This window comes from Scomber scombrus, chromosome 20 (genome assembly GCF_963691925.1).
Source record: "Scomber scombrus chromosome 20, fScoSco1.1, whole genome shotgun sequence".
In the NCBI taxonomy this organism is placed as follows: Eukaryota; Metazoa; Chordata; class Actinopteri; order Scombriformes; family Scombridae; genus Scomber; species Scomber scombrus.
The window spans coordinates 11996256-12140434 of record NC_084989.1 but is presented as its reverse complement, the minus strand read 5'-3'; the positions used below and the strand labels follow the sequence as shown (position 1 = coordinate 12140434).

At 40.4% G+C, this 144179-nt stretch overlaps 2 protein-coding genes across 2 annotated transcripts in view; both read left to right on the top strand.

Annotated features, from left to right (window-relative positions):
* Positions 1 to 6269, top strand: part of si:dkey-118j18.2 (uncharacterized) — an 8655-nt gene extending 2386 nt beyond the window's left edge. Inside the window, exons 4-5 of the mRNA XM_062441708.1 lie at positions 1900 to 2032; positions 3971 to 6269. Coding sequence (XP_062297692.1) covers positions 1900 to 2032; positions 3971 to 4191 — 354 coding nt within the window. The 3' untranslated portion in view covers positions 4192 to 6269. The remainder of the gene's footprint in view (positions 1 to 1899; positions 2033 to 3970) is intronic.
* Positions 6270 to 55028: 48759 nt separating this feature from the next.
* Positions 55029 to 143679, top strand: sema5a (sema domain, seven thrombospondin repeats (type 1 and type 1-like), transmembrane domain (TM) and short cytoplasmic domain, (semaphorin) 5A). Its single transcript, XM_062441578.1, has 21 exons — positions 55029 to 55176; positions 69152 to 69251; positions 72696 to 72741; positions 81189 to 81251; positions 84543 to 84641; positions 89659 to 89872; positions 91223 to 91508; positions 93292 to 93427; positions 97446 to 97650; positions 99942 to 100149; positions 103280 to 103397; positions 106028 to 106209; positions 107208 to 107351; positions 111526 to 111673; positions 120042 to 120267; positions 133660 to 133869; positions 136160 to 136330; positions 136644 to 136799; positions 138651 to 138695; positions 139655 to 139866; positions 143560 to 143679. The coding sequence occupies exons 1-21, from the start codon at positions 55029 to 55031 to the stop codon at positions 143677 to 143679; spliced, it is 3237 nt and encodes a 1078-aa protein (XP_062297562.1).
* The last annotated feature ends 500 nt before the right edge of the window (positions 143680 to 144179 follow it).

Below are 144179 nucleotides of genomic sequence, written 5' to 3'. Positions count from 1 at the left end.
AGGAAATGCCCAAGTGTGTGTTTTTTTTAATTTTTTTAAAATGTAAATGATGCAGTTGAAACAGAGGTGCCTGGGCTTTTGGCCTTGGGTTTCCTTTTGACCAGTTCTAACATCCTGTGTGCTATCTGAAATGTTTGCATGGTTTGAGAGAGAGTTCAGCCCAGCTTAAGTTTTCCAGTTGTCATTCCACATCAGATGTTTATTGGCTACTGGTCCAGGAAATTTTTTTTAATGACACATTGCTCATAATGACGACAATCACAGATTTATCTGAGGCCCTCCCACCGACTTCTTAAGCTCATCTTTTCTCCCTCACACTCTACTTCCTGATATATTCGAGTCTTGTAACTCCTCTGTTTGCTCACACCTTTACTGCATCCCTGTCCTCTCTCCTTTTCCCTTTTTTTCCCTGCTCTGCTTACCTCTTCCCTTTGTTCCCTCTGCCGTCTCTGGTGTATAATGTTCCCAGTTTAGATTTTAATGGAATGTGCAGCAGGGAGGCCCCATGGTCATCCATAACCCAGCACCCTGAAAGTTTTCTGTACAGACGCCAAGACGACTCGAGTCCCAGGTTTAAATGAATCAAATATAGTTTGGGGGGGGGGGGGGGGGGGGGGTCTTGATGTAGTATCACTCACTAAACCTCTCAGATAATCTTATCCACGGTTACCTGAAAAGACAAAGTGTACCCAGAAGAGCTTTAAGGAAAAACCTTTGATGCATGTAGGCCCTCGAGTGTGAAATGGAAGAGATGAATAGTTTATAGATTATTAGATTTCATCGTAATTGCTTTTGGACCATTTCTTTAAAACATAGTAATAGGCTTTTTTTTCCTATTTTGGAAAGAGTGCAAGGACATAATTTGAGCTGTCATAAACATCTAACAATAATAATGTAACTTTATAAACTGCTGTAGGCTTGGTGCATTAAACAGATTGAGTTGGTCTATCTGAAATGTGTCTTTCCTCTTCCCTCAACATCACGCCCACAACAGGATGCGGATTTTATATTAATTAAGTCATCAGACTGCAAGGTCATTAGTCTATCATCACTGACTTCCCTACTCAATGACTTCAGCTGCCTTTTTCCTGTTACTTTGGCAGTTAGCTTGCTGAGAGTTTAAGAGCTTTTTGAGGTAGAAGAGGTTGGTGGGATCAGAGGCCTAACTAGCCGTTTATAGCAACCAAAACATCAGATCTATTCAGGTGATTAAACACTTTTTTTGTGTGTGATATTAGTCATGTAGGCTCTGTATTTATTTAAAGAGATTATAGAAATTATAGTAATACTGCATGCGTCATGACCCGGTGTAACATGTTCAGCAGCAGCAGCCTGTTTATGTGATGCACCGGCTGACGTCTCACTCCTGCATTTTGTGTGAATGGCTTTATGGGGAACTTACATGGTTCATCAGGTTTTGGATGAAAGGGTCCATGCTGGTCAGTAGTAGGCCATGCTGGCCAATGTAGTAAAAACACTTGTTTAAACACAGAAGTAGTTTAGGAAGGGCAGCCCTCATCACCACGCATAATCTTACTCCCTTCCAAGAATAGCATCTTACTGTTTGTTTAGTGATGTTTGCACTTCAGCGTATTTAGGGGTGTGTTTGTCAATCAAGGCCTGAAGCAAAGAGTTTAAGGGAAGGCTCATTGGAGGAGCAGACACAGAAATTCAATATTATAACCAGCAGTAATGTCTTCCCCAGAGATGTGTGCAGTAAAACCAGCCCAGTTAGTATTAGTGTTGACATTTATGCAATTGGCTTTACATCATTGATCTCTGACTGTTTCAACTGCCTCTTTTTGCTGCAAGCATGAGTGTATATGCATGTGTGATTATGTATGCTTCTGCTTTTCTGTGTGTGTCATTGACTATATCCGTGTTTCTGTCCCGCTGCAGCAAACCTCTGTCTGGCCAAGTTGGTATGGTGTCCAGGATGACCTCTCGATAGAGGAGCCCTCCACAGCCCTGCCACCAGCTGCATCCTTCTCCAACCTGGACATGCCACCACCATATGAGGCAGTCTCTGGAGGTAGCACTTTCACACACTTCCACTCAGTAATATATCTGGTGTCCTCTGCTTCCTTGTTCATCAAACTGATCACGTCTACTTCTTCATTCATAACTTCCTGCAAGTCACAGCTCTTGGCTGCAAAACATTTATGTGTTGTCTCACAGTTGAAATATAAAAGACATTTTTTTCGTGGTTTACAACATCCAGTAAAGTACACCTAAAGTTACGACTGGTTCACTCTTACCCACACAGGAACCAAACACTGATTTGCATACACCTGACTAATCCAGTTTGCTTCACTTAAAGCACACAGGTCAGGTGATTTTTGGGCCAGCGGTTAAGCTTATGGTTAAGGTTAAGTTTCTAGGAAATGAATGTAATTCCCCAAAGGTGACCTAAGAGTGTAATGCACAATGTGTTTGGTGAGATGTAAGAAATGAAGTGCAAGAAAGCCACAGCCTATATACCACTATGCAGCTGAGGGACAGGAGATGTGTATGTGTTTCTGTGTGGGTGTGTGAATGAAAAAGTAGGAGAGGTATGCATGGGGTTATATTTGCTGCATGCCACTCTACAATTGAATTCTAGTCAATATGCTTTCTATTACAATATTAGTAAACTGTTTATTACAAGATTGTATTACTATTAATTGCGTTTTTTTTAAATTCATGATGGTTTAGCAACATTTACTATTTCTCTGCATAAAAAAACAATAATTACTATCAGGTTAAATATGACCCCATAACACAATGATGTAACCTTTTTTTTAAATAGTCATTTAAAAAAAAAAAAAGATCACACTGTTTATTGTATTCAATTTCACACATCTAAACTAAACAGGTCAAGATCTTTAGACCTGAACACAACAGGAGGGGTAAACTAGTCTCACATGTATGCAAACATAATACTCCTTTTGTTTTATAAAGCAAAATACCTCAATCATAATAATAATTTTTCATATAATATGTGTCTGTAAAGGTCGAGAGTTAGCTACGTCCTCTTCCTTCTTCTTGGCTGTGAAGGCAGAAGCAAAGCTAGTAAGAGGAAACTGTAGTCTAACTCTCTTAACCGAGAAAAGCCCACATCCCCCAACAGACTACTGATACTGTGGGGAGCTGTCACATTTTGTCTACTTTTTAATTTTTTTTATTCCATGTTTCCCCTACATCACCCCAATCCATTTTTAGAATTGTATATCTATTCCTAATAGCTCCGCTGCTCTCCCTTCTTCACAGTAATATTTAAACGAGAACAGCGATGGGCATAGTGCTCACATTACACTCACCTTCTGTGTCTCTCACATGATTCTCAACATGGCATTGTGAGTTGCAAGCTAACCGACTCCAGTCATAGAATCTTTCAGTCGGAGTTTCAGTCTGCTCTTTTTTGCATTTGTTATCATATTTTATCTGTATTGCCTGTTCAGTCTGACAGCAGTATGTGGTTATAGGGGGGGTGAAATGGTGACATGTCACCACAAATTGTATTACACTATATTACATAGCCTAATTTTCACCATCACATCAGATCTTTTTTCACATCACAAATACTACGTACATGTTCGGGCTGGAATGCGATCCAAAATATGTAAGTGGACCACACGCATAACCTGAGGATCAACCGTAGCAACAAAAGCTATGGAACGGACAGCCATTTGTGAGCATGCACTAACAGACTGATGTGATCAAGCAGAGGAAGTAGAGGTAACTTTGCAAACAAAGTATTCAGAGCAGGCTGAAGCTGTTCACCTCAAGTTTTAGAAACTTTGTCTATGTTTAATATAGACATTTGAAACTATAACAGTAAAAAAAACAACAGAAAATGTTATAAATATATATCCCCTTTTTAAAAAAACAACAGTTTTCTTTATGTTGAAGCTTTTATTTGAACTCTCATGTGTATTGATTTGAAGGAAGTTGATGGGACTGGTTGACCTGTCTTCTCCTTTCCTTTCAGAGGACGATCTGAAGCCCCCTCCATACAGCGAGTGTGCCCATGGCGATGAGGCCGACGCTCCTCGTCCTTCATATCACACTCCTCTCATTTCTGAGGGAGGAGACTCGATTAGTGTAAACGAAGCCCCACCTCCTTACACACCGTCCCCCCCAACACAAGTTGGTCAACAAGAAGGCCCTGTGAGCCACAGCGAGTCCCAGTCAGAGAACAGGCCCACCTAATCAATCCCTGATGCCAGTTTGCCTTTTCCATGCACTGCCTTCCTACATTCAACCTCAGTGATCGTTGCCAGCCTAACTCTTATCACATGAGAGCAGATGTTTATTTTGATGCAAGCGTGTATGTGTGTATGTGTGTGTATGTGTGTGTATGCGTGTGTGTGTGTGTGTGTGTTCAGTGGTTTTTAGAACCAAGTTGTTTTTCTACTTTGTATTGTTTAAAACGTGGTCATCTGATGAGTTTGGCAATAACAGATGACATCCGCAAGCCTGTGTGCCTCAGCCAGGACCGCAGAACCCCCCAGCTATGATGAGGCTAACACCCCTGACCTCTAAGCTCAAAGGGATTTAGTGAAATGGAGATAAGCGGAGAGGAAAATGTTTTCAAGAGTGCTATTTATTAAGTTTTTTCCCTGCTGTATGTCCTTCCACTCACAGATCTAAAACAGTGGACTTGTTCTACATGACTAAATGTTGTTTTCAGTTCCTGCTGCTGTGATGCAAAGTATGTGGAAAATCACTTTGTCACTGTGGCTTCTTTGTATGTCAGTTATAGACATTGTTATGAACGCAGTGACTAATAGAGAATTCAAAGAGTAGACAATCTAATTAGATTTCAGAACACCTTGCTGCATAGAAGTGCATATTGAATAAATTGTGTTTCAACTTCCTCAAACTGTTATTACTAAGTAATACTGCACGTGTTATGTGAAGAGAGTGTGTTGACAAATAGGTATTTGATAATGTGGTAATTGTCTTAAGTAATGAACTCATTAGTGTAACTAGGTGTGCTTAATATATCATGGTGATTACAGTGGGACATTAGGCAGTTCAAGTGCCTATTAGATCTGTGAATGGAAGTGACTGAGGATCAGAGGAAAAAAAGGGGAAGAAGTTGATGAAATAAACACTTAATGGCAGCAGTCAAATTGTTCTCTGTAGATTATCATCTTAACTGCTGGACTCTGTCTATTGCTGCTCTACATTAGCACCTCTATGCCAGATTGCAAGGTCCTGTGCTAACATGAATTGAAAAAAAAAAGTTCAAAATTGGACAAATGGTATCCAGAAGTATGGGGGAAATTGTTCCGTCCTTGAACACATGACAACCCATTTGATGTAGTTGTTGACCCTGCTGTAAGATAATCAGATAATTGATGTTTTGATTTTTAATGTTGAGCTGAAGGGTGAAATGAAAAATGTGGAAGAATCCTGGAGTAAAAATAGTCACAGCTAAAGCTCAAAACATGTTTGGAGCTGATTGCTGCAGTTTATGCAGTTGATGAATTCATTGTCAAAACTCTTTTTGTTTTTCATAATGATTATTGCAAAATGAAGACTAACCAAAAAAACATTTTTAACAACAGCTTCTTTTTCTTGTAATCTTCATTTTAATCTGCCACAGGCTGGTGGAAATCAGCCAATTTTTGTTGTATTTTCTGGAATAGTATTGCTTGGGAAAGAATATTACTGTGCTGTGTGCTTTTTGTGTCACTGCATTTCAGATAATCCAGAAATAGCCTTGTAAGAAGATGCTCCCAAACAATCCGCCTTCCATGTTTGTTTCAGCAACTATATAATCAGTGTACAGTTTCTGAATTTATGAAGGAGAAAAAAAGAGTAAGAAAAAAAAAATCAAAATTAATGCTGTATAAATGTATTTTGGGCCTTTGTGGAAGTGTATAAACAGGGTCTTGATGGAGAATCAGAGGTTAAAATGGCATGTGTTTTAATGATAATCCTTTGTATTGTGATGATAAATTGTGGAGCATCTGACACTGATGCCTTTTACAAAATTGTTCCTGTGGTTTCACATTCAGAAGGATGCAACCGAGAGTGAGGTACAAATGTAGCTTTGAACTCTGATGACATCTCTAACATAGCAGCAGCATGACGATTGACTATCTAGACCACAGTGTCACAGGCCTCTGCTGAGATGTATGTCTTGTTTGTTAACTTCATGTTCATTCCCACGGTGGTTGACATATCAGATCTCTCCAGTTAGCAGCTTTGTGGGTTAAGGGGAATTATTATTTTTTTCCTGATTTGGGGGAAATCCGTCTTCTGTATTAAACTGTTGTTCATAATCTTGCAAGTGTTATTTCTTTTGCCTTGCTTGTGTATGAAGTGTATTTAAAACCACAGAAATATATAAACAGCAAAAAAGTATCAACAGTACAGTCAGTTGACCCCTTTCAGAGTGTACATGGTTACATATAGTGTATTATGTGGTTATTAAAGCTGAAGCTGGTCTAGATAGACCAGATCTTAACTACTTAATAGAATTTATCTTATCTCAACTATCATATTTTTGGACAAACTGATCAGAAATCACACATTTGCTTCTGAAATGCATTGAAGTTGAATTATTAAGTAGCATTAAATACAGATACTCAAACTAAAGTAGAAGTACCTCATGAAATAATCAAAATTGTACTTTAAAGATAAGTCTGGTGATGTTTTTTTAATCGTCAACAAATCTCATGAAAAACAAGTGTGTAATGAAAGCTTGATTGAGCTGGTTCCTTCCTCTATTAAGTGTCGTCCAAAAATGTAAAAAGAGCATCAGTTAGCCACACTGCTGTGTGTATTGCTGTGGTTGACATGATACTTCAGTACTGTGAATGTGGGCAGTAATTTATTTTTGATTCAACACACACACTCATCCTGCAATTAAAAATACATCTCTAATCCACTGCTAAAAATAGTTTCCCCCCCCCCCCCCCCCCCCAATAAAATGCACTTTTTACTGCTTTTTTGGTAACATTTTCTGAACACAGCGCCCAGCTGGTCAAAGAAATGATTTAGACGTACAAAAACATTTTATAATGAGTGACCTTTTTTTAAAGATGTCATGATGACCTCAGTGACATTTCATTGGAGCCAATGGGAAGGTAGGGAAATCAAAGCATTGACTGGTTTTGCTAGCAGCAAAATAAAGAATAATGCCAGCTTTATCCTAAGATCAGTCCTTGAGTCAATAGTTTATTTCCACCACTGCATATTTCCGAATGTTATCAGGTCATTCTATATAATTATTGTCTCTTGATGTTTTGGGGGAATACTAATTCAGTCAAAACATGCAATTATATTTGCTGAGCTTTGGCGGTGGCTGGAGTGCCTTTGCCAAATGAACTGGGTAAAAAGTCATGCACTCTGCAGATCATTCAGGTGGTGCAGTATATGAACACTAGAGAGCAGTGTTGCACCATTGAAGATTTCAGCCACATTTTTGGGCAGCCTACACCTGTTGCTGAGCTGACATGCTGAGTGTGAATTATTAGTGCTGTTGGTTGAATTCCTCTCAGTATAGATTGATGTTTTTGATTACATATTCCACGTCACAACTAAAGAAAATGTCACTGACTTTTGTGCCAAAGTTTTATACTTTAGATGGAAAAAATAATTGGGCCTGATCAAGATCAATTGAACAGCCCTCTTGTGGAATGTATAGCAGTCTCGATACTCAAGGACATTCATTTTTCATATCTTCACTTCTCAGCCGCTGCTTCACTAAGCTGCATACAAATAAGCTTAGGTTGGAAAATTCACAATTGATTATAAAGATTTTTTGGTAAGCAAAATATTGCATGTGAGACGCAAATCTGATGAATGGTTATTTGTCTGACAACTAAAAAGCAAGCCATAAAAGGAGAAATAAATGAATGGGAAACAACCTGGGTTAAATGCATACTCATTATATAAAGCCTGTTGTTTATGGTGGAAATGGTTACGTCAATTAGAAATCACATATGTTGCTAAAGTACACACATCTGTGGTTAATCAAATAAAATCAGTTTTCATAAGTATTCATGTATTCATGATATTCAAAATGTCTTGTGTCGGTATTAAATATAGTTAAATCAGCAGGCTGTTTTTATCAGTCCTGCACTGGTTTTGCTTTGAGTTATTGATGGATTCAGGGGAAATATTTGCATTTTGGGAAACAGGCAGCAATCCATCTTGTAAACCACTTTACTAATCATTACATCTTGGTATAAACAGCTGTATAATGGATACAGCACAGAACAGGCTCCTCAAGGATATTCACTGAACCCCTTTTCAAGATTGCTGAGGTCTTCAACTGAAGGCTCAATTACCCCATGTTGTCCACCAAAGGTGCATGCGCTTCCAGGCCTTGCGCATAGGTGCAGTACCTATCAAATGGCAAGTATTTTGAGGGTGGTATGCAGGGGCCATGGAAAACACCACACCTTTTGAATTCAGCAAGAAAGCACATTCCATGCGTGGGTGAGGATGGATACAATGTCAAAAAAACTTCTGTTATTGATTTCCTCATCTCAAAGTCATTTCCGATGAGGATACCCATCACTTGCTGGACCAACAGTGTTATTTTACTATGTTTAAATTTTTTTCTTGCTTGAGATTCATATCTTATCCTTTTGCAACGACAGTTTAATACTGAAACACACAACAGAAGGAGCCTTAATGAGTTTTGCAGGTCATTTAACTGCTAACAGATTTCTTCCTCTTGCTGTCTGCCCACCTTTATCACTTTTTTGTACTGTCTTACTTTGCTTGTTAGGTTCAGTTTAATCCAGCCAAATATACAATGAATTGTGATTCTGAATATATATTCAGAGTACATGAATCAATAATGAATATGAACCATGTCCATCATAATTACATATGGAGAACTGAGCCTGACTGATAAGCTTTAGTTCTTTAGCAGCCCCTCTGGCAAGTGGCCGTCTTTTGCAGATTATATTTGTTTCAAAAAGCTAGTTGGTGAGTATAAGTTTGTACACTTATCAGCCACTGTGGCCTGTTTACAGACAGGGGGATTTCCTGTCCTGCATGTGTCCCAGAGTGCAAAGTGTCTACATATTAACATCTGCTCAAATATTGGATATAAGGATCAGAGACAGCAGAGTGGGCAAATCATGTCATCGCAGCAGAATGACAGCTATATCCACTTCCTCTGTTAGTGGGTGCATGGTGTAGAAAGCAGATAGATCTCACGTCAGTAGTAATGACTTAATTGACATTACATACTGAAGTGACCCAAATCAGATTTGTTTTGCCTCCAAGTGACTCCGATCATTTTTTTACTTTTACAAATCAGTTTTTGGGCCACTTGTAAATGTGGTCCTAGATCTGATTCATACATGGTTATGCGACCGCCGTCATAAAGGTCAGATCGGAATTTATGTGTCTTTTCTTAACATCTCACTTCTCTGTGTATACACATCTCGCCTGTTGTCATCAATCAGTGTTAGCAACTCACAGCCCAGTAAAAAAAGGGATGTCGCCTTTTCATTCTCATTCTCATCATCTGTATTGTCTGCTGACCTCCATAACACATAATCCTGAACACAAATTGTTATTGTTGTTATTCTTGTACGTGTATAGCTCACATTTCAGTTAAATGTGTGCATGTGTTTAGGACACTAGAGCCTGATACATGTCGCTTACAAACATGAATGTTAACCATCAACACAAAAACTGTGAAGGACTGTGATGTGAACATAGCCAATATGCCACATATGTCCATGTTTTGAACTGCTTTTCTAAAAAAAAAAGTTTGATATTTCAGTACAAACTTTTTTAGTATGTGATGTAATTAAAGAAGAAAAAAAGAAAACAAATAAGTAAAGTTTATTTATACAGCACTTTTATGAATCAGAAGTGTTTTACAATCCAAGAAAAAAGAGAAATACAAAGTAATACATATTCAAATATATAAAGTAAAATAAAATATAAAAAGAAATGGATGAAAAGAAAAGAGCAACATAAAGCAAAAGTTATTTTTTTATGGGATAAAATCATTTTTATTCAGAGGGCATTGATTACTTTGGGGGATATTCCGTGATTGACAAAAATTGATAAAAGATATAAACATATACATATATATACACACACACACACACACACACACACACACACACACACACACACACACACACACATATATATATATATAGTTTTCATCAACATCAAATGTTGAAAGCATGATAAGCAGGTTCATTGTTTGTACTTGACCTGCCACTATAGATATAATCTAGGGGGCAGGGGCATGCCTGCTCCTGACTCTATGTGAGGATAAGTGAGTATGTGTGAATGTCAGGAGGAAAGGATGAGCACCTGGCTCAGACAAGTATGTGTTTGAGAATAATGATGCAGCAGTCAAGATAACAGGTTACTTAATTTTAAGAATGTATAATTATCTGCAGATTATTATCATCATTAATTTTCCTCAGGTTTTATTCATGATGGCTACAGTATCTAGTCCCACCAAATGACGGTGTTGTGCAAGCAGTTGCACTCTCTCCAGAGGTAATTATTGGTCGCAGGGGTCAATATGTTTAGCACATTCCCCACAAAATTAGTCCAAATGGAAAGTTGTCATCTAGGCATGTGAGTTTGTGACTTATATCCACCACTGGCATTATCTGAATGAAGAAATGTGAAAATTAGGAACTCTCTCTCCTCCTAGAGGACCTGCAGCTCATCTCAGCATCGGCCTGTGAATCAAACCATTCATATATCCCACTGCTGTTCTTTCCGCACTGTCAAAAATAAGCTCAGAGTTGGTGCAGAAACAGTTTGGGAATATGTATATAAATGAATATATATATATATATGTATATATATATATATATATATATATATATATATATATATATATATATATATATATATATATATATATATATATATATACATATTTATATATATGACTTGCAGAAATGTAGTAATTCTTATCGGGATTCAGTGTTCCAAAGTGTTGCATTTGCCCTTCAGCGTATTGAGTGTAACGTGATGTGCATTGCTGACTGCTGCAACACACAAGTGTGTCAGCTCATTGCAAACAGTGTCTCTCCGCTTACAGTTTGTAGAAAAGCTTCAAAGGTGCAGACCAGATTGAGTATGTCTGGGAGTTGTTAATAGAATAGACACAAACCTGCCATACTCAGAAGATGCATGTTGTGCAAGAAGCAAAAGAAGCAGTCAGGGAAACAGCAGAGACTAGGCCAGTCTGTAAATCCTTTTGACTGGCATCACACCTGAATCCTGCTGACCTCTGACCTTATGTTAATTTGTGTCTTTGCCTGCTGGGCTTCATCGCTCACCTGCTGTCCCAAAGAAAAACTTCCAAGTCTCTTTGTAAAAGATGCCTCCTGTCTTGTGCCTGGGGAACTGAGAGAACTGTTGTTCCCGTTTATCAGCTTAGTGAGAATTTACATTTTAATTGAATTTGGATGTTTGAGCCAAACTATACTTGCTGAGTAATTGGAGCCCCTTCAGAGGAAGAACTTACAGACTTGAAGTGTGAGTCCACTGAATATGACAGCCAGTCAGACCCATTCACATTGACTATGGAGAATTCAACTTCATGTGCCAAGATTGCTCATGCTGCCATGACCAGGAATATCTTTGGATTGTGTGTGTAGGAATATCACAAAACTGCAGCTGGGCTTATGTGTGTGTGTTTGCATGTCTGCATATTTACACATCAGCTTGTATGTATTTTAATGAGTTTGAAGGCGCCAAGATTTTTCATGCTTCTATTGCCAGAGATACATTTGGAATGTGTGTGTAAAGACAGCAGGGAATTAGACTTCGAATCAAGGTGGCTGTGTGTGTGTGTGTATGTGTGTGTGTGTTGGCGTGTGTGTTGTCTGTGTTCTCAGATCACTCACAGATCAACGCTATATCATACTAATTAGGATGGAAGCGTCCACTCCTACACTCGCTTTGATGTGGCATGTTGGCCAACTCTGCTGATGTGAGAGATTCTGTCTAATAAGACACAAGATAAAAAGATGTGATTCGTCAGCACCTGTCTTTGTTTGGTCGACCTCTCACATCTATTTACAATATCCCATCAGACAATACGTGGGTGCAAGCAACGGGGCCATAGTTGATATTACAGCATCTGGTGGGTTGGTGGGGTTTACATTATTATACTTGTTCTGTATTAACAAGAGATTTGGTAAGTTTCAGTTTATTTGAAGTTACTTCAAGTTTGTTTGATGTTGGAAACAGCATTGTTGTATGTCTTCAGCATCAGTGTAGAGCTACAACTAATGATTTTCACAGTGTTTGCAATCTTCATTTCTTGATTAATCAGTAAATTGTTTTGTTTTGTGCTTGAAGATATTTTGGTATATATTGTTAAATAAATGCACAATATGTAAAATGTCTAAAATATCACAACTTTAAGCTTTGAGCATGCTAACATCGGCATGCTACCATGCAGATATCTAGCAGGTGTAATTTTTCCGATGTTCATCTTAGTTATGTTTACCATATTCATCTTAGCAAATGTAGCATAGCATTAAACCCAATTAAACACGGCTGCTAAAAAAGGCATTTGTTTTGCAGGTATATGGCCATAAAGAATTGGACAATTGACATTTTGACCTGATGATGACGATGGGGGAAAAATCAAGGAATGAGCAAAGTTATTACATTTTATCCTGAGGGAAACATTAATATGTTTACCAGCTCTCATGGCAATGCATCTAATAATGACAGATCACTCAGTCTGGACCAAAGTGGGGGAACGACTGAAGGATCAACATTGAGATATGCCACTAGCATGGCTAAGATGATTTGAATTATCAAAAATTCTTGCTGATTATTTTTCTGTGGATTATTGATTAAATTGGCTAGCCTTAATAAAATAATCATCTTTTACTGCAGGTCCGATTACAAAAACACAAGTCTTACCTTTCTCTACTGCCTCCTCTGTTGCCTTCTGCTCTTGCAAGACATACACTGATTTTGCAGTCTGGAAACAAGTTAAACGCTGAAATAAAGCTTCAGGAAACTCCATTTAATATTAAGATTTACTCAAGCCAGAGCCTTCTCAAATGTCAGCTTGTCATTAGATTAGTCCTAGTTTTACCTAGAGGTATTGTTCTGTATTTTTGGAACACAGAGACGCAGGTGAGGGACTTTTCTTGGTGTCTCATTGACATTGGTATGGGACTACAGTCAATGCAATTAAAATGCTAATTCAAATTGCATTATTATATTATTTCCAGACTTTGGCACCTGCAGCTTTAATCCAAGTGGTGTATATTGTACCAAGATAGTCATTAACTTCTGCATTATCACACTGATAAAGAGCAACTGAAAAGTCAAGAGCATAAATTGAGTGACGGACTGCCAGAGATGAGTTTCCGAAATAAGTCATTAGGATTCTGACTAATTACTTCTAGTTTGACCTTCCATTCTTATTGCTTCAAGCTGAACAAATAGATGTTCAGCTCTCTGCTTTTACTCGGTGCATATGGAAATGAAAATAAAGTTGTGGTACCGTAATAGAGCGACATTGTAACTTAAGCAGATTATGCTTCGGTGTCACACTGGAAAGTGTTATCATTTTAACAGTAAAGCAGATAAGAGTTAATTAACTGATAATGGCACTCTTTTCACTGAGATGAAAGTCAGTGAGTAGAAATAAAAGGGTGAGAATGAAAGAGAAAAATGGACATTCTGTAAATTGCAAAGAAAAGCAGATAATTTCACTCCTTTTGATTAATTTTCACATTGGGATGGCACGAATGCCAAGAATGCTGAGTAATCTTCATCACAGCTGCCACAACAATGACTTAAACCAAGAAGTATTCACTTCAACATGTCTATTTCTATACAAATTGCATGACAAGGTTCTGGAGAAAACACTATACCTGTCACATCAGAGCCTTTGATCTCTTGATGATGACCTCTTTTATTCACTCCCACTCTTCTTCCAAAACCCAGCATAAGACAGCAGAGCAAATCGATAGTAACAGCACCAAGGAAGCTGAAGATGTTCTGGTTTGGAGAAAGTAAACTTAACAAGAGGGCAAGAAAAACACAATTCTTCCTTCCTGTATGCGAAGCTTTTGATCAACTTTCCAGCTGGGCAGGTCGGGGTTTTATCGGCTCTATCCTCCTCTCTCACAGATGAGAAACAATGTGCTTTATTCCATTACACTGTAAATCCAATCTCATGCTTCACGGTCTGTAGAAGAGCGGCAGAAGGAGGGAATGAATGAGATGACATGGGGAAATGTTGACACAAATCCAACAATCCCTAAGGAGACACCAGTCGGTCATTGGGGTACAGTTTAGGGATTCTGAGCAATTAATCAATCAATTAAGGGTTTTGATGGGGCCCCATGTAGCTATTATGGTAATACACATGTTGCTGAAATGAGAAATGTGCACTTGGCTCTACAATACACCAAAATCAGGCTGTTTATTTATTGTGTTGCCTATTCCAACCAAGTAGTCACACTTGGGAAATCAGTGCCCTTCCTGAGGGAAAGCTTTTAAGTATACAATTAAGAAATAATTAGCATTTTCCAACTTAAAGTGTAGACTTGCAGCAATGAATTCCATAATGTTATCACCATAGAGGGCAATAGAGGATGTTCTGGTCTTGTGAAAGTGGATGAACATTTTTGAACATGATCAGTTTGAGAATGAGTCTCTCTAGGAGTCCTTCATTACTGCAGTTGACTCACCCAGACAACTGATGAACCCCTAAATTAATAATGGACTGGGAGGAAATAAATAATTAATTCTTTAAATCTGTTGCAAACAGCTTGTAATATTCACTGATCTATCTCCTGTAGGATTCACTCAGTAATAAAATACCTTTAAAAAGCACATAAGCTACATGCAGCTACCACTTATGAAGACCAGAACGGTGTTCATCTTCTGGCTTCAATCAAAAAATGTCTCCCACATGAAACAGTTACCGTTACGTATTGAACAGTGCTGGATGCTGAGGAAGCTGATGACTTACTAATTGCTGAAGAGGCTGTTATTGCCAAAAATACAATTTGCTCAAAATGTAATGTTTTATATTGCAACATAAAACTAGATATATTCATCACAAGCTGAGACACCTTCACTGACTGATGTAGCAGACTTAAAACTAGTTTACATTTTTGTATAAAGTGTGGACTGAAATCTCTCTTCCGTGGTGAATGGTGTTTTCTATTTACTCTGTAGATATCCACCTGGTGGATTGTCATCAATTCATGGTCCCCAGAGGATGAGTCCTGCTGGCTTTGTTGATGCCAAGCATGTCAAATATTTCATTGTTTCTGAAGTGTCACAATATCTACTGGATGGATTTGTGCAAAATTTTGAGGTTAACAACTTTTGACTGAAATGTCAATACAGCTATCGGATGGGTGGATTGCCTTAAAATTTAAGATATGCATGTCCTCCTCAGGATGAAATGCAATAACTTAACTTTTCTTCTATCACCACCGTCAGGTCAAATTTGTCCAATACTATGGCTTATAACCAAATACCTTCAAAAATAATGACATTCCCATCAGATTCAGCTATACTCTGTGTTTGCTAATCAGCAAATGTTAGCATGCTAAGAGGCTAACCATAATGGTGGGCATGGTTGATATTACACCTACTTAAAACCAGGTTGAGGTGCTAACATTGTGAGTACAGTTCCCACATGTGTATAACGTTGTATCATGTCAATTAGAAAGGACAGCTTACAAATGGTAATTTAAATAATGAATGAAATAATGAACCTTTGAATTCTGTTACCAATTACAAGAACTGATTAATTATGTGACTTCATTACTAAGCAGTGCGTTTTCTTTTTAACATAGTTACACCCCTCTACTCACCCATCTTGAGAATGTTGCTTTTAAAAATCTTCCAGCATATATTAATGCTTTTTCAATGTGTAAAAGCATGTGGTTTGCCCAATACCATTAAAGCATTATAAACTGTGGGTAGTCTCTTGTTTCCCTTTGAATTCTTGCTTTTAGAGCCACTTTACTTCACATGAGTTGTCTCCATATAGTTTGTCTAGCGTACCCTGACTGAAGTGTTCAGACATTTCCTTTCATCTTGTCCAAAGGCATGCCTCAAAGATGGGAAAAGGTGAAAGTGACTCCAGGAGGGAAGGGAGGAATAGGCATGTTCAAAGCCGGAGAAAAAGAGTTTCTTCCTTTTACACGAGCTGGCCTAAATTTCCTGAAAACAAGCAGGTGCTTCCATCTTATAATGCCATTTTGACGGTTCCACATCCACTGTGTGAAGACAGCTAGACTCTCCAGAGCTTACACTCTCGATCAGTAGGCAGAGCAACTCTTAAGACAACTTCAGAGAGGAGTCTGCCTGAATATATTCACAGGAAAGTCATCACCCCCAATGTACAGTTATGTCTACTTTGATGAATAGAAAAATAAATATCAGACTCTACCTCCTACACACAGCCTGGTCCAGTGATGACTTCTAACCTCAGACTGGAGAGCTGCCAGTAATTGAAATTAATTAACTTGTCCAAAGTGAGGCAAAAACAATTACCCAAGTGCCCCTTGCTTGTCAACAAAGCTCGTTTCTCATGAGAAGAACGGGTGGTGTGTAACAGTCCTTTGCAGTTGGCCCCTACAGGAGTCGTGCAGAGATGATGGATGTCTGTATTTCCAATGGTGCCTTCTTTCTAATGAGTTCCTCTGCCATATTGCAGGTTCATTATAAAAAAACAGGATCTGCATTACTGAGAATAATAAGAAATGACAATATCCCGGTAATGAGTATGATTATTATCAGTTAATGCAAGTTTTGCTTGCTGTTGTCAGCCTTGCTGGTTATTTCCCTCTCTTTAATGGGGCAGTTTATGAAAGTCAATGTTATCTTAAGGATACAAAAATCTCTGTAAAATACAAAGACAGTGTTGTGGTTAATTTACCAAGACCCTACATATCTTATAGCAAGTTAAACATTTCTTCCAAAGCTGTTCAATTTCTTCAAGTCTGTACATGCCCGTTAGACTGGCAAACTGTGAAAAGCCCCTCAAATTTTTTGACATTTTGGGTTTCCTCTGCAGACCTAAGAAGCACACATAAATCAAGGTTTCCGAATCTCTGGAGACAGAAATTCAGCGTACCGAGAAGACCAATCTTGAATTCCTGTGTACACCTGCTTAGAGTGCATCACGGTTCACGCAAATACGAACTCCCCTTGATTTGGTGATTCTGTGGGTGTAGGTGTGTTTTGTGTTTGTGTGTGAGTATGAGAAAGACAGAGACAAAGGCACATCTGACATTGTGTGCATGGCTGGGCATTCATAAATCTAGTGTTTATGCTTGTAATATGAGTGTTTATGATGTCTGTGCCCTCAGTTAGTGAGGACCATAGTCTATGAAGAGGACATAGACTTGTGCGTGTGTGAAATAAGGCCCTGCTATGCAATAAGACTCATTGTGAGCGCAGAAAGTGTCATAGGGCGAGAGGCCAGTGAAGTCACCCTGAAACACAAGATGGTGTTGAAAGAAACAAATTGCCTTCTGCCGAGTTAGAAATTGCAGGATTTATTCTAGTTTCCTGAGACAGTTAAGTCAGTGTTGGTTGAACAATCACTTCGGTCCCCTGTGGTCATGAAGAGCGGCGTGCGGTTTATCCGTCTACTTAATCTGTGATGGTGCATCGATGTAAACCTCCATTAAGGACAAAGTGGAAAAGGAGGGAAAGTAGCTGTGACTTCAGGATGATTTTCTGCAGATCAGCTGAGAGCATTGCCAGCAATATTAGATCCACTTTTAAATAATACATTTTTACACTACAACACACACATACAAAAAGATTCCATATGGTGGCTCATACTATGTACTGACTGGACAATTTCAAGCTATATAAATAATTTATACATTTTTTAATTGAGTGGTATTCCCCTTTTAACTCCGGGTCTGCCTTCAGAAGATTACAATGCACAGGAGATGGTGCTGGTTTTCCCCACTGTGGCTTCCCTGGATTATACGCGCCTTGAGTACTTACATAAGTGGCTTTATTTTTCTATCCATTTAGCCATGGGTAGCTTTTGCCTTCGCTATCTTCACTTAAATTGCTTTTGGCTCCCCAAAATTACTGACTGGGAATAAAATATCTTCTTAACACAGACTAAAATCAGCAGACTGCACTCTTTACTGTGAATGGTGAACACCATGCCCAGCAGTCACATACATAATTGTCCTCCATAGCCTCACCCTCTCCATTTTGACATTAATTAATCTGAAGCAATCTCCAAACTGCCCATGGGGCCAAGACCCCACGCCTCCAAACCTTCAATTCTCATGATTGAATTTCGCAGAGTTCATCTCTCCAGCCCTTAACTTTGCCACTTTGCTAATGCTAATGGTGATCGAAAAAAGAAGACACTAAAGAAGAAAAAGAAAAAAGTCTCACCATCAGCCATATTCTTTTTGCTATCCATCATGGGCCATAGAGGGGAGGACAAAGACAAATACAGCTGGCCAGAATCTCAGCAGAAAAGCGAGAAAGATGACCTCACTGGACTTTGGTGCTGCATTTCATTATCTTACTCAGTATATTCATTCACCACATTTGGACAGTCTGGGCCCCCAAAAACACCTCTAAACTGCACTGTAGCAGGATGATGTGGACTGGACACTCTGGTTAGTCCCACAAGTATAAGACAAAGATGGAGTAAATTCATGATAATGTTATAAGCGAGAAAAGGAAGTGTAAACTTCAGCCGAGTATCTTATTTTAGTACAGAGTTTGACCATATTTTACATTTTAACAATAGATTATCTCAAATCTTAAATGTCTTAATCATTTTGCTGAGTCTTACACCTCCAGAAGGACTTTTCCCCCTGTCACAGACTTATTTCCACTAACCCTGTGACAGTTACGGTATCATTGTCCAATGCTTCCTCCGATGGAGCATGGCAGTGAAAGTAGACTTTGTGGAGTCCTGGCACTACATGGCCCTGGATGCTGCTGCTGTAGGGGCGCAGTAAGGCTGAGTAAGCCTGAGAAATTGCATGGCTTTGGCCCTGCTGCAGCGTGGGATGGCTCATTGAGTCTGCAGGTATGGAGCTGAGAATGAGGAATGACTGCAGTCTTTCACAGCTGGCCAGCCTTCCTCTCTCTGCCTCAACCTTGCTATCTTATACACTCTTCCTCCCTCTATCCCCGTTTGTTCCCCCTTTCAACCCCCAACTCCCTTTTCTCCTGGGAAATGGCCGCCTCCCTCTCACCTCTCTGAGTCCGTCAAAAGCAAAGTAATTCTTGTACAATCATGCATGTGTGCAAGCATCTGTATCTCAAACTCCTACAAGTGAAAGTGTCAGTGAGCGTGTGTGTTTTGCATATCCCACTGGCTTGGTGGTGTAGGACATGGGCTTAGATTTGGATGATAGAAAACCCCACCAGTGTCAAGGTGTTGCTGAATTATCCCAATCTTGCCATTCTAATACCACATAATGTTACTCGTTAGATCTCTGCAGAATTGCCAGTTTTGTGTTTTCTGCAACAACAAAAAGAGTGGGTTATCATGACAGAGTGGAAGAGGGGGATACTTGATTTGATTACCTGGTAACCCTTTACTTCAAGATGTATTACGCATTGTGAACCTGCTGCAACACAGCAGAGGCCTGATAGTAGCAGAGTCTGTGATGAATAATGGTTCATTTTTAAGCGGTTAGTATTTACTCATAGCTTAAATGTTTTAAACATAACAAAATTGAAAATGTCTTCACTGGACAAAAAATTAACATCATATTCAAATTTCAGGCATTAGGTGTTGTTGGTTGATTTACGATTCTTGCTCAGACGTGTCGTTTAATTAAAGAACTATTACTGTAGGCAAAAATTGCTCCCAAAAGCAAATTAAGACTTCAGGTCCTTTTTTAAAGAAGAACTGAACTGTAAGTAACAGCTTAGCTAAAAGAATGTTCTGAAATCAATAATTAATCTTCTTTGACATTATTATGAGAAATATTTATATAACCCCTTCCCCTTCAAAGAGTGAATGGGTTATTATTGCATACGGGTCATTACAACATGGACTATTTGTGAGCTTAATTAGCCACAGCTTGTCCAACTGATTTGTTTGTGAATGTGTTGCATCGTTATGTTATAAAAATCCTGTCAGCAGCAGCCTGAGCAGCACAGAGACACACAGACAGGTAAACTGTAGCCTCTTAGGTGAGCTCTGATGCGACCGTGAACGATCTAGCTGTAAGTTCACGAAAATAACACAAGTAGAAGTTTTTTTGAGATGATTTAAATATCAATCAGCAAACTGAAAAAAGGGTTAGGGTTAGGGATAAACTATTAAAACCTTACAACAGATGGTTCACATTACCTACAGGTTATTATACATTATTTTTCTTGTAGCAGTTATTGTGGAAAATCTATCATACATCAATTTTGAATATTATTGCCTCTTTCAGGCAAGTTACATCAGTGTATGTTTGAGAGCATATATGTGCATGTGCATGAAAGAGAAAAGAGAGATAGAGAGCACCTACTGCTTCCTTTGGGCGTTTGATAAAAAAAAATGTCTCCACCAAAGTTAAAACCAAATCTACGCCCTTGGCTTGTGGCTGGCTGTGTTTGCAAGGTGTGAGCTGACCTGGGTTTGAAATAGCAGAGAAACTGCACGACAGATGGCCTGTTTGAGCGAGGGATTTGGGGGCATGGTTACGGTCAACAGAGGTTTGGCACCAAAGCAGGGGCTTGGCCCGCTGTTATTATCTCCCTTCCTTCCATCACTAGCTATAGAAAGACACACACAAGCTTTCATACATGCACAAGCCTGCAACAAGGAAACACAACAATGAATAAACATGGCAGGGAACATTCTCATATTATTATTTTGTCCTCTCTGCTATGCTTTTTCCCCCTGTACAGATAAAAGTTGGCCTTCAGTTTCTTTCATCATGACATTACTTTGAAAATATTATTTGGTCACTGCTCTAAGTAGACTAAAAACAACATTCTAAAACCCCACTTCTTCAAAAAGCTGAGAGATGAAAACACACACAGCGCCACACACACACATATACACCCCACTGAGATCTCATACAACCAGGTGAAATATAGGAGACTCCTTCAGAAACACACTTTTTTTTGGTTGCCTGGCAACTTGAGTTGGTTTGCCATCAAAACAGGAATGCTGAGCAACAAATGTGGCCACACACGCACACACACACACACACACACACACACACACACACACACACACACACACACACACACACACACACACACACACACACACAGACACACACACTCACACACACATACATACACACACAAACACTCCAGAGGAGACTCGAATGCCAACGTGGGTTTGCTTCATTCTGTCTCAGGATCACAATCATCCATCAACTGTGCCTGATGGCTCACTCAGACACACTGCATTGTTTTTGCCAATGCAACTTGCTTGCTCGGTGCAGTTTAGACAGCTGAACCTCACTCTGAAGTTTAGCCGGAGCTGTGTGGACTTTTGGCTGGGAGCAAGAAGTAAAATATCTATCGTATAGGTGAGCAAACCATGCTGAGAAAGAGTTCTGGAAGTCACAGCATTATCAGAGGATGAAGCATTTGATGGCTGATGGCAGTTTATTGTATCAGAACTGAGTTTGAGTTTTTCTTTTTCTTTTTTTTCCTCCTTTTTTTTTGGTGTCCTTGTCATATTTGTCAACTACTGCTGCCGCCTTTGGCATTCCATATCATCATCCAATCTGTTCTGATATTTTAAGAGAGATCTGCTCCCTTTGCGTCTCGCTACGCAGCAAGAGAAAGGAAAAAGGTTACCCACGCATTTCCCAGAGTTGCAGGGAGGCCACTTGAAATGTAAATCTGAGCTTTACTTCCCCCCCTATCGTGGGTAGCTACATTTTTATGAAAATTACCTGATTTGAATTTAGATGTGGGCAGACAGGAGCCGAGGTATTCGCTCTTTAACGAAGAGGCGTATTAACTGGCTGTTGTTGACTCTGCTATGTGTCTGTCAAAAAGACACACTTACTGTCATAGCCCTAAAGCTGTGCACGACACTTTTGGAGCTTTGGAGCTTTATATAGGCTCCGTTCATTCACTGAGGGATAAATGGGTAATTGAACTGGGGGAATTTCACTATAAAAATGCACAAAGGCAATCTCAATGCACACAATGTCACTCCCTTTCTTGCTTCTTTCCACTCACCCACCCACACACACTCATATCAGAGATGAGATATATTTACTTTCTAAGATCAACTTGCAGATGTTCAAAACAGAGCTGAATGGAAGACTGAATCATCTTTTACTGCTCTCTTTCCTCAGTTAACATTAGTTTTAGTTTTTGCTTTTGTTTTTTGGCTATGTACAGCAATGACAAAACACAAAAGCAGTGACCATATATGCAGAGCAGGACAGCTGGGTCCCAGTGGTTACAGAGATGCATGACAGGGTTCAAGACCCACTTTCAGTAAGCATCCTCTCTGCTGAAGTGTCCTTGAAAATCATTCCTTAGCAGCTCTGTGTCAGTTCTGACGATTTCTGGAAAGACTATATTATGCCTGTATCAAGGGAAGTTTGTCCAAATGTAGCTCAAGATTCACAAAATTACTTGCAAATAAACCAAGCATGTGGGATGAGTGCTGTTCGGAGGCTGATAATCACCTCTGACCTCCCTGGAAAACACAATCTTTAATTGTTGGAATAGAGTACAGCACTGCATACGGGTACAAATGTAAAAATAGATCGAACTGTCCAAATCTCAGTCATCCCACTTGTTGCTAGTTATTGGGCTGTATTCCTTTCCTCAACCTGCAGGACAGCTGTGCACCGCTGCCACGTCTCTCCCTGCTGCTGGAGTGGACGCACAAAGTGGGGGCGCACTTCTCAGCCATCCAAACCCTGACCGTGAGATGAGCAGCAGTGACTGAGAGCAGTATTGGACACATCATACCTCCACTGTTCTTGGCTTTTTACTCGGACGAGAACTAGACGTTTTAGTTGCGGGAAAGTTTAGTTTTTCATCTTCATCACGTTTTCACACCCGCGTCCCCCCCCCCCACACCCTCCCTCACCAACCCCAAGAGGAGCGGAAGCATATTGTCTGTGGCGCAGCGCGACAGTGCGGTGTCCGATTACAACCAGTGCGCCGAGGAGCCACCGGCACAGAGCGCTTCTCTGTGGTGCAGAAATAGAACATACGGCTCCGGAGGGACGAGAGCGCAGAGGAATCTCTGCAGAGAGCGAGAGACAGGGAGAGAGAAAAAGAGAGAGTGGGGGAGAGAGGGAGTTTTACCGAGATCGATTTCTGGAAAGGGACACAGCTGAACTGAGGATATTTCATCTTCAGCTTTATTTTTTTTTGTTTCTTCTTACTACTCTTCTCATCGGTACAAGACACGCAGCTTCGCTCTCTACTAGATGAACGGGAGTTGGGCACCTCACTTGGTAAGACGAAACCTATTTTATTATGAATTATACATTGGCTTCTATTATTATGAGATGCCCGACGCAGGTTGCTGCAGCAATTTCTCTCCTAATCGCTTTTGGATTTTTTCTTTCTTTCTTTCTTGGAAATAAACCCCTGACTTTTACTGCCTGCCATACACCTTATTGTGCAGTCAGACCGCCTGTTATTATAGCTTACAATATTTGAAAAATTGAGAATGTATCGATATCTTAGAGGAAATCTCACACTTATCCACAAATCCAAAATTCCACAGCGTAAATAATCAGTTTTAGAAGTTTTGCATTGTGCTCTGCGATGTCTGACCACTTGGTGGTGCTGGCAGAGTGCAGCCATCGTCAGAGAAAGCATGAGAGCTCCCATCAAATCTTTTTATTCAACAAATGCACGCTGTGTTTGGCTTGTCTTTCCTCTTTGAATATCTTATGACAATTGATTAAAGTCTGGTATCATAACCATTATCGCTTCAGTAGAGCAGTAGTCTTCTGCATTCACTGCAGCAGGTGCTGTAAAGTAAACACTTGGAGAAAAAAACACTAACAAATATGACTGATTTCTACAAAAAAAATAAAAATAAAAATAAATCAGTCACTGCACCAGTCCTCAAAATGTCAGTGCCTTGACACACACACACACACACACACACACACACACACACACACACACACACACACACACACACACACACACACACACACACACACACACACACACACACCTTAATTCTGCGTTTTTTCCTGGTTAATTAAACTGAGATTTTTCCTCACCTTCTCATAATCTGATTATATTAACAGCAGTGTTTATTAGTGGCTGCATATTAAGTACCCTTGCTCTTATATGTGACTTATAGGTGTTCTTGTTAACTTTTGGTGAAATTATGTCGAACTTTTTTTTAAACACAAATTATATGATGTATGAGACATGCTGATATAATGGTAGGTTTGTTTGTTTTGTGTGTGTTTGTTTTACATTTGATAACGTAAATATAAATTGCCAGCTCTTTTTTTATTGCATTGCACTGTACATGTCTTTGTCAAGGTTTTCAGACCTTCCAGCTACACACCTTAAACTACGGATTTCTCACACAATTGCAGAGCCAAATGCTGAGTCCTTGTATCTTTCTACCCATGGTTTTATAAGACTTTGTCAGGGAATAGAATACTGTTGGTGCTTCATTTGAAAATGTTGAATACTTCAATAAATCAATTTAACCGAACATTGCTTTTTCATGAAAGTCATCTTGAATCAGTGTTGTAATACTTGTCAGAGGTTAAAGAAGATTACAGAGAGGATACAGTGATTGAAGCTCTAGCTGTGCTGTAGGTTAAAATGTGATTCGTGTTGTGAACATATCTACATGAATTCACAGCTCCACAGTTACCCCACGGCTCTGTCCTTGGCATCTGTTCTTACTGGCCCTGCAGCAGGTTTAGATGAATGCTTATCTCCAACTCTTACTATGCTGATTAACATACGACTAACCGGACATAATTGTTAATAAAGTCATTTATTCACAGTTGTTTTTTGTGCCTGGGGCGAACAACTTTTAGAGTGCGGCTTTTATGCAAATTTCAACACAGATTTTGTGTCCAGAGTGTAAACTCTGGCACGTACTCTTTTCCATTCCATTGGTAATCATTTGGGTCTTTGGTTGTTTTGGTCATGTGAGCTTTTGGGACTTGAAAGCTGCAGTTCTTATACACACAGTCAGCTTCCTCTGCTCTTATGGCCTCAGACCCATGAGAATACTATAGCTCGTCTGTCCTGTCACACTGTGCTTACCAATGGAAAAAAGTGACCCTCATCCAGATGGTAAAATTACTTTAGACTCACAGCGTCCAGGTCTTTATTACACGTCGGATGCCAAAATCCCCTGGGACAGGAGGGGGTAAAGAGATGGAAAAGAAATACAAAATGAGAAAGAGAGTGAAGTTGTGAAAATGCTGAATCAAGAAATCATGTGACACGATGCCTTTGGGCAAAGGTCGCCACTTTATATTGCAGCGAGAAAAATACTGCATGAAAAAAACAATATTAAAAACTCCCGCCAGATAGAATCATGAGAGATGAGCAGCAGATACAGATGAGAACATAGCATGGACAGCAGCCACACATTCCAGCGCCTAGTGAAGAGCGGCATATGATTAGCGTGATTGATATTTGCTCAGTGTTGGGAATTTGCCCAAGCAGTGACACAGAACACCCGCATAAACACAGCAATTAGTCCCAACCAGGAGAATTCCAGGATGTAAATGACCCCGGTGGCCTCAGCGGGCTGTGTGATCGCTATGGAAACCAATTGAATGACAAGCCCATTGTCGTCGACCTTTGTGATTCAGCATCCCTCGAGGGTTGAACCCTGTTGGGAGTGAAAGTGAAAGGCATTATCATGCACGTGTAAACTAAACAGCCATTACCCTCTGGCCCCTCGGTGCTCTTTAAGGCCCTTTGGTTACTTATTTATCTGACACAAGCAAGATGGGGCTTTGGGGTAGTTTGTCCCTGCTCACACAGCGTCACAAAAGATCTTGGTTTATTGGCTGTGAATTGCATGGAATCCCGATTTTACAAATTCTCCTCAGTGGATGATTTATTGCTCTCATGCAAGTAAACTTGGGGACTCAAACAGTAGTTGAAGTGGTTTGCTGTTCTTCCCCGCTGTGCTTTGTCCTCTCACTACCACAGGCTATTTATACATCACAGCCACTTTGCCATTATCCCTCAACCACCCCCCACACCCCCCTTTGTTCCTTCTGCCACTTAAACAGATTTTAATACTGCGGTAGCTCCAGAGAATAATCCCACATGTTAGAAGACAGTGATCCAAAATATTTATGTTCATTTTTGTAGCTCTTTGTGCCGGTTGCACTGTATTCAGACACATTTGCTTAACATGACAAAAACAGTCAGCATGTTCTTCATAAAAAGATTAACCTCAACACTGGATCCAGACATCGCAGTGTGTGGAAAATAAACCACAGATCATGTCTGAGTTTAAATAACTTGGCATCCCTGTTGACTCAAATTTGTCTTTCATGTTCACGTGGAACTCCATGACCACTTATATAACTAAAATGTTCATGAATACAACAATCCTCCCAGACATCACATACTGTCTGGGACATGTCAATAAAACTGCACTGAAGCCAATAGAATCCCTGTACAAACAAACAATAAAAGCTCAAGACAAGAATCCACAAGAGACCATCACTGCAATATTTTGAAAAAAACTCAAGAAAACATGGTTTTTACAGTAGACTGTGTCTCATTTTCAAGGTAATACCTCCACCACTCTGTACTTACATCACATATAAATAAGTCGAACCACTAGAGCAACTAGAGGAGATTGTCTTACTCCTAGAAGACAAAGTCGTTTTGGCCAATTTTCTTTTTCTGTCAGAGCCTGTCAGGATTGGAACAACTTGCCGCAACACATAAGAAACGTTGCCAACTACAATTAATTCCCCACAACATTAAGAGCCTGGTTCATTAACAATCAAACTTGTGATCACCCGAACAATGTGGTGTTTTCACATTGTTGTCTTATTTGTCATTATCATGCTTAGTGTAAGAACTGCTCCTGCTCTGTACATAATAACCACACCGCAATCTTGACATTGTGTTGTTATTCCGTTTGTTGAATGTGTTGTCATGTTATTTGTTGATTGCTGTCATGCTATTGTTCATTTTGTGTCTCTTAGGAGATATTTTTCTTGTCTCTACTTAGTGCTGGCTCTGTCTGGATCTGCATATTTTCAGTGCAAATGAAAATAAGCTTTACAGGCTAACTTTTGCGTATTTTAAATAAATAAATAAATAAAGTCATAAAATAAAATAGAAACATATTTAAAAACATATCTGACCCATACAGAGAAAGTTGTTAGGGTGAAAGTAAATTGTTCTCTCTTTTCTGACATTGATATTTATTTAGCAAGATGGTGCAATGTTGCTATGGCTACCTCCAGGGTTTCCTGCAGGGGAATTGAGAACCCATCCGTCACAAAGGACATTAAAATGCTGGCAAAATGAAGGTTTATGTTCCACGCCACTTCTGTTCTTTAAAGGCCAAAGTGTCATGGCAGTTGCCATAGAGATCAGATGGAAGCTATTAAATTTGATACGCAATACAACTCAATGGCATTGGTTGTTTATCCTTACAAAAGTCTGCATGGCGGCTACGTCACTGCCATACAGACAGAAGGGAGTTACATTTCTCTCTGTCAAGGTCAGCTCAGAAAGTTTTGTCACTTAAAAAAAACTGGGGTGGTGCTATTGTTTAAAAAAACACAGTCTGACTTGTTATTCTGCAAGACGTATCACACTGTAATGCTATACAGATGGAATAAAATGAGTTATAGTGAGAAAAATACTGTGCAGACACTTACACAATGAAGAGTGATGTGTGAAAAGAGCTGGAAATGAAGTGATAAGAAGTGAATGTGGGCTTCTGTCAAATCACACACACACACACACACACACACACACACACACACACACACACTGTCGTGTTTCCATCACTTCAGAGGACATTTCAACAGAGACTTATCTTTACATTAACAATAACCACCACATATCCTAATTCTCACCCTAACCTTAGCACAACCCTAAACTCACTTTAATTTTAAACCAAATCTTCACCTTAAATTAAGGATTTATGTTAAGGGGACTTGGGCGTTAAGGGGACTTTATGTTAAGGGTGGCAAGTCCTCACAACATGACTGTAAACAAAATATATACGTCTCCACATCATGAGGAATACCTGGACCTCACACACAAACACACACACACACACACACACACACACACACACACACACACACACACACACACACACACACACACACGCACAACAGTTCTCTGATGGGACAGATACTTGTAAAACAGGCAGGAGAAGCTGTGGCAATTTCACACTGCATGATAAACAGCAGCAACAGAGCCAGTGCAGGTGTAGGGAATAATTTGAGTTTGCAGTGCAGCAGGGAAATGCAGGCACTATTATTTCTGCCACTACTGCTTGGATCCAAGAATGAATGTCTGTGGTTTCAGTAAAACATCCAGTTTCATGTCCACACGTCAAAGGGAATTAGCACCACTAAACCAGCGTTCACTCGACAGCACTGTTACACTACATTAGCTCTGTCCCTCGCTCTTCACTACAACCTCAAACCCTGCTCAAATAGCAGAGGAATCTGTCTTTTAACCAGGATGCCAGTACAGGAAAGAGAGGGAGACTCTATTTGGGTCACGATTAAATAATCCCCCAAAGCCTCTTTTTCAGCGGGGATCAAGCCAAGTGGATGTGTGAAAGGTTAAACAGAGATGGATCCAAACTTGCGCGACAACAGGAGAAGCGATTATTGTAAACTTATTTAAGTTTGGAGGTATTTTGTACTTTTCTTCTGCGCTTGCATCTGTATGAGGCGTGTGAGAGAGCTGCTGGGCGGCAGGGGGTGCGGGAAGACTGGAGGAGGGGGAGAATGACAGAGAGTATGTGACGAGGTGTAATGAGTCTGGGGAAAAGAGGTGAAAAGAGGATTTTAAAAATGAGAGATTGAGAAAAGAAAGAGTGAAGAGGCTTTGCTGGTCTTTGTTTATTGACTGACTGAGTGCCACAGGACCATTTGAAGGGTGAAAAGAGTCATGAGTTGTCACCAAACACACTCGCAGACACACAGAGAAACACACGTTTCCCTCTCTGGGCCGTCACCCAGCTGTATTTCTCTGGAAGATGAATGACTTTGAAGCATGAATGAGAGGATCATTTGATAGCGGCGCTCAGCTCGTATATTTCTGTTTTATATTGTAGGAGCAGCTTCTTTTAGGCTGCAGCTTGTACCTCCGAGGTGAAGGGAAAATGGGACTGCCTCCTGTGAGACTTTGACATTCTACACTATGTATAGTCACAGCTAAATTAGTGGCTTGTAGCTATTAAAGCAGGTGTACGGGTATGCGTGTCTGTGTATTTATTTGCACGCAATCTTGTGTTTGTGTTTTTCATATCAGCAGGAGGAGGTAATGTACTCTAGCCTAAGTCTTTCGTGGATTTGAGCTTTTTAGTCCTCATGGGACATGCATCGCAGCATCTTATCTTTATAGAGCATATCATTATACGATAAGAAGCTCTTTTGATGTGATGTGTTTAGAACTATCTGAGCTTCATCTATCACACTGCTGCAAACAGCCAGAAAAGCTCTAATTTGATCAGTACGAGGATATAAATACAGAAAATCCTTTAATCTTCAGCAAATGAAAACATTTATCTCTACTTTGAAATCATTACGAAGGGCTAATCAGAGCAATATCCTTGAAACCCCCCACCCTCCAAAATATTCAAGTTGCAAGAGGATGTGTGGGAATGCTTCCCTCAGCGATGAATGAGAAAACAAAATTACAGAGTGTGGTATATTCTTTTTATCCGACCCTATATGAAAGTTTGCGATAACATCTAAAAGATAAAGCGTCCCACTACTTGTAGTTCGGCAACAGCAGGAAAAATGGGAACAGAAATGGAGATCAGAGGAGAGATACGGAAAAAGAGAGAGAGAGAACAGAAAGGGAGATTTGACCGTGCAGATAGAGGTGAAAAGATAAGAACTTACGTTTCTCAGACAAAGAGGGGAGGTGCCTGCTTTTTGAATGCAGTAAGAAAGGGCAATGGAAAGAAAAGAGGAAGAGGAACTATATAGAGATGGAGGGGGTGATTTAAGAAGTGACGAGCAGACAGGCAGGCCGAGCGGGTTTGAGGCAAATTGTTAAATATACAAGGAGGAGTTTCTCTCAGGAGCCTAGCCAGTCCCCGGATGCATCTGACGACTGGATTCATCTGTCAGTGCTCAGGGTCCGTAGAGAAGGACAGACAGAGAGGCAGGCAGGCAGGACAAGACAAGAAAGAGAAAAATAGACTCAGAAAGTCAGAGAAAGCAAGAAGGAAATTTTAGGGAAAGGAAAGGGAAAAGAGTGATATATAGAGAAAAGGAAGACTGAAAAACAGTTTCACTCATCTGTGCCTTCGCACTGTCCAGCTATTAAAATCCAAAGAATTAAGTCGACAATTATTAATGTGCTCATCAGACTCGCCTTCAGTTATTACGTTTTGCAAGCGGCAGCAATTGATTGGTGATGTTTGTTGCCTTGGATTTTCAAGGCTGTAAAAACACTGCCATCTTTTCCAGACATAGAAAAGGTTGAAATACAGCATAAACATTATCATGAAGTATGGACATGATTTGAAGTAGTAACAGCAGTTTTGCAGTTTTTTCTAGGTATGTTTTTGAAGGACCCTTGACATTATTGTGTGTCTGAAAGCCAAACCTATGCCCTTGAAAGGAAAGCAAAGTAGAAAGGGAGACACACATAAGAAAACACAGTTGCATGGTAGCAATGGACACACACACACACACACACACACACACACACACACACATACACACACATACACACATACACACACACACACATACACACACACGTACGCAACTTACTGTATTGTTTTCTAAAACCTTGCCTCCTAACACTACACACTCTACACACACTCCAGACATAAAACTCCCATGAGTCATGCCCTTTACTGGTCTGTGCAGAGCGCAAACGTGAATGTGTAGTCTACCCAGTTGCAGACACAATGCTGCCTCAGTTCTGAAGGTGAAGCCACGCGGAGGATGTGTGGTCTGACCTAAACCACCAGCAGTGAACAACAAACCACTTATTATTCCTTCTGAATAACATTTCATTCTTTCTTGAATAAACCATCAGCAAGAATGAACCCTCAGTTAGAAACCTGTGTGCCTGGTTGTCTGCCAGTGGTTGGCACCTTATTATGTTGATTGTGCATTTACAGTAAAATAAACCAACGTGACTTTGATGTTTTTAATACTCTGTGCATGCAGAGAAGTGGCTACTTTGAGTTTAATTCTATTGTACATGAGTGGGAGTTTGGTTTCAAGGGATGTGTTGTTATGGAACATTAAGTCTATTAAAAGTCTAGCCAGGTAGTGGGCCTCAGCAATATAAGGATATCAGTTGCTGCAAAAGACAATGGAGTAATTCTAGAGGTATTGCCAGGAGTGTCCATCCTTCCACAGACGGTGTTGGTTGGCTAATACAGTGGTCTGATTATGCTGTTCATGAAACAAGAGAATGTTTCTGTTCTCCTGCTTTGGCTCTATTGTGTTACTGAATTCCCATGAGAAGTGAGTTACGTTCAAGAGTTATGCTGACTCTCTGCTTGCGCTTCTTCCGCTGTGCTGCTCTGTTGGGACTGAAGTGGATTGTTTAAAGATTCTCGGGGCTGAGATGTGTTTTTCCCTCCTTGGTCTTGCATAAGTTGTTGTTAGGCATAGAAAAGAGAAGGCGTGCAAGCACACACACACACACAAATGCACAATTCTCAAATAGAAATAAACACCAAAGTGCCGGAAAACATACACCCATTGTGCACACACACACACGAAGGTGGTGTACTGTGTGCTACTGTGATGAACAGAGGAGATGAGCATTGAACCCTGCAGCATCACACAATGTAGGCCGGGATTCAACACGGAAAGAGAGAGAGAGAGAGAGAGAGTGAACGAGAGAAAGAGGCGGTAAGATGATATCGACAAATAAATCCTCAAGAATAAGCAGACCCGGAGTGAATCAAGCTTGGACCGAAAATATGGCTGTGTACAAATATAAAGAATATTTATAGCTCTGCTGTTTATTTCACATAGAGCTCCGTTCACAGGTGCAGAGGTCATCACACAGAAAGGAAAGGCTCCCGTTTCACTTTCTCAGAAGATAGTCTGCACTCATTTGCCATGACCCTTAACCCGACCCCAACTTCTACCCTGTCATGTATAAATGCACAAAGGCATGCAAGAAAGGTGCAAAGCCACACCACACATACACACAGTCCATTTATTCCATTGCTTATCTTGTCAGCAGGTGTTCAAGAGAAGAAAAGACAATTGCCCAATTTCCTGTAATCAGGATAAGCTGAGCTCAACTCTGTCAAATCATTCTAAACGGAGGATAAAATGGATTTTGTAGCAGGAATCCTTCGCAGTTGTTTTTTACTTAAGCTATTGTAGAACTCCTAAGACAGGCACAGCGAGGGAGGGACTCCCACGCAGAGGATATATTACCTCTGGACTTGCTCTACCACAACACTTTTTGCAGTGCTCTTGTTGTCATTAAAAATAGACCTCTGCCCTTCTCAAGCAAGGCCCTGTAGCATCCTGATCTATTTTATGCTCCGCGAGGCTCCCCAGAGACTTTCTGGGTGGAAAAGTATTCCCTTCACTCCAACAGTTAAGGGCGTAAGAGGATTCTTTTCTACAGGGTCGACGTCTTTTTATTGACTTTTGAAAAGCACACAAAAAGGAGTTGTATCGCACAGTACCAGAAAAAACTGTTGCAAGAGACCATCAGGCATCTGATACTCAGGAGGTAATTGTCCGAGTGCAAATAGTTGAGTTTCTTCTTCTTTTTAATGGCTCTGCTTGTGTAACAAAAAGCTCACATTTGCAGCTGGAGATCTACAAACCGTTCAAAGTTGTCTTTTGAGAAAAAGGGATGTTTTTTCTCCTATATCCCTCAACCCCATTACAGCTTCCACCCTCTGTTTCCACCCTCTCTTTCACTCTGTACTGAAAACCATAATATTAATACAGTACTTTATTCATCCCCAGAGGGAAATAATCTTTTCACTCAACCTCCCTCTGATATGAGAAGGTCATAGAGCAGGGTCCGCTGGAACTGGGAGAGATGCAGTAACTTACTCAAGGACACCAACAACCCTCGTGTTCAGGTTTACGGGCAGCGCTGGGTGTTAATAAGCATGAAACAACCTTATTGAGCTTCCTGGAACCATTTCAGTCCAAACACCCACAGGCGGTCACAGGTCTTTCTGCACACAATGAGACCCACTGTAACCTGTCATTGTCATCAGCGGAGCTCCACACCCACACTGCCTCCACTCGTTCCCCCCTGGGCCCCATACATCATAATCAACACTTTCTCATTCCGAATGTATGTTTCTTCTTGGCCTGCTTCTAAAAAGATGTGAGGAAAAACAGTCCTGTTTTTTTTTTTTTTGCATATGTGCACATGTGCATGCAACCCATGTGTGATTTCTCACCCTCTCAAGTATCCGGTGATCGTTAGTTTTAGCTGAAGCAATTATAGTAATTGGCAGGTTACAGTCACATTTTTTCATCTTTGATCCTCACTCTTTAGTGCTTTTTAATAGTTTACCATCTTTTTTCCTCACGCGCTGTATGAATCTTTGACATCCTGACTTCTCGCTGAACTTCTGAGTTAAAATTATGCTTTTCAGAAGCTTCAAAAGCCAGTTAGATGTTAATTCAAGTAGAAAAGAGTAAAATATACCTAACACACATACACACGCACACAGACACACACCCATGCACACACACACACACACACACACACACACACACACACACACACACACACACACACACACACACACACACACACACACACAACACACACACACGCACATAAATAATATGAATCATTGCATCTGTCCTTAGCTCCAGAGCATGATTACTGTGAAGGAGGTAGAGGATGTTAATTGCAGTGTACAGTCACAGGATTTACTGCTATTGTTGTAAAGCTGTGGTAGCAGAACGTACCTAAAGAAACAATTACGCAAATCATTCTGTTATTTCTGTATCTGATAATGTGTCTGGTTCCAAACATTCTGTCACTCAAAATGACCTGTTTCTCTCTTTTTTTCCTCACACATAAAAACACATTTATTACTTTCACACAGAACATAATTTTACGGGATGATTAATGCAAATACTCTCAAATCACCCGGCGCTATCATTCCCTTGAGAGAAGAAAGATTTTGCACATATTCGATACATATTTCTACAATTCCAGTAAGATGAATGCTCACACAGGAAAGCAATATATTTATAGATGGATATACATGGATGGTGGGATAATAGAAGATGGACAAAGTAAAAGTGGACATACCCTTAGGGAATTGGGAGGTTAAGGAGTAACAGAGATGGAGCTGAACACACCTGCAAGCCACATGTGGATTATCCTGGGGTTGGAAAACTCCATCGTCATCATTATAGAAAAGGGTGGAGGGGATCATTAAGTCATTATTTATGTGCTTTCTCCTGTTTTATCACCTCCAGATGCAGCCTCACAATGCACACTCACTCAGTCCCAAAAGAATAACATAATTGTATGAGCCAGTCAGGGGGTCCCGTCTAATAGAAAAAGTGCAGACATTAACAGTCTGGGCCAGCTGTAGACACGACTAAGCCACCTTTTTTTTGGGCCCCTGTTAGGCTCGTTTACACCTAGTGTTGTTTATGTTTATTTACACGCTGCTCCCAGAATGAACCTTCATTTCCAGATTTTCACCGGTTCGAGGGAAAAACACATGAAGCAGTAGCGTAAAGTTTTTACAGGCAATTTCCCCTTTACAATAGCTGCAGTTTTCTTGATGAGATTGGATATACAAACAAACAGAGCACTTTAAGTTCTCTCACGCCCAATTCTGGCGTCTTTCCCCGCAACATTTTCCAGCCTTCAAAAGCAGACCAAGTTGTTATAGGTATTTTACTTTGAACTAGTTTATTTCAGGCTACCTATTCTTGTCAGGGGGCGAATTTCAATAAATGTACATCCATTCTGTCATCATAACGCACAAAGATAATAGTCATTTTGCAGTTTACATAAAACAAAACAAAAAAGAAGTGTGTTCATGAAAACAGACAAATGCAGGGTCTAGGTGGTCTAAAGGAAACTGGATCTTAAACAGACCTGCACTGTGTAGCACCTGGAGCCGTGGCTCCAGTGAAAGGCCATGTAGAGTCAGCTCTCTAGACACCGCAGTCCCAGATACTCAGAATACCGCCGTTTCCCCTGGTGTTTCCTTTCCCTTTAGTTTAAAAGGGGGAACTGTTGCTTTTCCAGCTGTGCCTGACCACCTCACCCTAAGTATGTTCCCCTGTTGTTTTCTTGTCCTGATTCAATTACCTCTGTGGGACCACTCTCCTGACATATGACATACACTCATGGGCTGGAGAGATGTGAGGAATTGCAGTTTTATGGCATGTGGTGTGTGTTATTTATGGAGATCCCAGAGCAAAGCCACACTCCTTTCCCACCCTGTCTTTCCTTTTCTCTTTTTGAAGTGCCCCTAAACTCCCCAGTCTTCCTTTTTCCATCTAAACTCGTCTTCTATTAATCCTCTCCATTATCTTCCTCCTTTTGTTCCTGCCTAACCTCTTTAACACTCCACCTCTCCTCCTCCTTCCTACACACTCTACCCTTGTCCCGTTCGCTTCGCTCCCCTAATTTCATCTCATGCAACCTCCTCTCTTCATCCTCTCCTGCATCTTCTTCATCCTTTGTTCCTCTATTCCTTTCATTATAACTAGCCTCTCTCTAGTAATCTACTTCAAGTGACCCTAAATGACTTTCTCGCCTCTTCTTCCTCTACAGTCTTGTGCTTCTCTCAGTTCATTTTGAAGAGCAGGTCGGTGTGTGTCTAAAAGCAGTTTTGAGTATCAGTCCTACCAGACAGACGAGAAGCCTGGTGCCTCCAAGAATCCATTGGCAGACACGCACGCACATAAATACTTACACAATTTGCACGCCCACACATATTCATGGACATATGTGAACAAATGCACATGTGCCCATTTGCTCACTTGAACAAAAAATAATACACACAGTAAATATGATATATGCAGACATCCACCCAAACTTGCTAGAGTTTTCATCCGGAGCTTAAATCATAGTTCAGACATTGTCATACACATACATACTTATATTTGCTCTGACATAGTCCACTCACAGCATGCACCATGTGATCATTCACTTTTAGACAGTGGAATACCCCTTCTGCAGGCATGTAACACAAGATTCAAAGTAAGAAGAGATTAACATTGCTGCTAATATCTCATTACAAAAAATAACATTATTTAGATCTTTTTATAACTGAGAATATGGTAGAGATTACAGCATTGTAAGGGGTAATCACAGAAAGAAGCAGATGCGCCTTAAATACCTTTAATCTGCCTCTTATGTTGACATCGTAATGGGGGGATTGTGGAAGATGCAGTTGAATTAAAAAAGAGGCTTTACTTTTATAAAATAACTGTCATTATAATAACTCTAGTTGTAAAGTTGTCCCTATACAATCAAATGAAATGAATGTGTCAGCCATTTTTGTTTAAGAGGGACTAAATACAGATAATAATATAGCCAAATCAAAATCATCCAAGACCCTGAAAAGGGTACTTACATCAACCACGTCTTTTGTCTATAAAATGTCAAAAAATAGTGAACAATGACCAACTATCAGTCCAAAGTCCAAAGATATTAAGTTTACTAATCGAATAGCAACAAATTCTCATATTTGAAAAGATGAAATCAGAGAAAGTTTTGCATATTTTCTTGAATAATGACTCGATAAAATGATTTTAAAAATATTATTTTTTCAATCAAAAAATCAATAAAATGAATCATTTGAGCCACAAAAACACAAAAATACACATACCATATTCACACATGGAGGAAGAAAAAATAACCAGGAGCCATCATCACACTGAAAATGATTAAAGTACACAGGGAGATGCAGATACCAAACTCACACTCACAGAGCAACATGCAAGTTAACAGTTACATGCAAACTGATACAAGTGGGTCAGGTACACTCACACTGACAAAGAGGCATTTCAGCAGTAATAGATACATTTGGGTCAGGTAGACAGCTGTGCATACACAAGCACACGCAAACACACACAGATAAAGGCAGGAACATCTGTTTTTGGCCTACAATCAAGCCCAGATGGACCCCAGGGCTGATGCAAAACCAGCAGTGGAGACCACACATTAAATACACCCTGTACTCTTGGGACTGACTCCTGCGGATTTAGAGTTGCGAGGGGGTATAAACAAGGACCAAACCGGCAATTGTTATAATAATGTCACAGGAAGGTATTTCCAAATTAATACATGCCATAATTTCTGGGAAATTTAGGTCAGTCGAACAAAATCCGATGAGCTCGAAGTCTTGTGTGGTTCGAGACTCTCGGGCGTTATAATGTGTGTACAGTAGCATGAATATGCATTGTGAGGGCAAGTTAACTTTTTTTTTCTTCTCAGCAGCAATATGAGGCAGAACCTAAACATAGAAAGTGAATTAATATATTGGAGTTAAAAGTGATGATATTCTGCTTTGATGTCGAGCCATCAAAGGCATCATGAAACTGCATGGTTCAGAGGGCCAGCGTTGCACTGTATATTTAGCTATGAGCTTAAATTAGACCTGTCACAGCCATAGACACATGCCATGCTGGCTTGTGTGTGTCTCTTCATCAGTCAAGGAAGTTGTAGCTGTTGCTGCTGATTGTGTGGTATTGTTTTTGCTCCTGGGTGGCATTTTGGGAGCCCTGGTGGCGGCATGTATTCATTAAAAGAGAGGTATTAAGAAACAAAGATTGCCAGTGTGTGTTTTGTCCCTTTGTGTACTCAATTGTGTGTGAGGGTCACTTTGTCCTTGTGCGAGTCTTCGTGTCAGTGAAGAGAGGACACAGAGCACCTGGCTTGTACCTGCCTAATCAAGTTAGTGGAGGAGCCTGCAGCTATGAAGGCTTAGAGAGTTAATACTAGCCCAAATAGAGACTACAGCTCCTCACTTTTATCCCGGAAACCTTGTAGTTACCCCACTAAACTCATTAAATACCAACATGAAGCCTCAGTGCATTTAAACACACACACACAGACACAGTCACACACACAGACACACACACCTGTTCTCCTTGTACTGCCGTATACCTGCTGACACACGCATTCTTATAACAATTACAGACCATCCACCCCCCCTCTTAGCAACACAGAGGGATGAGTATTTGATAATTTGTTCTCTGTAGTCGTACCCAGACGAAAATATGTTAAAGATACACTGCATCTGTGACATGTGCGTAATTTACAGCTTTATTAGTCTGTTTGATATTTGTCCTGACAGTATTTGTGATTGTACATGCACACACGCTCACACACACTTTTTCTTGGGCTCACAGACAGACAGGATGTGTGTTCGCACTCTATCTAGCCTCTAATCCCGGTCGCTCTCTCCGTTTTTTCTGAGGGAAGTGATGACACATTATCAAAGTGATTTCTATTTGTTACAAGGCTCATTTAGGTCAATTAAAGGAAGTGTGTTTTGTCTCGTCAGTGTTTTGGGGGCACAGTGGCACCTTACCCCAAAGACTTGCAATTAGTTGCCTGACTGTGACATCCTCAGATAGTCATAAATGTTTGTCATAGGGAGTCTTGAAAGGCTGTGTTGTTGGTACAAGGCAGTTGTGACATAAGCTGAAATGAGCATTTTTGTTTTGAAGACTGCATGCATGCGTGAATGTGGAGGCCTGTCTGCTTATTCACAAACAATTTGTGTAGTGTAACAACTTAGTACAGAATACCTACTGAATTCATATTTACTTAAGTCAACACAGTTAGGATTTAGATGGTGACATTTTATTTGAATTATGTAAAGTTATTATCCATCATCATAAATTACTTTAACAGCACGTAAGAGTCAGAGAAATAAAGACCTAGTAATCAAATTTATTTAGGTGAACAACGAAGAGAGGCATCCTCTTTGTCTACCTTTGAAAATGATTCTTGCTGACAATCTTCTCTGTAACAACATAATTGGCTGTGATAATACCTCAAAATTCAAGTGATAGCAGTCTATTTATGTTAAAATGTTGTGGCTGTGGGCTGGTGAAATATTGAGTTAATTGGATATAACTGAAGTAGAAAAAAATGGTACTGACAGGAACAGATGATGTATTTTTAATCTAAGATGAGTCAGTCCAACTATTGCCAACTGCATGGCACTCACTGGGATCATATTATGTAAGTCAACATGAAGCTGTGACTGTGGACTTTTTAACTACTGTATATGGGATTTTTCTGGACAGCTTATGAGATGGAGTTGTTAAAATGCATCAGCCTCAGGTACATTACCATATACCGAACCAAGGGCAGACGAACCATCACCTTCAACTTGTCTAATACACGTAACACACACGGTTCATGCTGTAGGATTACTGTTGATGTGTAGATATAGAGACCTTACAATCACTGCAAAGCCGATGGTATTCGCTGTCTGAGGCAAAATGCGTCATTCAGCTTATTTACAGCCTTCTGCAATTCTAACCTCTTCACCTGCGTGGCCATGAGTTTTTCCTTCTTTTCCCTCCCAAAACAAAACCAAACTGCTAAATTAGCATTACAGAACCCCTCAGAAGTGTTTTTTTGTTTTATTGCTTTAATTGCTATAAGTCTATCATTAATAAGATTTAATGTATTCTTTTTCTGTGCCACTCTTTGTATGCTTTGTAAACATGTAATAGTTAATATCACTTCATCCATTTAATGTTTCATAATGAATCAATCTTTGATAACATTACCCAGCTGCCGATGACATTTTCAAGACTTCAGATCTACCACAACCTTCACATTTAAATGCATTTACTATAATGTGCATTCTGAATGTGACAATCAAGTATCAGCACTAGATTAACAAATCAAAATAGCTAAAAACCGACAGCTGTACTTAATCTTGATTTGTCATGTCTGGCTAATACTACAGCCGTTTAACGTGGTCAGTATCAGAGCCCATACAGATCTGACAAATCAGAGCATCCCGACTTCTTATGAGCTGCACAGCTGTTATTTTCATTACTGATTAGTCTGCTGATATTTTTTTAATAATAATTGATTCATTTTTTGCAGATAAAATACCAAAAAAATTGTGAATAATCCCTGTCAACTGTCAAAACTCAAGTTTAGTATCATTTAGCTTCAAATCTTCACATTTGAGAAGCTGGAACCAGCGATGTTTGCCATTTTTGTTTGCTAAATGACCAAAACTATTATTTTGTTATCACTATAGTAGCAGATTAATTGTCTGTCGATCAACTCATCAATAATCAACCAATCCTTGCAGTGTTTACTTGCCCCTGTGTGGTCCTGCACACCTGTAATCTAATCTGTACCTACTTTGCATTCTACCTGCTCCTCTGTCCATCTAATGCGTCATGTTGATGATTTAGCAGTACACTGGCGGAGTGGATTAACTGTGCAGTTCACGCTCTCTGTCTGAAGTTTCATTCTTTTAAAGGAGGGCAGAGTGTCATTGATCAGAAAAGGAGACAGTTTGGAAACATTATAGTGAGACCTGATTAGTAATAGCGTAGCATGATGTGCTGAGGGATCAGCATCATATTGACACCCACAAAAAATGTTCTATTTTCCAGAAGTTTGACGTCTCCCCTCCTGCCCTTGTCTCCAAAGTGTGACAGCTGCTGAAATGCATCAAACCCACCCTGCTCAAATTGCTATGAAAGTGTGTCTTATAATCACAATTTACCCTGATGTTATTAATTCACCTTTACTTTGATTAACATGAGCTAGCATTTCCACATATCCATAAGCACTTCCTTCTATGAGGGCAAAACCCTCATTTCACTGTTTCTCCCTTGGAACTGTGTCAACTTTGTGATCTAATTCACTGCTTCTTGTGACCTTCCAATTGGCATTTACAGAGGAAATCTACCTGCACAAAAGGCTTTGTCACAGTGGTTAACGAGCACATGGTGAAGGACAATCTGGTCATTAAGCCTTTGGACTTAAGCATGGCGATAATGGCAGCTATTGATGTGGGTGAGATAATGATGTGGCCATATGTGGTGTGGTCTTAAGCTTTCTTCCATACCATAAAGCCAACCATTTGTATTGACTTTAGTGAGTATCAGTGCAAGGGAGAAAATGTTGGTTGTTAAAGATGTCATCTATCAGCTTCAATGCTTTATAAATAGAGTGCGAGTGGTGAATATTCATGCTGTGAGGTTTATTAAGTTATTTTGAACCCAAAAAAAATAGTGAAGGAGGTGAAATGAGCTGAAGCCACCAGACAGAGTCTGAGTTAAACAGAGCTTGGCATTCTGCAGAGGCTGTTAGGGAGAAAATGTATTTTTGATGGATGTTTTCACAGTTTTGTTGAATATTGTTAGGGACAGTGTTGAAGCAGATTTCTGTTTTTCATTCCTCATGACACAGCTGTGTAATGATGGACATAGCCCCTTCTATTAATATTTGTGATTGTGGACCCTACTCTTCCAATCTTTCGCGATTTACCCCTAAGAGAGTGTGTATGTTGTTGTGCTTCTTCAAAAACAGCCTGGCCTCTCTCATGGGGAAAATACACTAGATCACACAGAAGGAAATGCAATTACCGCCTCCCAGCAGAATCCTAATCACTGAGCCCTGATGTTAAAAGTTAGCCTCTTTAATGTGTTGAATTTCAAAGACGCAGCACAAACCATTTGATTTACTCACTCCCATCTTCACAGGATGTAAATAAGCTTATTAACTAGCCATTTTTAATATGTGCATCCTATGACCCCAAGAGGAGCTTCTGACTTTATTCAAATAGGGTCTCAAAATACACACCGGTTAAATTATTATATTTACAGTGAATAGGTTTATTATAACACTATTTTTTGGTAACCCCTAAAAATTCTGTTGGTGTAGCAAATATGGATGGCAGGTGTGTGTGTGTGTGTGTGTGTGTGTGTGTGTGTGTGTGTGTGTGTGTGTGTGTGTGTGTGTGTGTGTGTGTGTGTGTGTGTGTGTGTGTGTGTTTGTGTTTGTGTTGGGGGGGCAGGGGTGCTTGAGATGCACCTGACTAAACACATCAAAGCCCTTCGTGCATTTTCAAACCCCCTCCAACGCAGCATGTAAAACTAGTTAACATTCGGTTTAGTGTTGACACAACATAAATCTCAAAGGTCTGTCTTTTACTATGCAAAAAGTATGTAGAGCATGCATGTAATATACCTATATGAATGCAGAATCAATATGTTTCAAGCAACAAGTCCTCCAAATTAAGCGGCCATGCAGGTCGTTTGACCATGCAGTCCAGAACGGCCCAAAGGCACTTCTATCAGCAGTAATAAGCAGGGCAACATAATTTGTCTGTTCTTTCCAGTACCGTCACACATCACTGTGACATTACTGTGTTTAAGGTCTAGTTAGTTTTAGGCACAAAAAACCCTTGGTTAGGGTTAGGGAAAGATCATGGTTAGAGTCAAAATGATCACTTTTGACATAATGTGTTAAAGTTACTACTTCTTAATGTTAGACAACCTTTGTCATCATGGCAACAGTAAACACCATGACAATTGTAGTTACAGTTTTTGGAGATGTGACACTTGCGGTTGAAAGCAGGAAGTGAACAGTGGTCTGCTGCAGCAAAGTCCACTAAGTCCACTATTTGCAAGTTAGGATCTAACTAGTCACCCAACCCACAGCCTCCAAATATGGAAATTTGTCACCGCATATAGACATCATTTGAACTGCAAAACTTCTCCGGGTCATAATTACTGCAGCCACTTAGATGGCCTCTGTCACTCAAATTTAACTATAGGTCGTGTTTGGCAACTGACATTACGACCTACTGTATAGTTTTTCTCGGGAAGACAGGCTCCCTTCAAGTGCTGCGTATTCTAATTGTACCACTGACTAATAAAGTCTTCTTCTGGACTCCAACTGGGAATCAAATGCCCAATTAGAGCCTTTACCCTTAGGCCCTGCTCTAGTAGAGCTGAACAGAAAAGAAGAGGTAAAAGCAGAATTACTGAAGTAGTACATGCCATAGTTAGGCTGACGTTGTTGCCTTTACATGGCCTTAATAGATCTAGAGACACAAATTGCCTTAGGCTAAGGTGTGCAGGTTAGTTCTGAAAGTGGCTGGAAGTCTCAGGTGTCTCTATTTTTTGAAGAAGCTAGATGTCACAGTGGACTAGTCCATTCAGCTTTCTGTGAAACTCAATCCTCACTAGCACATAGAAAAAGAAAAAAGAGGGAGACAGAAAGAGGCGAGACACAGGGAGATAGGCCTACATCTGTTTGCTTGGTCTAGCAGAGACACGATCACATCGGATGCCTGCAGGCTCTGTCTCCAACTCTGCTCTTCTGTTGTTCCCATTTACCTTTGGGAGACATGTTCATGGAGACTGAGACTCAGGCAGGCACACACACGCACTCACACAAACACTAAGACCACTTCTGCCGAATCCTTTCTGTGTTAAAACAGCTGCCGTTAACCAAACCTATTTCTCTCTCTCATTACTGGTATAACTTTCTGTATTGTGCCTGTCTCTGGTGTTAACGGGACAAATTACAAAGGCCAGACAGTCAACAGACACACACAGACATGCACACATTCACACACTCTGGTAATTAATTGGTTCCAGTGGAGCCAAGAGCTAATTTACTATCCCTCCTGCCACATTTCTTCAGATACAGTCAGACGACTCATCTCAAGGCAGCTTCCTTATGGCTCCCTCCCCATCTGTATGTCCTTTATGTGGGTTGAAGTATAGTGTGTATGGGTTTTTTTTTATACCAAAGAGGTGGATGTTGTTGTTTTTCAGGCATATAATTACTGAGCTGTAGGAATTGGCAGCCTGTTAAGCTTGTTATCTTGGATGTGTTGATTGCAAGAAACATGTGCCCCTTGAAGTGAAGTGCCCATTGAATGTAAGAATAACCGTGCTAAAACATGTTTTCCTTAGCTGCTCATGTTGTTGTGCAGATTGAACATAATGCTAAGTGCTGGAAAAACTATGGAAGGGCTTGTAGCTCACAGGCTTTGTTAGATCTGGCCCAGCAGTTTAAAAAAATAGTCAGCTCCTTTTGAAAAGTAAAACTATAAAACCCAAATTGAATAAAACTTTGCTTTGACTCATTATAAAGGAAATATTGATTGCACAGTTTAATGCCTATGGAATAATAACCCCATTGGGGTTTTGAATGGTTCCCCATAAGCATTGCTTTCACTGCGCAATTCTATCTGCCACCGGGTACAATATCCTGGGAAAATGAACGCTTGATCTACAGCACAAAGGAAGTCCAACCACCACTGCGCGACCAAAAGAGGAATATAGTTTTTGTTTTCCCTGGTAGTTTTAGTAGCTATATCTCATAATAATTTGTTAGGTGGCCAACCTCTTTTAACCTTTGTCTCATTACTTATGAGAAATGTGGAATATTGCCCAGGCAAATCTGATGACACAATATTTATATCTGTGTATGCTATGTTTTAATTGCATTGAGTCTACTACCTAGGATTTTAACGATATGTATATCCATCTTGAGCCATCATGGTAGGGACGTTACAGTTGAATGAGTGCAGTCGTAACAAGTATACAACCCATGACGTGTGGAACAATAATTCTGGAGTGCAAATTCCACACAGAAAGTTTTGGCAGTGCACCACTTAGCTGTAGCACGCTCGTGGATGTATGTAGCTGGCTTAGCCAAGGTAGGTTGGTTACCCTGTAATGTTGCTGCTGTCAGAATGACAGACGAGTGGGCTGAGTGCAACACTATTATTATTAACATATGCGCTATTATCTCCATAGTGAAATGATACCATGTCTCCCTTTTCCCCTCCCTTCTCTGTGACGGTTTGCTCTTCAGTCTACCTTTGAGTGAAGTAGTTCAGAAGAACTATACAAACACATTTGATATCTGATGTGGTCAGATAGCATGTTGTAAGAGCCAGTTCTGAGAGAGAAAAATGTAATTAAAAAGAATGAAAGTAAAAGTAGTGGTGTGCTCCCTCTGATTGATATATTATTATATATGACACAATTACAGAATTAATACTAAGCATCAGTGTGTAAGCAGCGTGTTACTGTTGTAGGTGCTGCAAGTGGAACTAGTTTCATCTACTTTATATACAGTTAGACCATAAATCAGTATAAAACAGCTGTCAGCAGACTCGTAAAAAACAGAAAGCTTGTTTTTCTTTTTCATAGCAGTACAATTAAACTGTTTTAGTCATAGTTTTGTCCAATGAACCATTGTTGGATGTTTACATTTTTCTAAATAAAAGACCAAAATATATTTTCTACCTTTCTTCTTTTTCTGCTACACCAACATTGTACCAAACCATGACTTCACGTTTATGCATGCACTATAAGCATGCATACATGTGTGCATCAGGATGGGGATAATTATTTCAGTGCTTAGCACCACCAAGCACACCTTTCGATGTCATGGACAGCACAGCACCTCACCTGCCAAAAAATCCTAAAATCCACCAAGCTATTTGTCAGTGGGCACATGTGCAGGCTGCCAGTTAAAAGGCAGACTTTGACTGAGCCAGAACAGTAGCTGGAAAACCAAGCTATAAAGCTTTAGGTGAGAGGAACCACAGATTTGAGTGATAAGTATCTATGGGTTCGCTATATGACCAACTCCATTTACATTACATATTCATTTGATTTGATTAAAAACAAATATTATAGCCACTTTTAATGAGTCTCTAAAGTAAATACAAATAGTAAAATATATAATCCCACATTACTATACATTAAAAAAATCACCACTTGGAAATCACTATAGGAAATAGTAGCCTATTAATACTTTTAAGTTGCTGAAGTGGAGTATTTGAGTACTTTTCCCTGCTATCGAAGATTCAACAGTAAAAAAATAAAAATAAAATAGGCACATTTATAGCAAATATTACCAAAGAGACTCGACCTCCCCTACAATGTAATCTATCTTTAAGAGATTTCATCCACCATTCCCTCAGTCATATTCTGTCACTTTTAAAGCTGATATGATTGATTACAGTATTGGTAATTGGATGATTCACAACTGCAGTATTCTATGCAGAACAAAAAAGAAAATTTCCACTGAGTGATTTCACATTCTCAACTGAATGAGAGGAATTCACCCTTGGATAAATGTAATTTTCTTTTCATTCAGAGTCTGGTTAGCATCAAGGTAGCATTTTGTTCATCTATGAGGCAAGTCTGTGCCCTTTTGGAAGAACAGATCAATGAGCGAGACTTGTAGTTAATGGTTACTCTTGATTTTGGCAGAACAATGACCTCACTTTGCTTCTTCACCTCAGAGGTGCAGGAGGCAGTTGTTTGAATGGAAAGTCAGTTTTAGACTTGCACCTGTGCACAGCTGTAGACAGTGATAGTGTAATTTTGCGCCCAGTGAGACAGTCGGCTACCCGTTAGCCAAGCATGTAATTAAAGCTTTAAAAATGTCACCATCCCACAGTGGTGGGCTTTATGCCCCTTATCGCTGCAGTCCCAGGTGAGCGTGCATGTGCCAGTATGAGTGCATGAGTTTAATGTTTGTATTTGCTGCATGTGTGGTGGGTTTTATTGAAGGTCTTGGAACGCGGTGGCCATCATCACACCGCTGCCTTGATCAGTTGTTAGATGACACCACTTCTCTTGTGTGGACTGGCTCCGCTAATACACCGCACAGAGAAGAGAAGGCTTTGAAGTGGAAGAAGTCTTTGATGCCAGTACAACATCCAGGCAGTTAAATGTTGAGAAAATGGAAAAAATTCATCCACCAGGTGACTGTTAAATCCCCAGGATGAAAAAACATAGTGAGCTTGTAAATCAGTATAGGGTGTTGGGGGTCCGTGTTAATTTTCAGTAATAGTTGTTTAGTCAAAATCATCAATGATAATTCACATTAAAAAGTATCCTGAAACTTTGTACAAGGGAGCTAGTAGCCACCCAGCACTTACTTGCAAGCCAGAGAGGTAACTTTGTAGTACCTTGCTGAAGTTGTTATGGAACTCACAACTCTCAGTGAGATGTAGTTTTGAGACAGAGGTGACAAACTCTCGGTTTCTTCTCTGAGATTTAAGCCACTCCAGCGCTGCGAGGTTGTTGTGACAACTTGCTCCCTGTGAACAGTGCTTTCTTGAAACTGAGAAGAGCTCAGACAGTAGCCTGAGGGTCTAGGCTATGTGTCAGAGCCGCTGTCTCAGCAGCCGATCATTGCCTACTTTGGCCAAAGGATTTTTTATAAGTTGACACTGTATTACATAGACATATCTCAGCAGGAGCAGCAGCAGCAGCTTGGATGTAGAGGTAGAGATTCAGAGGGTTCAGGCCGTGTGGGATAATGTCACTGTAATTGGCACTAAAAGGAAGAGCGTTTGCTGTCTATGCCACATGTAGTTTTGTTTTCTGTTTTTTTCTTCTTAGAAAACTTTGAGAATAACTAGGCACAGTTCCTTAAAAAACCCACATAGTACCCTTATCAAAAGCTGAGAAGCAACTAACCAACCTCAGAGATGATTAATTCTCTGTAATTATGAAGTTGGCTGTGTAAGCTACAAGTCCTGACTCTGCTTTACCTTGACCCAAATTTTGATGTGAACATTTTTAAAAGCCCTGCTCTGTATTCAAAGGGCTACCCTGCCAGGATTTCTGTAATGGTTTTAAGTCACAGGTCATATTGAACTACCTCCAACAATCATGGAAGCAGCAAGACAGGGGCAGGTCATGCTGGTAATTGCTGTCTAGTGGCGTGTGAGAGCTTTTCACGCAGATACGGATGTTTTTCTCTTTTCAGGCGTGATGTCACTCTTTCTGCCACATATTGCATGCTGTTGAGGCCTTGCCTTGTCTGCAATTGTGTTATGTAGACACACACGTAGACCGCATCCAGGCACGTGGTAATGCATCAGCATGAGAGTGAGAGGGTAAGCGAGTTGAGTAAAAATAACAGCATAATTTGGGAACCTCTGGAGAGTTAGGGTGGGACTCGGATGAAATTGCTGGGTGTGTGTGAGCAAGACAGTGGAGAGAGTCAGTGTGTGTGTTTCTGTGGCTTGTTGTTTGTGTGGACTCAAATGTGTGTGATGTAAGTCCCAGATTTAACTAGACCGAAGCTATGGTTGTGGTCGGGCGAATCATCAGGGCTTGTCAAAAAAAAAAAGGCTTTCCACCTCAGTACAGTACACAGCCTTCGGTGCGTTTATGGTTCATTGTGTTTTTCAGCTTGTGCAAAATTTAAAAAAACAAAAAAAACACCAGAGAGCCTGAGGTGAGTACAACCATTACTCAGGAGCACAGGAAGGTGACATTATCTTAAATCGACCTCAAGACTGAAAAAAAGAAAAAAAAAGTTTCTGTACAAACAAACTTTGAGCACTGGAACTAAGTTGAGTACTTGCAGTGTTAGTTCCAGTCTGCACCCAAAGAAGCTCTCTCCTACTTTTTGTGTCCTGTTCCTTGTATTTTATCCACTGTGCCTCTTCACTCCATATACTGAGAGCAGAAAATACACAGCAAATCACAGTTCTATTTTCCCAAACAAAGGCACTCTTGCTTGCGCAGCATTCCCAAACCCAACAACAGATTGGAATCTCAGAGCATCGCTCCAACAGGGGAAGCCAATATTTGTTGCATTGTTCCAATTTAGAGCTGTTTGAGGAACAGATTGAAGTTCAGAGTCGGTTTATGTCCAGGAAAATATATAGCATTACTCTAAAGAACTATCCAGGGCGCAGGAACGCAAACCTTGTACTGTATGTCCAAATAATCACATTTCACCAAGTAAAATTCATAACACCAAAAGTAAACATGTAAGAAATGCCAAAAAAATTATAATAATAATCAAAATCATAATAATAATGATAATATAATATAATATAACTTTCTTTTCTTATCAAAGAATATAGCAGAAAGTGCTTAGCAGTATAAGGAGAAACAAGATTATAGATGCACAATAAGGCAAATAGTAACATGTGATAAAGAGATTTATATATACATATAATAACATGCTCACATGGCCCATAACTCTTAATTCTCTGTCTTTCTCACACACACACACACACACACACACACACACACACACACACACACACACACACACACACACACACACACAATCAGGACTCAATCCAACAGCAGAGAAAAAGCAGCTTGAAATAAGGAACCTGGAGCTCGAGGTGGGGAGAAAACTGGGAGGGCTGTTAACTCAGCATGGTGTGTGTGTGTGTGTGTGTGTGTGTGTGTGTGTGTGTGTGTGTGTGTGTATGAGAGAGAGAGAGAGAAAGAGAGAGGGAGAATGAAAGAGCGAAAAAGACAAACTGCACATGTGAACATTTGCTTTGCGCTTCAAAAGCCACACTGTGCACCACAGATAAGGTTTTGAAACAAACAAGCCATCTGATCCAAGTCAGCTTTTCATTCCCGTTCTTGGAGAGACACAAACATTTCTTCACGCGGAATTAATCTACCCTATGATCTGGGGGTCACAGAGCGGAAAGGGTCCTGCTGTGCGACGATGAGCCTTTGATGGCGATATCATCACTCCGTCATTTTCTCTGTCATCCTTCACTGAGCCCGTGAGACACCAAGCACGCTGAGGTGGACTGAAAGTACAAGCATAAACAGTGGCGGAAAAGGTCAATGAAACATAGAAATGGAAAGGAGCAGGGAATGGATAACACTGGAAGTTTGAGAAACCTGACAGCAAAAAATAAAATAGTAATGAGAGCCAGGAGACAGTCAAAAGTCAGTCAGTTAGCCGGTCGATCTGTCAATCATGTTATGTTTTATACAACAGTCATTCATTCATTCAGGCGTCTCATCAGTCTGTCTGTCAGTCAGGCACCTGGTTTGTTATTTTGTCCAATCATTTGTCATTCAGCCTGCCAAACGGTAGGTCATCTCGTTTGTTGGTTACACAGTCAGTGAAGCAGTCATTCAGTCAATTGGTACCATGAGTCAGGCATTCATCTGGACATTAAATTGATCTTCAGCAAATTTGTTTATTAATAAGTGAGTCTGACATTCAGAAAATCAGACGTGCTTTTCAGACAGTCTGACAGACAGCAAAGTCAAGCGCAAACATCTCCCTCATATCCATGTGTGCTTTGGTCTAAACACAAGAAGCCAAAATCACAGATACCAATTGGCAGACAGAGACACAGAACAACAAACACAAACTGTCAATAACCAGCCCGATAGACGAGTGATAAACAGACAAACACCAGTCAATCGCATTAAAAAGAAACACACACATAAGCCTCGCTAACCTGCAGCTGTATAAAACACCTCAGTCGTATTTTTGTGTGCTTTAGCCTAAGACAAAGTCTGGGTTGATTTTACTGGTGTGTACAGTATGTGTGTGTTTCCTGTCTGGCCAGAGAGAGCAGAGAGACAGAAAGAGAAGAGAAAGTGAGAGATCTCACACTCTCCTGACTGTGTTTGGACAGATGGATCATCAGTCCACCACTCACATTTGACAAACGTGTTTGTATGTGGTCCCGCGTGTGTGTGCGCATGTAAGTGTCAGCGTGACAAATACAAAGCAGGCGTTTATTTGGGAGCCTTTTCATTATGTATAGTGTAATTCAACCATCATGAAGTCCTCTGCAGACAAAATCAATAGTGGTGTTAATATGATCCTCTCTCCACTCGTCACTGCAGGAAGACTTTGATTGATTACTTAGCTGACACCTCAACTTCCAAAATGCAAAGATACAGAGGAGTGTGTGCGTGTATGTGTGTGTGTGTCTGCCTTGCAGCTGTCCATATGCAGCTGAATTTGTTATTATGTAACTTTCAAAAACTGTGATGCAAAGAGTTATTGACTGTCTGAGTCCATTTATTATTCATCTGTATATATTTTACTGCAAGCAGACCATTCCTCTGCATAATAATTTGTCTACGTTTTTGGAGGTTGATAATATGCAGTCAAAATAATAATAATTTTGTCATTTATATACTGTTATGATATCAGACGTTTATGTTAAACATGGTCAGAGTTCCAAAACATGAGATGAATGTATGTAAAAATGCTCTCTGAAAGTCAGCCTGCTCTGAAGGCTTTGTTTGCAATGTTACCTCTACTTCCTGCTATCTAATAACAGATTGTTTGTGTATGCCCACAAATAACCATCTGCTCTATAACCTTTGTTGCTAAGGTTGTTCCATGAATTGTTTGTGTTGTCCACTCACATATTTCAGATCTGATTTGGAGCCGAACATCTACAGTTGTATTTGAGAGGTTGACATTTTGAGTAAAAAATGAGAAAAGCATGCGCTTCACTTTGTTTACACAGTCGCTGGAAGCCAGTTTCAGGGGTTTAACCAATCAAAACCGACTCTGCTACTCAGCGGAGCTCAGGGGAGCCTTAAAGAGACAGGAGTTAAAACGGCCTGTTACAAACAGAGGCTGAACTGAGGGGCTGCATAAAGGGCCGGTATCAGACAAATAAGGATTTTTAAAAATCATGCAAAGATATTTCAGTGCAACTCCAGAATATGAATTTAAATATGTAAATGTGCATGCTACATTTTCTTTAACTGCAGGCTTTGTAAAGACATCAGATACAAAACAGTTCAAATTTTTGTATAAAGTTTGTGCATTAGATGAGTTTAAGTTCATGGAGAAAACGTATTGAGGCTGTAGATTTATCAGAAATTAGATTTTTTGTATTTACTGTTATTTTAAATCTAATATTTAAAGAGTACAGAATGTGTACTGTATTTGTACTTCATTTCTACTGTATTTAAAGGAAGCAGGAACAACCTCAGATATCATCCTGATAAAGGAAATTTAGTCAAAAACATTTGGGGAATAAAGCATGGTATTGTGATATTGAGTTATCTAGCTCTCCTTTTGATTGTCTGCAACTCTGTGTCTGTGTGTGTTCCCAAAGTCAGAAAGAAACATCAAAATTTAACATTATCCTGACAGAAATACTGCATTATGCTGTATCATCTGCTCTTTATGCATTTCGAATGACAACATCGTTTACTCTATGTTTCGTTTTTATGTGGCTAGGGCTCCCTCTGCTCTATGCGCTGAATATAGCAGTGTGTTATCCATCACAAGGTCCCAGGGTGATTTCAATGTTTGTGTTTGTGTGTTTGCTGTAAATGTACTGTACGTGTGTTCTTCTGTGTCTGTATGTGTAGAGGTGTGAAAGAAAGAAGAGGAGGGTGACGAGGAGGTGGTGGAGGTTTGTGCTAATGCCCTGGAGATGATATAGAGTTTAGACCACTGAACAGCACAGAAAGCTCTTCCAGTACTCTCCCACAGGACCAGTCAGTGACTTGTGGTGAGCTAAAGAGAAAATAGGATCCACCAGAGATCACTTCAGGGAAATGAAACAACACTCAGACAGATTAGTTTTGAATGAAGCCATGGCTGCATGAGCATAAATCAGATGCAAGTTTCAAATGCTGAAAAATATTTACACTATCTTGGATTTTAAAGGTGTTAATTGTTTCACTGTGTAAGAGTGGGCTTTCATTAGGATTCATTTTGATGCAAATACATTAACAGATATGGAAAGTAAGAGAACCACAATACACATATGCATTTAAGTTTCAATTCAACACACTGAACATTTAGTTTTCGCTGCTGCCTGCCAAATACACTTCTGGACATTATTGAATTCTGTCTTCATACATCATCAATAAGAAATGTATTCAGTAAGGAGAAAGCATGGTCGATTAAGAAAACATGATAATAAGAAGAAAGAACTTTGTTTGCTGAGCATGCACATGTGTGTGCAGGCGTGTTAACACTGACAGTAGGTCATGTGCTAGGCTGTAACAGAGGGAGCAAGGTTAACATAGAGCGCTCAACTCACTGGCCTCGATTCCTGCTCCTGTCAGCTAACCCTCTGTGCGTGTGTGTGTGTGGGGGTATGTGTTGGCAGGAGACACATATGGACACAGGGATCCATGTGAATACCACAGCCCTTTCAAATCACTCACATGCACACTTGCACACCAAACTGCAGAAACATCAATAATCTAACTTCCTATGTCAGGTTAATCTCTTATGAAATATTTCCACTAAGTGAATGCAGACTTAAAAGTCTACAGGACGATATTAAAAATGACAAGAACGTCCCAGCAAATAGGCTACCTAGGGGAAACGACTCGCTCGCTTTTAGCTGCAACAGGTAAAACAGCTTTTTGGCGAAAAAAAAATAGTTAAAGACTGTCAAGGAAACTAGCAGACAAAGAAAAGTGACAGTTTGACTAAAGCAAAACTGCAAAAGAGTTCAGAAGCTGACGTGTGAACCGACAAGATGAAAGGGAGAAGGAACAGAGGCAACCGGCAGTGGCTGTCACTTGCTTTCCCCCACTGTGGATGACAGGTGTTTTACATTACTTTGTGGGTGAAGGAAAATCACATACCCACACTGCATGTGCATTTCTACAGTGTACTTTGAATGCATTTTGTGCAAGCCCCAAGGTCATGAGGCTTATTTATATAATAAAGGCAGAGTAAACTTTCCATTTAAGAAGAAAATGAAATAAAACAACCACACTCACTAGCATTAGGGTTTTCATTTGAAAGCAGGAGTAGAGAGTTGCCTTGTGTTCTATCCCGGAGCCACTCCAAGCTTTCCAGCACCGTACATTCAGAGAGAAAGAAACAAGGTTTGTCTAAGGAGAGCAAACCTTCACTTCTTCTTTCTTTTTCTTTATCGCAATAGCCTTTTTTTCTCCACATTTTGATGCCTTCCTACAAAAAACACATTATTAATAGTTTCTGCTCATTTGCAACTGTGCACCTACCATTCACACTAAATCAAGTCTGTCATGGAGGGAGGGTTGTTCTGTTCTTGCTCTATACAAAGTGCTTTTCTTCCACTGACTGGACAACAGATAAAAAGCCCATTTCACATGCAATAAAATAATAAGAATCCGGTTCGGCTACAGTACACATTTTCTGTTAGGAAAACACTTAAACAAAGGCAAAATGGTCCTCATTACTGCCACTTTACGGCTCAGTTCTTCTGTATCTTTACTCACTCCACCACACTGCTGTTCAGAATGAGGTATATACTGTCAGGAAGGCTTATTCTTCTGGCGTGCACAGTGTGAATCATTCTTGGTAATACCATCACATAAATGATTAAAAAGTAATGATGTAGATGGTCTAGACTGCTCATCAATTCACCCCCAAAAAGAAAGAAATCATGAGCAATTGAGTTGTGCAAACTGCTTTGTTTTTCTTGCATCAAATGACTTTTCTGGGAGGCATGAATGTGCTATAAGCATTATATAATAATCACATCCAGCAATTTGAGGGTTTTGCTGTGAATAAAATATATCAGAATCACAGCAGCTATAGGATTTAATTGACCAACAAGGAGTTCTGCGCAGCTCCATACATACAGTATATCAGTCATATATACACACAATGAAATAGGCTCTTAAAAATGAATGCACACACACAGCAACATCCAACGACTACTGTCCTTCATCAAATATAACATGCACAGTATATCAGACACTGGACGACACACACACACACATACACATACACACACAGTGGGTGTTTGAGGTAATGCAGAACCGTGTCTGATTCATGCACAGGATGTCAGAGGTGAGAGGTGTGAGGTCTCTGGGTGCATACACCAGCAGCGGTGCTCAGCATAAAACTCCCCACACCCCCCAAAATCTGTCACAATCTCTCTTCTTTGCACCTCTCTCCTTCGTTCTCTGCTTGTGAGGATTTATTTTTACTGCTTTTCATCTCCTGCACTGAATCCTCAGTGATCGCAGCGATACAGAGGTGTTACACTGTAGCAAGCTTTTCAGCGGCTGGATTAAAATTAAATGTGAGATAAGCCTTTGTTTAAACCCAAATCTGTCGTCTTCTCTCTCTGTCTCTTGTTGTATCTCTTCAGGTGTGTCTCTCCAATGCTCTTGGCCCCTGAGGCCTGAGGAGAAGTGAGCCAAGCCCAGGCCTCCATGGGACGTCCTGTTACCCAGCATGCACTGCTGCTTCTGCAGTGCATGCTGGTCCTACGGCCTGGTGGCGTGGCTAGTAGAAGAGGGCCAGTGCTGCTGCCTGAATCGCCCTGTCACAAGACAGAGCACCCACTCATCCCACACTCAGGTAGGTTTCAAACAAACACACACACCAGACTGAGACCACTGAGCAGGCTCGTTAAGTTTTGATCTCGCGCCAAAATTATGTGAATATTATCTGAATGCGTCATGTAGTTATTTATACCCTTTTCTCCATACATTTCTCCCACACTTACATATATATATATGGCCAGCTTCTGGATTGTTTAATCACCATTATGATTGTTGCTAAGAGACATATACTAGGTATGTGCATTGATGTCACTGAGGCTGATGTGAGATGTATCTTGATGCATTGCCAATGATCCGATGCCTTAAAGATACATATGAAGCAACTACCAATATGATACGATTCACCCTGATTTGATTCAACACAATGTGATTCAACGTGATACGATGCGATGCAAAACAATGATGCAATGCATTTCAATATTGTACAGAGTATTAATTTTGCTTCTTAAGCATACAGTGAATCATAAATTAACTAAAAATGCGTCATTTTTACTTTATTCGTTTCTCTAGTGCTGCAACTCAGTAATCATCTCATTTATGGTGTTTCTTTTTTACCTCTAAAAAAACATTTGGACCTTTCACAAAGAGCCCTGAAGGCATAGGGCCTCTACTAATAATTACATATAAATTAATTGGATTTTACTGATGCAAAGATGTTAGAAGTGATGTATCACAAGTTTATCCCAAATTATATGAGGTGCACAGTTTTTTAACCACAGCAGATGCATTGAGAACGCTTAGGGCAGTGCACAGATGCGAATCAGTGAATCTTCCTTTCCCTAATATTACTCTTGGACCTTTGTTGTTGCAAGTAAACTGATCACCAAAGAAAAAAAAGTAGTTCATTTTCTACGAAGTAGCAAAAGTGATTTGGAGTAAAACAGTATCACTTTCTAGTTAGGACCTTCTTATATTCAATCCTTGAAAACACAAAATTCAGGCTTTTCAGGCTTGTTCTTTGTGATCAGAATAATATATATCACTCATTACTTTCCTTTTTCTCTTTTCTTCTCATCCTTTATTTCCTCCCTGTTCTTTTCTTCACGCACAAGCAGACACAATCTTCTTTGTACGTGTTAACTACATGGCGGTGCAGTTCTTAGATACAGTATGTATACTACATCAGATTTCATTGCCCTTACCCTTGATCTTACATTGCTATCGAACAACTAAACTGCAATGAAATGCTGTGTGGATGAAAGTATCAATAGCAATCAATGCAGTTCTGTCTACCCACTGCGGAGTAGCAAAATGTCATTGAGCTGTTTTCAGTCCAGCGAAATTCCAGTCAGATAATCACACAGCATTATGTCTGAGGAGAAATTGACTGGAGGACCAAGGTCACTGCATGTGTGCAAAGATCAACATGCATGCCAAAACTCACATTCTGTGTACTGTACTGCTCTCCCTCTTCAACCATTTTTCACTCTCTCAATGCAGCTTCCTTCCATCTTTGTCACTTCATTGTTAGCTGAGGTGGCACTCTTCCCTCTGCGCCAATTGAGTGTAATGATGATGACTAACTGCCCAGCTAACACATCATGTTAGGTTGGGGGGGGGCGGTCACACACCAGGTCTTGGGTCATCTGTGGTCAATGCGTTTGCATTCTCTAATGTACCAGAACGGCCCATTAAATTCCAGTGACTTAATGGTATGGTTGAAATATAGGAACATTAATAAAGAGGGTTGACATTTCAGTTAGTAATCAAGCATGATTCACTAACACAAAGCTTTCTGTACAGATTAAAAGAGAGAGGAACTCAGAGACTTCACGGTGTCTACGGTTCATTGTCTGAATGATCTGCTGTGAGGAAACAATGACACAGTTTCTTACTGCAGGGGAAGTGGATAAAAGTCTCTGCAGTGGACAAATATTTGATAGTAGTCGATACTGTACTACCTGATACTATTGGTTTTATTTGCATGTATTGAAATAGTCTACAAACTTTGCTGTGAACAGAAGTTTGGCTTGATCAGTTACTTATACCCCTGTTCACACATACAGGCTCTCTGTTGTGTTTCGCAAGCCTGAAGCTTGGGGGCACATTTAGCATTGAGCCTGTAATTTACATACTGATGGGACAGTTACTTTCCCCGGTTGTCACTGCACCAGCGTACAACATAGTTGTTCATTTCAAGAGCAATGTGTTTCCATACAGCTTTTTTTAAATTCAAGTCCTGGTATTTAAAGTTTTAATATAGTGAATGGGGAAGCCATTGAATGTGATGATCAGCTTTTTTCCTCCTTTGTTTGAAGTACTTTTATGTGTTTGAGTGGGGAAGAGAACAAGTGCTTCTGGAAGTTTTTGAGTTGCATTGATGCAGAAACCAGTGCAGCATACATGATAATTCCATTACACTGGAAAGTCTGTTGACCCCAAAAAGTTCACCCAAAGCTGCTCACAAGGTTGTTGACTGTCAACTCATCAATTATGTTGCTCTGGTTGAAACACTCTACAGCCCTACAGACTTTGCACGAAGTGTTTTTTTTTGTTTGTTTGGGTTTTTTTGCTGTAATGTGAAAATAGATGACGTTTTTCAACCCAGTTTTACCGCAGTTCGTGAAGTAGTCACAAAATGTAAGCTATTGATTTGTGTCCATGTGCTCAAATTTCCATTTTTTCCGTGTCACTCAGCACGACTTTCAGGTTTAAGTTTTCTGGAGAGGGAGCACAGAAGCTGTATTATTTTTTTGCTTCATTTTTTGGTTGGGAAATGGTACCATAGTAACAGTTGCTGAGGATCATAGGTAGGCTAATGTAGCTGCATCCGCTATCACCCAAAACGGCAAACATTTAAAGTTAAAATAATTAAAGCCAATGGCCATACCATTTACCCATTGTTTAGTTATCAAAAACACCTTTGTTTTGTGTTGAGAAATGTTGAGAATATCATTAAAATAAAAATTCAGCTCTTGCTGGCATCTTGACCATAGTAACGAGGATCATGGGTATCCACTTCCACTATCATCTGAAACTGCCACCAAAAAAAAGAAAGAAAGTTATTTCTCAGAATCAAAGGTGAAAGAATTAAAACCAATGGCCATAACATTCACCCATTGTTTCGTTGAGTTATAAAGGACACTTACATGTTTTTGTGTTGAGAAATGTTGAGTAGGGTTAGGTTAATAAAATCAGTGAGTTATCCGGTCTGCCCACTGATAAAGGACAGATAAAGACACAACAAAGATAAAATCTCCTGGTTAGCAATCAAGTAATATAGGAGTTATATTTTCAAAATTTAAATTAAATGTAATAAAAAACAATTTAGCTCTTGTGCTCTCGATCCTGAAAAATATGTACAATATTTGCTGCAGGTACGAAAGGTACTTCCTATTGAAATATATTAGTCTGAAAGTCATGCTGAGTGACACAAAAAAATTGAAACATTGCGTCCATGGACATGAATCAGTCAATTCATGACTACTTCACTAACTGGCATAAGACTGGGTTTAAAGTTTCCCTTTAACAGAAGTTTTATCATTATACTTTGTTTACTTCCCTCCCAATGTTTTTTATTCTCACCATGTATAAGAATCAACACCTTTACAGAGCAGCTGCTAATTCCCCTGGATTCATGAAGGTGTCCATTTATCTCTGCCTTCACAGTTATATTTGCCTCTGTTTTTTAATAACTTTCCTTTCATGGCCTGATGATAGTCTTTGTGTGGTTTTAACACATCTCATTGTTCCGAGTTGTGCAGTACACAAAGCTTTTTTCCGAGACTGCCAAATTATAGCCCTTGCCTTTTTTTGCAATAAACGCAAAAAAAGGTATGAGTCATTACAGAATATGCTGACACATATACGTGTACGCTTGCATATATATACGCACAAACAGTGTGTGAGTGAAGAGAAACATCTCGTTAAACCTATTATCATTCTCTTTTGTGAGTCATTGTGCTCCATGTAATGTAGTGTAATCCCTGGTTGTTGAGAATGTGCAGTGCCAGGCTGCCATGGCTCCTCTTCAGCCGAGCTGGGAGGACTACAAACACATTAAATATACCCCTGTGGATCACAACACACAACATTCCCACTCTGCTCAGGCAAACCTTATCCTTTTGGACATACACAAACATACATTTAGAGCCTTGGCTTGAGTGTTAAGCCCCTTTCATACATGCAGACTATCCCTAAACTGTTGAGGAACATATCCTGCATGGAATGTGTGAATGGGAGCAGGGATTGATATTCAGGGAAATCTGTACGGCCAATTTCCCACCTCAAGGCCTAGCGACATTTCAGGGAAAATGGCGGTGCAGCTGTGTTGTGAATGAAAGCAGTAACATTGCAGGGACTGGCATGTAAATGGTTATGTCCATCACCGAAAGACGCTTTCATGTGGCGCGAGCAAACCACTGGTGGCTGGTGACTCCAAAAATTGGGGAGGACTACAGAAGAACCAACCCACAGTGTCATGTTATTTTACAATAGTTGGCTATTCATCTCTACTTTCTTATGTTCAAGTTATGTTATGTTCAAATGCAGGCAGTGCAGAGACCTTTAGAGGGGCAGGTGCTCAAAGTTAAAAAGGGAAGAAGATTTTAAAACACCAACATCATTTATAGCATATCTTGTTTAATTATAGCAACCCACATAGCCAACAAGCTGATGTCAACTCATCATTCATGTCCATAAATGGTCATCCGCTGCTTGACAACCTGATATTTCATTCGGATTTACTGTCAGCAAACTGTTCATATTGTTGCCTATAATTCAGATGGGTCATGACCTATATTATCTAATATTTCTCTATTGCTGGTGTAATTTCTTCCATCAGTTCTATTAATGCTCAAGCTTAATGCTGTACAATTCATTTACTGTCTATGTGATTGTTATGTTTTTTTTCAAACCTTTATCTAAGTGACCAATTAGAATTACACACATTTTTTATCAGTTCTATCTAGTTCTCAAAAAACACATTAGTTTCGCACATTCTAAAATAATATTCTTCAAGTATGAGCGCTTTACATATACTTATGTAAGTACTGTATTTTAGATAATTTATTTTTGTTTCACACAAAGATGATAAGACACCGAAAATCATACATTCAATCATACATGCATACAATTTTTGTTCTATGAAAATCTGACTGCACAAAAGCTAACAACAGAATTTCTTTGTTTTTTTTAAACATTTTTTTTATTTTAATGTCTGCTGTGGATTTGCAGTGGGTGAGAGGTGTGTGCCAGGTCTCAATTGGAGTCCCTTCCACTTTTCTGGCTTCCTCAACCCCAGAAAGTGGCGTGCTCTTTTCCAGGTTGATATGTTATGCATCTGTTCTGGGAGCTTCTCAGACACTGCAGCCTCCTCCGGAAGTTCGAGAGTCTGTACAACGGGCGGGGAATCTGTCTCCTGATTGAACACCTCTTCCTCTGGTGGCTTCTGTTCACGCCTGGCTCTCTTCCTGCAGGGAGGCTCATGGTCCTCTCTCTCTGCCTCCAGCCTAGCAAAGAGTTGATGGTTGAGTGTTACCTGTGCGTTTAGCTGAGTTTTCAGCTCCTCCACCTCTTGCCAAAGAGACTCCTCCTTCACCACAAAATCTTTCTGCAGGACTGCCACCTCTTCTGCCATCATTTGATGTACAGCTTCCTGCTCAGCCCTCAAGTCCTCTTTCATTTTGTCTTTCTGAGACTTGATTTCTAGGTCAAGTTTTTGTTGAAGGAACTCAACCTGCTGTCCAAAAGTTTCACACTTTTGGCTGACCTCTTCATGTGAGAGCTTGATTCTCTCCAGTTCTTGGTTGAGAAGATTGTTCTTCTCCCTCTCTGCCTGGAGTTCAGCCTCAAATTTGTCCTGGCTGAGAATATGTGCCACTTTCAGCTCCTCATAATCCTTTTGCAGCAGTTTCTTTTTCTTTTGCTTGATTTTATCTCGGACCTGTGTGGCAATCTTGGTAGTACTGATGGTGTTATTGTCAGTGTACTTTCTCACCATTTCCAGCTTTTTTCGTGTTTCCTTGTCTTTCTTTATGAACACGTCTTTCAGATGTCTTTGGTGAGCTAACTGCCTTCTGGTTTCGTCCAACTCTTGGCTGAGTTGGATTCTCCCAGCCCTCTCACCCATATGGTCGGCCCTCTCTTTACCCAGCAGGTCTCTGAGCTCCAGAATTTCTTGATGAAGTGCATCACGGTCCATCAAGGCCCTTTGCAGAGTCCTATCTCGTGCCTCCTGTCTTGAGGTCCTCTGCTGGTGGAGTCTGGCAGTCAAACTTGCCACCTGTTGGCGCAGAGACTCAACAAGGTTTTGTTGGATGTCCATCTGGGTGATGAACTCCCTGCAATGATTGTTGGCCTGTCGGGGGCGAGTCCGGAAGTCACAGAACCTCGTACGGTGCATGTTCTTTGTCTGCTAAATATCAGTCTCAGTTTTGCTGTCTTGTAAAGACACAGTTGTCTCTGATGATCAGATGTAATCTGTATCAGTAGTCTGCCTCCTGTTGTGGCTTGTTCAAGGCTTGGGAATGATCAGCCTGGTTCCCTGGTGCCTTCTAGAACTGCTTTGTGACATCACATTTCTGAAAATGTCCTAAAGCAAAGATTGGAAGGATGTCATTCTGTTTTGATTTGATCTTCTTTTTCTCCTCCTCCTTTTTCTTCTTCTTTTTTGCAAGTTTACATTCAAAATCACAATGGGATTCCAATGTGAACACAAGGACAGCCCCACTTTGACATTTAAAACAGGTATAAAACATGTAATTTGTTACAAAACAACTGCATTAAAAAACACTTGATTTTTTTTCAAATGTAAATATCTCCTTACTCATGTTTTTGATTTTATTTATGATGTTTGAATGTCCCTTTTTTTGTTAAAGATTCCACCGATGTTACAAATAAAAATTCTACATGATTGAGGCAAACATATTTTTCGCCATATTCAATGAATATGAGTTTGACTTTGAAACCCCAATACAGACATCCCCACTATCCTGGAAGTTCCAGGAGTCTCCCACATATTGATAGCGGCTCCCTGACGCCCACAAATGAGCAAATGAGCTAGCAAGCAAGAGTGCGCACTAGAGAGTGACTTGAATGTGTGTAAACTTGACATCATCTGCAAAAAAATGTGCAAGCTGAACTACTAACGGGTCGCACTGAGGTTTGTGTCTTTCAAAAGTGGAGGATAATATGTGCTGTCCATTTAGTACGTTTGCCATAATTTATTTAGCACACGCATTGTGATTTACCCATCCCAAAGGTAATTTTGCTGGTAGTAACTGCTTCTATAAATAATACATTTGAAAAGGAGGTGCTAACCAGCTATCCACAAAGGACTATTGTTCTTGTGTGGTGAGGAGCAGACAGAGGTACAATGACAGAATACACACAGAACAGGTTTTTTCCACCTGTGTTAATAGTTTTGGAGCAGAATATTTCTGGTTTTAGTAGCATTGACTTTGTCACAAATACTCTCCAATATAGCGTTGTTTTCTGGTAATATTTTTTTTTGCTGTAACTTAGTTTGTTAACCTCTTCCACTAGAACCTCTAATTCCATGGGATCAAATTTCATTTTGTGTTTGTGGGCTTTCTGCTCTTCCAAACTCTCTGTGGCAGGAACTATTTACGCATGCAAAACCCTCATTTAAATACTGCTGTCTGCACCTGTTGTCATTTGTGCAGTTATTCTTAGTAGATCACCCACAAAATGCACACTAAGCAAATTTAGAACCCTTTATTTGGGATCTTAGTAAATCAGGGCCAAAGAGTAATAGAAACAGGCGAACAGCTAGCCTGGCTCTGTTTAACGGGTAACAAAATCCACCAACCAGCACATTTAAAGCTCAATACATAACACATTAAATCCACAATCTAACACATTTTTGTACAGCCTACAGTGCAGTTATAACATGCTCATTTGTGAGCTTTAAGGGTTTAGATAATATTAGGCAGACAGAGGAAGGCTAGCTGTTGTGTTTCCAGTTTTAATGCTAAACTTTGCTAACCTCCTCCTCGCCTAGTCAGTAAACTAATGCTTTAAAAGAAAAGGTGACTAAACAATTGGTCAGATTACAGAAAATGTGATTATTGAATGATTATTTAAGTCATTTATCAAGCATAAAATGGCAAACACTCTGGTTCCAGCTTCTCAAATGTGAAGATTTTCCTTTTTTTCTGTTTTATATCTTTGCAAATTGAATAGTTTGAGCTTGTGCACTTTTCCATGGGACAAAACAAGCAATTTGATATTACCTTGGGCTCTGAGACATTGAAATGGGCACTTTTCACAATTTTCTGACATTTTAGAAATTAAACTATTAACTGAAAGCAATAATAAATATACAAATCAAAGGTCTTTGGTATTTCTTCTAGCTTGAGGTGAGAAATTGTGGCTCAGACTTTTCAGTAGGGTGAGGGTTGTAGGAAGTAAACAGCAGAATATTTTTCTTTCCCTCAGTAGCCTGTGTCACTGGACCTTTAACTACACTACTGAGGCTGTTAGGTTCACTGAAACAGCTCCAAGGCTAAACAAAAAAACAGGACTTAAACAATACAGAGCCCAAATAGTAGTTATGAGCCATCATGGGAAACCGAGGTCAAGTTTTGTCTTAGTGTGTTCCAGTGACAGCGTTTCTTTCTCTCTGTGTGATTGTGGCCTGACTGTGGAAGGGTGTGTCTCACATTGGTTTGACCCCACTGGGGATGGTGGCTTTCTGACTTGGCACAACACTTGGCTGACAGAACTGCTACTGTGGTGCTATGCTATGCTATGCTATAGTCTAAAGACTGCTCTCTGTTTTGTATAGTGGTTTTAGAAATATAGGGTTTCAGAAAGAAAGTACACCGTACAGTTCAGCAGCAACAGAATAGATGTTTACTCAAAACGTATACTTGCCATGCTTTTACAAAAACAGGTCTCAATATAGCTTCAGCAGAGGTCTAATGTAAATGTATACATATAGAATTTTTCAAGGAGAGATGTTGGAGGACTTCATTTCTGGAAAAGGATATGTTTTGGCGAAGGTCTGCATTTTTAGTGTTATTGTAGTTAAAAGCCCCAGAGATATACTGTATTAATAAAGGGTTACATTTAACAAGTGTTCCTGGGTGTAGGCTTGACAGCTTAAAGGTTATAAACTGAGGTGTAAACAATGCTTTCACAGGCCAAGCAGAGGGCCATGTCTCTGAGGAGGAGAACCAGCAGACTTGTTTTACAGCCACAGAACCAGTTTAGCTTTTATCATCCCTGAACGGCTAACACATCGTTAGAAAGAGGAGAGTCAAAGCAGGAAAATAAACAAATGGCCTCATAGCATTCATAAACAGAATAGGCAACTGGAATCAGAGATCTTTTAATTGGTCATTTGGGGATGATTCCTTTTAAACCTAATACCATCTGAGGTCTTTAGAACTTAAATTCCACAACATTATCTTGACTATGTCCAAGGTCAACTAGGTTTAAGTCATGGTTTATTTTAATGGATGACAGGCCACCAATGGAATGAAGATTTGTACGTCTTTCATTTGCCCCTTTGCAATGAAATTCCCACATGACATCCCTACATTTATATTTTCTTTTTTCCCCCTTTTTTTCAAATGGCCTAAAGACATTTGGTCATCCTGTTAAAAGGCTGTCTCTTCTCCCGCACCCCTAGAACCAAACAGCTCTGCTCTTAAACACACATTAGATTTAAATATTTTATTGCACACTTATTTGTGGCTTCACAGTGGTTTGCTTTGCATGATTCACTTGCTGCCCGCGAGGGCCCTAGCACAACCATGGTAATTTAATTCTGAAGACTTTTAGCTTGTTTTTCTTTGCTTGAAATAACATAATAGGAAGAAACCTTGGCGCACAAAGATTTTAACTGACCTTGCTTTGCTTTAGATTTTTCAAACTTAGCAGGTGTTTGCTTTTACGTCTACTCGGCCAAATCGTTTCCTCGCATCAGCTTGACCAAATAGTTGCAATTCCTCTGCTGCCCATTACCACAGAGCTGCATTTAGAGTGAATTGGCTCTTCATTTGTGTGAGCGCCTGCTGCCACACTCTATTTACACCACTCACAGAAAAACCATTCATGTTTCAGAATTGGTTCCACATGTTGCCATTGTTGCTAGCCTGGCAGTACTGGAGAGCGTTAACTTTGAGCGCTGGCAGATGGAAGACTGGCGTGGCCTCGGATGCTGGACGTAAATATTTATATATCCTGTCATTTTGTCTTTGTGTCAACTACTCCGTGTCAGAGTGAGGAATAACAAACGGGATGTGAGTGATGGGGTGTTCTATTTTGAGGAGGGAGACAGGGGTTAAGGGGGTAAGATGGGACCCGATGGGAGGGGAGGGGGAGGGTTGTATCTGTGTGTGTATGTGTTGGCTTCGTGTTGGCTCGGAGCCTTGGCTGCTTTCTGAATTTTCGTCCTAATCCGTGTGTTTGATTCTGCACGTGCGTGTGATTATGCCTTCGTCTCATCGGAAGCCAATTCCCTGATTCAGGCAGCTGCTGTACAAGCATGACTGTGATGTGATTACATTATCACATGCATTTAAAGTATATCTGATATGAACCCATGTAACAGGCAAAGCAGATCTGAAATTGAGGATGTGAGGTGGGGAATGGTGTTCTTAGAGGTTTTTTTTTAAAGATATTTATTTGCTCGGGGTTGTCCTACTGTTTCCTGACTGAGCTTAAGATAAGGTGGATTTGTTGACTCTGTGTGGGATCTTAAAAAACTCCCTAGGGTGCCCCTAAAATTAACTATTACAGCCCCCCAAAAAACAAAAAAATATCACATCAAATCACTGTGATTAACCTCTGTGATGAAGCTAACTCATTATCTTGCAATGCAGCCTTTAGAAATGTGTCCAATCGTGCCACAAAATTGCCTCTCCACATCCCTAACCCAACCTGTGATCGTGCTGAACCCCATGAGTTTGACTTTGGGAAGCTCTGTATATTTAGCTCAACAGCCTTGGGAGAGCCCATCTATGCTGCTTATGAATGTTTATGAATGGTCCTTGGCCTCATCACACAGGGCCATAAATCCTGTGTGCTGTTGTGTTCAATTAGAACCTTTTGCTCCCTTTGTGCACTCCAACAAATACCCTCTCTTCACTCTTTCTGTCTCACACATGCAGGCGAATGCATGTGCACACACACGCACACTCCATCACCCCGTTAGCGAGCTTCCCCTGGTGAGTCAGGGAGATTTATGGGGAGGAGCTGGGTTCGTCAAGTGCCGTCTTCCCCCGGGGGGTGTCACAGCTACATTTGTATGCCAGGGATCCTCTCGATGGAGTAAAAAACAAGCCCAGTGCAACCAAAGGATTGGCACATCCAAAATGTTGTGTCTCCCACCAGAATAAGCGGAGCAGCAGTCATTAAGCAAAATGAAATCTTTGCAGTGAAGTTGGTTGTGGTCTCCCAGACATTAATTCCAGCGCAGCTAATGAAAATGTATTAGCGCTTTGAAACCTGAAGTCAGATGCACGGTTCGTTTTCTTTTTGCAGTTTTTCTTGTACTCATCGCTGGAGACTTGAAAGAGAACAAGTGGAAAATGTCTTGAGATGACATTGTTTTGTTTGGAGAGTCAGAGTTTGGTCCCCATACGTGAGCAGGAGAAGGCAGATGTTCTTTGGATGCTCACGTTTTCTTGCTCTGTTTGTCTTCATTTTAAAATGCTCAGAAATCCCACGTTCGTCACCCAAACTACTCCCTTTTGATGCAGTCAAGGGAGAGCGTGCTTTCATTTGAAATGCTGTCTGACAGGTGTGCCTGAAGAAGCAGATAATGTGTTTTCGAGGAGGATATTCAAGCTGTCCTCTCCCTGTGTTCCGGCCCTGATGGAAAGCTCCCTGGTAAATTAAAAAAGTCCCTTTGAAATTTTTTGCCTGGAAATAGCTCACAAATGCAATGATGAATGATTTAAAATTGCTTTTGCAACCATTGCTAAAAAACTCAGCCTTGGAGTTCTGGCATTTTGTTTAAAAATATTCTTGCATGTACTAATTTCTAGCATTGTGGAAGTAATGTCCCATTTATGTTAAAGGCTCATTGAAGTGTAATCTGATATTTGTATACAGTAGTAGTAGGGTAAGTTATGACTAAGGATCAGGAATGTGATGAGCGATGGAGAGCATATACACCACCATAAAGACTGATTGACCACCCTTGACTAAACCTATCGGGTAACCAGACGGTAGACAGTCTGTCCACATAGCTCTGCCTTTGATTTGATTGGTCAAGGGTTAATGGGTTGGGCGCCATGAGAACAGGCATGTTGTGGTGTCTGTCTGGGATATCTCTCTCTCTCTTTCTCTCTCTCTTTCTTTATGTGTGTGCGTGTATAACTATTCACCATACATGACAAGATCAGTTTCCATAACAAGTAATCTCATTGGTCTTGCATGATCCATGCACAATATACATTTCCACAAACCACTTAATAACAGTTGTTTTTTAATGGTATACAGAAATCAAAAAAACTTCCCACTGAGGACAGAGCATCTAAATTTCAGTATTTTGTACATAGATGATCTCATGTCTCACATTATTTTGGGGATTTTAAAACCAGGAGGCTGAGCAACACTAATGTGTGAGTGCTTTGATCCGTGCAAAATGTTCTTTTGAATGAGTGACCTTATCAACAAAGGAAAGCGCAAAACCTTTTTGTTCTTTATTCAATCTCCTCTTCATTTTACTCAATAAGTGGGCCCATTTCTATGCAGTGGAATGTAAGAAATTGTATTAAAGAGTTGCAATAACAAAATATGTTAAACTTTGTGGCAAACAATGCTAAATGCACTTCTTGCAGCCTTCATACCACATAAATCCAATCATATACAATGTATATGCACACTCAATTTTTAATGTCCTGTGCAGGAAGAATATTGATTTGTTCTAAAAATTGGGGCTTCATAACATATGAGACAAAATCTTAGTTTATTGTAAAAGAGACGTTTTTTTTGTTTTTGTTTTTTTTACCGTTAAAGCACGAAATAGGACAATACTCGAATACAGGTAATTGTAACACATTACAAATATGTCTTAAAAGAATACAAGTACTGTCAGCTGAAAGTTTAAATGAAATATACTTAGTTACATTGCACCACCTGTGCTCCTGCTCAAATTACTGTCCATGGGGAGCTCTGGTGTGATTTGTTTTGTCCGCAGGCCACTGGTTCTTCACTGTGAACTGAAGCTTTACTGATCTGAAATAACATTATGTTAAGCTGTAATAAAGATTCAGAATATCACTGGCTTACATGGTTGGTACACAGACACCCTGCAAAGCAAATTTTGGGAGCTGCTGGTTTTACTGATGTTTAGCAACACCTGTTTGCAACTGCCAATAATGTTTAGCACCACTGCCCCATAAATAGAGGCCAAAATGTTTAATTATAGTTGGAAACACCTCCACTGCTTTCTTGCCTCGTCTGTAATTTCAGTCTAGTGTTGATATGTTGTGTGTTTTTAAGGTATGTTGTTGCTTATGTTTTATTGTTTGATTCTTGTATTATATTTTACACTACTTTTATGGTGTATTTCTTTAAAAAGTTCATCCTTGTGGAGAACTTTGTGACCTTGATCTGTGAAAGCTGTTATATGAAATAAAGTTTAGTTACTTACTTAATTCCAATCTCTGCTGTTTGGGCATGTACACTTGGGCTATATTCTTAGTGAACATGCTTTAGTTTGATTTGTAAATGTAGCTTCTTGGAAACCTCTAAAATGATTCTAATGCAAAATGCAAATTTGACTGCCTCTATATTTATACACCAGATGCTAAGCATCAGTCAGTCAATGTAAAAGAGCAAATAGGTTTTCCCCTAAATGAATAGAAGTCTAAACAAAGCAGGAGTGAACAGAACTGCAGACTTTCTGTTATTGTAAGTCTGGTCTGTAAGAACGACTCTCTGAGTGTCTTAAGAAAAGTTACAGCAACCCTTTGAACACAGCTAATTCATCAGCATAGCTGTCATCTGCTGTCTCAAATTCTCTACTCTGATTGGCTCACTGTTGTTGTGTCCTGTGGTGTCGTTGGCAGAGATGGAGCCGTGGATCTTCAGGTTCAAGGCAGAGGGCACGGTGGATTACTCACAGCTGACCTTTGACCCAGGCCAGAACGAACTAATCGTCGGTGCCAGGTAACCAATATGTGACTTTGTTTTCTCTTTTTCTCTGTCTCTTTCTATCTCTGTCTCCCATCCCGTCTCCTTCTTTTGTTGTCTCTTCTTTTATTGTATTTCCTTCCCTGCTTTTTCAGTGTTTGTTGGTGCATTGCATGAGTAATGATCAGTTTCTCTATAGATGCCCTCAAAAGCCAGAGAGAAATGGCTTTGGAAATTGTTTCCAAGTCAATTGTCTTTGTCAAGCCCAGCTGCGTGTGTGCATGTGTGTATGCGTGTGTGTGTGTGTGCATGTCTGCATGTGTGTGCATGTGTGCAGCTTCTGTGTGATCGAGACTCTAAATTCAAAAGGGAATGCTCCCATTTAGTAAACACTTTTAACTGTGTTTTTCTCTATGTGCATGTGCATTTGTGTGTCCTTTAATGTGTCGTGTGTGTCGGTGTAAGAGATGGGTGTATTTACTCGCGACTGGAGTCTCTGGTTGATTCCAGATGAAGTGTGCTCTGCACTTCTCTTAATGGGTTAGTTGTCAATACAAATATATATATATATATATATGTGTGTGTGTATATATATATATATAGCTGCACTATTTTTTTGACGCGGGATTAACGCACGCACGTTCTGTTTGACCCTTGGCCCAGCCGGTAGTTTGGAAAATAAGGAAGCGATGCAGCAGTAACATTTTGGATAACAAGCAGAAATGGGTCTTATGCATGGCAACTTCAGCTTCAGAGCCCTGCCAGATGGTTTTATCAACAAGACCAAAATTATTTGCATTTATTGTCGATGTGATTGAGTAACCACCGGAGTACGTCTGGTCTCAAATACCACCTGCTGGCCAAGCATATAGCTGATACAGAGAGACCTCCTCCCACTTGCCAAAGGCAGACCCTTGTCCTCCACAATGTTAACCAGCCTGCATGCTGTATCCAACAATTTAACTACCGCTGTTGAAAGTTTGTTGCTTGTAGAGTTGTTCATGCGTCTCAGTTCCCAGCCTTTGGCGAGCAGGAGGAGGGCTCTCTGTATCAGTTTGTCATGTTATGCTTTCAGCATATTTTTTGAGCATGCAGTACAGTATTTCATTGTTCTGGATTGTTTCAATAATAAACATACATTTGCATAAAGCAAGCATATGTGTCCTCTCCCATGTTGATAAGAGTATTAAAAACTTGAAAAATATCCCTTCAAAATACATTTAGAACAAATAAAAAATGTGCGATTAATTTGCAATTACTTGTGAGTTAACTCCAGACAATCATGCGATTAATTGGATTAAATATTTTAATTGATTGACAGCCCTAACATAAACACACACACACACACACATACATACATATATGTATATATATATATATATATATATATATATATATATATATATAATTCAGCCAATTCTATCAACGCTTGGTATTTGGAGCGCCCAAAAAATCAAATAAGAGATTAAGTTCAATTCTAGGTGCCAACTAGACAGCTCTCGAGTGTCTCACTGTGAAAGGAGATGTGGTTGGATGAATGGCTGCAAGCTGGGTTGGAAGTATGAGTGATAATGGAAGGAAAGAGCGATCGATGCAAATATCAATACAGTAAAACGGGGGGCCATGGCCTTGCTGAGACCTGGCTGACCCACTCTTCAGCAGACTGATAGATCTCTGTGAAAACCTTTGTATGTGTATGTGTGTATGTGAAAAGGTGTGCAAATACATTTAATGAGTGTAACTTCTACTTCTAACATGGACTTTATGGAAAACCATTGCCTGCTCTTTGATTACTGATATGAAATAAATGGGCTCAAAAAACAAACAAACAAAAAAACAGACATGCTAAAATCTTTTAGTTACACTTCTGAAAAAAGTTGTTTTCACTGGAAAATGTTACCAAATTTAAAGGATTTTCAGTGAAAACAAAACAACAAAATATTTGTAATACAGAAGTCTATATGATGCATATAGTCTTAATTGTCCAATCTTATATGATCTCAGTCTGGTAATGATTCATTTTGGTTTTAGTAGACAGCCCGACACACTGGACTTCATTCACTAATATGTGCGTAGAAATTCCCAAATTTTGAATTTTGTTCTTACCACCATGCATATGTTAGTGAATCAGAATCATCATAAATTGACAGGTGCGTGCCCACTCTCAGCAATTAGCATACTACCACATGCCTACTTCTCTGTATAAGAAAAGCTCTATTGACACAGTGCAGCAGTGAAGAGAGCTGTCACGCATTGCAAAAAGGGCTGTGATGGAAAACTTTACTGCTAGTGAAATGCAAACAATAGTTTCCGAAATAGAAGCCATAAAAAGGCAGATTTCATGGTAAACATGTCATAGGCACAACCGTTATACAGCCTTCATACCTGTTGCACCAATACATAAATGTGTAGAATTGATCTAAATAATTATCTACTGCTAAACTAGGTGTGTGCATCGTTTTTCATCTCTGGGGAAATTAATCAGTGTCACATTTCAGTGTGGAAATTCCATTATATAAACTATTGTCATCAAAAAGTGGGAATGGGACATATTTAATATATGAATAATTTCATTACATTTCTGATGATGATTTATGGATAATTATTATTAGCGATTTCACACTTTAAAATGTTGCATATTTAGGTCCAATCTTTTTTCTTTTTTTTTTCTTTTTTAAATATCTGTGATTCTGATATACTGTTTACATTCATACATTTTGAGCACAGATTTCTGCATATACGCTGTTTGTGAATGAGGCCCATTGTTGGTTAGTATACAAAACATTTCTCTTGAGAGGGCATTCATTAGAACTGAATGTTTCTTGAAAAGTTAAAAAAGGCCAATGAAACTATTTTATTTGTGTCTTGCAAATTTGAAAAGCTTCAGGCAAGGCAGGACAGGCACTTATTAGAGCGTGGTTTCACTGCCAGGCTGTGATATTTTTCTCTCTCTCACAGTCTTACTCTCTCCTGCTCACTGTGTCTCAAACACACAAAACTCCAGGAGATAATTGCATAAAGCATTTCATTTTATCAAGTCTTTTTTTCTACCTCCCAATTATTGTTTAGAGAAACCTAGATTCGGTCAGTTGCTGTGGCGGTTGAATCCAACCATTCCCAATGAGTACACTGACTGAGGTTAATTTTAACTTCTAAGTGGGGAAAACTTTAGAAGTGTCAGATGCTGTAATTATAAGTATGTCGACATCCCCTAAACTGTTTTTCACCTCCCCACTTTCTATTTAAGCACTATAAGTCTGTATGAACTATTTTTTGAAGAGGAAATTCCTTTGTACTGGTGGCACTATGGAGAGGAGGGGGTGAAGATGAAAGGACTACAGAGAGAACAGAGATAAATATTGTACAGAGCGTTGACCTTTGAGCTGGGATACTGTAACATCCACACATTTTGTGCCTGGTTTATTCAGTATTACAGAAAATGGCTCCATCACCTCATATGCTTCCATCTTTTCCTTTCAGAAATCACCTCTTTAGGCTCAACCTGGAAGACCTGACACTGATCCAGGTGAGTACTAATTCTCTCTAACTCTGTCTTTTTGTGACACTCCCACAGTCTGACTCACACATTTTCCCGAGTGAATATGTTCTCTTTGGAGGAGGCTCCATCTGCTCATACCGCTCTTACAGTCAGGCTGGCACAGGCATCCAGAACGCTGCCTGCCTCCGACAAACACCATGCTAGTCGTAGCGGGCTGCCAGCTCCCACAACTTAAAGCTGTTACAGTAAAATGGTTTAGCATTTCACATGTCACAACAACTTCCCATCCGGTGGAGTGACAGTCGGTTTGGTCGACAGTGCCGTGGGTTGATACACACAGGGAGGGAAAGAGTTGGTATAAAGTCTAGTCAGTGCTAATATCCTTTATGTTTAAATCCAATTTAAAACTGAAAACGGCATATACTCTGCAGCTGTACTTCGTTGTTACTCTTCCACTTTTTCTAGGGTATTGACACAGCGTACAATTTTTTGATATTATGCTACCATTTTAGTTAAACTCTTCTGCTTCTTTTCAAGGTGAGGTCAAAAGTTTTAACATCCACAGAGAGAATCAAATAATATGAATTACTGAACATAGATTAAAGATTGCTAACCTCAGGGCTAGAGCTTTTCCTTCTGCCTCTGGTGACTTGTAAAATTTGCACAAAACATCCATAAATAGAATCAGTGCTCAAGGTAGCAATTATGCTTTTTTTTTCAATCTGTCTTTCCTTCCCCTTCTCCCACATGTTGTCATTCACACTTTTTTTTGCATCCTTTCTGTTCTTTTTCCTTTTTCCCCAAGTCTTTGAGCCCACATGCCCTCCTGCAGGGCTAAGCATTTTGTGACCTGCTGAGTTACCATACAAACATTGACACATATTTCTAGGTGGTAGCAGCAAGGCTTATTTGATGGTTTGACAACTCTTGATGTTTGCCATTTACACCCTGGAAAACCAGGGGAGAAGATGAGGAGGGAGAGATAGAGAGGAGTGAGGAAGGCTGGATGGAGCAAAGGGAGAATGGAGGGAGCAGTGTTAGAAATCTGCCTTGAAAGGAAAATGAGAAAAACGGTCATGACAAAATAAGAAGACTGAATTTGTTGGATACAAAGGAGTGGAGGGTGGCACACACAAATGCATCAGGGAGCAGTGAGACAACACAGAGACAAGGGGAAGAAAGCAGAGAAACCCCCCATAGAGAGAAACAAGGATTCATGCGAGGCTGGTCTTTTGTGGCCGCTCACTGGGACACAGATGCTTTTTAAAGATGCTCTGTGCCATCTGTGCACCCAATCATCCCTTCTTCTTTATTCCATCCTGCGCTCGGCTGGCGCTGCAGAATCAGCGAGGAGATTCCACCGACCCAATCAACCCCTCATCTCCAAGACATCTTCTCTTTTAGAGAATAAGACCTGATAATCCCTGCCAAGGCTTGGGGCAAATTTAAGATGACCTATGCGCTAGTCCCTGCTTTGCATTTGACTGGACCAGGGCTGTAGAGTCAAGGAGAAGGCTAAGTTCAGCAGCAGGAGTTTGAGGAGCATTCTACCATTCATATTCTTCCAAAATCTTTTTCTTTCCTTCCTTCTTTTCCGTTTTTCATCCTGATATAAAACAGGAGATTAATTGCACAGAGATTTGGTTGCCTCTCTGTCTGGGTCTACATGTAGCTATTTGTCATTCTTATTCTTGTTGGATATGAAAGACTGTAATGAATTTCCCCTTTGGCAGCATTGCTTCACTCACATTACATGCATTGCTGATTGATCAAATAGATTTACAAGGAGATATGGTGCAGAAAGTGCCAGAGTGAACAAAGAAAGTTTCAGCACAAATAGTCGTTAGTTGTTCAGTGTGTTTTATTTCGGTTGCACGGATGTTCAAAAGAGTTGCATGAGATTTTTTTTTCATGCAAAAGGAAAACAAGCTAAAAGCTACACCTACGCTTGTCTCTCTGATTTCACCCCATCCCCGTGTATCAGCCCTGTCATATAATGCCCGATGGCAGCGATTTGTTCTTGCATGGCTGGCAGCACTAACAGGGAGGCTATGTGTGCTTTGACAGAACACAAGGCTTAGCGCCGGTGTAATACAAACAGTCTACAATATGTTAAAGAGGTGAATATAATTACCATATGATCAATGACAGCCTTATCTCATCTTCCACGTACATGCATGACACATTTATGAAAGCAGTAAAAAAGAGCCACCAAGGTCTTTTACAGCATGAAGGCAAAAGGAATGCCATCCACCTCTCCTGCCCTTGGATGCAGTATGATGAGTTGTTTTCAAGCATTCTGCGACAGAAAATGAACCCTTAATACCTGGTAGTCATATCATTATATTGTGGAGGGTTTAGAGAGTTGTGACACTTAGGGTGGTAGCTAAACACTGCTGGTCTAACTTGCTCTATTGCACATATCGAGTTGAGACTCTGAGATCGATTGAGCATGAGCCAAGCAAACATAATCTCCTCAGTAAATGCCCTCCTTGCTTTGTGGTAATAAAAATAGAGAAAAAGCCAAGAACATCAGAAAGTGGAGAGAAAGAGGACCTTTATAAGAAAAAAAAAGTGATGATCTGAGAACTTTCATTGCCCGTATGTCTTCTCAGGCCACCCCTTGGATTTAGTCTTCAATAAGTCCTGAGTACAAAGGGTTCAGTCACTTAGGAGAGATGTAAAGATTTTTCTGAGGAACTATTTACAAGACAGGGAGATACTTGCAGAATCATAAACAGTATAAGTAGAAAATCTTCCACATTACACACATTTGCTAGCATGTGCTCAAACTGAGTGGCAATCGGGGGTTGAAGTGGGAAAAGTCAGGCCTGGAAACATGAGTCAGCTCTCCCTATGGCCTTGATTAGAGTTAATATCTGTTACTTTAAAAAACATTTCAGCAGTGTTTCAACAGCCTGAAGAGGCCTCCCTCTCCCTGTCAACCTCTACCCTCATCCTCACTGATCTGGAAAGCATTGTCAAGAACAAAAGGTGGATACGTTTCTCCTTGCTCCACTTTCAAGTGGAAAAAAGAAGACACTTAACTCTGCAATATGCTCGACTAATTAGAGACTCTATAATATAATTTAGAGCTACCATAGCCAGAGAATTAGCTGTAAAAACAGCAGCCACAAAGCATAATTTCTTTCCTCTGTCCAGGTGGATCCCTCTTTATATCTCACATCTGTTCAGTTTTGTCCTTCTGCCCCCTCTGTCCCTCATTCAGCTCCCTGCCCTCAACTCCTGCCAGCCTTGGGTAAACGTATCAACGCTGGCACCACCATTATCTACCTTCTGTCGCCCAAACACTGATGAATTGGCCCTTCTGCATTTGCATTGTGTTTAGTTTCCCTTTGTGTTGCCTGGGCTGATGAATGGTCAAGCAGGCTCGCTGTACCACTCAACCTTGTGTTTCTGTGCCTGTGAACTCCTCAAAAAAACTCCTTTGACAGTGTTGAAAACCCTAATACAGTAGTTTCCCCCTTCTCATTTTAGACCCATTTTACCCTTGCACACCTGGTCTAATAACAGGCCACACACTTTCATGCTGCCCCTGAAAGCAGCTGCAAAAAGATCGGCTTGAATTCACCAAATGCTAAGCAAAACTTTAAGAGAAAACACCCCTTAAGAATCCATTATTAGTGTGCTGCTTCCACACTAAATCGAAACAGGATGCAGACAGTAAGGCTGAGTTTCCACAGAAACACTGTGACACAGCATTAGTCAATAAGCTCTGGGATGAGCAGGATCAGTTGTTTACCATTCAATAAAGCACCAGAGGAGGAGAAAATAGTGGTTATTCATTTCAGTCCCTCTCCTCCTCCACTGGCAGTCACATGAAAACACCAGACACACAGTAGCAGTTCCCTTTGGCAACAGACACTGTATGGTGTTGAGACGTATACTGCGCCTCCATTTTTCTTTTCTTCTTCTCATACTGTCATGTTGTTAGGAAGGAAGGGAACTCCAAAGAAAACAATAGGCTCTCTCCAGCCTCAAATGTTGAATTTAATGGGCCTGTCTCTCGTAATTACATTTCGTCAGGCAGACAATTAGCTCTGCTAAGCAGTAGCTAACAGAGGCTGTCCTCCATAGCTCTGGAAGCCTTGCTAATTCAATTACTAGAAGCCACTAACTTGGCCATTTAAATGCATAGGAAAAAAAAGCATCAATGGGATTGGAGATGCAGATACCAGCACGCTCACTGATATCATGGAATTTGATGCCACATTTAAGCAAGAGTGCTGTGAACCTTGGGTGATGGGATCACGAGTGGACAGCGCTGAATAAAAATGTACAATACTGCCGAGACACATTGTGATCCGATCACTCAAATCACTTGCCAAGGTGGTCTGTGATTTTTGACCACATATCTTATTAGTGTAAGTGCTAATGAGTCTTGATCCATCACCAACAAGGATGTAACAGGAAGACTGACAGCAAGCCAACGCCAAATGACTTTGTCCTATCAATCTCAACAGTTATATTATGTGTGTCAACTGCTTGAAACATTTTTTTTTTTTGTTAGCTAGCCCTTGCGAAAAAATCTGGCGCTTTTCTGGCGACAAATTGACCTTCTAGCAGAAGTGACATAGGCAGTAACGAAATCTGAACACAAGTGGTCAGCTGGATACCTTGAAGACACATGATAGACACAGGTGTGAATGGCGATGTGTCTCAGCCTTCCACTTGTGTTCGGATCACCAAAACACATTTTAAATGTTTAAACAGCCCTGCAGTAGTAAGAGGCGCAGTAGGGGGTCACTTCAACTCCAATTCATCTTCTATGCTGCTATGATGATATGTGTAGTAACTCAGACCTACACACTTGCTCAGACATGACATCAAGACCAATTTCGTGTGTAAATCTTTCAGCAGCTTACATCAGCATACATCAGTCTGAATAGTAAATATTGTGCCAGCACATAAAAAGGTAATATCAGCTATTCATAAAACAGATTAGATTTCCCCAGCAGGATTTGTCCAGCTCTTACTCGCACCCCACCATCTCCTTGTAATGAGACACACAGCCAGTCATTTCACGAAGCCAGACAGCTGTCAGCAGAGAGTGTGTTCTCCGGACCCTCTTTATGCAAAATATATTCAATATCATGTCTGGAAACAGTGCTGTTTTGGAATTCAGCTCCATGGTCTCTCCCCCGTCTCACTGACTACTTCACTCTGCCCACACTGTCTCCCTTGTTTTGGTACTGGCTGACTTCTTAGTTGGACTGTTTTGTCTTTGTTGTTGTTAGGTTTTTTTTTTCCTGTTTGTCCTTTATTTTTCCTGCGTCTGTCCTTTCCCCTTTTTCTGTCTATCTCTCTCCCTGCCCACTCTGTCCCTTGGTATCTCTCTTGCACCCACCTCATGTTGACAATAGCCCCTCAGTTTGTAGGCTGACGAGAGACAATGGTTTATCTCTGAGGATTACACCCATTACAGGGGACAGTAGAGAAGGCAGACACACAGACTATACAGACAGTATCTCCGACATTTTTTTCTTCAGCTTCCCTGTAATACAAATGACTGCTAACAATTGTACCACATTCCATCTGCCTCCTTCTAGATTTACATATCCCTATCACGCTTTACTTGTTCAAAAGATAATTCAGATATATTACATGTTTTATTTTCATAATTTTGGCCATTATAGCAATTGGCAACAATTGTAGCTACCAAATTAATCTGGAAATGGGCGACATTGCTAAGGGGCTTTCCCACAAGGCAAAAAACATGAAAAATCAAACAATTGTAGATTCTTCATCAGCTAAACTTATTTTAAACTGGGAAAAATTATGAACAATAAACTGTCCACTTTTATAATAACCAGAGACTATTGACCAACTTTCTTGTTTAATTTTGATCTATCGTAATTGTGCTCATATGCATTCCTGACCAATGACTTATGCTCCCTTTTAGTTTTGCCTCTAGATAAAGTGGTTATATAATGTGGATATATTCTTGTTTATAATCTTTTTGTCGTCTTGCAGCTCAAACTTTTTATTAATCATATTTAATTATAGTGATTTTCCTTTGTTCACAGATCTTAACATTTACCAAAACCAATACAAACTATTATGTCTTCAAATAAAGCATGATTATCCTTTAAATGTGTATTTCCTATTTCATCCTGGATGCTTTTCTCCGCATCCAATAACAGTGCCGTAATAGATTTTTTTTTCCTAATTTGGGCCAGTAACCATAATACTAAATTAGATCCTGGTCATCTTCTTTTGTCTCACCTTCTTTGTTTCCCCTCTAAGCCTTTTTCTCCGTCTCCTGGGTGACAAAGCCTTTTGTAAAAAGTCATTGTAATGCAGCTTTCTCTGATAAAGCCAAGAATGATTATTTAACGACAGCACATTCTACACATATTTCAGCTCAAGACAGATATATCTTGGCTGAACAATAGCACGTTAATGAGTTTTTAATGTTTCTTAATGACACTGGCACTCGTCTTTGCATGACTGTGATTTTGTTCTTTACTTCGGACCATTTGAGGCAGGGCAGTCATATAGGGCGGCTTTAGTGGTCAATGAAGCCAGCACATCCCCTCGCTTACAGGCTTACGGACATCACCTTCTTCAGGAGCCATAAAGTTGATGTCTTAAAGACGTAGTGAGAATATGTGGTACTCAGAAAAACTGCTTTGAACTATGTTGGATGATGATAAATCACATAATCGCCCCATAATGATAAAAGCAACCACTTTGCACCCATTAATGTGATCTCACATTGTAATTTTGTATTGTATTATGATTGATTTTTACATTGAACACGAGGGAGTAAGGTTTCAGGCCATTAACAGTTTTCATTTTTTCTTTTTTCTTTTTTTTATCCCCCCTCCCCATGCGATTAGTTGAAAGCACTTTCAGCGCCCACATTCAATTCAGCTGGGACTGGCTGTGCTGCTCTATGTGCAGGCTGTGTTGCTTGTGCTGATGTGTGTGGTTTGTGTCTGTGGTGGCTGCCCAGCCCCAGAATAGCCAGCTTTGGCCTGGAATGTGAACTGACACACACACACACACAGAGAGAAGGAGAGAAGCCAGCTCCCATTAATACTCCATATCTTATCCTCCCTGAATAGTACCACACACCCTAAGCTTTCTCCTCTCTCAAAGACTACTGCCTATGTGTGCATTTATGTGTGTGTGTGTTTGTGTGAGTGTGTACATACAGGTGTTTCTTTACTTCCAAAAGATGGAAAAGACAGAAAAGCAAAGGCCTTTGTGTTAAAACATACAGAGGAAACTCCCAGAGTGTTCTCAAAGAGAAAATGAAAGAAGTTCCCCTAAGTGCTGAGGGGGGTTCAGCTTTCTCCCCACCTCTTGTTCTGGTATAAAACAATCCTGATACCAAGGTGAAATGTAATATTCTCTTTCAGTTAGTGATATTTACTATATTCCCATAGAGAGCGAAGTCCTTCACCTCTGGCCACTAGCCAGGTTATTACTTCAGGAAAGTCGCTTCTGTGTGACCAAAGAGAAGTTGAATAGTTTAGCTTTTTGGAGACTTTTCGTGACTTGGCGTTAAGCGTATTATTGTGCCAGCCAATTTTCTGTTAAGTATTCCTCTCTCTGACAGTCATACGGACCTGGTGGCACTGACGACTAGTTCCGCCTGTCACACGCGTGAGTGTCTTAGTGGCCGTGCTGTCTCGAGGCCAACATTCATTTCATGAATAGAGAACTTTTATCAATGAAAAAGCCCCCGAGAGGTCATGCTGAAATTAAACAGTAGAAATCGGAGCATGCTGGTGTCCTCTCCCTTGGAGGAGATGAGTCAAGGTTTTATCTCCTTATTCCTCTCTCTCTCCTCTAGTAAAATGTAAAAGGAATCCCTCTGTTTCTTCCTCACATGTAAATCATGTTGACATCCTACTCTAGGGACTTGCATGTTATGTCTTGAGATCCCTCCTTTTCCCTCACACATAAATCAAATTGGCATCTTGCTCTGTGCGCACTTGCCTTCTCGTTTCTTGAGTTCTCTGCTTGGTATGCACCTTAATTGGATTCTGTGTCTGTATTTAACATAGCTTATAAACTTGTGTGTACTGTATGTGTATGTGTGTGTGTGGGATTGAGGGTACAGTGAAGATGTAATGTCAAATTAATTTACCATAAGCTTCTGTTTTAATCCATTCCTCCCACACCTAAATCAAAGAATAGTCATCATATAGAAATCCATGCTGCAGCCAGCATATCAAACTCATCGCATTATGGTTTTCAATTACATTTTCTAACTGTGTTTTCATGTCCTCTGTGGCAATGTTATTGCCAGGCTATCTCAGACAAAGTCACCAGACATCAAATTGACTTCAAAAGGTGGTAATTGTGCCACAGTTGAGAGCTGGGCATTGTTTTGTTTGGGTTCCCAGAGTGGCATTCAGAGTGGTTCATGGTGAATTTTTCTGATGTTTGCTTCTTCTTGATGAGAGCCTTACACTAATTTTCTCTCTCTCTCTCTGTAGGAGGCTGAGTGGCACTGTGATGAGTTCACCAAGGGAGCCTGCTTCAGCCGTGGAAAGTCTGAGGTGAGTTTAAGTGATGTCTGAGCATTTCAAGTGCAGCACTGTTATATTGCTTGATCAGACTTATGTCATGATGTTGAGATAAACAAGTTTCAGTATTTGTCTCGTATTTAACAGAAAAAAACGATTCTCCTCAGCAGGACATGTACTTCACATTTAAGCTTGGTTGTTACTTTGCAGCTAACTGAAATTGTTGGTTTTGGTAAGGCTGTTTAAAAGAGGTATTTCAATTATGAGGACTGTACTGATATTAAGGTTGGGTCTCGTGAGAGACAGATTTTAAAAAGAGATGGCCAAAATGAATGCAGGATTGGCTGAGATATCATCACTTGTAGTCCCTATATGGGTCAAGCTCCAATTTCCTTAGTTCCTATGCTTACCACAATGCAATTTCATAATGTCCCTGTGTTGGATGGCCTGGTAAATTTTGAAATATCTTTCAAACTCCACACCCTGTTTGTAATGCAAAAGTCTACAGCCACACCACTTGCTCTGTGAGACTGTAGTTATGCATCAGTACTTTAAGGTAAATGGCATTAGCATGCTATTGTGTTTACCATGTTACCACACTGGATGAAAAGTCAAGGATCACCAAACTTTTTAGGAGACATCATCAGACACATACAGTATGTCATTTACAATTTTTTTGTGCCAATTCGTCATGTTGATATTTCAGTGGATAATTGAAAACTTTGATCGATCCATATTGCGTTCCTTAGAGCAGTGCCACCAGTGTGGCTCAAGATGACCCTGATGACATCATGGGTTATTTTCTCTCGCTGCAGAGCCTAGAAGATGACTGCTAAACTTGCAGTAATACTTTGAACTAAAGGCTAGGAAGCAACCACCACTGCTAAACAACTTTCTAAGCTGTAATGTCCAAAACAGCTGATGAGTGTTTGATATTTTCCTGTGAGCTTGGTATAAAAATAACACATGAATGAATGAATGATGTTTACCAGTGGAACTGGATGCCCCAGATGTTAGACTTCTCCAGCAGTGCATCAGTGCTGCATAGTAGTTATGGCTATAGAATTTAAATGTTACATCTTACAAAGACAGAAATCACAGCTCTTCTGACCAATCAACACACAAAGTGATGATGAAAACAGGTGATGATGAAAACAAGTGATGATGAAACATATTAAAGCCTGAAAGCAACATGGAGCGCATTTTTCAGCTTTAACATAAATAGTCACCGGAAATCCCTGCTTTGTAAGTAGGATTGACCTGAATGAGGATTTAAATCAACTCGTAAAGTTAGAAAAATCCCAACCACACCTTAACGCATATGTATAGACCTTACACAAAGGGAGTTCCTATTGTTGCAGCAGTTTCTTTTTGTGCAGAAGTGTATGTTTTTGTTTGTGGTTAACTACCAAACAGCTGGTTTAGAGCTGAACTTGACTCGTAGGTGAACTGCCCAGCCCTAATCCCTGGGTGTGTGTGGGTGTGTGTGGGTGTGTGTGCGTGCACCGCTGTGTATTTATCCTTCTGTGAAAGGTGGTTAGGGACCCATAATAGGCATGCACGGACTGGCCAGCACAAGATAGCTGTTGTGAATTACAGACCAAAGCTACCTCAGTCCTTGAGAGTTGCTACTGTCTGGCAGAGTCAAATTGTTTTGCTCACTGTTCCCTTCTGAGGATCAGCTCCTGTGATGTACACTAAGAATAGCATTAAAAGACTTCATTCTCCTGCAGTTGACAGGGCTTTCGATGGTTTATTACCTAGCTCAGCGCGCAACAATATACCATCGCTTAAGCTATTACATAGATACCGTGCCTGTGCTTTGAGTGAATTTACAAGTGATTGTATTCTTTTTTTTAACTAATGCATTCGTCCTCTCTTCTCTTGTGTATTTGATTTATTTCCATCGGGAGAAGAAAGGAGAGTAAAATTGACTTGACAGGACTTGATTGCTGCCTCTGTTTTGTTTTAAAATGCAAGAGCCAAGTATAACAGCCTGTGTATTACAGTATGGACGTGGAACATTTGTCAGGAAGTTTTCATAAACAAGTCAAGACTGTGAGGCTGGGCAAATATTAAATATGCCAGTATTTACCATAGAACCAAACTGCAAAGAAGAATTGAATTATGCAAAGCCCTCACAACCCATCCCAATCCCTGCACACACGTGTGCACACACACACAAGCCTACAGTACATGCTGTTCAAGCAGAGATATATATTCGTACATAACAACTGTTAACTGCACTAATGCACACATCTTCAGTTTTGAACAGGCACACACATAAACACACACACACTTACTTAGGCTGTGCTTAGCACCAGGAAACAAGCTGTTTTACGAGTCAACCTCCATCTTGATAGGGGAAATAAAAGTCCCTCCCCTCCATCTCTCCTGCAGTGCCCCCCACTCCTAAATCAGGACCCTTGAGAAGGAGAGGAGAGGGAGGTCGCCCTGGGCACCTCGAGTGGCTCAGACAATAGCTGATTTACAAGGTTTTAAATTTCTACGAGGGCCCCTCATCAACCCAGCCATGGCCCCTTTCAGATGACGGGACCCTGCAAGTTTATAACCTTGTCCTAGGACAAAAACACATGCCGTTCTCTTACATGAATACTGACTGCTCTTGTTACATTTGCTGTGAGTTTTGTTGATGGAAATCTCCAGCAAACCTCCATGAAACCCTGACGGCAGTGTTGAGAGTTCATGACGTTCAGTGGCAATCGATCATTTGATCAATCACTCACTCTGTCATTACCGCTTTATTTGCTGCACACTTTTAGCCAAGCTGAATTGTTCGCTTGAAACCCAGGCCAAAACCTCAGAGGAGGAGTGAGCCAAGAAAAGAGTGGTGAACGTGTACTTCACCATAATTTAGAGAAGAGTCTTGAATTGACTAATGTAGAGAGCAGACTCAAAAGAAACATGATTGAATTAACTATATGAGCGGCTACATTTTCATTTCACTTTTTTGACAAGTCAACAAAGCCGATGCAATTTTCTAAACTAATCCTGAGTGGTCCTCTCCCACGCCTGCTGCATTTATCTGTTCTCCACCTCATTCAGATCCCTCTCCAAATCTGGTCCCTGTTGAATTAAGATGTGACATGGCTAAGCCGTGTGGGCATTAGCCTTGATTTGACTCTGTCAAGCTTGGCCACGTTTTAGACTAGCCCTCCTGTGGTTGCAGGTGTTTGTCTCATTTATTGGCATAAAGTGTAATTTTGTCCCGCTGCCTAATGCTGCTGCTTGTCAGTGGATAGATAATGGTGCGGCTGCTAACTGCTAATGGCGATATGTGTGTTTGCTGCTGTGTTTCAACAGGAGGAGTGCCAGAACTACATCAGGGTGCTGCTGGTCAATGGTAACAGGCTGTTTACCTGTGGAACCAACGCCTTCACGCCCATCTGCACCAACCGAACGGTACTGTTTGTACTCCCTTGTTTTTTTGCTTGTTTCTCCTCTGCTTTTTTTTGACTAGGTTCACATGGGTACTAATTATTCTTGCCCAATTAATGCTACTGTTACTATTTAAGTTATTTAAGTTATGTCCCATCTGTTTGATTTGATTATAGTAAAGTCATTTTGCATATTTGTGTTGGCGGGCTTTACTGCTGGCATGTTTACTGTGGGCTGTGCAAGCTATTATTACAATATTATCTTATAGACCACAGTACTGCTGTTGTGTTATTAGTTTTTTATGTTGTAATGGATTATTTCACAGGAAAGTGATATTTGAAAATGAAGTCTTTTGTCTTTTTACTACGATAGCATTGAGCAGTTCCCTCTTCATTATCTGAAGTTTCTCCAACCCGTCTATTCACTGGATGACAAATGCTCACATTAAATACAGGGAAATTCTGAGATAATAGAATTACATTACAGGACCATTTTTCTCATTATTTACATTCAATTCACAGTGATAAAGCACTGCTTTGTCAAAACTAAATGGAGGGGAAAGAATAAAGAAACACGCAAGGTTAATTAAAGCAATAGACATTTTAGGAAGCGTGTGTACGTGCTATCTTGCTGAGAGTTAGATGAGCTAGTCTAGCTCTGCCCAAAGTTTAGAAAACCCACCTACTAGCACCTCTAAACTTCACTAATCAACACATTACGTCTCTTTTGAGTAATCCATACAGAAATGTAAAAATGTTGTGGTTTTGTAAGGAAGTTATACACCACTATTCCTAGGTTGGAGCAATCCCCCGAAGTCTGCGAGGCTGCCAGGCAACAAGCAAAAATTGGAGGAGTTTTCTGTCACTATTGTCCAACTTTTGCTGTAACAAGATGTACTGCGTTTGTACAAATTTTTCTGGGACAGTTATGTTGTTCACTGAGAAAAAATAGCCTTTCTATCCCTCATAAGTCTCCCATCCATGTTGAAGTGCAGTATTAAAGTTGACAGCAGCCATAGTTGCTCAGCTTATTTTTCTTTTTCTGTAATATGTGTCACATTTGTTAGTCAGTGCTGACTGCAAATGGATATTATAACACATGTCACTCCTGGAATACAATTTAATAAGTCATTATCTTGGAAAAACAGTGATTGTTTTGTCAAGCTGGGTGAGCCTGATAGTATAGCAAATATGGAACTATCAATGTCAGAAGCAAAGGTCAAGGTTGATCAGCACATTTAATCAAGGTGTGACTGAGGCATGATGTTAATATCACAGGATTTACTGAATGATTTTTCTGTTGCTGCTATGCAGTCAGGGATGGTAGACTTATTTCGTATTAAGTCATGTTAACTCATACTGATCAAAATATTGTCTTAAGCTCATTACTCCCAGTAATCATAGTCTACAATAAACATACTTCTTGTCTCATCTGTGCTGCTATGCCCCTCTTCTTGAGTCGTTTCGATGTTTTCACCACTCTCTCTCATGCTTCTACAAATTCCCTTTAGCTCTTAATCCCATGTTTTAAAGGGATGTTTAGTTAAAATATTCAGTTTGAGTCGCTATTGTGTTTCAGCAGGCTCTTGACACAGAAAGGGCACGAGATTTCTATGTGTATTAACCACTGGTTTCTAACCTTGTGCTACCCTTTCCTTTTTATTACAAAAGCATGCAGCCCTAATAACCATGTTTCTGTGTAAATGAAGTGTCAGCATAGAAACTTTTTAATCCACTTTTGGTAGTGACACTGCCTACTGAAGTAAAGTATAGACCAACATTTTAAATGTCAAGAGTACTGTGCTTACCTTACAGCTATCGGGCCATGTCAAATATCTGTGTCAGTCTCTTGGGTTTCATAGGAGGAGGAGGCAGGAGTTTACTATTAAGATGACATTTGTTTTTGTCCAAAAGCACTGCATCCAAAGGTCACAGGCTCATAATGACTGTTTACCACTGTGAAAATACATATAGTTGAAATGTCATGACATTATTATAGCAGTATTTCATCAAGCGCTGTCATATTTACCCACTGAACGTCTGTTAATATGAAACACTAGTTGGACACAGCAACGGCAGTGGAATCACGCTCGGACAAATTTGCTATCAGCGGTGATAGATGAACAGAGAGGGTACAGAATATTTTATTAGTTTAATAAGCGCTGTGTGGTTACAGATTAAACAGCTGTAATTTCACTGATTTTTAGACATGCTGCCACTGATGATGATGACAATAATGGCGATAATGATAGTGATCATTGCTTTCCATGGGGGAGAGAAGCAAGGCTGATGCTTTTACACAAAAAAGAGCATTTTTTGTAAAGAAGAGGCTGTGTGAATGTACTGTTTGGTTTCATTACAGAGTGATGAATGTGTGGATATGTGTGTATAGTATTTTGCCAAATTGAATATCAAATTAATGAAATACATTAATTTTTACTATAAGATCTGTAGAAACCCCCAACACACACTATCTGTGTTATCACCAATGAATCTAGGAAAGTTTTCATAATTATAATTAATAACAAGAAAATATGAAATCAAATTTACTGCAGCAAAGTTTCTGTGTTGTGCTTTTAAAAAAAATAATTCTTCCACTTGCAGTATAATTGCAATTTTAAAAGAAATGTTTCATACTTTATTGGTTGGAAAATATCTAAATTGTAAACTTCACAGGGATTTCCATATTGATCTACTAATGATGTTCGTATGATCAGAGTGTTGAGTTGCATTATTGGATGCAGTGATAGTGAGGCTTGTGACAATAAAGTTGAATATAGTGATTGTTTATTTTTTATTTATTTGGCTCTCACCATTTTAACAGCTATTTGTCCACAGGAACAAATACTACTGAATTACTAAAGCAATGACATGTTATTCACAATTTACAATGTTCACTCACCTGCAACTCCATCTGTAGACTACACAGTCCACATTACCCATGTCTCTCCATCCAGGGCCTCACCCAAACTCAGCTGGTTCTCATGGGATGTCGTCACTGATCAGTGGTTTGGTGTTTTGTCTGTGTGATTACGCTACTCAGTCATACAGTTTATGCCCCTTCCTGACTGTCAAATACACCAAAAATCAGCATCAGTTGGTGGAAACCAATCTTATCGTTGTGGGTTTCAGCGAGTCTTGAGGTTTGTCCCAGCTTTAATCTTAAGATGAAGAGTTGGCACAAATCAAAGAAGTTGAGTTTGATATCTACTCACACTTGCATGACAGATAACTTCAAGGATGGGTCATTTGCTAGCCATCCACTGTGGAAAATCCTGTCTGCTAACTGATCTCGAATTACAGTTGCATAAAAGTTATGGCTAGATTTCCTGTTATGGCATGTAACTAAAAATTCTCCCAATAGCCACAACAGCATCTCAGTAGCACTTCACATAGCAACCAGCTGGCTCTCACAGTGAACTGTTTCTGAAAAGTCTCTATCGGAGGCATTCAAAGTCATTTCAGTGTCCTACTCACACAGCTGCTTGCTGTTTTACAAAGACGACTTTCATCTCGCTTCCTCAATCTGCATTGGATGCACTGCAGTGTATCTTTTTTATCACCCTTCTTCTTGTTTTATTTAAAGACCCAGTTGACCTAAACACGTCTATTCCGGCCCACAGAATAAGTCCTGTCAATACCAGGCTTTCATCTCAGGCTGGCAGAGAACAGACAGAGCTGCACTGTTTTGTTGTGGCCTGGGTGGAGTAGAGGTGGCAGGAGTTAACAGAACCCTTGATCCAAATCGACCGGCTCCAGGAAATTGGCCAAAGAACTCGCCTTTTTTCCCCCAACACACATGCTGAATTGGGTCTGGCCCCCTGTGTGGAAGAGCTGTCTACAGATTATTCAGTGACTGGAAATGTGAAAATGTGAGAGGAGAAGAGAGATTGAGACTTTCCATCTTTCGAGAATGTGCTGTCACTAAGGGACTTCTACAACCAGCGATGAGTCAAAAATATGGAATCTTGATTGATAGAGAAGTAATTGCAAATAGAGTAATTTTAATTATCATTTGGGGATTTTAAAACCTAACAAAAAAGTAAAGTTTTTTTTACACTTAGTGTAATGGAGTTTCCCTCAGAGTTAAGTTGAACTTGGAAAGAAGCACAAACCATGAGCTAATCCCCATATGCTCTGTTTACGTTTGCATCATAAAATATAATTACATCTCGGATTTAAAAAATGTATTGCTCCTTTTTCTTTTCGAGGCTGAGTCACTGAGCTATGGCCTTTTTTTTTTTTTAAGTAGGAACCAGTGCAGTGTGTCAAGGCTAAGTCAGGGTCATGCATGTATTTTTAAGTGCAGAGCTGGATTTGGCCTCATATTCAAAGACAGAGAGCGAGGGAAGACGGCATCTCACATCAAGCCTCTTTTGAACACAGAGAGGCTTCTGAAAGATGTGGTATAATAATGTTATAAGCAACTAAACAGCTGGTTATCCTACACAGACATCAGAAAACAAACCAAGGAAATTGTGCAGCTAAAAGTAATTTGATTTAAGGAGCCTGTGTTAGGAATTTTATTGGTTTATTAACAGGTGGTTTCTTACCATTGAACTTGGAGCAGCTGGTCTCTTTGTATGTTTTGTGCTGCTAATGATTCCAAATGTTTTCTCTGATTATGTTCCTTGCTCCTGAAGGTTTCGCTTGTATATATCTTTGTGTGTGTTTCACGGTAGATGTAAACCAAACAAAATATAATGAGATGAGTGTATTTTTTTATCTGCACCATTTGCATATTGGCAGCAACAAACAATGCATTACCAGACTTCTCTGGTTTGCATTTTAATGTTGCCCTTTGATACGCTGTCTTATATTTTTTGGAGGTTCTCTACAGTGATCCATTTCTATAACAAGAAGAAAATGCATCCTATCCCAGAGCATATTGCATCTTATTGCTTCAGTCTCTCAAAAGATACTCCTGTTACAAATAATCAATCGTTTTCTTTTAGCTGTGTCCAGGCAACATCTGTGTCTTGTCAATACCTATTTCCCCTCTTTCCATTATAAACCGTCCACTCGGCTTCTCTGTGTTGCAGCTGACAAATCTGACCGAGATTCACGATCAGATAAGCGGAATGGCTCGGTGTCCCTACAACCCCCTCCACAACTCCACCGCCCTCATCACCTCCAGTGGGGAGCTTTACGCAGCCACGGCTATGGACTTCTCTGGGCGAGACCCTGCCATCTACCGCAGCCTGGGCGGCCTGCCACCACTGCGCACCGCCCAGTACAACTCCAAGTGGCTCAATGGTAGGGAGCTGGGGTGCAGATGGAGATGACACAGTGTGTATAAATGGAGAGGAGTTAAAAGTTGAGCAGTTAGATAAAGATAAAGATAAAGAGACATTTTTAAATAAAAAGAAACACAAATGAGGAATAAAATTGTCATTTGGCTTTCCCACTTCACAGCAATTGAACATCAGCGCTGCAGCTGGTGGGGATTCAGTGTTTTGCTCAAGGATACTTAAGCATGGCAGATGTTTATCTGACATGGGACTTAGAATCAGCGTTCTCTAGTTGAAGGATTGTATTCCTCCTCAAATCACCACTGTGGCGCACCAAGTAGTGTAGCAAATACTGGAAAAGAAAGGCCTCTCCCCATAATTGCTCTGTTGCCTTTTGTCAATAAAACTATTATTTCTAAAGTTACTAAGCAACTAGAAAATCTTTATATTTATCTCACTCTTTCTTTGAGTAGCATAAAATTGTGAATTCTTCCAAAAATCAATGTCTTTCTTCCCTGAAAGCTCAGACCTACTTCTAGCACTAACTGCCTCATGAAGCCTCAGTGCAGAATGGAGAACTTCAGACAGCTTATGGTGTCCAGCCTACAAAGGAGCAGGTCAATCAGTGTCTTGTCAGCAAGTGACTTTTATCTGATTCACATTTAAGCTAAATTGAAAAAATAAATTAAAAGCCACTACATACATTGCTTCGCAGCAACCTCTGGGAAAAGGCTTAATAACTAATTTTATGGCGAATTGATTTTTTTTTTTTTTCTGTCTCCCCCTGCACTGCCCTCCAAAGGTGCATAGGAGAAGAGGATTGAAATAAGGGGGAGGGGGAAACACTTTCATTTAAAGATGAATTAAATCACTGCCAGCGAGAATAAAGTGCGCGGTTTAGATCCAATAATGTCATACATAAAGATGAACGCCTTAGCTGTGACAGTGTCGTGGAGTTCGCATGTTTCAGAAAGGGTGAGAGCTATTATGCTACGACTGTTTTGGTCATTTCTCATCCTAACCTTTAGGTTTGGGGAATGAAAAATGAGTTTTCTTATTACAACACAAAGCCATTAATAACATGGCCTGTAGTTATTAATCCCGATCACCTGCTGTTGTGTGGGCTGCACACTCGCTCACACTGTGAGTCAGTCAGTTGTAACACACATCCATCCCACCCACTCTCCTACTCCCTCTCACTCCCACCATCTTAAATATTTTCCTTTTTTGTATTTCTTCCTCCTTTCTCTGCACTTCATCTGTCGTTTTTGCTCTCTTCAATTCTTCTCTTTACTTCTGCTTTCTTTTTCTGACATGCATTCTCACATTCATTTTTCCCTGCTAACTTCCTCTGCTGTTATATCTCCTTCAACAGAACCAAACTTTGTCTCCTCCTATGATATTGGCAACTTCACCTACTTCTTCTTCCGCGAAAATGCGGTGGAGCATGACTGTGGTCGGACAGTGTTTTCCCGTGCCGGGCGCGTCTGTAAGAATGACATCGGAGGCCGCTTTCTCCTGGAAGACACATGGACCACCTTCATGAAGGCCAGGCTGAACTGCTCACGTCCAGGAGAAATCCCCTTCAACTACAATGAGCTGCAGGGAACTTTCTACCTGCCTGAGCTGGAGCTGCTCTATGGCATTTTTACTACCAATGTGTGAGTGGAAATTTAAATAAATAAATAATAATAATAATAAATAAGAAAATGACGACAAATTCCAATTCTTTGGAAACAAACATACTTTGCTAAACATCTTTATGTGGTTTGATTTAAAGGGGATCTATAATGTTTTTTAGGGCTGCTGATGAAGCTCTGCTGATTTGGTGTAGAATGTTCCATTTCCTGTAAATTCTTGTCAATTAAAATCTCCCATTATTTAGTCATTTAAAAGCTTTTAATATGTAGCAGTAAAGCAGAAAATGTTGGTTTTTGTATCAGCGGTAACTTACCATGACTGATACAGCTGCCCTTTGGCAGGCTTCTGGAAAACTGGCCAATTAGAACAGACTGGTCTCTTCGGGAGGCGGGACCTTAAAGAGACAAGAACTAAAACTGTTTTTTTTTTACTGTGAATGATGCAAAACTATTCTAGTGGAGTCCCAGAATGAAATTATAGAGCATTTTTCTGTTGACAAATTCATTTTCCATCAGTTATTTCTTTGAAAATTATTATAATTTGCATCCAACTTCTTTGAAGGAAATCCAGCTTTAGTAAATAAACAGTCTAAGTCAATTATCTTTTTTTTTTCAATTATCAAAGATGTTATTGTAGAGCCAGTTACATGGTTCTATTTGATAGTGTGTATACTTTGCACTGTGATGAATGTACCAAATGTAGACTCTGTGCATCGCATGTGGATATCATTTGTTAAAAATGCCAGACAGATTTTCTGGTTTTGAAGTCTTGTTCTTAATGCACCTAGGAAATAGCTTCATGAATAATTCAGTGCATTTGGCATCACATCACACATGTTTGTGTAAATAGACAACTTGCCTGCATACATGTTAACTTGCCATGTGACCTTTTTGCACCATGCACACTGACTACATAAAATGTATTGACACATGACATGGCTATGTGGATCTTCTGAATTGCCAGTAGAAATGTTCTCCTACATACACCCAAAACAGCAACACTTAAACAAGTTGTTATTTCAATTTAAATGCTGAAAGAAGCTTATCATCATTTACTGAAAGTGCAGTCGGTATCATGCTCATAAGAGATGGTACGCAGCCATGGATAAAAACTATTACTTTCACAAACATTACAACCCTCTTCTTTTTGTCTCTCCATCTTTCTTTTTTTTCTTTCCCATACACACAAACATGCACTCATGTGCACACAAGCACGCCCACAGACCATTATTAAAAGCTGAGTAATCTATTCTTTATGGTCAATGCCTTCACATTGCTGAAAAAGAAGTCTTTTGAAGGGTATTGGAAACATTTCTCCCTGCAGGCACAGAGTTTAATGAACAGCCGCATTGGATTATAATTCACATCGCCCAAGTCTCACAGTTTGAGTTGAGAGTTAATACTCTCATTCTTTACTTTCTCTTCAGTGGGAGGAGACCGGTACTTGTTGAAACTGACAGCTTAAAAAGTCAAAGCTGTATTTCAGGCTCCAGATCTGTACAGTTAATCAGACAAGTCGAACAGCTTAATAGTGTCCTTTTGCTGGATTTATAATCGAAAAATGACGATCACTTACATCAGCATCTGTGTCTGTCTGTCCGGTGTTTGATTTGTATTGTTGGCTGAAAGCCGTTCAAACAAATACAAACATACAGAGGTCAGTCTTACAAATACAAAATCTGAACAGTCTCCTGCTAGTGTAAAGGTGTATTTTTCTAAATTTCTTTCTACTAATACTTCTCTCTCTCCCTCTCCTCTCCCTTTGTTGGGTTTCTCTTCCCTTTTTTCTGTTCCTGACATTCAGCAACAGCATTGCTGCATCTGCTGTGTGTGCCTTCAATCTCAGTGCCATATCACAGGTTTTCCATGGGCCCTTCAAATACCAGGAGAACTCCCGGTCGGCCTGGCTGCCCTATCCCAACCCCAACCCATACTTTCAGGTAACAAAAATATAGAGACGCTTTTTTCTTGCCTTGTCTGATTTGAGACTCAGCAGCTCAGAAACAACCCAAACATTGAAAGAAATGTCCAGTAAGTTTATGAATCATGCTATGGTCCAGTATAGTCAAGTTATAGCCCAGAGCTAATAATTAATGATCATGTGTTCATGCTTGAGGTAATTTAGACCAACATACTTCCCAGTCAGCCAAACAGTATGTGTGGCTGGGTGCATGCCTACGGTAATTTGCATCTTTGTGTGTGTGTGTGTGTGTGTGTGTGTGTGTGTGTGTGTGTGTGTGTGTGTGTGTGTGTGTGTGTATCCCAATACATAAATGTGTGTCCATTCTGATAAGCTTGCCTCACAGCCCCAGCAAACTCCTCACTCTCATTAATTTTCCTCTTTGTTTCAATCAACCATCTCTCTGCTCATGAACACACACATAACGTGCTCGTTATAAAATCCAGTGGTTTTTACAATGGCACAATCATTCCTTTAAAATGTCTCATAACCTTGTTCTGTGAACTGAAGTCCGTCGTAATAAACTGTCCTTGCTTTGCACAAGTGGCCCTTTATATTTATATTGCTTTCTTAAAAAACCCGGAGGGGCAAAATGAGCAAAGCTGGTGCACCTTATCCCGATTTGAGGAGCTGCTCCTTACTGACGACACAGAGGGAATGTTTTAATAGCAGAAGAAGTGGCTCTCATGGAACAAGCTTAGCTGATAGTGAGGGAGCTAATCCATGCAAGCTCTCCATGAGGGATTGAATTCCCTCTGAGGCCTGGCTGCCAATGGGTGACACACGCCTCACTTCCACACATGTTCCCCATCACGAGCCCTCGATCATGTTTCTGTCAGGCCAGCAGATGCATGAGCATTTGTAACGCCCGCTATCGAGAAGTTGCACACACACATTATCTATAATGACATGCCCAAGCAGAAAAAAGTAGATGAAATGCTCATGCAGAAAAAGCGCTAGCTGTGACAGTTTACAAAAAAAAAAGCACATGCACTCACCCGTAACTCTAACATAGAAAGTATTTCACTGCCACCATGCATTCACATGTCAGCATATCACTGCTAGCTGAGTAAAATTGACTTTCCTTTAAGAAAAAACTATTTTCCCTATCTAGTCAATGCTGACCATAGATTTATCCTGTTCAGCATACAGTAGGTGCTCCACAGACGGGTGTCTATAAACCATAGACTTTTATGATGCTGTGTTCCTCAAGGATAAACCAGGATCAGCTTTTCCTCTCTGTCCCCATCTCTCCACTTAAGCTCGGGCACAATAGCTGCTCCTCACTGCTGGACCGATGCACACTTTATCTAGGTTTCAGTGACATCTTCATCAAGCATTTGTCAATGTTGGAGGATTAGATTTACGAGCACACGATTTATAGTCTGACCATTTTTTCTTTGGGGCTTTGTGCACACTCAACTACACACAGGTACATGCACAGATATGCACCTACAGGAAATCTGCACCCATAAAAGTCACTGGCTATGTACATATCTTCTGTACGTAAATGCGTTCACAACATTAGTGGGATATATATTGCCGCCAAATAGGGATAATTATGACTGTGAACTCATCACTCAACACACACAATGGTCATTGATTGAGAGCTTAATTCCCCCGTCTGTCTGCAGAGAAAATCCCCCCATTTATTTGAACCACACGGATTGATCCTGCTGAGTGTATTCAGGCTATGAGTCATGTTCGTTGTGCGTTAGGAGCTAATACTGTCTCTGTGTTGTATAGGTTTTCTGTCACACTGTAATTGCTTACTGTAAAAAGGCATCCGTTCCTAAGCTCCATATGTAGGGAAATATGCTAACTTTAAGCAAAATGCTGATGGAAGATTTTGTTATCTTATCATTTCAAGTGCAGCAAAAACAAAGCAAAAAGTGTGAGTTTTTTGTGATCATTTGCAGCCAAAACTGACAAAATATTGTAATCAGATCTTACCGGGATGCTGAAAGTTTAAATAACCCAGGAGGCATATTAAGCAAAAGCCCATTTTGCAAAAACATGCTGTAAAACAGCCCAATTTTTGCTGTGACACTTTTCATCTTGGCAGAGCAAACTGCGCTGATGATGAGCAAGACAGCTGAGTGTTGAATGGGCCCTCAGCCAAATGATGGTTCTGTCCCTCACCTTGACTTTACTGGGGAAATCAAACATCCATCACTCCCTACATTCATGGATGTCATAGACCTCCACTGGTCAGCATGCCTATCTTTGTCTTGCTCTGGCAGAAAGACAATCATGCAGATACTTCAGGATTCACACACATGCACGCAATGCAAGGACAAATGCATCAAAGGTGAACCACAATAGGAAACCTGAGACGTGTTATAATATAGCCCACACCACACATGGGCTACACATTTTTGCCATAAGCAAGAGGAACAAGTGCACACACATACACAGTGTTGCATTTCCCTGTCCTTCAGGGCTTTAATGTCCCATCTCCTGATGTGGCGATCGGTCACCCATCCCGGGGAAGCCCTCCATGATTCTCACATGTCAGCCCAGGGAAGGCCAGGCATTGGTCTGGATGAAGTGTCTGTGCAGTTACTACTGTAGCTAGCCAGTGGGAACTAATCGCCACCCAAGGTCCAGTCTCAGCTAAGTATGACCAGGGTGTGTAATGAAAGCCTGGAGCACATTCATTTAGTGCCTCAGTGATACTATGTTCAAAACAAAGACAGTTATTTGGATTACTGTAATTGTCAAGCACAGCTTATTTTGGTTTGCTGTGCTCTACTGTCCTAAGGTAGACTATTCTTTGTGGATGAGCCTTCAATCCACAATCCTGACCCCAGCCTGGGACTGCTTTTGCTGAAAGGGACATGCATGGTTAGCTTTACTCATCCAGCTCTCCCTCAGCTGGACTGGCTTTATGCCTCACCTTGCTCTTGCTCTCCTTCCCTTTGCTACAGTGTGCTCTTAGAGCTACAGAGCATCATAATAATATAATCTGCCCCTGATAGCAAAATATAACATTCTATATAATTCCAGTCATAACACTTGGGACCTCTGTTCAAGATTGTATACTTTTTTGATTCATAAAAATGTATACAAAAAAGGTTTACAGTAAATAACGTCATTTGAACTAAAGAAATGAACAGAGATGTTGATATTACTTTAATAATAAAAACACAACCTTCAGCAGCACAAAAGTCTAAATTACACTTCTGACCCCTTAAAGCCTCCTGTTTTTAACTCCCATTTGGAGAGGGTGCACGTTATTAAAGTCCGTTTCATAAATGAACTCTGGGAAATATCTTGCATATCAGATACTTCACATTATAAGCAAGTGCTGTGGCACTGACTTTGCTATTGTAGCAAAGCTCTACTGGGACACAAAATGAGAACTTGGAGTCAATAATGCTTGATAAAACCAAATTAATCTGTGATGTTGAAATCTATGTATTTATATGAGAGACTTCTGTTATTGCAGCTGTAGTGTTTTATAGGCATCTGCTACTATTTTGGGCACGAGTCATTTTGTTACTTTATTTTTGGGGGAGTCATTTAGAGAAAGCATTATTTTTCATAATATTATAAATAGCATTAATGAAGCTCTGAAAATGAAAACCTTTTTAAGATATTAGCGTATTTCTGAGATAAAGAGTGAACAATCAGAAACATAATTATTGGCATACCAATAAAACTCAACAGCAATATATATGCATATGAGGAAAAATCTAATAAAAGATTGCTCAGTCAAACATTCATTCATTCTCTTTCCATCAGCCTTGGTGTATTGACTACAAAGCCTTAAGGTTGAGAGGATAACAAACCATCACAATGAGGCAGCAATTGACTTTCAAGCCTTGTTCGTTTAATCATTCAATCCCTCTCTTTTCCTGTTCCTCTCTGTATGTCAGGCCACAAAATCTTAAGCTTATTAAAGTAGCTTGCTCTCCCCAAAGAGGTACGCTTGGCTTTTATTAATGTAGTAAGTCACACCTTTTTCTTTTTCTCCAATCTCTCCATCTCCACAGTGCGGCACCATTGACTCTGGCTCCTATGTGAACCTGACAGAAAGAAACCTGCAGGACGCTCAGAAGTTTTTGCTCATGCATGAGGTGGTCCAACCTGTGGTTCCTGTGCCCTACTTCATGGAGGACAATGTTCGCTTCACTCATGTGGCAGTGGATGTGGTGCAGGGGAAAGACATGCTGTTTCACATCATCTATTTGGCAACAGGTATGTTCCTGACACAACATCATTTCACATTTTCAGCACACTTTTTTTATTCACTGGTATGTTGTGGATGCTCGCATGTCCTAGTGATTTTATGACTTCTTAAAGCCTTGAAAATGTCAAGAAAAAATCAGCTTCTAATTATGAGTGATGTGGTCCTAAATTAGCACACCATTTTCTACCAAAGTTAGAAGAGTTTTAGTTATTTCACATGAGATTTCTTTTTTTTGTCAGCGTGGGTGAGGCTTGGTTGGTCCATGCATCAATCAGGATTTAGAAATATTTTCAACAAAATTTGATAATGATGATGTTGGAAGCATTGTCAGTCAAATCTGACCAGAACACACGTTGAAGCGGATTAGCATTTTTGGAGTGTTAAACTCTTAATAAATAAAATTTTACTGCCTCAACTAAAGCTTTGATTGTCAAGAATAATGTTTGTTATAGATAAACTGTGATTTTTTTACGGGCTGTTGCAATGCAAGAGAAAAAAGAGGCCTTCGAGAAGAATAATGAAAACAATAGATCTGTAGATCTAAGGAGACATCAAAGCTTAGTCTTCTGACACCAGTTTGATCATTCTTTACCTCCATATGTCCTCCATATGCACTGGCAGAGCACACATGCATGCAGTATACACTATAATATACACATGCACAGACAACGGCGCACACATATCACTTCCATACAATCCCTTTCTAAGACATCATAAATAGCATGAACCTGCCAAAAGTCATGCATCAGAAGAGGGCAGACGGGTAATTAATAAAACACAGCTCTGATTTAACTCTTACAGTTTCCCTGTCTGAACGACGTGGCACCGCCTGCTTATCAGTAGATTGTTTGATCATACTGGCGCAACAATATGTGATGTTACACTTGGCTAAGTGCCGAAAACTGTATCAGCAAGACACTAGATACACACCGGGGTTTGGTTGTCTGCTCAGCATTATGCTCATAAATACAATACGGATTATGAACGGGTGTTCTGAGCTGAATTTGAACGTAGTGACCCACTTCACTGTGCTAATGTACAATAGGCTCACAGGGAAATGTCAACATGATCTTCCTGTTGTAGTGTTAGTGTTATTTTAGGATGTCACACATACACACAGACACACATACACACAAACTCACAACCTGTTCCAGTCCACTAGCTCCGTACTTGGCATCTCCCTCAAAATCTCCTCTCTCATTGTTTGCGTGCTGCTGTGATCAATGTAGCGTCGTACCAGAGCTGCCCACAATGCAAGTTCCCCAGACACTAACCAGACGCTAATGAAAACATCTGATACGCTGCCAAGGCCACTGGCTAGCACACATACTGTAATCACATATTATTAACGCTTAAACGCACTGTGCTGATTGCGGGCTGATCTGAAGAACCTAACAGCTCCAACTGGGGGTCCAAACATGTCAAAGTATGAGGTTCTTTTATATGAACTCTTGGCTTGCAGCAGATTTCACCAAGCTCTTTCTCTCATTAATAATTCCAACCTTGCAGCAGTGTTTTACTCTTCCAGTTAGTGAGAAAAGAATTCAGTTAAGTCCAAAAGATTTTTTTTTAACTTACTGGTTCATCAAAGCGCCACATTTTTAACTATTTGTCAAGTTTTAGCATATACCTTGAGAAAAAACAAACCTTAGGGCAGTACTTAACCTTTACATTCCCCACCTTGAAAGTATCTATTAGCAATTCACCCCTCTTTCCCTTGGCATCACTATGAACCTAATTACTTTTCCTTTTCCCAAAGGATTGCATGTATAATAGATGATTTTGCATCCCAAAAGAAAATCTGCCCCTAACTTCATCTCAGGAGGCATACCTTACATAAGATAAAGGTCAGGGCGTATTCACAATGACATGGAGTTCCGCACTCTTCAGTATTAGAATAACAAAGCGGTTTCTTTTTCCTGGAATATCCCCTTAAAAAAAGTAGGACAGAAATCATGTAATCAGGTGCCATAACAATTCCCTGGTTGCATCTACAGTGCTGCATGTTGATGGCAGAACCAAGCTTGGCACGCCAAGCACCACCATTCTTTTTGACAGTGTTATTTCAGAGCCTCTCTGTTAGAGAGTGATTGTTGTATGGTTCACTCTGAGTTCACATTGGCTCGTGTGCAGTTTTGTTCATCCAGGCAGTGCTTTTTTTTTAAATGTTTTTTTCCTCTTTAAACTCCCTTCTGCTATTCTTACCGTGCCTGTATTTTGCTCTTTCCTCCACTACTTTACCTTTCTACTTGCAGTTAAAAACCCTTCTTCCTCTTTGTGATCAAATCCTCTCTTCCAGATTATGGTACTATCAGGAAAGTGCTTTCCCCTCTCAATCAGTCCACGGGGAACTGCCTATTGGAGGAGATTGAGTTGTTCCCGCCCAGGAAGAGGCAGCCAATCCGAAGCCTGCTGATCCTGCACAGCCGCAGCGAACTTTACGTGGGTGTAAGAGACCAGGTCATCAAGATCCCGCTCAAGAGATGCAGCTACCACAAAAGCAGAGAGTGAGTACATGTCCAAACACCATTAATCTCAGTGGAAAGTGTCAAAAAGCAAATGTGCACACCACAAAGTTTTAAAGCTCCCTCTTTCATAAGATGCTCTTTATCTGTGAGCGCCAGGCCTGTGTGTTGGTCAGGGGCCTTTGCTGAGATTTAAAACCCTGTAAATCAGCTTTTGCCTGAGCCACTGGAGGTGCCCGCGGCTGCCCTCTGTCTCTCTCACTGTCTTCTCCTCATTGTCACTGACCCGCACACAAAATTCTGCACTTTCAGCCTTGCACGCAGTCCTGCTACAGCTGTGTGTTTATCAGATATATTGAGTTTCTGTCCGTCTGGAAGACACTCTGTCAAGGCATAAATATTGGCAAAGAAAACCTGAGACACAGGCCGGGGTGTTAAGACTCACAAGATTGGGATCCCATCCATCATCGCACGCGGAAAGGAATCACACCTGCATTCCTTATCTCTCACACAATGATCTGTTATTGGAATACACAGAAGAGTTAAGGCCTCATATTACAGCTGTGGCTTTGTGATATATGCTGCAGCCATTATGGCACTTCATCACATCTTTCACGTTTTTTTTTTTTTTTAAGAGAGTGCTAGAGAGTCATAAGTTTAAAAAAAAACAGATAAAAGAAATAAACCAGTGTGCATAGACTGGCAGCTACAGCGAGTTACTAAGTTCATTACTGACATTTCTTTGAGGTTTACCTGTTTGAAATATTAGACGGCTGTCTCTGTGTTTGGCTGTTTGTGCTGGGTGGCTCACTGATAGGTGGTATACAATCTGCAAGGCCCTTAAGGCCCCTTTGAAAGACAGGTATTAGCTTGTTCTTGCTCTTTTTCATTTTGTTCTGCTGTCATCTCCCCTGATATCCCTGTCCGAACAGATACAGTCGATTACTCCCTGCTTTTTTTTTTAGTCACACAGACACTACGTCACTCTTCACGTGTGTGCGAGCACAGAGTGTTTGCCTTTCTGCATTTTCACATGATCTTTTGTCTGTGTCTGTGCGCAGTTCATTGTTATGGAACCCACGGACAACTTTGGTTACATTTCACTAGGGGCATGTCAGGCTGCGTTGATGCCTGTGGCTCTAAGACATGTCATTTTGCTGTCACTGCAGACGCATATTTGCATGAAAAGAGTAACATCAGGCTTTTTATTGCACTCAATAAACCACCTGAAGCAGATACAGCAAAGACAGATCCAGTTATCTTTGCTTCAGTTTTCTCACAGTGAATATTTGTTGGGCTGATAAGCTATTTGTGTCAGAAATGTACACGTGTATGGCGACACAAAACTATGAATGAATGAATGAATGAAGGCTTTATTTCAAACATGTAGAAAAACAAAAACAAAGAAAAAATATAAATATATGTATCTTACATAACAGAAAACAACAGTCAAACGCACAAAACAAGGAAAACAAAATTGATTAAACATGTTTGAAAAGGAGTAGGAAGAAGCATTCGCTTATTGAATCCTACCCCTTCTCCAAATTTATAATTCAACTATTTATTATTTATTTATTTCCTGTGTGTTTGTATCTTATTTATGTATGTATTTTAATCCTAATTGTTATTTATATTTACTTATTACCATATCTAAATAATCAAACATATTTGTCTGATACAGACTCAAAAGAAATAAAATAAATTAAACAGATAAACAAATAAATAAAGAGAATAATATGTGCAAACCCTAGTGCTCGTCCCACCCTCCTTCCTCCCTGTACCTAGTGTAAACCATGTGATTATACCGCTGTTTAAACATGTTCATGCTTGGACATTGCTTCAGCCCCCCGACAACCTGTTCCACAGTTTCACCCCACATACCGACACACAGTGAGTTTTTAAAGTTGTGCGAGCAAACGGATGCTTGAAGTTCATTTCCCCCCTGAGATTATATCCCCCTTCTCTCTGAAAAAACAGTTTTTGAATGTTGACCGGAAGTAGATTGTTGGCTGCTTTGTACATGATTTGTGCGGTTTGAAACTGAACTAAATCTATAAGTTTAAGTGTTTTTGAGTTCAAGATTAAAGGGTTGGTGTGTTCTCTGTAACCTTAGTTGTGAATTATCCTAATGGCTCTCTTCTGCAATATAATCAGTGGTTGTAGTGTACATTTATAAGTGTTTCCCCAGATCCCTACACAGTAATTTAAATATGGTAATATTAATGAGTTGTAAAGTATGTGGAGTGGTCTGTGGTCCAGGAAGTGTTTTGCCTTACTTAATACTGAAATGCTGCGTGACAGTTTGGTTTGTACATGTTTTATGTGAGATTTCCATGTCAGTTTATCATCCATAATTACCCCAAGAAATTTATTTTCATGTACCCTTACAATATCTACCCCATCTACTTGTATATGAACGTTATTACTTTTACAATTCCCAAATAGCATGACTTTTGTTTTATTGAGATTTAATGACAATTTGTTTCTATCAAACCATATCTTTATTTTAGACAGCTCTATTGCAAGCATCTCTAGAAGATCTTGTAAATTCCCCCCTGAACAAAAAATATTTGTATCGTCAGCAAATAAAACTAATTTTAATAACTTCGAAACCCTGCAGATGTCGTTTATGTATATAATCTATAATCCTGGTGTTTGCCTGAAGATTACCTGAGAAATCAGTCAGCACATTTTGTTAAGACATAATTTTAGGATGCTGATGCAGTGTAAGCATTGTAGAGCATCCCAATGCTCCACATTCACAAATAAACAAAATTAACATTTTTCCTGCCTGTCTCAAACATCCCTGCCTTTCTCATCACGCTCCTCTTTTCTGTCTCTTCAGTAGTTTCTCTCCTCCCAGTTAATTTTCTCTGCCCTTGCCTCTTTTTCCTCTCCTCCAAATTTCTCTGCCTTTACACCTGTCTCTTCCTCTTTTTCCTAATCTCTTCTTTCCCTCTACCCATCTTCCCTACTTCCCTCTATTACCTTATCTCTCTCAATTCCTATTTTTCCACCCATCACTCTCCCACATCCTTATCGTCTAACTTTCTCCATCACCCCCCTTCTTGTTAGGATTTCGTGCTTGTCCCGCCACAATGAAGATCTGTCTGTTTTCACATATGACAGGTTAATAAAAAACAAACTTTTATTCTGTCCTCTCTCTCTCCAGAGCGTGTGTTGGGGCCAGAGACCCCTACTGCGGCTGGGATCTGTTGCTGAAGAAATGCACCACCTTGGAGGAGAGTGTCCGTATGAGCCAATGGGAGCAGAGCATCACAAAATGCCCTGTGAGTTTCATAGAGATGTTCCCTGATCTGTACAGAACTCATTGTGGTGCACTTGCTTTCTTCTTGGTACCTACTTTAAAACTTAAAATTCGGTAGAAAACACAGTTATCATTATTCAGCGTCTGCGCACACTCTTCTCTCCACATGAATTTAATACTCACATTCATCTGTGCTCCTCTCCTCTGAAAACTACAGCCTGCTCTGTATTCTCTCCATGCACTCACAGCTTACAAGCAACAGCCCCAAACGCCAGGCTGAGAAACATATCCTTGCCAAAGAAAGGCATCTTGGGACTGAACAACTTGACTATAAGGGAGCGGCTTGTACCCCGGGAGTGATCAAGAGCACTGCCTCAATCATTCATCTCTGACTGCTTGTTCATTAGCAAAACAGCTCTCCCATTTATTTCAACGTGCACCAAATTTGGGAGCAGTATTAGGGGGCGGTAAACCTATCAATTTCAGCATGTCTCTGCTTTTTCAGCGTTTCATAGACATCATTTTCAAGCCAGTCACAGCAGAGTGTTGTGCCTCCATACCCTTTTATGTGGCTTCATGTTCAGACGAATATTTGGCACTCAAGCCACTGAGCACCCCATGGCATCTGTCAGCAGAGCAGTGGCAGAGACGTGGCTAATGCTGCCTGCACATATGCATTCAGACATGCACATATGCACATGCATATATTTGCATAAACTGGCATTTTTGCCAAGTCAGTATTGCAGATCAACATTTTCTTGCTATGCTGGGGGGAAACTTGCCACAGCCATTCAGAGCATTTCTGTGGTAATTATGTTAAGTCAACCAGGACCCGGTCAGCTAAGCTGTAATGCGCTGTTTAGATAAGGAGTGTATTCCATAGAGCGCACACACATTTTAAATGGAGAGGTTCTGATTAAAGATAATACCCATGTTCCCAGCTGCTTCTTAGCCACTAATCCTTTAGTTTTGATGTATTTTCAGGTGGCCACATACCACTGACCACACCACAGATGGAATATGTATTTACTCACTTAACCTTGGTCTAACTAGGTCCAACCCATTTAGAGTGAGCATGAATTAACTCTGGCAGTAATAACTTTGTTTGCTGACAGAGAGAAATGGCTATACAATAGGACTCATGAAGCCAGGCCAGAATGGGGAAATTGTTGTGCTTGAAAACGGTTTTGTGCCAAATCAAGAAAAGCCAAAACACATGACGTGGTCTTTTATCACAGTTAGTTTCACTACCTGTGAGTCCATTAGCAAAAAACAGCAAAACTGACTGAATGTCTGCTCTGTTGCTTTCTCCCGCAAAGTGAACGTTTGGAGCTGGAGGCCTGTCAAGGGTTTGAACACTGAGTCGTGTTGTGTAGGCAGAGACAGGAGATACGCTTTACCGACCTATTCACAATACCCATCTGGTGCCACTGTCTCATGTCTAGATGGAAAAAAATATCTGTCTGTGGTTTTAGGGAGGATACAGTAGAGTCTTAGTCATTGTCCTGTATATTTAGTGTTAAGTTTCCACCCAGGTAAAGTGGGAAATCCTACACAATAATTATTATAGTAAGGAACTCAGTTCAGCAAAGTGACTTTAATCAACCCTTACTCTGAAAAAAATACATGCTGTCACAGTATTCTTGAGATTAAACAAAGAGAAAGCCTATGAAAGTGAAAGTATTTCTCTTATAACTCGCATAAAACACAAGTGCTTTTCATCAGCCTTCTGGTGTGCTTCTTTTCTATTATCCATTTGAATAAAATAGGTGTACTTTTCTCACCAGTAAAAATGAGTATTTCGCTGTCTTTTGCTGTGTGTGTTTTAGGGACAGATAAAAAGTGTAGTCACTAAACAGATAATGTCACAAACATGCGCCATTTAATTTATGTCCTTATCAATGAATAATTGAATGATTGTTGAAAAAGATGCAATCTCTTTGTACGTTTACCTCTTTTTTTTCTTTCTAGGCAGTCGCTTAATGTAAATGTTGTCTGTCTTACACATGCGTCCCTTATTACGGCATACAGCAGAGTTCAATTACCAGTAAGAGTAGAGGGCAGACATTATTTCTGCTTCTGCCAGAGTGGCTGATGATCACACTTTCTCTTCCACCCTTTAAATCACCCTGAAATGCAGCATCAACATGGCTCATATCATCTTCAGTTCTGAATCTCCCACCGGTGTTTTTTGTGGGTGCGTGTGTTTAGCTCGTATATCCAGGACATCACTCGTAATTCATACTTCTTTCCTGTTTCATACTGTTTTGCTTCAGGTGTCTATTTATGCGACCACTTTCATTTCCTCATATTTCTGTCCCTTGAATGTGTCCATTCACAGCTCTCATTTGCCTCCCTGAGTCTCTGTTTTGCTTATTTTGAATCTCATTATATCCTGAGACAATTTTCATGTCCTCCTATGTTTTCAGCACATTTTTGTGCCTATAACTGAACAGTTTTGGATTGCTGTAGATGATGTAATTTCTGCATCTATTTGAGGAAAATTGATTTCTGTTTGCATCCACTGTTGCCGTGGGCTGCGTTTCCCAGAGCAACGCGCTCCTGAGAGCATCATTCTAATGCAATGACCAGTTTCTGAGAAAAGCCATTACTTTTGAAAGTTTTATTTTTGGCCTTCTCCTTCGCTAACAGGTCCGTAATGTGACAGTCGATGGAGGCTTTGGCACCTGGTCCGGATGGTCCACGTGTAGCCACAATGATGGAGGCAGCGCAGGGTCCTGTCTTTGTCGGACACGAGCCTGTGATAACCCCACCCCTCAGTGTGGAGGACAGCAGTGTCATGGGATCAGCGTTGAAGTCGCCAACTGCTCCAGGTTAATTTCTTTGGTGATTCATAAGCTTGTATCCGTAAATCTGTCTTCTGTCTTTATTATTCATATTTACTGTATATATTTGTTTCTCTATATAGACAGATGGATAGAAAGTTTGAGGGATAGATATATATTCATTTTTAATTCACTACACCTTCACACCTTTTTCACAGAGGACAGCTTGTGAGATCCACACAGAGTAAATTGTGTTGAAAATTCATTGTCACTTATTTGGGGCTAACAAGTGTTGATTGGGTGTTGTTTTTCACTCACTTAGCTGACTTTGTACTGATTTTGACACTCTCACTGTTAAAATTAACTGAAATGCTGCTGCTGTGCATCAGTCAGCAACCTAAACATGGCATGTGAACACACTCTGGCATGATGAAGGGACAAAACTAATGAATATTTTTGTTAATAATTTAAATATTGGTTTATTCTTGATCAATCCAAAAATGCTTTTGTCTATTAAATATCTAAATTTGGTGATAAATGTTCATCATAAGTCAACAGACCCCAAAGTAATATATTGGAATTAAAACAGAAATGTGTGTTTTTTCTTACTTTATATTTCCTTTAAAGTACCAAACTATCATTATCAAAATGGTAATTTAGTCGAATTTTTGTCAGTCAATTGATTTCTTACCAATAGTCATTTGGTAATCATGACAGCAAGTTGCAATATCCGGAGAAGTTGCCTGTTCTGTGTGCAACCAACGATGAAGAATGGGTTTTCTGTCTAGACCTTTATTTCCTCCTGAACAACAAAGATTGGAGAATCATCTTCTCAGACTATCTTTATTATTAATGATCTTAATTCGATTTATTTACACCTTCAGTTTCAGAAATAACATGGCTCAGCTTAAATTTACACCATATTCTAAGCAGAGTTAGATGAGCTTGTTTGTCATGGTGTGATAAACTTGGGAGATTATTAAAATCTTTAAACTGCAATCCAGCTAAAGTAACTTAGTCTGATGTTGCTCTGTGTGTCTCCATAGAAACGGAGCGTGGACTCCCTGGACTTCCTGGTCTCCCTGCAGCACCAGCTGCGGCATCGGCTTCCAAGTTCGTCAGCGTTCCTGCAGCAACCCAACCCCTCGCCACGGTGGACGAGTATGTGTGGGTCAGAACCGTGAAGAGAGGTATTACATACATACTTCATACACATTCATGTGTACTGACTAAAGCAAACACTTACTGTACATGCATGTTTGGATTTGTGTGCATGTGAAAGAAAAGATCAAAGTCTTTTTTTGCTTCATTTGCAACCTGCAGTTGGGAAGTATGACTTTGACTGTGACTTTTTCTCTCCCCCCACCCCCCCTACTTCTGTCAAACTTTGTGACAGCCAATTAAGGAATGTGTGGGATAGGCCTGTGCTTGGGTAATTATCTGGCTTTCACACACAGACTGAGTCTACGTTTTGAAGATTTGCAGGCTTTGGTGTAGAATAATCGCCTTTTAAAGATGTTTGTGTGGTTTCTAAGCAACCTTCAAGGCCTGGAAAAAAAAAAAGTTTTTCAAGGAGAAAGTATGTGAAGAAGCACCAAGAGACATACAAGGCAGCCCTGGTAGAAAAGGTCAAGAGATGAATATTGTTAAAGTTGAAATTTTGTTCATCTCAGTGTGCCAAGTCAGACAACGAATGAGTAAAGCTCTACGGTGTTCGAATATTAGATGGATGTGGCAATATTACATTATTTCAATTTGACCTTAATAAAGAGTGGCATATCTTAATGAAGGCATTCTTCCTCTGTGTCCATAGTATCTGCATTTATGAGCAAGGCATCATGCTGATGTTTTTCATCCAACTCCTGCCGTTAACAAGAGGTGGAAGTAGAAAAGTGCAAATAAATACAGTTCAGAGGGTACAGGGAAAGAATGAAGAGAAATAAATTGTCACCAATCGTTACTATAGCAACAGAAACAGCATCACGATGGACAAGTAATTGGATATGGCCTTCAAGAATGAACCTTATATTGCAGCCTTTTCTCTCTTTTCTCTGCACTTTTTTATTTCCTCTTTCACTCATCAAGCCTCCCACCTTCCACCTCTCTCAAGGACTGCTCCACCAGGAGCTCTGAGGACAATACTGTATAGGAAGAGAGTGGCAAAACCCAGTTACTCATAACCCCCCCCCCCCCCCCCCCACAAAAAAGGGGGAAAAATGCTGGCTGGCACAAAAGGCCACAGGAGACCAGAAGCAGGCTTTGCCAACCTCTCTTTTTTTCTTACTCCGAGCTTTAATCTCTTTGTTTCATCTCCCCTTCCTGCTCTCAGTACTTGCTCTGTTCAGCTATTTAAAACACCTTAGGCCAGTTGGGGGCCAGCTATGACGGCTGGAAAAGGATCCATGTATGGTGCATGTATGTGTGTATGTGTATGTGTCTGTGTGTGAATGTTGGTTTGTGAGAGAGAGACAGACAGACAGACAGACAGACAGACAGACAGACAGACAGACAGACAGACAGACAGACAGACAGACAGACAGACAGACAGACAGACAGACAGACAGACAGACAGACTGACTGACTGACTGACTGACTGACTGACTGACTGACTGACTGACTGACTGACAGACGAACAGTGAGGCAGGGAGATAGAGGTGTTAACAGATGAATTATGCTGTGTCAGTCTGAATCTGCCTCAGGGAAAAAAGATAGGATGCTGGAAAATGTTTTCTGTGTGTGTGTGTGTGTGTGTGTGTGTGTGTGTGTGTGTGTGTGTGTGTGTGTGTGTGTGTGTGTGTGTGTGTGTGTGTGTGTGTGTGTGTCCAACACGAGCATTTCCAGGCGTGTCAGGCAATGTATATCCCCAATGGTTGGAGAAAATGGGGAAAACCTCTCATTGGATGTTCCCTATGTGAAATGGTGTCCAAAAACTTCCAGCACATCTGTTGTTTATAGTTGCCCATGTGTGAAATAGGTAACGTCGCCCGTACAAGCTTTAATCTGCATGGAATGAAAAGGACTGGCACTTTATCAGCTTTTGAGTCCTGAACGATTCTTTTAATGCTGTGAAAGCTTGTTATTTTATAGGGCACAGACCTCTTTTCAGAGGTGTCAGACATCTGTAGAAAGCCCCACTACACGCTTTGTTCTTGCCTGGAGTATCAATGTACAGTTTGGATTCATTCACAGACCTTATGTTCACATGTGTGCTTGTGTAGCACGCAAGCTCAAATGTACATGTTTACAAAAACTCTTACTTACAAATTCAAAGGACAAAACTAAACCTCATCTCCCACCTCTTTTGGGCAGTTCTTTTAGCCAGTAGGCTTCCCATAAGTTCTTTCCTGATTGTTTGCAGCAGGCGGAGCTTTTAAAGATAAAGCAAATGTTTTTATACCGACCATGCACAGCAGCGCTACAGGCTTAAATCTGGCTGGTTAATGCCTGCTTTTACGAACCTTCTGTTAGTATTTCCCTGAGCACTCTGACACTGTCCACACTGCTTACTCAGCCTATAGCGAGTAATTACGAGCGGTTTAGTCTGATCAGCTCTGTGTGTTTTAGTGAGAAAAAGGATCAGAGAAGATGGACCAACGCCACTGACTTGTCTGAAAAAAATAAAGTGTGTATGATGGTGATTTTGAAGCTGTAAATCTGCTGTGTATTGATGAAAACAGTTTCTTTTATTGGTGCAGCAGGGGTATTTTGTGTCTGTATGCAAGCCTGCATTCGTGAATTGCTGTGTGTGTGTGTTTGTGTGTGTGTGTGTGTGTGTGTGTGTGTGTGTGTGTGTGTGTGTGTACATCTCTTCTTCTTTGAGACCTATACATGATTGTAATCCACACACACACTTCTCTCCAGCCCCACAACCCCCAAACCCAGCTGTTACAAGTGAGCAGATTAGTAAAAGTGGAAAGAAGACTGCTCTAAGGATTTTTACAAACAGGGTGAACAGAATGTAGCTTTTGATTCACCATGAACAATAGCAAAGTATTTGGGAATAGTACAATGGAAATATCCATCCTGAGCCTCTGGAGGAAAGGAATAAAGTTAAAGCTATTTTAGCGCGAGAGGTCTCAGTTTTCCTCAAAAGGCAGTCATGTGCCAAAAAACAACAAAATAGCCATAAAAGCAATTTTATAGTATGCATAAAAACTTATAAAATAAATGATATGGCTCTAATAAGGCTGGCATTCGCCTATCGTTATTGTATAATGAGAACTGAGTAGTATTTTAGACATTGCAGTAATCCTGTCTTGTAAAACGATGTAATTAGAGATGATGCATGCATCTTTGTGGCTTTTTTAATAGGCTGTGTCAATGAATTATGCAAAATGCATATGCATGTTCATTCACTTTTGAGATGAAATTTTCTCAGCTGTACTTTTTTATCCTTGCGACACTGCCCTTTACATCGCGCTCAGACATATGCCACAGACCTGTCTCCACTGACATGATTCAATCAGATGTTCTGGTTCACCGTTTTCTCTCTGCATTCGATGGCCACATCAAACAGGCATGTTGGGCTTGTTACAGCTTGTTTGAAGTGAAGTTTACACGCCTTGTTTTTTGAGACATCCCTGTCTTGTGGTAGAAGCTCTTTGTAGCTATTTCGGTTCAGTGGCAAAGCTAAAAGTGCGGTGACGTCTCCAGTGGCCTTCACATATAATTTTAGTGCTCTTTAAGATAAAGTAGCTATTTCATTTTCCAGAGACAAGTCGGAGGAAGCTCTCATGCTGGATTCAATAGATTCCCAGCTTCATTCATAAATGCTTTTAACTACAGTACAGGACTCAATAATAAGTGGTGATAAGTAACAAATACATTTTCTCAAGCAGTGTTCTCAAGTATACCTTTGAGTTACTTGTACTGGTACTGAAGTACTTTCATTTCATACCACTTACCCTTGATACCTCTACTCCAATACATTTATCATACATTTATTGTAATTACCTTATAAATTAACATATATATACAACATTTTACTAACTACTAAACAATGTATAAAATCCTAATTTTTTTCTAGTTTTAGTTCTTGTACTTTTAACGCTCAAAGTACATTTTGCTATAGTACTTAAATACTTGAATATTGTGTTCAGTGCAGGATTTGTACTTTTAATAAAGGAAATTACAAGTGTGGTATTGCTGCTTTTACTTATGTAAAGAATCTAACTGCTTCTTCCACCACTGCCAACAATTACCTTGATGTGTACACATACACATGATTAATGGGTGTCTGACATTTTATCATGTGTTTCTTGTACTGTATACTGGTTGTGTTTTGCTCTCAGGTCTCCCATGACAAATAAAATCTTGATTTCAATGACGCTACCTGATTAAATAAAGCCATTTTCCCCTTCCCAGGTACTGCAATGAACACCTGCCCTGCCCACCACACGTCTACTGGTCAGCCTGGTCGGCATGGGAACGCTGTACCGTACCTTGTGGCGGAGGCATCCAGGCTCGACGCAGAACCTGTGAGAACGGCAACGACTGTCCTGGGTGTGGTCAGGTATGTCACGCGAAACAAAAGCTCTCACATGTACTGTATTTCTATCTGTCCTCCTCGCTTGTCTTTTCATTGTTTATCTTAGCCTGAGCCATTTGATGCAAAGAGCAGTCACTGGTGATGAAATTGGAACATCTAACATGACCAAATCCCCTGGCTATATTTATACAGTGGCAGCATCCATCAGATTTATTACCAAGACCCATTTAATACCACACACACACACACAGTAATCACTCCACATATGAATAGGCTTATTTTCTGCCACAAAGCTCTCTCCAAAGCGCGGATGATGCAAGGAAGTGTTGAAATATGAGCCTCTGCGTTCTCCTTGTTGACAGAATGATGTGATGCTGGTGTTATTTCTGGTGCTATTTTCACACACACACTCCCTCATCCACAGTCCTGGTAAAAATAAGAAGGGATAAACACGATAGCTGTAGCCTCTCATGTCCCTCTTGGAAATGAATTAAAGAATATGGGTCAGGGCCTGGTGGATGCACTGGATTCTCAGAGTGTTGGTTTGTTTATGTGTATAACTTACCATTATAATAGAAAAAAAAGTTTTTAAATGGTGTAAGGACAACGCTCATCCTTAAAGCTTACCTTTTTAAATGGCTGATTGGGGATGACATCATGAATACATGCACAGTAACATGCCTTTGATATGAAGACATATTTTTTTAATGTTTCCAATTGCTAAAAAAGCATTCATCTACACAAATCACACTGAGCTGAAAAAGCACATCCCTCAGGTTGTGTAATGGTCCGTTGTGAAGCTAAATAATACCCTGCCAGCATATGAAACATCCCACGCAAGGCCTTGCAACCTCAAGAGCATATATAGTATCTGATAATTGCCCATGACACATTAGTAGCTGCAGAACACCCAAATGAAAAGAGTGACCTCCCATTAAGCAGCAATTTAGCAGTCACACCATATCATCTGCCACGTGAACCTACGTTCTTTCTCTCCCTGTATCTGTCCTTCTCACTCTCACTCTCACACACACAGAGTCATTCACATCAGATGGCAGCTGTCTTATTTCTGTCAGTACGTCGCAGCCATTATCCTCACTGAAACATCCTGGGAATGCGGGGCATTCCTAGAGGAAACTCAGTTTAGAAATGGAGACTGATGGTAAGCACGAGGGGATCTCAGTAGCTCTGCACAGCTGTTTCCAAAAGGGAAAACCTGTCTTTGACTGACAGTAGCTTTTTTTTTCTTTTTCTTTTTGACTCATCCTCAGTTTGGAGAAAAGCTAAGGCTCATTTGGTATCAGGGGAAGGGTCTCAGAGTGATTGCAGACAAGAAGGTGACATGGAAAGAGCAGAGCTGTGTCAGTGGGAAAGGTCAGAAAAGCACCTTGTGTAGACTCACCCATTCCCTCTTCTTCCTGTGTTTCAATCATTAGCAGTTTGACACTGTTCTCCTTCACTGTTGTTTTTGGACTTTCACTTGTTGTCCTTTTTTGTTTTGTTTGTTTCCCCCACCGACTCCTTGTCTTCTAACCCTGTGACATGAGCTTAATTGGGGCCGTCTCAGCCACCAGAGTTGTAATTACATGCAGACTTTAGCTACACCTTCGCTTCCCGGGAGGACTTTATTTAGACAGCTTGGCTAACATGTATTATTACTGCATATTTACTCAGATCAAAGAACTATTAGCTTGCCTTTCATTTACAACTCAGATAAAGTGCTTAATGGCACAGCAGTTAATGTATAACAGTGTCCTCAATGCACCTAAAGCCTCTAAAAAGTAGAGGTTTAGTGTTTGAGGCAAGGAACTTATAAAAAATCAAAGTGGCATGCACCTTTCTAATGAATAGCTATACATTTGTATTCAACACTTGAAGATAAAGGATGATGGGAAAACGTTCTTTTAATTTCATCATGGACCCCTCCAAAAAAGTTTGTTTTTATGTGCCATCTGTCTGTGTTCTCTTCCCCTAGACAGATCCATGTTTAATTAAACAGAAGGAGACCACACACACACATAGTAGCTTCTGTCATCATGGCTACATTTTTTAAACTAAATGCCCTCCTGAGACCTAAAAAAAATTGCCCTAGATGTAGGTGCATGTATGTATGTGTGTGCATTCGCTTTTACCTGTCAGGGCTGATGTTGCCACCTGTGGTCAGCTTCAGGCACTTGCCAGACATTAATCGACAGCGATGAGGAAACATCTGCTTGGTGTTTTACAGATATGTCAGGCAAAGAATTTGCAAGAGTTTTTATTTCATTTTTACTTTTGGAACTTTATATTAAAAAGTGCGCAGTGCACCGGTAGATGGTTAACACGCCCAACACGCTGTAAAGTGAATCGCTGAGCAATTCAGTTGTTTATTTTTTGTGATTCTCTATTGATTGCAACATTTTCAATGCTTATACCCTCTCCACAGGGATCTCAGAGCACAGAGTCAGATTCAGAATAGCACAAGTGAAGCTAGTTGGGATTCAGGTCAAGGACACCTTAATTTGACCACAAGTGTCTCTACTTACTTAGTGACCCCTGAAAACAAAATGTTGCCTCATTCGTGATTAAAAGAACAGACTCTAGGATTTATTTCCATCAAACCTGCCCTATTGTGGCCCTGTGTGTCATTACCTTCAGCCTCAGCGGGCTTATCACCAGGGAAGTATTTAGTCATTTAGGTGCTCTGTGCCTCATTTTGCTGATGCAAAAGGACACACAACTGCAACTTCATCAACCTGAGCTCTGGTCCACGTCGCACTGCTCCATCTCCAAATGTGTTCAGTCAGTCAACCTCGTTTTTTTAAAACAATGAAGCGCTGAATCATTATTCATTAAGGTCAGATGTTCTGAAAAAGAAAATAATTCCCTAACACTTTTAATGAGGTTCACATCTCAAGCTGAAAACACACGCTGTATATGAAGGCTGAATAGGTTCAACTGAAGAGTTCATCCAGGGTGGATTAGGAAGGTCACCATTGTTCATAATCATAAGAGACAGAAAAGAAAATCAGATGCTCATTTACTTTTCATTATTCATGGTGCACAAACAGCATTCAAGGCTCATTTTCCAATATCTCAAAGTAGAGATTCTCAGAAAGAAACTTTCTCAGACACCTTCATCATGTACATTATGCATGACAGCAATATGTAGTTAATGTGTTGAATGGTGTTCAATGTTTATGGTTCAGTGTGTTTATTACAGTTTATCTTTCATCTGTCAATCATCTGACACTTACAGGAAGAGAGGAACATCTCCTCCATGAATTAATCTTTTTAAAATTGTGTGCAATGTGAAATTTAATATCACATCACACATCTTTTAATATCCACCAGGTCACCTAGTTGTAGGTTAATACATTACAAGCTGTGCCAACTGTGTAAATGTTTAAAAAAATCCACTTTCATAATTTCTGCATATATCGTAAAATAACTTAAACAAGATCAAACCAAAATTAAAAGAGGTTCATCTCTGCAGTGAATGGCACCCTGGTATTTTCCTTTAATGAAAGATGGCTTATTTCAGAGATGTTCCATCACCTTGGTATTTCCTACTTAATGCAGGAAAGTATATGAAATAGCTCTCACTCCCACGGGTCAAAAAGGACCATTCTTCTTCACTGAACTGCACATCTTGACTCTTCCTCCGTGAGTTAAATAAGTCAAATATGAGCAATGCAGAACTGACGACCCACAGAGCCGCTTAATGATATTGAGAGCTGTTCTGTTTACCTGCAAGGAGTTCGGTTGTGCAGCCAGGCTGTGAAATGAAAGTTAAGTACCCAGTGTTTGTGTAGGCACACTGATGTGTGAACACACTTATGTGTGTGTGTGTGTTTGTATTGTTCAGAGTGCACGGCATGTGCTAGTGTGTGTGTCAGTGCGTGTGTGCACTGGTGTGTAGCCAGGAGACCTGCTCCTGGCCGACAGCAGGCTTCATTATGGAGTCAGAGTGGTGGAGAGAGAGAGAGAGAAGTCTGTGTTTGACAAAGTGTGTTTTGGTCGACGCTACTAATTGAACTGATGTGTCATGGAGACTTGAGGAACATTAGGCTTCCATCTCAGTGGACTCGACCACAATAGATAAAGATGTCGGCACTGGGGAGGATAAGTCATTCTTGTATCTCACATCTGGCGACTCACTTAAACGTCAGGGTACAAGTGTGTATATGTAGGCATCCTAATATACATCAACACACATGCTTTCCTCTCCTCGCAATTTTTCTCTCCCTCACACACACACACACACACACACACACACACACACACACACACACACACACAGAGTTCTCTCAGTCCAATTAGATGCATAATGAATGTAATGATGGTAGGAGGCTGGAGAGGCACAACTCCTTATTATTCACCTCCCACAGCAGGCCAGACACCACACATAGTCTTTTGTACCTACACACACATACACACACTTTCTCCTCTTCATACACACACGCACACACACTCACAAAGAAGCAAAGACACGCAATATATTTCACCTTCCACTCCCCATTTATACATCCTTCAATAAAAATATGGAGAGAGTCTGGGGCCTTATCCTTCCATAGCACCCAGATACTATGCTGACACACACTCTCTCTCTTTCTTTTTTGCCCGTCTTCCTTCTCAACTTGTATCCCCTCAGTCTATAACACCTAAAAAATAAGCAGAAAGGTCTGTGGATGGAGACAGAATGAGATAGGAGCTGCCTGAATCCATAACTCAGTCATGCCTAAACTTATAAACATGCACACACCCACACACAAATCAGTGCCAAAGTAGCAGCCAAAAGTCAAACTTTCACACAGTAGTCAACTTGGCACATGTATACACAGTCTTGCACCTACAATACACGCCCGATCACCACATCTATACTGACCAACCAGTGCAGCTTGTTTGCGTGAAGCAGCAGAGATGCTATCTCACCTCCTCCCACCCACCTCTCCTGAGCTCCAGCCAGAAACACATTACAGCGTTGGCCATCTCTGAGCAGCTGCCTGTTAAAGGTGTTGCACAGCATAAAATCGCCACTCTCCATTTGCCCATAATGCATATCACCACTCTCACCAGGGGCAGCGTGGATATGAGTCGAAATCAGCGAAATAATTGAATCCAATTTTGTGTTCCACATGCCACTTGTCACATTCAACTGCTTTCCACCATGTGTTCACTTTCAGTTAATTTCTCTAAAATTGAGATGTGAGTGTGGCTGAGTGAAAAGTGCAGGAAAGGTTCCTAGTTTTTGTTATCGTTGTTTTTTGTAGCTTCATTACTTTGTTTTATTAGCTCACCATATCAACTGGAGAGAGTGAGACCAAACATTAAAATAGCTAATTAGCTCATTTTGATCACCTTCTATTGCCTAAATGTCTGAAGAGTGAAATTAATCACAGATTTAATTAAAATTGTTCCTATTTTATGCAGACAGGCACATTTACATGGCCAAAATGTAATGTATGCCTAAGATGACCTATTCGCTGCTCTGGCACAATTAATGTCATTCGAATGGAGTGATTTAATTTGCTTGTGTGTGTGCATGTGTATCTGTGTACGTGTGTCTATGCACATGTGTGTGTCGGATTTATGAGATTTTACAGGCAGAGCTGTACTGATGTTTATTTCACACCCTCGGGTCCATTTTGAATGTTTTGAATGCATTATTCAAAACATGTTATAAAAATTGCCACTCTAAGAGCAGCGGGGACTGTTTTTGTTTTTGTTATTATGCTTGATTTTGTATTCACATGCATAGCTACTATAAAAAGGTTCGCTTTTTGGCAGTAAAAGACAATAAACTGCCCAGTCTCCTTCAGATGTTTGTCATTGGAGATAATATTGTCAGCAGCAGGAGTCTTCATCATGTTTTGCACATAATGGACCACAGGATGCACAGGGCCAATATTGGGATCCACCACTGTATATTCATGGCATTACATCATTTTGTCACTTATATTTCTGGTAGATAGCATTACAATTACTAATATTATTTAACTCATTTTATTACATTTTTAAAATATAAGTATTCTTCACATAGACCACTCTGACACAGTCTTCAACAGTCCTCAACACATGCCCACACATGAATACATATATCCATAGCAGCATAATTATAGAAACAGTGGCTAATCTAGCATCTGGCTATGGGACAGCAGTTGCCTTTTGGCTGACACTGGCACATTTACAGTGATGTTGCTCAACGTGCATTGTCCCTATAAAAAATAATTGATAAAAAAATAAAGCAGCAGAAAAATCAAGAGTAGAATTTTTCTTCTCACCACTACAAAATCCCATTTTGTGATTGCCACCAAATTTCACAGATCCCCCTGCAACTCCTCCACAGACCATAACGTCAGTGGTTGAGATCTGAAGACTCATGGAAGGTCCTCACACCCAGGTTGGGAACAATGTCTTAAAGGTTTACAGAAAACCTAGTGTTCATGTGCATGGACACTCCTACAGGTACATGGTTAGTGAACAGGATGACATATACACTGACCATAATGCTGTAAGCTCTATACCTTAGTTGTTGTGAATGCCTTCAGAGACCTTGATTGAGGTTTAGCTTTAAACCCGGTAATTATCTCCTTAGCCCTCTGCATCAACACTAATCCTCTGAGAGTACAGGGAGAAACGCTTACCAGACAAGCATCATTAAATATTTACTGTGTTTGGCCACCATCAACAACTCACACAGCAAACACTCACATATCGTTTGCCTTATCCCCCCTTATTCATGCCATGTGTTGCTTTTTTGTCGCTGTAGGCAGTGGCGAGACGCTGAGGTGGACTCTTTTTTTTCCCCTTCTTCCTTTTTGTTATTGGCTGATAATCACAGATTGCTGGCTGGTCTGTGATGCGTGATAATGTTAAATATTAATGTCTGGAGATGATTACTGCGCTGGATGGGGAGAGGCAGGAAGTGCGGTGGAGGTGACACCCTCATTCATCACGGGGCCCTAACAGAATCTAAATCCTCCCAGTGTTTTTAACGTTGGTACCCTCGGGAAGGGGGAGGCAGAGAGAGTGAGAGGAGAAGAGGAGAGAGGAGGAGATAGAAACGAAGGTGGATGTGGAGAGACAGAGAGAGATGAAACAGAGATACAGAGGGAAAGAGGAAAAAGGAGAGGGAGAAAGAGAGCTGACACAAAGCGAGTTATGAGTGGTGTGTGGAAAAACGTGATGGAAGGAACATGGAGATAGATGGATGGAAAGTGGGACCAAGAGAGACCATAGAAGGGGAAGTAAGAGGGTGAAAAATAGACCTGTATACTGTATAATGTATAGTGTTCCTCTTCTCAGCTGACCTATCAGCCTATCCCGTGTGACAGGCTGACGGATATGCAGAAAGGAATTCTTATCTTATTTTGTCAAGGCCTGGCAGTCGCTCAAGGCCTATTCAGCATAAATAAACAAGTGGTGAGGAAAATAGCAGCCATCTCACCTTCTCTTCTTTGAGTTACAGTGTCATTTCCTCCCGACGTATCACTACTTCCACCTCTTTATTTATTTAGCTGGGCATGAAAGGGGACTGGACTGACTATTACCCACCTATTATCTCCTTGAATCTCATTATCAAATAAAGCACCACAGAAAGCAGAATATTTCTCAACCACGACTCCATATAGAAGTTGGCTGGGGGAAGTGGCGGCAAAATATATACTTATAGCACTTTTGAATGAGACTCACATATCATCCTGTTCGAGTTTCAGTGCTGTGTTTTTCATTTTTACTGCCCAGCTTCCAAAGCCAGATGCAGATGGGAGAACGAGTTGCCATTATTGCCTTCTTTTTTTTTTCTTTCCCCTCCACTTCTCCGCCTCTTTCTCTATCAACTTCTCCAGGTCCCTGCTATCACCCCTCCTCCCTCTTTTCCCTCTAACCCTCCATTCTTTCCCCTTGGTGATAAATTAAGCTTGATCAATGACCTTTTCTGCCTGGCATGTTTGCCTCTTGCCATGTTCAGCAAGTGGTCTAATGGGAATGTATCCTTAGTCAGTGTGTGCCGGCAGAATGGCAGACTACATTGAGGCAGGCAAACAGGGATTGGGTTGGTTGGTGACAGGTAACTAGATTCAGCAACATAACCCAGCTAGAAATTGAACCAAGTGGCGTTTAAGGATGAACGAGAATGAAAGCTTTTTGAGACTTTTGAAATTCCCTCATTAAATAAACTGTTCAATATCATATTAGTCACTCTGCTGCGAATTTCAATAGCCATTGTCCTGTGCATTATAATGCTTGACACATTTTTTGTCTGAGCTTGTCATGCTTAATTACTGCTTTAATGGTTTGTGAGTATCTCTTCCTACACCAGACAGGGCCTAATCACATTCTTGAAAACATGCTATCCGTGACCAAAAGCTCACTGTCAAAGTAAAATGTTTTTTCGTCTCTGTAACTGCAGGAGTACCAGTCATGCAACACCCTGCCGTGTCCTGACCTGAAGAAGACCACACCCTGGACTCCGTGGACGCCTGTCAACATCTCAGACAATGGCGGGCACTACGAACAGCGCTTCCGCTACACTTGCAAGGCTCGCATCCCAGACCCCAGCCTGCTGGAAGTGGGAAGGCAGAGGATCGAGATGCGCTACTGCTCCAGTGACGGCTCCACCGGCTGCTCCACTGATGGTGAGTGGAGAGTGGAGGAAACAGATGGTTTCTATCCAGTTATTTCAGCTTCTGGGTGTTTCACTGTTATCTCCCTCCAACTAGCTTGCTGCATCTCTGCAGGCTGGTTATTGGCCTCCTCGCTCAAAGCCCTCCTTTCTTTCTGTACGTCTGTTGTTCATTATATCTTTCCCTGTGTTCTTTCTTGCCCTCTCTCATTTTCAAACTTTGCCTCTCTCTGTCCTGCAAAAGTTAACAGAGTGCTGTCTTAATCAGCTCTTGTGTTAACGGTCCCATGATTCTCGACTTTATCAGCAGATCAAAGCGTCAGTCATGTTAATGAACTTCCTATCCACGAAGCCGATCAGCAGTTTACAACTAATTTTAGGACTCCCATGCAATCTTTCACACTCTCACGCACACAAACACAAATCTGCAAACACACACGTACAGATGCATGCACACAGTTCAATTATAGTCTCGCAGAGACACACAAACAGAGACTCTTTATCCATCATCCCAGCTATTCCCTTTTGCCTGAGTTGGTGCACCACACAGTCTCAGTCAGCCACACCCCTGGTGAATTAAACACTGTAAACGTTTGTACAAACAGGCTGCTAATTGACAAGTTGTTTATGTTGTCAAGTGGAAGGATTCATATTAGAGGGCAGGCGGGCTGGCACCACACCACAGCAAAGAGGCTTCAGATACAGATGCAGCAGTTAAAGTTTGTTTACGGCATTGCTCACAGCCTCAGAGGAAAAAGCAGGTTGTTTAAAGCTTTAGAGTTAGCGCCTGGCGAGTCTGCGGCGGCCTCTCATCACTTTGAGTTCGTCTATATCTCTGGGTGGTCTGTTGCTACCCCACTCACAAACCACATGCTGTGGAAAGCACTGGGGTTAGCCTTAATGTACACTATCATGGGAGCTTTCTCTCTTTTGATCTATCTCTTCTTCCTTATTTCTGATTATTAGCCTCTGTCTGTCCTCTGATGCTTGTCGCTGGTACGAGTTGTTCTCTTCTCACTTTGAAGCCGGCACGTAAATGTTCCTGAAGGGGTTTAGATGGTCATTGGCAAGTACAGAGAAAACCTAACTTCAGACTCAAAGCCTTAAGAGGAGTGACAACCACACATCCAAGACATTAGCAAACAGACTTGAGCTTTAATGAGTCCACATTGTTTCTGATTAGTAGGAGGAAGTAACAGACACAGTGTGTTTCATTAGAGGTTGTCACCAGAAGCATGACATCAGATTAGTTTCACTGTTAATTACGTCAGTGGAAAAGTGAAGGCTGTGGGTTTCTGCAGTCACTTATGGCAACGTGTCAGTCTGAGCCATAGGATGTGAGCAGAACAAAGGCTACAGTAGGCAGAAGGTGATGTTTGAGCTGTGCAGTTCAAGCTTCAAATCTCCTCAACAACTGGTGTACAAACGTGGGTGTCATTTTGTCAAATTTCTCATCAGGAAAAATGGCAAACACTAGCAACTCAGTTTATTAATGTGCAAATGATCTTCTAGCATTTGGACCCCCTGTTTTTTAGAAGGGAGTTTACAATTTCTCTTTTAATAGAGACAGACTTTATTATATACTCCATGCCAAAGATTATCAGCAGCAGTCGTTTCTCATGATGCTGTTACACTTTATATTCCTCCTGTATTGGCGTTTTAAGATAATTTATTAACATTACTGCAGGCTACATTACTAGTCTAATATTGCCTCAAAGCATTGCCTGTGCCCTGTGAATAAAACAGGCTGATTTTATATGAACTCAAGTGTATTTTGTGTACTTTCCACAATGTGGAATTTGAAACAATTTCTTCACCCTTGGTGAAAATTAGTTTTATTCCAGTTGAGCAAAGAAAGACCTATTGAGGTGGCCTCTGTGTGCTCCTCTCCTCTTGTCCTGCGTTGATTGTTCATCTTCAGACATCAATATGATTCACCCCTCTGAGGAGTCTTAAGTCATAACTGTCTAAAATGAGGATGGACTCCAGTGATCCACTTCTTCATTTCAACCATTATCAAACTTGCCATCCATCTGAAGAGCACTTCTTTCTGTGTGTGTGTGTGTGTGTGTGTGTGTGTGTGTGTGTGTGTGTGTGTGTGTGTGTGTGTGTGTGTGTGTGTGTGTGTGTGTGTGTGTGTGTATGTGTGTGTGTATGTGTGTGTGTGTGTGTGTGTGCGTGTGTGCGTGTGTGCGTGTGTGTGCGTGCCTGTGCGTATGGGTGGGTGTGCAGCAGTGTTTTTGGGTGTATATGTGCACCTGTCTGCGTATGTGTGTAGGTGTGTGTGTGCATGGCATTTTTCCAACACGTCCTCCTCCCCCAGTCCACCTCTCATAGATGCATGGGTTGCCTGAGTCCCAGGGACAGCAGTTAACTTTTCTTAAGGCAAGAGGCCATTGCAGGATAATTACCGTCACAGTGGTGGTGTGTATTGATGTCCACAACTGGGGCAAAGGACTCCCGAGATCCCTCCGAGATGATGAGTACTCGAAAGAAATGGTGTGTCACTCGATAAAGATTTACTATTTGCATCAGGCGGGTTAGTATTGATTAGAGCTCTCCGTAAAATCTGGGCTTTTCTTGCTAGAGCTGTTATAAAACAGGTTGCCATATGGATTTATGTGTGTTTGTATGCATTTGTGCACATGCTTTTGCTTACATCTCAACAACCCAAACAAATCAGTGAGGTAAAATATGCGTAGAGATTGTGTATGTTAATAAAATAAGATACTTCTTTAAAGCAGATTAATAACTGTCTTTAGCAATCAGGAATGTGAGTGTTTCAAGGAATTTACCCACCTGTAAAGTCCTTGCTTCTAAACTTTGAAAGAATTTTTTCCTCTCAATGGTTTTCATACTGATGTTATTTCACTGCAACTCAATAAAAAGCCTTGCCCACAATGTTTTTCTGAGATCTTCCTTATCTCTCTGTGCTTGGGGAGAATGTCATCATGTTTGTTGCTTTGAGCATCAGAGCTATCAGATGTAGTGTCTGACATTTGACGATTTGGATCTTATTCAGAGATGAGGCACATTTTATTGACACACACCTGGAAGTCTCATCTGTGATGCACAGATATGAAGAATTAATCCTGTCAATGGAGAGAATAAATTGATATTTGAGATATGCTAGTGACTTTCCCAATCTCTAGCCAGCTTCCTGCGAGTCTTGCTGTCTCTCATATTAAGATATCTGATCTGTCTTTATTATAAGAGATTGATTATGAATATATGATTTAACCAAGCATTTACAATGAGCTTTTATATAACATAATGAGTTGTTTCGTATCAGTGATCGTAGCTTAATGATAGTGATGAGTTAATTACTTAAGATCTGTAGTGATTTAAAGACCTCTCTTGTCATGTACGCCCAGTCATTAGTCTCGAAGCTTTTGTAGCCATTTTTCCTTTTTATCACATATCACATGCCTGAATGAAGCCACCAAACATTTGATAATTTGCATAACTGCCTGTATAGACATATATTTTTAAATGTTAATGTAGTGAAATCCTATGGGCAATTTAATAAAACATGGCTTTCCTTTTCCTGTCAATTATGTGCCTCTCTTCACTCTATGCTTACAATAATACAGTACCTCTTCATATATAAATTATACATAATGCATAACAGGTGGTTTACACAAGGCAATTGGTTTTTGCATATTCTCCATCCTGCACACTGCCCTCTTCACCTATGTGACAGCATAGTGTAGCAACGTAGCATCCCAGCGGCTCAGTGTCTTGCTCGCAGAGACACCAGCAGCATAAATGTAATCATAGATGCAACTGAACATCCGGGAAGTCCCATCCGCCTTAGTCACTGTTGCAACACCATTTTAATTCCCATATGGCACATATGCTTTTTACAGTGACAGACTTCTCATTCCTGCACTGTGACAGTCCATTTTGCTGGCTGAAATGAAGCTGGGTAATATTATTAGCTGTAGCTAACTGGCCAATTGAGCTAACATTAGATCCATGCATTGAAAAGGATGTCTCCAGCTGACTTTACAGGAGTATTTTAGTGTGAACAGACAGCCAAATTTAAGACAAAAAACGTATCATATTATGGTTGTGTAATGATATTAATCCAAAAATATATTTAATTTGATTAAGAAACGTAATTATTTATCATTCTGGATTGTTTCACTAGCTTGTTTGTTGCAAGGAATTAAGTATATTTTCTATTGAAACTGAATGGATTGCCAAATCTCAGAAAACTTTGTCAATTTTTAGAGAAAATAAATGAATTGGGCTCCAGTTTGCATGGTTATAGGGTCATTTTGACACCCAGGAAGCCCAGGTAGCACAGGTGTGAATCTAATATCATGGGGGAAAAAACACCAATAAATGAAAGCAGTAAAAGGAGATACATGTGAATAAAATGGCAGTCACCCAGAGCCGACTGCCATCCACTGGGTAAATATTACACAGACAAGCTAACTGGGCTTTTCTCCTTTTATGTAACCCACAAAACTAATTTAGTTAGTTAATACTGTAATGAGCTCCTTGGTTTCCTTGGTTACCAGCAAGCTAGTAGCCATCACTCTTACCAACACATCCTCATAATTAAACAACCACATAGGTGGTCGTACCTGATTGGATCTGCACTTCCACTTCCCAAAAACATTATAAATCAATGTCAACAAATAATGTTTTATGGTGTGACAATACTGTGGTTGAGGTCTGGGTAAGTTTAGGCACAACAAACACAGCAAAGTCTAGACATCCCTCCAACCCGCCTCCTCCTAATAAGGAAGTCACCTTATATTAATGTCATATAAACTGCATCACTTCCCTAGGCCATAATTACTACATCCCCTATGGTGTCACAAACTATAGGTTGTATTTGCCGGCTGAATTTTAGACCTATACTGTCGTATTTCTTGTGAGGACAGGCTGCTCTTACTAGAAAAAAAGTGCATTGTCATTTGGAAAAACCCAAAGCTCGACTGGTCTGACGTGCCTAGTCACAGTTGCTGGAAAATTGCTGTTTCGTGGGAGAAGTTTAGCAAACAGTCAATTACTAACCAGCTTTCAAACCAGCAATCTGCCTGTCATTAGTCAGCAAGTTATTAGTCACTCTTGGTCTGGGAACAGGCCTGTCCACTGCACCAACAGACAATTTAAATGATGATTTTTGTGAAGCAACATGTCTATGAAAGAGATGTGCCTGCCCGAGTGAATCACCTAGTGTAGTGCACAGTGAAAAAGCTGTTTTTGCTGTCTACTTTTCTTTTTTTAGAGCAATCCATGTGAAAAAACTTTTCTCAAGCTGAGCTGATACTAAAAGGTGAAAGCACTACAGAGCACTGATTGGTCAGTTGTTGATCTCATTCATAGGCTCGTTCTTTCAGAGAATGCTTTCCACCACCCCCCTTGCTCCACGGCTCTCTCTATCTCTCTTTTCAATTAAATGAGCTTAATTGGCATGAAAGTTTTGAGAACAATGTTAACATATACAGTATATTAATTATATATAAAAAGTATATCCTTTGTTGTGGCATATTCCCTGTCTTCTTCTCCTACAGAGTTAAAGTTGTTAAAGTAAATGTTCACGTATTTCACTGAATATTTTACATCTTAGGAGGAAGTAGTGGTCTAGTAGTCTCTCTCCCCCTCTCTCTCTCTTCTCTCTCTCTCTCACACACACACACAAATAAGGAAAAAACAACACAGATTTGTGACGTTGTTCTTTGTATTTACTGCTGCATTATGTGCTTGTATTGAATGAATGAAAAGTAGAAATGCAGAGGGGGAAAATAAAACAGAAACTAAGTGCGCCTGTCTCCACAGTAAATCATCTACTGAGTGTTTGATGGTTGTTTATTTGTGCTTTCGAACGTAACAACCATGAAACAATCAGAAAATAACGTTGTATTTCTCTTATTCACAGGCGTTCTCTCTCTCAAAGAAAGCTTTCTGCTGCTGTCACACCTCACTAGCGCTGTGTCTCTGTCGCTCACTCGTGCTCTCAGCTTGCTCGGGTCCTCTGTCTCTTTCTCTTGTCTTTCTTGAATTGAGTCGGGAAGAACAACTATGCTTAACTTTTAACATTATCAAAGAAAGAGAGGTGCCCTCCCCTTTTCTTTTAAGGTAGGGTTGTATAGCTCCGATAATGACATGCAGTCGCAGTGCCCAGAAGCCCTGCTGCTGAGCAGGGCTGAGCAGCTTGTCGTTTATTGGAAGTTTATTAATATTGAATGTGCTGCATGTCCAAATTGCACCATATTTGATGTTGTATTTCATTCGGTCCCCAGAAATGTACCTGCCAAGTGTGAAGGAGATCAGATGAACAGTTCTCGAGATATGCGAAGGACATGAAGACAGACAGACAGAGATTCATTCCTTTAGTATAGAGATACCTCTACATAATGAGAAAGAGTCAAACATTTAGTGTGGCTACTTTAATGACATAACAATAGTAATATCAGACTTATAAAAGCATTGAAATCAGACGTTCATCCCAGGGCTTTTTTTCATTTGCATCTCAAGATAGAAGACAACACACTGAGGGAAAAGAAAGCACTGGTACAGTAAGATGAAAGACATTTCTGTAGGAGGTTGTGAGTTTGTAATTTTGCTGGCTTGTGTCGGTGAGTGATGGCTTCATTTTTTCCCAGGGAGAAATGGTGGCGTGTCAGCAGGCTGATGTGTTTCACTTCAGCTGATCTGGTATCAAGGCCAGGGCCTTTTCGTCAGCGACAGATTAGTTTCTCCTGCGCAGATGTCATGAGCAGACACTGAGTAGACACAGGACAGTGCTGAGGGACGCCTCTGACGGATGACAAACATCCTAGTATCCTTATTGTCTTTCTGTTTTTCTGCCTCACTCTCACACGCCACAGTCAGCACACCCTTTGTCCGTGGTTGTCTAGTTGTTTTTCAAGAAAGAAACACTACTATTAACTTAACATGTGATCACACTCTTTATTTAATTTATACAATACATCTTGTGCCTGAGGTTTCTATTGGAAACTGCTACAAAAGTGGATGATTGATTTTTGGGGATATTCAGTCATTAAGAGATTGGCATGTACTCCCTGTCTTTTACATTCTGAGCACTGCATTATCACACATCATATATTTTAACAATGGGAATTCAAATGGAAACGTACAACAGTGTGTAGCAGCAGAGTAAGATTTAAGTGATTAGACTCCATCAGCATGAAGGATCTTCATGAAATACAGGCCCATGAGGAGAGGAGATAGAACAGGATCCCCCTGGAGATTGACGCTGGTGATAGAGTAAAGTCAGTAGATGGAAAATGGAAGCTCTCAGCTGAATCTTCCGGACCGATCTGAAGATCGTGATGCTGATAGGGATGAGTGGACTGCGCAATAGTAATACTTTAACAGCAGCAACCCAATGATGGGTTGATTGGTGAAGTGTAGGCAGAAAGATGATTGGCCAGTTTTGTTGATATAAGAATTTGTGACAGAAACTCTGTCGGCATGGGAAAGCAAAAGTGACAGAGACGTTTGGAAAGGTTAGAAATAACTGAATACATCAACAAAGCAGTAAAGGGAGGACAATATCTGAGAGGAACTTTCATAGTGAACTTTTGCCAAAAAGTCAAAGCCCCAAACAGTGATACACAGTGTCCGAAAGTGTGTTTAATCTTCTACTATTCTTTTTCTGATGGTCTCTCTTTTGATAGTCTTCTCTCTTTTCAGGGGAGGTTTTAATGCTGCCTTCAAGTGCTCCTCGTAAACGCTAAGTGTACTCCTGGTTAACTTGGACTCTGTATTGAAAATCATTCCTTTGGGATTTCTAAATACCCTGGTATACTGTAACATTGTGATACCGCCCAAGCCTAATTGTGATATTGGTGCATACCTTGTAGTACAGAAGCTCTCAATAAATTGTTGATGACTCTCCCTATATATATATATATATATATATATTATTGTGCTACTTATCTGTGCGTTATTTATTACTTTAACTTTTACTTATGCCCCCCTTTTATGCAGATTTTTGGGGCTGCAAACGTAATTTTGTTGTGTTTTTATATGCAATGACAATATCTACTGCATCTATCTATCCTTCTATCTATCTATCCTTCTATCTATCTATCTATCTATCTATCTATATGTCTCTCTGCCTTTTTAATGCTCAGTTAAATACGTGACCCATACCCTCTCTCAGATTACAACCAGATGGAGATGACAACCCTGTCATTGTATTTGTCTTTGACACCAAATTTTCAGGACACTATTAGATTGCCTGTTTCACCTTCGCTCCCAATATGGCAGACATAGAGCAGCACAGATTTTTACGACATGGTGTCAACAATTTAGCAAGCTAGAGTTGGCGAGGATAAAAACAACACTGTCAAGAAAAATTAACTCCGTTGGCACAGAGTTACTCCTTGCTCAACATGGCTACATGAAATTATGGCTCTGAGCTCTCGAAAACACCATAACTGTGCCTTCTAATCAGGTTTCAGCAATAAAGATTACACACAGAAGAAGTTTCTAGTCTCACATTTTCTGAACTAGTGATAAGCTTGTCTTCACTGGTCTGCTCTGACATTGGTTCACTTTCCGCTTTGTTGCTTGTTTTGACCAATCAGACTGGATGCTACCTCAGAGTGGAGAGCAGCGCTGTGGTACTTCAAATTGCCAGGGAGAAGGAAATGGATGTTTCTTTGATGGAAGCAAGTTTTCTTGCTCTTTCTAGAAAAAATCAATCCTGTTTGTACAGCTTGTTGGCAATTTCAGGTTGTCGGAGTACGCTTTTGAAAGCACCTACAATTACGACAAACCCACCACTACAGCGTGTAGTACCAGCTGGTATTTTGTGTTACCTGTGATTGTATTGGCAAGAGGGATAAATGGAGAGAGAATGGTCTTGAATTTCCCCCTCATGATCACTTAAACAAAAAGCTGTCATGAGAGCTTATGTGCAAGTGCACCAAAGTCAAATTCAGCCACATTTGTGCTGATTTACTACAAAATATATATCATTTACTTTGTCGCCAACACTTTTCTAAAGTGTACCATAGACTGAATTTCCACCTTTCAATCTATTCATCAAACTAAGAGACTTGAAGCCTACACGTAGAGGGTAATACATCACAGTAAACATTTATTTACCACAGGAACCATTTTAACACTGTCTTTGTTGATGCATGTTATGGAGATTTCCTTAATTAAGGGTGAGAGAGAAAATCATCAGTCCAGTAAACAAATTTAAATCACAAACTAGTATTTTAATATATATCTTGTACAAGATGAGTTCAGCACACCGTACACGTAAGGTACAGAGAACAGAACTGAACTGTAAAAAAACAGAACCAAATTTATAATATCTTTCCGGGCTCATCCCACACCTCTCTGAGAATCATCCCATTCCCCTAATACATAACAAGGCATTCCAGGTGGTGTCTTATCAGTGCCTTAGTGGGAGTCCAGTCCACAGCACTTTCCCACATTATGAGAGAGATACACAAGCTAACAAAGCCTAACACAGGTTAACAGAATACTGAAATGCATATGTATATAATGAATATTATTTCTCCACTACATGCATCAAGGAGGCATTGTCAATCAGAAGCTGAAAACATATCATACAATTCTGAAAATACACTCAGGAAAATCAAACTCACTAGATAAAATCAATAATCAAATATGGATATTGTTAAAAGAATAAGTTAAAATTGTTACTGTTTAGCAACTAACTGAAATTGTCAGATGTTGGCAGTGATGGGAACTATAATATGTGATTTGAAGTTAAATGCCTGGAAATGTTTCAACCACTGGAAATCACTTTTAACATGGAACCCTGAAAATGCAACAAAATAAACAAATATTGCTCATGCCAACAGTAGGTTTTCAGAACAGACACAGTCCGATAAATCTCACTGTAGTCAAACCTAGTGTAAAAGTAGGTTATGACTTTGTTTTAGTAGAGGCCGCCACACTCTGAAGGTGTAAGTTGGGCCTTTAATCCTCCTGTAAAAATGTGTCACACTAACAAGCCTTGCCTCAAGTGAATTCAAGAAACATGCACTCATATCAGGCTAGCAAGTATATCCATATTCTTGTGTTCTCATATATGTCTGTGTTTTTGTAGATGTGCACTGATCCCTCGTGCTCTTCAGGGATGGGGTTTTAATTGTGCCCTTAGAAACTTTTAATTGGCTCTTCCATGAGAATTTCCCACTGGAGGGTAGCTGAGTATACTATCGCCTGGCAGACTTCAGGACCATTCAGGGAATACTGTCATATCTTACAACTGTAAGCAACCAGAGCCTTTCATTTCATGGTGTGGTATGGCATGACATAACAAAACACAGGCACACATTTGTATGTACGAACACACACACACACACACACACACACACACACACACATTGAAGAACATTGGTTCCTCCACAGGGAGACACTGCTGATCTGCAAAGTAAAGGAGGAGGGGGAGGAAGAGTAATGGGGAGTAAATGTGCTGTTCAGAATCTAGGACAGGGTGGAGGAAGTACTTCTCCACTTCTCTCTATCAGTGTGGTCCAGTGTTTTTTTCTGGTGTTGATAAAACTTTGTTCACACATGACAGTGTGTCTCTCCTCCCTCCTGAAGATTTGCGATTTTTCCACCTCTCCGTCTCTCACATCTGTCTTGAAGCAGACTTGTCTCTCCGGTTTGCGGATGTCATCACGTCTCCATTTCTGCCTCCATCCGTCTCTTTCTTTCCTCCTGATTCGGCCTCATTCCTCTCACTTCTTTGACTGTTTGAGTGCCTTTACAGTTGCCTATACACTACATTAGATTGCACAGTATTGCATGTCTGTGTGGCCTCAAAGTCCTTCTTACTCCTTTTCCCACACATACGCCTATATTCTCTCTCTCTCTCTCTCTCTCACACACACACACAGAAGTACATAAGTTTGTTTACAGTGTATTTTGCCTTTGAGCAGGGTGTGAGGTTGAGCAAGGGGAGGGAGGAAACGTTTTTATGTCCTAGTTTCTCTGCAGTGGGGACTATTAGATGTTGCACTGTGTCCTTTGTCTCAGCCCAGCTCGTCAGAAGAGCGAGGATTAATTCTCTCTGGCTGTGTGTGGTTCTGCTGTGGATCGATAGATCCAGTCGCTACCTATTAGAAAGGGAGGGCACCACGCTGTTTGTTTTGTCGACGGGAGGGCAGCCCCTGTGAAGTAGCATTAACAATACACACAGTGCAGCAGAACAGTCATAGGCCAATGCTTGAGCAAACTGAGTGAGCAGTGCTGTGTGTGGGTACTGCGTTTGAGTAATTAAGTGTACATTTGTGTACTTGTAATGGGGGGTGTGTGGGTTGCAAGTCCCCTTTATATTGTGAAAGAAAGACAGTAAAAGACTTTATGTCCACTGTCCTCTGTGTGTCCAGATGACTAAAAGGCTCTTGTAAAGTGTGTGTACATGGTTGCGTGTATGAGAGGGATGATTATGAAGCACTCGATTTCCTTTAGAGCTGAGCAGCAGTGCAGTCTCTTGGGCTAAAGAGGTCTTGTGAAGAGTACAGGTCACAGTGGCAGGCGGGACTGTTAGTGCCACTGCCTGCTCAGAATCGATAAAGAGCGGGGGCCTCGACGGGCCTGTCAGCACTCATGCCAGCTTGATGCTGGGGTGAGGCGGCCTGTGCACTGCCAAGGTTGGCCATAGTTATGAAGAGGTCGAGGATTTGCGCTAGGTAAACACACTGTCCTCTCCCTGAGAATACAAAGCAGCCTTGCCACGTTAACTGTCAATGAAAAGAGCACGCTGACAAAACAACGAGGCCAGGTTGGAGGACAGAGAGAGAGAGTGTTAGACGGAGACAAAAAGCAAGAGAAGGTTAATGGGAAAGATAGACAGAAAGGAACATAAGGGATACAAGAGGCAGTGAGCAAAACAGACGAGGTAGAGATAATAAAAACGATAAATCAGGAGATTAAAAGGAGAATCAGACAAAAAAGGAAGGTTGCCGTGGCATGGTCGAGTGGTTAAGCCTCAGGACCCAGATGTGCTTCTGTTGACTGTTTCAACTCTTTCCTTTAAAGAGATCAAGAAAGAGAGCAAGAAACAGCAGAGTGACGCAAAGCAGGGAGAGCACAGGCTAAAAATGAAGACTTCCATTGTTATCAGAAAAGGTAGATAATAGTTCTGTTTGTTGAATGAGTGAATCATCAGAGAGGTGCTTGGACAGTGACTGTAATTGCATTGGAGGTGATTACAATTCACTCAAACGGATGAGTCTTTTCATTCAGAAAGGCCAGAAGCTTTTCTTCCTCGCTAATTCTGCTCTCTGTGTCTCACCACAAGGCACATTTCCATGGTGTTGATTAATGGACGCAGTAATTATAGTGTAATAAAAATTACGGTTTCATATTTCATTACGAATCCTCTACTCGGCTCATTCCAGATGAGAGTACACAGATTATTTGACTGATGTTGTTTGATGAGCAAGCATGTCCATGTGTTGACAGGACACACTCAGCTCTCACCAAATCCATCCTTAGAAAATGACAAGAGGTCTGTGAAAAATAAAATGATGGATTGCATTTGTGCAGCCGATTGCTGGTGCCATCAATGTTGCATCCATCTGTCTATTGACTGTATTTATCTTTCTTGTGCTCCACTATCTTGAGTGAATTTGTCATGTTACCTTTTTATACTCTGACTTTTTTGCTTTGTAACAGTTTTATTAGTGGTCCAATACTTCAAATAAAAACACTGAATAGCTGCTTTTTTAGAAATGAAGTTTCTTCAGTTCTGTTCTAGTGCACAAATAATTAGCAGCAATACTAGCAGCTCTGTAAATAACGTAATGCTAAGGTCAGCATGATGTTTAGCAGGTTTAATGTTTACTATGTCCACTATCTTAGAATGGATAGTTAGCACACTAACCTTTGCTAATTAGCAATTAACACAAGGCCTCTGGGGACCATGAAAGCAGCCATGCTGCCATGGTTACTAAAATGGTCTTGAAAGGACAAATCAGCTATTATGTATGTGAGACATCAGTATAATTTCAGATATGATTTGGTAAACAGATTAACCCTAATATTAACAGCCTCTATACTGCATGCACTTGGTGAAATCTCTTCTTTACAGCAATAAAATGACTTAGCAGGAAACAAGAGGTGGGCGCTGCTCTTTCAAATCAAGCTAAAGCTTTTAAAGTATCTCCCTGCTGCACAAGTAAAGGCAAAGTAACTGTTATCCAGAGCTGTCACTGACTCTCTGCCCCTCTTCTTGCTCTTCAAATCCACACAGTGATGCCAGGAAGGGATGACAAGTATCATCCGCTTTCTCACAGAAAACAACAGGGTTTAAAGGAAATCTTTTTTTAATGCTGAGAAAAGCTAATAATACCACTGGTGTGAGCAGTTGTTTTGATAGTGATCTCTTTTTTTTAACATTGCCCATACTCTCTAAACCCAACAGGTGAGGTGCTTCGTCTCGGAAGGATCTCAGGCCACACAGTAAACGGCGGCTGGTCATCCTGGAGTTCCTGGTCCCAGTGTAGCAGAGACTGTAGCCGGGGAATCCGCAGTAGAAAGAGGACCTGCAGCAACCCAGAGCCCAAGTATGGAGGTCAGACCTGCCAGGGGCCAGCACAGGAGTATCAGGAGTGTAACATCACCCCTTGTCCAGGTAAAGGATGCACACGTATAATATACACATACTACATACTAAAACACAATAACATCACTGAGGACATAAGCAGGGGACACACACAGATAAAAACACACACAAGATCAGGAGTCAATTACCGAACCGGCTTCTCTTTTTCTCTCACACACAGATAAATACACAGTACCCATACCCGGGCAATGTTTTTCCCTTGATTAATGGATAAGGAATTATAGTGACAAAATGGCTTACCAAATAATAGGGAACCACAAAAGAAATCAGTTCAGATAAGAGGTGTGACGAGGACCCCAATTTACACCAGGAATCAAAGAGACAATCCCTGCGGTGCTCCAGTATGTAATTACATTGCTGGGTAATTATGCTGCCAGCTATGGGAGGCCCTATTCTGTTGTGAAAAGCCCTGAGACAATGCATTTTCAACACTCCTCTAGCGGAAGACGGCAAAAGGAAGCTTTCTAATTAAAAGAATACTCTGTCTGACAAGGGAAGTAAGCTGTCTAAATGGAAATCCAGGGCTTAGTTTGGCATAAGGCACACCTGGTATCCAACACAGACGCCAAGCAGACAAGCAGGACGTTGTCTCAGATGATTATTAATCAAGCCCCCCGGAGAAGGGCTTGGGTATCTCACTAAAAGCCTGGATCTGCACGTCGCCTAAAGCACCCGTGATCTGTCTTCATAACTGCTGCCACCCAGTAAGCAAGCAAAAGAGACAAGAGAGTTAACGACCATCGATACTATTTTTACAGCCTGTTAATTCGTTCAGCGAAAGTGCACGCCATTCAGCTCCCACCAGCTTGAACGCAGTCGCTAATAGGGTGAGTTGTTATCAGCTCCGTGCTCAGATGAAGACTTTGGATGGATCTAAGAGCATAATATTTGCTTTATCAAGAGATGCTCAGCCTGTTTGGTTGCCACAAGTGTTCCCCTCGAGTAAAATGTCAAGTGAATGGGTTTTTATTTTGCTGTGCCATATCACTATGCTAATACATGTTGTACTCCTATCCAGAGATTTTGACTGTAATAATGCCACAGCTACACTATTTTGATGAACACCACTGCACTCTTGTCCCTCAAAGGAACAGATTTAACCAAACTACTCAAGTGTGTATATAAATACAAATATATTTATAGACATGTCTATGATGAATACTAATACATACTCAATTAGCACCCCTCTGAAAGCCCTCTGAAAGTGATATCTTATTTTGAGGCGGGCCCACCTTGCCGGTAGACCAATTGTAATCCTCCTAGAGCTAATCCAGTTCTTTTTAAATACACTGTGAGGGAGAAGGAGAGAAAAGGTGTTAGACCTCCCATCCATCTGGTTTGGAAACAAATGAATCCATGTTTTTCTTGCGTCTACGCCTAAGATGAGACGATCCGTCATCGAGGGCCAGAAATCGACTTATGTGTCACTTTGTGATAGAGAAATTACACTGAGATGACAAAAAGCATCAGCAACTTCAATTACCTGCACAGTGCTGCCAGCCATCCGCAGGTCTTTAAAAGCAATTCTCAAGTGGTTCCGAAAAGGGAATTTCTCTCTGCCACAATGAAGTGAGGTTTTATCCAGATGATTGGCAGAGTATTTACCTCTGTTGTGATTCATGGCTAAAGATTGCCCCATTTTAATGCTCTTTTTCCTCCCACATCCCCATCTTTCCCTCTATCCATCTATTTATGTCTTCTTTATGTATGTTAGTGCTGATACTGATACATTTTTAACTATGTGATGTTTGCCATTTAGCACCACATAAAGGGAGGAACAACAATGCGTATCGCGATGGTTCATTTATCTTTATTAATCTCAGGAGAGGCTGTTGAGTTCGGTGGGTCAGGGGTTTGCTGTAACAGCTGGATGAAGCATCCTTCCTGTCACTTGAAAACAGTCTCTTTCTCACACACACACACACACACACACAAGCACATACTCAACTTGCTTCATATTCCTGCGTTACGCATCGTTGTTTAAGAGGGCTCGGAATGACTTCCAATCACTTGATGTTCGGAGGAAATTGTCTTTTGAAATGACCTGGAACCTAAATCCTAGAAAACAAGAGAGCATGAATTTGGGGAAATATTCCACTAGAAAACAAAAGCCGGTGCAATGTCACAACCATTTTATGCTGTTTCACATCAATTAAACCAGTTCTTTTGTGTACCTATATGATCACTCCTTTTTTTGACAGGTTCAGCATTAACACAAGCATTTTGATAGTAAAGTCTGCCTTGAGATTACATTGTGAGGAATCACCTGCATAACGGATTGAAATGTTGTTTGGTTTAGTGGACGGCAGCTGGTCATGCTGGTCTTCATGGTCCAAGTGCTCGGTGACGTGTGGAGGAGGACACTACATGAGGACGCGAACCTGCAGCAACCCCCCGCCAGCTTACGGAGGAGACATCTGCTTGGGCCTGCATACTGAGGAAGCACTGTGCAATACACAGCCCTGTCCAGGTACACACACACACACACACACACACACACACACACACACACACACATAAACACACACTCCTTAGTGATAAGCAGCTTAGGGCCCTTACTCGGCCACCAATCCATCACAGGTTCATTGCTTATTTTCTTTAGTCTCTCTCAGCCTCTCTGAGGGCACTCATGTATGACTAATATGCAGCTGACGGAATACACAAATTCATACAGTACAGTGCACACACACACACACACACACACAAACACACACATATATATATATATAGGAACTTATATATACTGGACAGGTTGTGAGATATACTGTCATTTCTGTTTCCAGAGAGCTGGTCCAGCTGGTCGGAGTGGTCCCACTGTGACTCCAACGGCGCCCAGCTGCGTGTGCGTCACTGTGATGTCCTGTTTCCCACTGGAAACCAGTGCTCAGGAAATACCAGTGAAACCAGACCATGCTCCCCTGACTCCAATTTTATACCAGGTAATCACACACATACACTTACATGGCAGTCTTTGTGGGAACAAGCTTCTTCTCTTTAGTAAAGTCTTGGGCATTCATGCATAACTTAACACACAACTTTGAGCGCACACACACACATTTAGCACCACCCACCACCATATGCCCACAGTGGTAATTCAGCTCATTTTCCAAGAATCTTGTGATAATGAAGTGCGTTATTGATCCCTCGAAGGGGCTTGTCTCAGGTCAAAGGTCAGGTTCAGCGACAGGACAGCACATTTGGGAACGGCAGGGATTACTGTCTTGCTCAAGGAGGCCTGAGTGTGGCAGGTGATTACACAGGGGCGTGTAACACCTCCTCATTCCAACAAACCCACTGCTACATCACTTTCATTATGAGCTCAGACTAAAAAACACTTACACCAGCAGTTTCTCTTTCACTTCATGATGGAAGAAAATGTCTCCTGGTTGCTGTTTTCTGCACCTGGTTAATAAACAGAAACCTCCTCTCCTAACGAAGTATTAATGTTAAATGAAAAGTTTGACATTTTCAAATATGCTTTCTTCTTTCTCTCCTCTCTGTCTTGTGTTAGATGAGAAGATTTATACGAATGTCATATTTGTCTTTTAAATATTAATCTGAAGCCAGGAGCTGGTAAATTTAGCTCTGCACAAAGAAACAGGAGGAAAAAGCTAGCTTGGCTCAGTCCAAAGATTAAACAACCCTGGTGCTGGTGACATAAAGCTAACTAGTTAACATCTTTTATCTATCTTGTTTGTGTAATCTGCCATTTCTGAGGGAATATGTGCAGGACTTTTTGCTGGCTAAGACAAAGTCCACAACCACCCCTCTTCCCTTAAAAATAAAACTTTGTCATTTTCACACTTTTTTTTTTGTTTTTGCACTGATCAAACAAATTACATATAATGTATTATATTATGGATCTGGTTATTTTTGGGCAGAGCCAGGCTAACTGTTTCCCCTTGAGTGGTGTTTGTGCTAAGCCAACAGATTCTTTTTACAGGCAAAAGAGTGCTATCCTCTTCTCTGCAAGAAAGCAAATACGTAAAAATTCGAACCTTACCCTCCTAAGATAAACCGTATTGAAGCCACTCGCAAAATGAAACAGTTGCACACAAATGCCCTTTCAAACACAAAGTTCAGAAAGGCTTTATATACACATGCACACACACATATATATCCTATACACACACACCATTGCTAATGATATCTGCTTAGACAGGCATCTCCTTATCGACAGTCAGTAATGCGAAACCCGAGAGCATTGATCTATGCTACAACAGGATTGTGAAAGCAACTTTTATGAAGAATGCTTATTCACATTGTCAACTGGGAACACTCCAACTATTATTAAATGTTTAAATATAATTGGCTAAAATTTCAAAAAAATGTGGTCCAACAATTAATTCAACATTCATGTGCAGAATCTTTAAACCTCAGTAATCACTGAGCATTAGATAGAATAAACATTTGATTGAAACATTGATTTGTAACCTTTCTGTATTAATTAGCAGGGAAACAATGCACATGAAAGTCCTTCACAGGTCTTTATAGAATTACCTATTTTCTTTTAAACCTTATCATCCATCCCCCTTAATGGGAAAGGTAGTCCATTAAGGTTCATTAGCAACGTCTTGTACTTCATTTCCTTTAATGAGAGCTGATACTTTTCATAAACCACTCCAGGTGCCACAGCCGTGATTAGCTTGTGGCGTTTTTACGATAATCTGTTTCATATTGACTTCATCTTTCGCTCCACATTCACCTTCAAGGGTACAATTTGTCATGCTAACAGGGGTGTGTTTGTATGGTTTTGTGCCCTGATACTGTTGTTTCTTCTCCTTTGTCAGAAGTCTCGATTGCACGCTCCAGTCAGGAGGAGAGGCGCTGTGGAGGTAATTTATATGTGTGTATTTGTGTGTGCAAGAAAGAGAGAGAAACAAAAAAGCACTTGGTATTACACATATATAGTATCTTAGGCAATAAGATAGCTCTCCTTTTGTGCTTAGCAGTGTATAAATCCAGCTGTAAATGCACCCAAGACACATTAAAGAGCAATAGTGACCCAATCATATCTGGCAGTAGTCTGAGATGCTTTGTATTTTTTTTTAATTACATCCCTCTTCTCAAGCCGTAAATATCAGCTCTCATTTTAAAATGTTGTCATCTGAAGCGCAGCGTGGAAGACAACATTCTCTGCAAATGTTGCTGCCTTATATAAATCCTGTAAGTAGTGCTTCTGATGGTTTATCTCAACTTTCATTGGCTTTGGATATACTGTACAGTAAAATCCAATGCCTTTTTTTACACAGTTACAGTGTGTAGAGTCTGAGTGGATGGATAAAATCACTTTTAACAGTGTTTGAAAACAGTGTATGAAATTGCTCTGAGTTGATAAAAATGCTCATAGATTCCTCTAAGTTGCCTTCGACTGGCTTTTTTGTGCTCACAGCAATAAGCTACATGGGGAGAAGTGAGGATTTTGGGAGCTTTTTTGTCCTGTGTTTTGCCTCTCAGACAGGCTACAGGCTGTTCTAACCGTCTCATTTAACTTGATGGAAGTTGCTGTAAGTGTTACATTACGTTGGTTTTGAGCATAATTGTCATCTGTAACATAGTGTCCACTGACACAGAGAAAAAGAGAAAGAATAAGAGGGAAATAAGATGAAGAGAAAGAAAGACAAATATTCTTTAATATCTTTAACAGCCCAGAAGGGTCTTTTTCTGTTACAGAACTCTCTGTCATTAATATGAATTGCAGCTACAATTACCACTTCCACTTGTATGAATTGACAGAGAATTAAACCCCAGCCTCTTTCTGATCCTCCCTCTCCCCTTCTCTCTCCTCTTTCAGACTTCAACCTCTTCCATATGATTGCCGTGGGGCTCAGTAGCTCCATCCTCGGCTGTCTGGTTACCCTGCTGGTCTACTCGTACTGCCAGCGCTACCAACAGCAGTCGCACGACGCCACCGTCATTCACCCCATCTCTGCTGCACCGCTCAACACCAGCATCACCAATCACATCAACAAACTGGACAAATATGACTCCGTGGAAGCCATTAAGGTCTGTGGACAGGTTTGCACAGGGGTTCACTGTGGGTCACACTTAACAGATGTCTGGATGTGTAGAGGCAAAGCTGCATTTCTAACATTTCCTTACTGCTTACTTTATCAACTGATCTCACACTCCCAGTCTGAGTCAGTGAGCAACGGTTTGCGCTTCCTCTAATGTCAGTTGTGATTAAATACACTTTCTTACTGCATGACTCTCACTGTCACACCACCTAGTGAACTGACACTCTTTAGTCTTGGGCAGGTGTGCGTATATTTTCTCTCTGTGTGCTCTACTGTGTGTCTTAGTGTGTGACTTTGTTCTGTGTCAACGGTCATACACTGCTTTCTCATAACGTACTAATGCAAGTACTTACCAACGCGTGGGCAGGTAATCAGGGAAGAGACTGCGCATCTGCACATCTCCCTGCTTAGACAGGTTCTTTGTATCATTATTGCACTAAAGTGCAGACTGTCAAATACACCAGAGTCACTGACAGAGATCCAGCTACTTTCATGGAACAAACAGCCTCTTATCCACTGATACACCAGACTTTTAGTGCCAGACTGAGCTAGTGATTAGTGCTTGTCCATAGCTACTTCATGCTCCAGCCGGGCTTTTTTCAAGAATTTCCAGCACTCTGAATAGAGTGTTTCAGCTACTTTAACACCCCACGCATTGTTTTGCCTAAAAACAAGGTTCAGAGGCAATGAATGTGGTCATCATTTTTACCAAACCACAAATTAAAATCAAAATGATTTTTTTTAGAAATTATATTTTAAAGATATTCTGGCAGATAAACTGACTATTTGTTATGCGAGATCCCTGTAAGTTACTGTTTTACGCCTGTAAATCTTTTCATTTTCATACAGCAGGAAACAATGATAATGGCAGCAGATTTTGAAATTCAAACAATGAATTATTTTTCTAGTTGGCCACTTTCAATTTTGTCAGCTGGCAGACTTTATAAGGTTTAGCTAGACTAGTTTATAAAGCTGACATTAGCTTCATGTGTTGTGTGGAAAAGCCATCTCTAGTTTACTTTCTTTTTAAATGAGACCCTTGTTAAAGGGATCTTTAAAATGCTCTTGCTGGCTATACATACATTATATTTTGCCAAAAGTATAAGTATTAAATATAAGATCAGACTAACCTTAATATTATCCTAAACTCTGATCGCATGGCTACAACACAATGGGGAAATACTACACGGTGGAGGTACTATTGCATACTAATGCAACTTTTTTTTGGTAACATTACTTCAAACACCAAAACTATGTGATGTGCTATCTCTTGACCATGGAAGTAACGCTTGGTAAGCTGACAGCCGAACATGATGTTTGCAGCTTAAATAAAAGCAGACAAATACATGTTTAAATAATTCCTTTAGCCAACGGTCAGTTGGTAATCTTGCACATTTTTTTCCACTGACTCCTGCTCGGTATCTGCACTGTCAACTGGATTTGGTTGCTAACTTTAATACTGATAAATCAGTAACTGTTAGGCAGTTGTTTTTTTTTGTTATAAGGAGTTGGATGTTCAATTTTGTCATAGGAAGTCTTCAAAAGCAGCAATAATTGAAGTGACTACCTGGATGTCTGTTTGTAAAACTACTTCATGGATATGAAGTTTTTTTTTTAAAGAATGCTACAGAGTGAGGACAGATCCATTGGCACAGAGCAAACCTCTCTGAATGTAATTTCATTGCAAAATAAAGGTGTGAGGAGCGTTCATCTGTCACCCAATTACAGTCAGGAGCATAAGACATAATTCAGTTAATTCAGTAGCAGATAGAGGCGGATATGAATATAGACAGTCCATGTGAAAATACAAAAGGAGCTACATGACAAATGAACACTCTAATTTTCCAAAAGCACATTCTGCCTCCAGCATTTACTCAGTGAGCCTACATGATTCGGATGTGAATTTTCAGCCACTGAAATGTGCTAAACCATAATATGCCTCCTTTTGAGTGTTTATAGGAAGGAATGATCAACACTCAAATCCTGATTGGGATGACACATTAGTCATTATTATAATGCACAATGTGTAATTCTCATAAACGACAGATACCCTTCATACTGCTTTGTTGGCCAAATTGAGTATTTCCAGACGTCCAGTTTATGATCACAAATGTAAGTTGCTGTTGTTTCATGTACAGTTTATCATGTTTCCAGAGAGAGAAACATGATAAGAGAGATATGGCCGTAGGGTTTCTTTGAGGATGACTCTTGCCCATTCCTCTCCCCCTTGCAGCCAGATGTGTCGGTACTCTTGCCCTTGGATGATCCCGCTATGCACCAGCCTCTCTCTGCTAACATGGGGGTGTCCATGCGTGGCCTGGAGATTTTCTACTAACCACTGACCTCTGACCTCTACAACATCCCGCCTCTTGACCCCCCCTCAACAACTCTTTGACCCCCAACCACTACTACTTCCTCTTCCCCACCGTGCCCCTTCCACTTCCTGTGGCACTTCATGTGTGTGGCAGGTTGGAGTACAGACTCTATTTCTCTGCTCAGACCCCTCCATCCCTCCATCTGTCCATCACGCAGGACCCCCCTCCCCTTCTCCCTCCTGGCTTGTGAGAAGGCAGTGTATCCCCCACCCCTCGCCCACCCCCGCTTTACTTTTCTCTCTCAATAAGTGCCTCCATTTGCATGTTTTTTTCATGTTTGTCTTTCTTGTTTTGTCCTATTTTTACTCGTCTCAATAGTTTAATTTGATGGGATACGAAAGAAAATTCATTGCAATGCTGTTTTAAAATGCTCATCTGTTACCTCTCTATCACTAATGCCATTTAATTGAAGCAGTTTTTTTGTTTACTGCACCAAAACTCATATGTAATCATTCTTCAGCCAATTAAAGACATTTAAAGAAAGAAGACAAAGTAGATGATGCTAACAAGCATCATAGCGCAGCTGTTTAAACGCAGCCATGGGGCCACCTGCAGAGACACATAACGGTCTGTGGGGCTCCGGGAGTGTTGATTACATTCCCTTTGTGTGCAAATCACATAATGGGAAAGAAGCAAAATGTATGAGTTTATTGTCCAGCACACTAGTTTCCTGGTATCAATGTCGGTTGGAAACATCCATCAACAGTAAATGCAGCATCATCAAGTGTTCAATTACATTGCCCCGGGGGACTCCCGACACACACTCCACCACAGACTGGATATGAACACATCCATTTGCCAAATTGCTGATGTTGTATTGAGCACCACATCAGAAGCTCATTCCATGTTTACTATGTCATGCAGGGACAGAGAAGATGCCCCCATGGCTCTTCCTTAATGTTTAACAGAAAAGTGACTTTGTTGTGATTGATTTTTATGGCTTAGATTGTCCTAAAGTACCAACAATCTGAGGGCCATAAAAACTGCTGATGCTGGGTATTAGAGATGACAGAGGTGGACATACGGACACGCATCAAAATTATTTAGCCTTGGCTTATCATTTTTCCTCCCTGTTTGCAAATGCTTTGACCTTGCTCTGTGAAATGTATGTTTCATTCACTGAGTGGCCTCCCATTGATTTGTGTTGCCCCTTTTTTCCTTTTTTTGGGTTAGATGGATTTGCTTTTACCTTGCCATCTAGGCTGAGTAATCACTTGATCCATGTGTCGGAAACAAGTCCATACTGACCCCTCTCCCTATCTCCTCTCCATCTTCTTTTTTTATTTTTTTTATTTTTTTATCCGCAGGCCTTCAACAAAAACAATCTGATTCTGGAGGAAAGAAATAAGTACTTCAACCCACAGCTTGCTGGGAAGACCTATACCAACGCATACTTCACCGACTTCAACACCTACGATGACTATTAACCCTTGATGCGGCCGTTCAGACTCCATACCATAGTGAGGATACCAACCCTATCATCCATTTTGACTGTATTCTTTTCTTTGTGCTTTGTATTAAGATTCGTGACACCATGCGTGGGATAGTCCCACTCTGAGACTCTATGGCAGCTGGTAATTAAAAAACAGACACACAGTGTTGCCAACAGAGGGAAATGCCCACTTTCTCTCAGGTGCCTTGGGGTACACGTGGAAATTTTCATGGGCAAATTTTGCCTTGACTCTCACTGAGAAATGGACAACTGGATTTCCCGCTGTGAACAAAAAAAAAAGGGAAAAACAAGAAGCAACTCAAAGAGACTGTTGGAAATGTGATCCCTTTTAACTTTCCTGTGACGCCTATAAAAACAGACCTGCATTTGTAATGAGGGGAGATAACCACAAAATCGCTTTGCATGAACTCATCTGACGTGTTTTCTCTGCCGTTCTGTTTCGTTTTGCATGATTGATCGCATTCCATTTTTCTT

Excerpts from the sequence above, each read along its gene's own strand:
- sema5a (XM_062441578.1), top strand. The coding sequence starts at position 55,029 with ATGGGACGTCCTGTTACCCAGCATGCACTGCTGCTTCTGCAGTGCATG. Across the intron at positions 106,210-107,207 it reads GAAGTCGCCAACTGCTCCAG|AAACGGAGCGTGGACTCCCT; the intron begins GTTAATTTCTTT and ends GTGTCTCCATAG. Across the intron at positions 133,870-136,159 it reads TAACATCACCCCTTGTCCAG|TGGACGGCAGCTGGTCATGC; the intron begins GTAAAGGATGCA and ends TGTTTGGTTTAG.